Source organism: Dunckerocampus dactyliophorus, chromosome 9 (assembly GCF_027744805.1).
Source record: "Dunckerocampus dactyliophorus isolate RoL2022-P2 chromosome 9, RoL_Ddac_1.1, whole genome shotgun sequence".
Taxonomy (NCBI): domain Eukaryota; kingdom Metazoa; phylum Chordata; class Actinopteri; order Syngnathiformes; family Syngnathidae; genus Dunckerocampus; species Dunckerocampus dactyliophorus.
Window position 1 is genome coordinate 17937088 of NC_072827.1, and position 131415 is coordinate 18068502.

The 131415-nt window shown below is 39.8% G+C and overlaps 4 protein-coding genes across 18 annotated transcripts in view; all 4 read left to right on the top strand.

Annotated features, from left to right (window-relative positions):
• myo1b (myosin IB) overlaps positions 1-26173 on the top strand; it is a 70287-nt gene extending 44114 nt beyond the window's left edge. Inside the window, exons 9-32 of one of the 8 annotated variants that reach the window (XM_054786625.1) lie at positions 1236-1339; positions 2657-2804; positions 4185-4303; positions 5239-5325; positions 5443-5508; positions 10762-10866; positions 12691-12753; positions 12964-13164; positions 14369-14595; positions 14755-14955; positions 16800-16893; positions 17793-17942; positions 18061-18129; positions 18237-18323; positions 18611-18697; positions 20017-20103; positions 21521-21607; positions 22642-22716; positions 23127-23261; positions 24382-24488; positions 24631-24763; positions 24974-25126; positions 25642-25772; positions 25858-26173. In XM_054786625.1, coding sequence (XP_054642600.1) covers positions 1236-1339; positions 2657-2804; positions 4185-4303; positions 5239-5325; positions 5443-5508; positions 10762-10866; positions 12691-12753; positions 12964-13164; positions 14369-14595; positions 14755-14955; positions 16800-16893; positions 17793-17942; positions 18061-18129; positions 18237-18323; positions 18611-18697; positions 20017-20103; positions 21521-21607; positions 22642-22716; positions 23127-23261; positions 24382-24488; positions 24631-24763; positions 24974-25126; positions 25642-25772; positions 25858-25990 — 2849 coding nt within the window. In that variant the 3' untranslated portion in view covers positions 25991-26173. The remainder of the gene's footprint in view (positions 1-1235; positions 1340-2656; positions 2805-4184; positions 4304-5238; positions 5326-5442; positions 5509-10761; positions 10867-12690; positions 12754-12963; positions 13165-14368; positions 14596-14754; positions 14956-16799; positions 16894-17792; positions 17943-18060; positions 18130-18236; positions 18324-18610; positions 18698-20016; positions 20104-21520; positions 21608-22641; positions 22717-23126; positions 23262-24381; positions 24489-24630; positions 24764-24973; positions 25127-25641; positions 25773-25857) is intronic. The other 7 variants (XM_054786629.1, XM_054786628.1, XM_054786627.1 and 4 more) reach the window with 7 other exon arrangements.
• Positions 26174-38128: 11955 nt separating this feature from the next.
• Positions 38129-42566, top strand: LOC129187322 (motor neuron and pancreas homeobox protein 1-like). The gene is made up of 3 exons (XM_054786416.1): positions 38129-38570; positions 39543-39703; positions 41823-42566. Exons 1-3 carry the CDS (start codon positions 38129-38131, stop codon positions 42129-42131), a joined length of 912 nt encoding a protein of 303 aa, XP_054642391.1. The 3' UTR covers positions 42132-42566.
• A 437-nt stretch (positions 42567-43003) lies between these two features.
• Positions 43004-65411, top strand: cfap65 (cilia and flagella associated protein 65). Of its 8 annotated transcripts, XR_008572541.1 has the most exons (37): positions 43004-43127; positions 44021-44100; positions 44223-44395; positions 46302-46404; positions 46491-46657; positions 48925-49133; positions 49207-49343; positions 49419-49644; positions 49719-49987; positions 50075-50224; positions 50653-50882; positions 51683-51836; positions 52615-52746; positions 52873-53130; positions 53220-53359; positions 53433-53517; positions 53654-53800; positions 53872-54046; positions 55754-55882; positions 55956-56169; positions 56312-56440; positions 57103-57193; positions 57271-57350; positions 57449-57515; positions 57615-57725; positions 58087-58278; positions 59087-59230; positions 60125-60253; positions 60455-60571; positions 60678-60812; positions 60887-60961; positions 61093-61277; positions 61382-61516; positions 62593-62949; positions 63046-63151; positions 63390-63457; positions 64269-64284. XR_008572541.1 is itself a non-coding variant. In XM_054788354.1 (36 exons), exons 2-35 carry the CDS (start codon positions 44023-44025, stop codon positions 63143-63145), a joined length of 5223 nt encoding a protein of 1740 aa, XP_054644329.1. In that variant the 5' UTR covers positions 43004-43127; positions 44021-44022; the 3' UTR covers positions 63146-63151; positions 63390-64258. The 8 variants fall into 8 exon arrangements, 6 of the variants coding, with proteins under 6 accessions (XP_054644329.1, XP_054644331.1, XP_054644327.1 ...); XR_008572540.1 differs by having other exon boundaries at positions 63046-63457; positions 64269-65411; XM_054788354.1 differs by lacking the exon at positions 64269-64284 and having other exon boundaries at positions 63390-64258.
• Positions 65412-73840: 8429 nt separating this feature from the next.
• On the top strand, positions 73841-112253 carry wnt6b (wingless-type MMTV integration site family, member 6b). Its single transcript, XM_054787694.1, has 5 exons — positions 73841-73860; positions 74064-74711; positions 91303-91523; positions 103524-103825; positions 105722-112253. Exons 2-5 carry the CDS (start codon positions 74632-74634, stop codon positions 106181-106183), a joined length of 1065 nt encoding a protein of 354 aa, XP_054643669.1. The 5' UTR covers positions 73841-73860; positions 74064-74631; the 3' UTR covers positions 106184-112253.
• Positions 112254-131415: the final 19162 nt, after the last annotated feature.

Sequence of the window (131415 nt, forward strand, 5' to 3'; positions counted from 1 at the left end):
ACAATGACGTGGAGATTATCTTTAAAATCAGCACACACAGGAAACATCATACCAGCCTGAATTTGTTTGCCATGCGAATGGACTCATTCAATACCAAACATGTATTTACACGTTTTTATAAACCCAAACACCCGATCCCAACAACGTATTTATACGTCTTTTACGCGATAGGCAAAAAGAGGTGATGATGCGACTCTCCTCTAATGCATTAATACTTTAGGGCACTTTTAAGCCATAAAAACGGCCACAAGGTGGCAGAAGGGCATTTGATAAGAGCTCGGCAGGGATCGTGTTCATGGACAAATCAACACATGACAGGTGTGAGAGAGTGAGAGAGCATGGCATGGTGTAGCGTGCAGAAGGTTACGCATTGTAGGGACATTTTGACGCATATGCGCACACACATGCACACACATACTTCCGTTCCAAATGTGACAAATACTTCATGGTGTTATGTTTGTAAATAAATTCTTATTTTGATGTAAAAAAAAACCCCTTGTTGTGTTGTTTATGTCGGTATAGTTGTTAGATATTTGAGCTGTCACAAAAGCACAAAATATTTGTGTCAAAGTGAAAGTTATGCTTGAAATGTATCTTTCCACAAAAAGCCTGGTTTTCTCCCTTTTCTAATCAGGAACTGATATTTTCCTGAAACTTATCTAAGTTCTACTGCTCATTACTAAAGAACAGAAAAAGGTAGAAACAAACATTTTTTTTTCTGGTGAAGGACAAGAGTCTAGTCTTTCTCTGAGTAGGTTCCATGTTTATATAGTCATACAACACAATATTCAATGTGCCTTGAAAAATCAGTTAAAATTGTTAAAAATGGCCGGTAACAAAGGGTTTGTCTTTTGAAAAATGCTTGGGATCGAATGAGTTAAATATCGCCATGCACCTCAAGACAGGATTTATGCAGTTTTGTTGTACACTGTGCATTGATAATGAATGCACTCCTGTCATATTCTTCTATTTTACGGTTCCATCAATTTTCTATGCCGCTTATCCTCACTAGAGCCTATCCCAGCTGACTTTGGGCGAGAGGTGGGGGACACACCCAATCGCAGGGCATATATAGACAAACAATCATTCACACTCACATTCATCCGTGGATATGGATAATTTAGAATGTGGGAGGAAACCGGAGTACCCGGAGAAAACCCATGTTCTTAATTGTGGCATGCTGTAATATTATATAATGCTGATTATAATATATGCTCCTGGTTTGTGTGTAACAGAGAAACTGAAGCTGGACCGGGACTTCAGCAAGTACAACTACTTAAGCCTTGACTCTGCAGTAGTCAACGGCCTGGATGACGCCACCAACTTTAGGACAGTCAGAGTGAGTGCAACAAGCAAATGTTGAAATACTTCAAGTACTCTCTGAGCATTGGTGAGGGTATTTTTAAGTTCCCTCAGCCTGTCTTTGTTGTATGAAAATACTGAGGGTTAAGGCAGGTTTGAATTTCTCCTTATCATTGAGATATAACAGACTCAAAGTAGAAGATTGCGAAAACTGCACACCAGGCTTCCTCCCACCTGCTGTAAAACTTGGTGAACTTTGAACTGAATCTGACCTTTTAAAAGTCTGCAAAATCTTGAATGGTCACATTTTGTGTTGATTAACCATCATTTCACTCTAAGGTTCAGCTTTTGGGCACAAGCAGTTACACGTGGCTCCTAATTGTGTTCTGGTCTGCCTGAACAGTATCGCTCCTTTCTTTCCTCATGCTGATACATGGATGTTGTGTCGATAACACACCACTTTGTTTGCACTCTGGCGATCCACCCTGCTTTGGCATTAGTATACAAATGTTCCTAGTTTGAGTTCTGAGTCCTGAGTTGGGGGTAAGTAACATGTAAGGTACAACCTTCAACCATCTTCATTGTTCTGGCTGACCCCAGGCAGTTTTTATCCAAGATTCTACAGACCCAGACCCATTGCAGAACATTTGCAATCATGGTGTGTTAAGTTGATGCCAGAAAGCTCATATGACCACATCACATTCTCCCAAACCTTTTCTGAGTCATTCAGGTGTTCACTGGTGCTTCACACAGGCCTAAAGATCAAGGGAGTACCTTGCAAGCCATGCAGGATCTCAGTCCATTGCAGCAAAGTGTGTTACCGATCGCTCCCTTGGTGACTGTGGTTCAGATTCCCTTGAGCACATTAACAAGATCCTCCCATGTAATTCTGGGCTGATCCCTCACCTTACATAGAATCATCCTTACCCCACTAAGTGAGATCTTGCATCCAGCTCCCAAGCGAGGGGGATTTACTATTATCTTGTGTTTCTTCATTTTCGAATAATCACGTCAACAGTGGTCTTTGTCTCTAAGCTTTTTGCATCAAGGGCACATAACCATCTGAGGAGGTCAGAATGTTTGCTAGTTTTTAGTGACTCAAATAATTTCGCTGTAATATATAAATGTATTTATAGCCGTTAATGTAATGTTGTTTTGGGATGGGTTACTATAATTCTGTTTTTGAGGGTCAAAATAAACCTACCATAAAATTATGGACTGTTTCTAAGAGTGTAAACTTGCAATATCAGTGGAGGATCAAACTATTATTCCATGACTGTATTGTAGTTTACTCTCTGTTCTTTCCAAATGATCAATGCCTGCCAATCTGACTCATTTCATTTTCTGTCCCCAGAACGCAATGCAGATTGTGGGCTTTATGGAGGATGAGGTACAGTCTGTGCTCGAGCTGGTTGCAGCTGTCTTGAAACTTGGCAACATCGAGTTCAAGCCAGAGTCACGCTGCAACGGCACAGATGAAAGCCGTGTCAAAGATAAAAACGGTACGGCCGGATGGAGCGCAAAGACGATGTCGGGATTCGATATTAGTTATTTGAGTAATTGTAATGCTTGAGGAGTACAGTGTACTTTTAGGAGTACAGTAATCCCTCGTTTATCGTGGTTAATTTGTTCCAGACCCAACAGTGATGAGTGAATTTCCGCAAAGTAGGATTCCTTATTTATAAATTGAATATTTTTGTAGGTAGACCATAGAAACTTGGTGTACGACCTTCTAAATAACATTAGAGCCCTCTAGACATGAAATAACAACTTTATAGTAACCTTTACACTCGTATTATCCAATATAGGCGATATAATCAGAGCTGTTTTAGCTGAATTACTGATGCAACAGTAGCCCATCATTATTTATAATAAATTTTTTTAATCATTATTTTAGTTATTATTATGTTATTAGTATTGTGCCTGTAGTGAGATAACAAAAAAGCAATATAATAACAGCCAGTTGTTCAGGTGATCAAATCTGGTGTGTGTGCCTCACTGAACATTACAGTACAGTAACTAGTGACCAGTGTAGAATACTACCATTTCACCAATGCCCTTATGGGTCTTTGAACGCATCTCTCTGAATGCCTTATATTTGTATTTTAGTTTACTTAGCCATTTTTATGCTTGAAAATGCTTAATTTAGACAAAAACTATGTACAATTTGCTTTAATATGAATATATATTTTTTACTAATAGGCCGTATTTGATCACAAAACAACGTGATTTATTAATTAGTATATTTGTGAAAAAATATGCCAAATTACTCCACATGAATAAAATATTAAGTTGATTATGTGGTGTCCAAAGTTTTTATTTGCCACTGTTTTTCGTGAATATTAACATTGTAGTTTTTAGAATTTTTTAAAATATATTTTTACATGTTTGTTTATGATATGGCGTGATTGAACAGTGCAAAAAAAAAAAAAATTACAAGTTTCGAATGCACCTCAACTATAGATTTTGACTCGCTTGTTAAGTTTTTAGTTAGTTGGTTCGGAAAGCCTGCCATATGTACAGCATCTGTTTGCAGTATTTGTTGTGTGTACCACTCACAGTTGCACTATACAGATACTCTCGTTACATACAAGTATTTGAGGCTAGGGCAAAAGCTGTAGTATATTGTACAGTTATTTTAGGAAATCATTTTCAGGTGGTGATCTCTATCTGCAAAAATGTCTACAAGCATATAAGAGGGTGCAATCAGTGGCTGATAAGCTGAACTTCTTTGCCTTTACCAAATTCTTGCCTACGAGCAAAGAGAAAGAAAAACAATGTTGACATTTAAGTTGTGACTCGCATCATTTCTCCTGATGGCTAGCGGTGGCCGGATGTTTATCGCTTTGACCATGTGTTGTTCCCTTTTGTCTGATGTGCAGATCTAAAAGAGATGTGTGAGCTGCTGGGGATCGAACAGTCTGTGCTGGAAAGGGCATTCAGCTACCGCACTGTTGAGGCAAAAATGGAGAAAGTGTCTACGACCTTGAATGTTGCCCAGGTCAGAGTGAACGTTTTATATGGGAAAAGCAGTACTTCATGCAATCCATGTCCCACTTCTGTTATGTACACACACTCACACGCCTCATATTCATGTCAGTATTGCATGAAAACCTCTCTTATTCTAGATGAGCCGTATTACTCTTGGAGATTCATATGAGGGTGATGTTGTGGAGGTCGGCGGGTGCACTTAAGCTGTTCACAAGTGTGCTCGGAATGGGGTTTCTGTAAACTTGCTGTATTATAAGGAGAGATGAAATGTTTATTTAAAAAAATAACTTCAGGGTAATGCTTGTGGTTGGCCTTTGCCGGTGATGTCCTCTTACTGTATTCACATCGAGTTCGCATCAGGATCAAACATCCGTATTTTAACATCATATTCACAAATGAATGAAATGTGTATTTATTTAGTCAGTGGCTGGCCCAACAGCTACAATCTCCAAGCTCGACATAATTTGTGTCCTAATTAAACAACATTACAGTCTGAACCCTAGGTTCCCAAAGTAGGGTACACGCACTCCCTGGGATACGCCAAACGTCATAGAGGGTACGTGAATAAACATGAAAAACAATTAGCGACTAATACTCATAATTCCGAGTGCACCTGAAAGCCTTATAGCACAGAGCACACAGTCATAGCAGAAAGAAGGAAGGAGACGCGGCATGAAGTTCTTCATTGAGCTGTGTGAGTTAAATGAATAAGTTTGATGATTATGTTGTGTATTAAGTGTGTTTAATCTTGAAAGTTTCATTTATATTGGTGTTCCAATCCCCGCACTGTGAAAACCTGTCAATGTATGTGCGTGTCAGGATGAGAGAGTGGGGATTCCCCTGAAAATGAGGCTTTAGATACCGCTTTATCATGTCTGTACGGTACTTACATTTTTGTTTTGTTTCTCCCCTTTAATATTATTTTTGTGTATTTTTATTTTGCAGGCCTATTATGCCCGTGATGCCCTTGCCAAAAATCTCTATAGCCGTCTGTTTAGCTGGATTGTTAATAGGATCAATGAAAGCATAAAGGTAAATAGTACCCATTATTTGTTTTGTGCGATTTTTATATATTCCACACTACATAACGCTGGTACTACACCACTTGCCTTCTGAATTTCTCATTTTGACAAAATCGTCTGCTTACAGGCACAAGCTAAAACCCGCCACAAGGTCATGGGTGTGCTGGACATCTATGGCTTCGAGATATTTGAGGTAAGAAGACTAAAATGTCTTTCTGTCTATCTCTCTGTCTGTCTTTCACAAGGCCTTCCATATTAGCAGCTATAAAAGGATTTTGCCCTGGGTTGTTATGCGCCTGTGATGCCATACCTGCGAAGGAGCTTATCAGCAACTGTGGTCTGATGAAAGCATAGTCGTATTAGATTAGTTAAGCTTCACTGCTGTCTGGAGTAAATTCCTATTTGGTTGCACATTAATTTTCACACTAATATCTGCATCTCACAATGAACATAATAAACTGAACCTGAAGGTTTCTCATCTGTAGTGGAAACACTATTTATATAGATTTATTGGCTATTTCATAGTAAGCATTAGATGGAAATTGGGCTAAATATATAATGTTCTACCTCATTTGTATTCATATTTTACTACTTATATACAGTGTTCCCTCGCTCCATCACGGTTCACCTTTTGCAGACTTGCTGTTTGTGGATTTTATTTTGTGTGCAATTTTAGTGTTTTATTTTGTTTGTTTTTGTACAGTCTGTGAACGCTGTTACAGGCCGAGGCTGGCTCTTTAAGAAGTGCATTGTGGGAAGTTGAGTGTTGTAGTTCTGTTCTATCTTCTGTCTTCTGTCTGTACCGCCCATTGTCTTCTGCGTCCTGATTGGCTGTAGACCATTGTCAACAATCTTCTTTGTGCGGTTTCCTATTGTGGTTGTCGCCGCTAGCAAACTAGCTAACCGGGTGAGCTGCTTACTAACCGCCAATAAACAACAGAAGAAAAGGAAGCTAAGCGGCTGTAGGGCATCATTACAGAGTAAATTAATCTTCGGTTCAAGGAAGAGGACGAGGTGGAAGAGTGTTGAGTGTTTAAACAAGAGAGAAATGTGAGACAGTGTTAATGCCTGTCTGAGAAAAGTGTATAAAGTTTATACTGAGGGGTTTTACAGCCTTAAAACATATATAATAATTGTAAAAAAAACTAAAGTTGGCTACTTTGCGGATTTCACTTATTGCGGGCCATTTTGGGAACCTATCCCCTACGATAAACGAGGGAACACTGTACTGTGTATTTTTTCTGTCGTTAACTATATTAGGATGTGAGCATTGTGTGCTGCTTAATTTACTGTGTGACTGCATGTAAATGAGTATGCACTTCTAAGAGCGTGGGAGATGCTGAGTGCCCTGACCAGAATAAATGGTGGAACAAATATTTCTTGCAGAGTTGCACGAATGCCCCCAACCCCCATGCGTTCATGTCTTTTTCATACCCCTGCTCATTCACTCCACTCACTCTCAAGCCATTCCTCTCCTCTGACTGTCGTCTTGTGTCTTGGTCACCAGGATGCAGTAAGTAACGTCTGCACCAGCCTGCTGTTTGCTGTGTTATTGTGCATGCTGTGATCAGCTTAATTCAGGCCCTCACTACTAAGATCATTCGGGTGCAGCAACAGCCACACGGCTAAAAAGATGCTTAAAAACACTTTGTGTGGAGTGGAGCCATGACATGTTGACAACAATTAAAACAGCCTGCAAGAAGGTTGTATTGTGTCCGCAGCCTGTCAAAAACTGTTAACGTGTTGAATCAACAACAGGCTGTGTTTTGTGCTGCTGGCTCTGAGGTAATGCAAACATTTGTTTGAGATCACACATTCTTTGGGACTGTGACTCTTACTTTATTTGCCAAGATAGTTTCTTCTGTATTACTGTTATACAGTGGAACCTTGGTTAGCGTCATTAATTTGTTCTGGGAGGTCTGACTCTAACCGAAACAGATGCTAACCAAATACATTTTTCCCATAAGATATAATGTAAATCAAATTATTCCGTTCCAGAAAGATAGTTTTACAATTAGTTTTACATGTAGAAAACAATTCCAAATGCGTATACTGTATATATACATAAATGATGAATGAAAGGAATAAACTAACATTTAAGGTTGCTTTTACCTTCATTGAAGACATGATTAATGTGACTGCTCCCAAAGACACAATGTGGCAGCGAGATCAACACCTTCTTCTTCAACACCACCTTCCTGTTTAGCCATGAGTTATTTCTTGAATTCAATAGTGTTTTTCACCTCAGTAACACAAAATGGAGCCAGAGAAAGTTTGCAAGTGACAGTGTTTCGATAAGGAAGGTGAGAAACACTATTGAATTCAAGAAGTAGCTCATGACAAAATAGGAAGGTGGTGTTGAAGAGGAATGTTCATCTCGGTGCCGCATCTTGTCTTTGGGAACAGTCACGTCTTCACTGAAGGTAAAAGTAACCAGTAAAATGATCATGTATCCCTTTCATCCGCCATTTACATGCATTTAAAATTGTTTTATGCACGGAAAACTATAAAATGTGTTTTGTGTTAACATTTTTGAGAGTCACCGCCGATGACATTATCGACAGGTGGTATAGCTGACTTCCGGTTCCAGTTGCCATTTTGTTAGTGAGCAAAACAGGACGTTTTGTGATAAGAATACATTAAGAACATAGCTGGATTCACGCAGTAAATAAATATAAATAACACGATGAGACGCACGTCATATTGTATGCAAATAGGAAAATGTACGCAAGCCGAGAAAATAATTTGGCGTACATTTTCATTAACCGAGATGCTAAAAGAGGTTTCACTCTATTTTGGTTGCTTTACCTTCCTAAAGCAGTTAGCAACTCATACGTTGGTAGTCAGTTGAATGTCGTGTATACATGTGGTCCTCTACGAACGCGTTCTGTTCCTACGACTGTGATGTAAGTTGTGTTTTAGTGTAACTGTAGTTAACTTATGCCTAAATTACAGCTAAATTAACACCCAAGTCCAAGTAAATGTTATCCTTCCTCAGTGTGGCAACGCCAAACTTAAGTACCACTTCACCGCACACACGTAACTAGTTGTTTTTCTTTTCCTACAGTATTAATATTTATGGGAGTGCATCTATAACCACGAAACGTCTTAACACGAGGATCACCTGTATGCGCTACGTAAATGTTTATTTACAGTTAACCTCTTGAGCTATAAATATCAGTGGCATAACTGTTTAGCATAATATTTCTGCGATGTTGAGGCAGATATTTTTAAGTTACAGTCTACAGTCATGTAAAAATGTGAGGGCACCCCATGGTGCAACTGTTGTTGTCCTGAACTACTTCACACAAAAGGGTGACAATTTGGCAAAACATGCGCCCCAACTGTGTTGCATGCTCTATTATTTTTCTGACAAACACACCAAATGTGGCGTTATGCAACGTTGACCCCGTGAGTCATTCGGAATTTCAACAAAGCATTTTCCTAAGCATTTTGAGCACAGTTCATAGGGGCGCCACAAATGTTTTTTTTTTTTTTACCTATGTGAAAAAATTAGGGCTGACTGTAAATGACTTGTGACATGACTGCAAGTCCTTTTTCAGCCTTGTGTCTGCTGCCACTTGCTCTGCTTTGCTCTGGAGTGCGTGTGTGAGTTTTTAGAGGTGAAGGCTACTATGGTTTCCCAGCAAAAGGAAATGGGTCTTTAAATGAGAAACAGATTACCTTTGTGCCCCATTTCCTTGTCATTGAGAAACCTTGCTGTGTCCTTCATTGGGTAAGCTGTTACGTTGAACTTACACCTAACCACCTTATTGTCATAGCAAGTCATTCCTAACCCAACACCCGGTACAATCTGGCCATCTGCCACGGAGCATGACTCACCCCTCAATGGGTCATAATTGACAACAATTGTAATTGCTTGTAAATATTTAATGACCAGCTAGGACAGCTTACAAGAACACTTTCTAATGGGGATTTATCCTAAGGGCCCATCTGTTTACACAAGCGAGACTAATAATATCTGCAGTCTACTGTTCAGATTGTTAATGTGCGTTTGGTGGATGCCACAAAATGAGAAAGTGACAAGAAGGACAAGGGAGTTACAGTGGAACCTCAGTTTTCACCATTAATTCGTTCCAAAAGTTACTTCGAAAACTGAAACGTACGAAAACGGAGGCTTTTTTTCCCCATAGGAAAAAATGTAAGTCCAATTAATCGGTTCCAGACCCCCAAAAATTTATAAAAATAAATTTTATAGAGCATACAGTAATTTATAGTTGTACATGAAGAAAATGTAAAATAATTCTAAACAATGACTGGATTGGGCCTGATCTTCAGCTTTCACCGGATTGGTTCGCAGTCGAGTGTGAAGCGGCTGGGATGAGAGTCAGTACCTCAAAGCCCGACTCCATGGTTCCTGCCCGGAAAATGGTGGAGTGCCATCTCCGGGTCGGGGATTGAAATCCTGCCCTAAGTGGAGGGGTTTGCGTACCTCTGGGTCTTGGAATGCGAGACTGACAGGCGGATTGGTGCGGCGTCTGCAGTGATGCAGACTCTGCATCAGTCTGTCTGCCATTTGTGGCCGCAGGTTTTTTTTTGTTTGTTTGTTTGTTTTTTTATTGACCCGAAGCATATTCTAAAAATCTAACAAGAAAACGTTAAAAAAAAAAAAAACAGCAACAAAAGTGAAAAATGAACAGTAATTTTACAAGAATAAAGTCAAAATAATATAGGAAAAAGTTGTCATCCAACAACAAAAAGTTGTAATTTTACAACAATAATGTCATATGATGTGGAAAAATAGCATCATTTTAGTGGCATAAAGTTAAGTCATATTATGAGAAACAAACAAAAGGACAACTAAAGTTTAAATTAAAATACATTTTTATTATTTTGTGGGGGAAAAAAGTTATGTTACGAGAATAAAGTCAAAATATTATGGTAATAAAGTCATAATTACGAGAAGAAAATTTAGAAGATGAAATCTGAAATGGTTGGAAAATAAAAACTAACTAAGATATAAAAGTCGTATTTTCACAAGAAAAAACTTAATGTTACAAGAATAACGTCGTAATATTATGAGGAAAAATAACGCCATTTTAGTAGCATTTAGTAGCATCACAAAGCTGAGATGCAGTTTTATTTAACTTCTTAGCCTATCTGCATGTGTTGGTTCACAAAATATCAAAGTGACCCTTGCATCCTTTCATTTTTCAGTATAGGGCCTGTGGCATATGGAAAATGTTTGGACACCCCTGGTTTAGCTCCTGATCAACCTAAGTTGTGAAATATTCTAAAACTAATCCAGTATGATTTAACTTCGTTGTGTCAATAAAGATGAGCTATAAAGCCATATACTGTACAGTGCGTCCACATTTTAGGTTAGTCAGTATAACACGCTTCTTCTTAAAAATGACTGGGGTTTAAGCAAAGTTGGGACTTTTAAAGGCGATAAACTGAGTGTTTTCTGTTTCTGCTCCTGTAGGACAACAGCTTTGAGCAGTTCATCATCAACTATTGCAACGAGAAGCTGCAGCAGATCTTCATCGAGCTGACCTTGCGTGAAGAGCAGGAGGAGTACGTCAGAGAGGCAAGTTTGTATATTTACATAAGACACCGATGCAGCGGATGTCTGGTTATTACTTTTTTTTTTTTTTTTTTTTTAAAGATGCACTTGTAAGCTGGCTTCATTTAACATGTCAGTGCTTTGTGAAATACAGTAGAGTCATTATACTCAATCAAATTAATTTCATTGTATTTTCAATATAGCGTTAGACCACAATAGAAGTCATTTTGTGATACCATTATATAGAACAGGCCTATACATTGTTCTTTTATTAAACACACTAAATAGCCTTAAACGACAACCTTTTATTTCTGTCTGTTCATGGTCACGTTTTTCATCTGCTCTCTGTATTATGTGCAGAGGAGTAATTACGTGAATTAAATGACACGTCTTAATTCTGACTTTGTGGGTTAATTCAGGTTAATTCAGCAGTCTTTGTTTTCCATTATGGAAATTTGTGAAAGTTAATGATTGCAATACACTGTGCTATTGAATACAATTGTAATACCGTGTTGCCTCGCGCCGTCGCATTTCACCTTTCGCGGATTTGCTGTTTTGCAGATTCTTTTTAGTGTTTTTTTGGGTTTTTTTTTTATCACAGCGTATGAATGCGGTTACAGCCTGGCCCTTTAAGAAGAATTGCATTTTGGGAAGTTGAGTGTCTATCTCTTCCCTCTCTCGTCTGTCTGCACCGGCATTGTTTTCCGCGTCCTGATTGGCTGTAGACCGTTGTAGACCTAGAGCGAAATGTGATAAAATGTGATTGGCTGTCTGAGAAAAGTGCATAAAGTGTATGGTGAGGGGTTTTACAGCCTTAAAAAATATATAATAATTGTAAAAAAAAAAAAATGAAGTTGGCTACTCGCGGATTTCACTTATTGCGGGCTATTTTGGGAATCTATCCCCTGAGGGAACACTGTATTCATTTATCTGTCCAAACCACCGTATGAGTTGCTGGCACAAGCATCGTTCAAGCCTGAACAAAAACACTAAAGGACCTGCCAACCTTAAAATACATTTTTATAAGTATAGTCCCCTCCGCCTCTCACGCCCCCCAACACCTCTCGGCACTTCCCAGGGGGGCCCGCCCCACTATTTGAAAAGCACTGCTTTAGAGAAAGGTCCTCTAGCATGTGTTTAACATTGTGCTATTTTTATCTGCATTCAAACGTGCTTGTAGTTCAATAGGCAATCCATCTTCATCTCCTCCAATGGAGTGTCTGGAAAAAGAGGTGATCCCTTAATCCGACAAGCGTAAAACACTCCCTGTTGTGGACCTTCAAGTTCTGCTTGTTTCCAATGCTCTGTGTATATGAGTGGTGACCCCTAAACTCCTTTCCTCCAAACACAACCACTGCCACTGATATTCTGGCCACTGTCCAGCGTCCAGCATGGGAAAATACCGCAGCCCTGTTGACAGCAGGGATGCACACCAATCAGAATTTGCACTGATACCCTTTTAGTTTAAGCCACCCCTTCGTAGCACCCCACCCAGCCTCCAAATATCAACTGAAGCTATGTTCCCAGCCCATTACCCGCAATGATTTAGAGGTCCACTAAGTATTTTGTTTCCATTCTCTGTCACAGCCAGCTGTGAGAGCATGGCTGGAGGAAATGTGTGATGCATGTTAACTCAGAACAGTGCATTTGTTTCATTGTGACACTCATTTTTATTCACAAGATGCAATTTTCCACATGTAATAAAAATGTGCCACATTGATAGAGGGCTTTTGTAAAAATCCAAGTTGTGCTGAACAGTCTGTGGTCCAATTTCCTTGTTCAAAACATCACTTTTGTTCTTTAACATGAAACCATTGTAACGCTGACCTCAATTTCCTTTTGTTGCAGGGTATTGAGTGGACCAACATTGAATATTTCAACAATGCCATTATCTGTGACCTCATTGAGAACGTAAGTCAGATTCCCACTGGTGAAAAAAAACGACATCTAATCTGGCACTGTAATGGAAAATAGCCATTAATGAAAAAACGTTCCAGTGCTTTGATCTTTGAAGACTTGACACTTTTCATAAAATCAAACAAGGTTTTAAGTTTGAAGAAATGGTGTGTATCAACAAGGAGTACATAATGCCTTTCTTGTTTTGACACTTTGCAACACCAGCACCAAAATGGCATTTTGGCAATGTTGGATGAGGAGTGCTTGCGTCCTGGAACGGTGACGGATGAAACCTTCCTTGACAAACTCAACATGATCTGTGCTGAGCACCAGCACTTTGAGAGTCGTCTCAGCAAGAATTCAAAGTTCCTCAATGACCACAGCTTGCCTCACTGTTGCTTCCGCATCCAGCACTATGCCGGCAAGGTATTACTTTTGACTTTTTAAAATCATATTTAGCTGATGACATAGTTAATAATAATTATGGATGTAATGGTACATGGTAAAATTGGGTCCTGTTTGGTCCGCCCTGCACGGGAAAATCCATCTGATGCACCGGCGGTTTAGCGGTACATTTTGCATGTGTGCGCACGCCTGTCCAGGCTGACGAAAAGCCCTCGGCACGACGTAATGTGCCATTTCCTACACTGTATATATTTCAAGTGAGGGACAGTCTGCCTAAAAGCCGATGAAAATGTGAGGCATTCGTCAACAGAGTACAGGACAGGAGAGTACAGGCGACAACACCCGTACGGCCCCGCACACCCGTCAGTGTCAGCGATACACAATAGCGACTCAGACCCGGTGGATCTCCTCAGCTACTTGGCCACCGGTCCCCTTGTCACCTGGCCTTAACGTCGAGGTGCGGTGCACCTGTTTTATTTTTAAACACTTACCTCCGTAAACGGACAAAGCTGAGTGCATAAGATGCGTGCTGCCATTGTTCAGTCGAGATGAGTCTGCACGATGCAACTATTAATGCTGCACTACTGGGAAGCAACTTCACTAAAAATAATCATCACCTGTCACCCTGTACAAACACTTGCACTTGTACGTTCCTAAAAAGAAACACTGTAAACCAAGGATGTCCAAAGCGTGGCCCAAGGGCCATTTTAAGCCAGCAGCTTGTTCTTTGTTCTTTCTAATGAGATATGTTATTGCATATAACACTAATTTGCTGTGTCACCTGTAATACAAAGCTTATATAGCTTATAGTACAATGTACTGACCTACATTGGATTTTAGCATCTTCAATGTACGCATCAAAGTGGCCTCCGCATCCTTCACGTGTTCTGCATGCTGTATCAATATTTTTATTTTTATTTTTATTTGAGAATTGTATCTATTCTAAATTTACCTGACAGTTGATTGCAGTTTAATTTCATGCTTCATTTTAAACATCATGTAATAGTAATGGTATATAATAAAGAGAGAATTTTGGAAGAAAAAAAATTTTCTTTATGCACAAAAAAAAACGAGGTACGGACTGTACCGTGGGTTACCTGTACCGTTACACCCCTTGTAATAATGTATTCAATATTTATTTGTTAAATACATTAATCTAATATTGTAAAGTATTTTATTTATTATTATTCAGTTTTGTTTTGTTTTTTGTTGCTTTTGTGTCAAGGTGCTGTACCGCGTTGAAGGCTTTGTGGACAAGAACAATGACCTACTATATCGGGACTTGTCCCAAGCAATGTATAAGGCCAATCACACTTTGATCAAACATCTGTTCCCCGAGGGGAACCCAGCCAAAGTCAACCTTAAGAGGCCGCCAACCGCTGGCTTCCAGTTCAAAGCGTCAGTGGGAACATTAATGAGGAACCTGCAGACCAAGAACCCAAACTACATCCGGTAGCCTAGTGTGTGTGTGTGTGTGTGGGTGTGTAGGTGTGTGTGTGTGTGTGTGTGTGTGTGTGTGTGTGTGTGTGTGTGTGTGTGTGTGCATTTCCAGAACCAATAAGACTTAAAATAGAAACACACAAAATTGACTTTATGCCTCATTTTTGCCAGGTGCATCAAACCAAATGACAAGAAGGCACCGCACATCTTTACCGAGTCGCTGGTTTGCCATCAAGTGCGCTATTTGGGCCTGATGGAGAATGTCCGTGTGAGAAGAGCAGGGTATGCCTTCCGCCAGGCGTACGAGCCCTGCTTGGAGCGCTACAAAATGCTCTGCAAACGGACCTGGCCGCATTGGAGAGGCCCTGCGAGGTAACCGTCATGTTTATTCACAAGCTTAGTTATCAGTTATCAGGCGATGACGAGGGCCATGCAGTGGGCCCTTTTACGGGATCTTTGCCAAAAGCCCTCCGAGGCTTTCACTGAAAATGTGCAGAAGGAGACTTTAAGTGAGGCACTGAGCCTGCAGCTACTCCCAGTGGAAAAGCTGTGTGACCAGTGCTAATGGGCTGCTGGTGCAATGGGCAACTCCCAGGTGAAATTGTGTGCAGCTGCAGCTTATTATTGGATAATCGTGCACAATATTTCTTGTAAATAAACAAGATTTATTGGGCTAATTTTTGGAAAACTCGCACATCATGTTCTAGCTCATTAGACAGCATTTCATTCGTAAATACCTTTTTAAAGCTCCAATGTATTGTTAATGTGTATTTACCATGTATGGAAAATGTTTATGATAATGTCCCTCCACAGCTACCTCGTGCATATTCAGTTGCACTCAGCAAGGGCCTCACTCGGTGTCCTCACATAAGCACAAATGTCACATACCCAATCAGAAATGAAACGGTCCCTTCCTGCACCACAACACGTGGAGTTATCAGACTTTGCGTTCCATATTGGCCAGACTTGTTCTGAAAATCAGACTGCTGTCTTGTGATGAACAGTTATCCCTCTGTAAACACAAACCTTGACCAATGTTGTTTTCTTCTGTAAGTTGTGTTAATTTATGTTCTACTCACTCCTGTTTTGGGTGCAATATCTTTCCAGAACATCTTAATCACTGTGATTATTGATGACTTTTTAAAGTACCGTACTGTATTTTCCAGACTGTAAGTCCCTCCACAGTATAAGTCACGCCAGCCAAAAATGCACAATGAAGAGGGAAAAAATATACATACAGTCATGGAAAAAATTAGTAGACCACCCTTGTTTCTTCAGTTTCTTATTTGTTAATGCCTGATACAACTAAAGGTACCTTTGGTTGGAGAAATATAACGACAACAAAAATAGCTCACTGCATCTGATTGCTTTAAAGGAAAACTGCACTTTTTTTTTTTTTTGAAGTTTGCCCGTCATCCTCAATCCTTATGTGAGACATGAACACATGTGGCGCTTTCTTTTCTGTGCTTTCTAAAGATATAAAAACAGCTTGAAGGACGCAGCTAAGAATGCACATTATGCAAAACACAACAACGCTCCATTTACATAGAATGTGATGCACATATTAACCAAGCTACAGCGACATTATTATTATTATTAACATTGTTACGTTGAAGAACTACATTACTGGCGTGTTGACACCTTGCCACACCACACCAGCTAGCTACTCGCCGGCTAGTGACTAGCTTCACCACACACTCGCCCGCAGCGCGCCACTGCCGGGCTCACAATGCCTCAGGCCACTACCAAAAGGTAACTCTACATATTGGGGCTGCCGCCACTGCTGCTGTGTTTTTGTTTTTGAGTTTGGAAAAGTTCATGCTAGGTGTAGCATTCATGTTGCTATGTGAAATCAACGCACCCAGGAAGGAAGTCCCGGTAATGCTTAAAAGGACCAAAACAAAATACTGTGAGTATTACATGTTATCATGAATGTACCTGTTGCTGCATGGTTACATACAGCATGTATATATAACCATAACACCTTGTTGGAGGTCTTTGGAGGTGTTTTACTAGCAGACATTGTAGACTGTATAGGTGCGTCCCATTACGTGCACTAATGAGCTGTCTCTTTTTATTTGTTTTTATATCTTTAGAATGCACAGAAAAGAGAGACGTGTGTTCGTGTTTTACATAAGGATTGTTGATGATGGGCAATATTCCCCAAAAAAGTGAAGTTTTCCTTTGAGGTGACCGTTTCAAACCTTTTCCTACAGAGAGGGAGTGGAGATGCTGATGGCGGACCTTCAGGTTCCTGCTGAAGAGTTCTCCTATGGCCGCTCTAAAATCTTCATCAGGAATCCAAGAACGGTAAAAACAAGCAAAGTTCCTTCTCTTTTTTTTTCTGTTTTATCATCTGTGATCGAATGTCAAAGGTTGTTCTCAACTGTTTTCAATAATAATGTTTATGAAGGTGGCTGTATTGTGGGCCCCTACTTCATGTATTAGGTCTACAACCAAACATGTGGTTCCATTTATCCATCACATCCTCCATGGAAAATGAGTATCTTTAGTTGGCACTTGTCGGCTCTTGAACGTATACATGCAACACTTAGAGGCCTCATTAATGGGGTTGAAACATGGGGTTGTATCATGTGTGACTATAAGTCGTAAGACCAGCCAAATATTGAAAAAACTGTGCCTTATAGTCCGGAAAATACGGTACATATTGACATATACTATATATTTTTCTTTAATTTGGACTGCACTAAATTTAAATTGGCTCCCTTGGTCTATTCTGCAACCCCAAAAGTTTGAAGGAAAAGTGCGGTTGGGTTTTCCTGCGAACAAACAACTAAAACAAACGAAACATGGTTTAAAACATAACCTCTTTGGCGCACTGCCTGTGAATAATTTCTTCGCTTGACTACAACAAAGTTGTAGAAAGACACACATACTGTAGATCTGCCTTCTGGGGAACAAATTGTTTACTCATTTCAAGACAATAAATGTTATATGTTGCACATGAAGATAAGTGGATGGTGTATTTGTTTTATTGCTGCCACCCAAGCAATATAAGGCCATTGTGGAAGGTGGTGCTTGGACTTTGTTCTTGATATTACTGAATCAGTATTTGCTCAGAGATGAGCATCACTTTCATCATCATGGTACTGAAGATAGTAAAAGATATTGCTCTTTCCAAAAGCGCACCCTTTCTTTGCTGTATTTGAGGATGTGCTCTTTATTGTACAATCAACTCTCCCTTGCAGCTCTTCTTCTTGGAGGAAAGGAGAAGGCAGTGCCTGCAAGACCTGGCCACGCTCATTCAGAAAATCTATCGTGGCTGGAAATGCCGCACTCACTTCTTATTGCTGAAAAAGAGTCAGATTGTGGTGGCAGCGTGGTACCGTCGCTATGCGGTATGGCTGTTTTTAAGTAATCTCACACAAGCAGCGTGAACATTTGAAACATAGAAACAAGTGTTACTAATTTCAATTATTCACAAACTATGCTGACTTCCTTTTTTTTACCTCACAGCAACAAAAGAAATACGAGAAGATCAAGAGCGCCACAACTGTGGTGCAGTCTTACACCAGAGGATGGCAGGTGTGCTTTGCCGTCTTGTCATGTTTATACAGAACAAAGCAGAGTCAGAGGTATTGTACAAATGAGGACAGAACATTAAAATATCCTTACTTATTTCTTTGTGTTAGGCTCGCAAGCTATTGAGAGAGCTGAAACATCAGAAGAGGTGCGAAGAGGCTGTAACCACCATCGCGGCTTACTGGCACGGCACTCAGGTACTGACACGTTCAACTGCAAAAGCATGTCACAGGTCACGTCCTGTCACCAGATTATCTGTGCCAAAGCAAAAGACAACTCCTTCCTCATCTTATGCAATGCTTCTGTAAATGCCCCTCCTGTGGTAAAAAAAAACAAAACAAAAAGAAAATTCCCTTCAAAACAGTTATTTCTGCTCTGCTTCTTCTGCTAACCAAATCACTGCTACTTCACTTTATCTTTCTTTTCCCTTGAATCTCTTCTTTCGCACAACTTGTCCTACCCGACACCCACCACGTCCCTCCAGGCTCGGATGGAGCTCAGACGTCTAAAACAAGAAGTGCGGAATAAACATGCGGTGACAGTAATTTGGGCATACTGGCAGGGAACCAAGGTATTTCACCCAGATGTACTTTGTCACTGTCCCAGCTGTCTTGTCGTCCCTCGTCACCAGATACAATACAAAGTAGTCAAATTAATCAATAGTCAAATTAATCCTCGCTTGGATATTTATTATCTACCAGACATAACTTTCACAGGTGTTTTCTGTGTTGTATTGGTTACATGTACTTTGTCTTCCACCTCCCAACAAACACCCCCTCCTTTATTGTATGGTGCTGTTGCTTTCCAGTAGTAATGCATTTGATGCAGTGGAACCCTTTTATGATGATAACCCGTATAAGTTCATCATCAAGTCCTGGTCGACCGTGTTCTTATTATTACTAAAAACTGCCCGCTTAGCCGGGATCGACGTACATGGTGGATCGCTTTTGTCGACACATTTCGGACCCAAAGGGGTCATTCCTAGGAGAAATCAATTTGTTTATGTCAACATAATCATTATCGCTCATGTAAAGGAACATTCACGTGTACAGCGCTTTTCTACCACATTGACCTGCTGAAGATGCAGCATCAGGAGCAACTGGGTTCAGTAGCTTGCCCAAGGATACTTTGTCATGAGGATCGAACCAGCAACCTTCAGGTTGGGAAACGACCACACCACCACCTGAGCCAAGAAGGGCAGGTGGGATAACAGGAGAGGAACTGCCATTTACCTTCAAAGCTTCGGTATAAGACCAAAGGTGCTTTCATCCTTGGCGGTAGACTTCCCAGCCATTCTTTCATCCCCCTTTCCGCATCTAATAAAATGTACCCATATTTTGCACAAATGGAGGAAAACTACGTCAACAAACTGCCGTAGATTAAAAAATCCTTTATTAGCACCCGCTCTCTTTATGTATCTGCCACGAGTCCCAAGTAAATGTGCATGCAATCGCTATTTTCAGTTATGTCGACAACCGCTTACGTCAGCATGAGTCAGCCAATCAGAGGGCGTCTACTTAAATGGGTTCCACTATAATAATAATTTATAATATGTTACAGTTCTGTAGTCCTATTTCTTGTACAATCACTTTGTAGCTCTTTTTTATCTTATCAGCATGTACATTATAAGAAACAACCATCAAAATATCTGAACTGATAATATTATATTTCAAGGTCTCCATCCGTTCTGATAAGATAAACACTGACTACATAATTGTTGTTTAAGATATTTTATGAGATGTTTTATTCTCCAGGGAAGCCAAGCCTCTTATTGGACTTTTTGAATGTGTTTTTATGTATGATAATGCAGCTTGTCTCCGTGTATAGTTCTGACAGTCACACAACAGGACGTAAATGACTTCCTTCACAAGTACCACCACTTTCTATTAGGCACGGAGGGAGTTGCGTCAGCTGAAGGAAGAGGCGAGGAATAAACATGCTGTGTCGGTCATTTGGGCCGGCTGGCAGGGCACCAAGGTATTTGGAAAGCCTGTTGGCTTGACTTGTAGTGGTTCTGTGACTGGCCGCCTCCATCAACACCCCCGCAAACAGTGATTCTCAACTGGTGGGTCGCGACCCAAAGTGCGTCTGTTAATATGCCTGTAGGTGGTGACAACGCTCTGTAGTGCTATTTGAAACCTGCTGTCCGAGACCAACAACGTTGGTTAGTAGTCTGCTGCCATTGAGCCTGTGCCAGGCCTGTCTCTTGTTGAGCCCTATAAAGGGTTTGAATGTAAGCGTTTTATGCACATTATATATCAGCTGTTTAAGTGGAATATGCATCTTAGTTCTCTATTTAATTCTGTTGTTTGAAGTCGCCATGAAAAATCGCTAATGCGAATCGCTACCGCATATGTGAGATTTTCAATATAAATTACTGTAGCATCAAGCTAGCGCATTTGTTAAATGTATTTTGTTTATGTTGAATGTCACAGAAATTATTTAGTATCTTTTATAAGTTAAAAATGACATGCTTTTATCTGTATTTTCAGTTTTTTAGTGCGTCAAAGTAACGACTCTGAAATGGAACTCTGCCGGAGTTTTTGACTGACTGAGAACCTGTTATCTCTCTGCTGAGCTAGCAAGTAGAGCCGAAACGTTAGCGGGAGCAGAATAGAAAACCTTTACAGACACTTTTTATTCAAATAATTTTGAGTTTGTGGATAAAACTGTATCGTTCCTGACATGTTCAAGATGTGCTGCTCAAATTCAAACAGCACAGTGTTTTCATCAAATAGAAGCTATTTGACAAGTTTGAGTTGAAAAATATCCACGATTTGAGCCGTGGCTTGTCATTAAGGGGTGATAGCGGGTCCCACGGCCAAACCAGTTGAGAACCCCTGCCCATTAATGCAAATCGCTTCACGTAAATGCAATTTTGTTGATAGTTTACTCATGTAACCATGCCCATTGAAGACTGACACACGTGGCACAATGAGGTCACATACATAGGTCACAACACACAGTCTCTTTTGGTCCACTAAGCACTGCATGATGCACTGCGACTGCATGGACTCGTTTTCGCTTTGCATTTGTGTGCCATTTTTCTCTACAGGAACAGACGAGCTGACATTCTCTGTCTGGTTTTCACTTCATCTGATACAAAACTCACATATCCATTTCTTGACAGAAGTTCCTGAAAAATCACCATTTAACTTTGAGTCACAATAACATATTTGTTTATAGAGGTCGGAACAGCTAAGTTGTACTTTCTGACATGGGCCACAGAGGGCTTATGTGTGGTGTGTGCAGTGTGAATGTGTTTGACTACCAATGCTGTGTTTGATGTCTGCTCACCTCAGGCAAAATGGTGTTTCCCTTTTCTTCTGCTCATCTTTTTCCTGCTTTTTTTTCCCCCCCCCTTGTTATTTGCTCTCGCTCATTCCCTGAACAGGCTCGGAGGGAGCTGCGGAGACTGAAGGAAGAGGCCAAGCGTAAGCATGCTGTTGCTGTGATTTGGGCCTACTGGAAGGGACTCAAGGTACCTACCAGCCCTACGGTGCAGCCATCACCAAGCCTACCAACTACTAACCACCCCCCACTCTCCTTCAGCTATCTTGTGTCCTCATTCAGGAAGCCAGTCTCTGCCAAGTGCAACCACCCCCCACCCCACAACTGTGTGCTGCTTTCACTGCAAACGTAATTACTGGTAGACATATCAAGCCACTATATCCAAATGGATTCATGCATAATGTGATGTGTAAAAGATTATAATTTTGTTTGTCATGGCACCAAAACAGTTCTGCAGTGCTTTTACAGTTAATGATGCAGCGTGGGTAGTCCCATTCCAGGTCGCTGTGCAGTTTTTTAGGTGCTTTGAGGAAAAGGCGTCCTGTATGGTGCAGTGAAACAATCCAACAACTGCTTGTCCACTTTTAAAGGGTCATTTCACTCCAAACAGTAAACGTTCACATCATATTTCATGATTTGCAGCGATTTCTCATCAAGATCAAACCTTTGGAGCAACAAATGTTATGTTCACATGGCAGAGGCTGTCTTTTTCTGGTTGTTGTTTTTCCCTTAACATGTTTCTGTCTTGCATTTATCCGTTCAACTAACTCTGTGATGAGCAGCACTGTTTTGTATTTAACCTGTACTTTCTTTCTCTAGGTATGTATTCAGTGTGTGTGTGTGTGTGTGTGTGTGTGTGTGTGTGTCCCCGATATTGTGGTGATTATGAAATCACTGTCCATGTGGCCATTGTTGCAGTGTTAATCTTTCATCATTCTAATTGTTCACCCTGCCCCTCACAATCCACTTTGCACCTGTTCACAACACATTTTCCATGATTAAGGTCAGCATGAAGGTTGTTCTGTCATAAATGTCAATTTGGGTCATTTTATTTGAAGTAATTGCAGCAGCTTGGAGTTAACCTTCCCTGGTGTTTTGTTACTAAACAAATGTCATGTTTTTTGTTTTCATTTTCGCTCATCCGTTCCCTGTTTCACATCAAGCTAAATAGAGAGGCAGTAGATGACGGTCTTGTTTTTGTTTTCATTCATTATCTTTTAACAGGTCCGCAGAGAGTACAGAAAATTCTTCAGGGCAAATGCAGGGAAAAAGATCTATGACTTCACCATCCAGAGAATTGTAAGTACAACTCAAATATGTAAGTACAAATAATCAAAATATCGAAAAATTTAACAGAAAAGTACTAAGATATTGATCCATATACTATAAGTAAAAACTTCCAAATAAGTGATGTAAAGCCCACTTTCAAACAGTAAAGATTAGAGCTTTGTTGATTAATCCGAGGCTTGTTGTTTAGATTAATCGAGTAATCGGTTAGGCCATGTAGGTCTGTTTTCATGGATGACTAAGGAAATTAAAAAATATTCACATTTGACAGGCTTAAATCACAGGCTGTTTACATTTTTAAATCATAAACGATTAATCGAATACGAAAATAGTTGATTCATTGGATAATAGATTAATCATCGATTCAACAATTAATTGTCGGCGCTCTCGTAAAAATTTTAACCTCAGGCTGTCTTTTCCAGATGCAAAAATACTTCCTGGGTCTGAAGAGGACCTTGCCCTCCATGTCACCCGTTGACAAGAACTGGCCTGCCCGACCGTACGTCTTCCTGGATGGAGTTCACACGGAACTTCGGAGAATCTTCCATCTGTGGAGGGTTGGTTACTGAAATATGGTGTCATGTTTTGTCATGTTACATTCGCTTTCCTTTCAGTCATCATCAAAAGTGTTAACTCGCATCTGTCCAGTCCGTAACAGATGAACTGCTAATCGCACAGTGCCAATGAACACATGCGAAACACGGTCCATGAATTACAATATGCACTCTGTGGGTCTCATTTGTTAGTACAGTGAAACCTCGGGTTTTGTCAATCCGTTCTAAAGGGTCAAATGACAAATTAAACGTATGAAAACCGAAGAACGACCGGAAGAGCCATTCAGACGAGGTTTCGCTCTAGTCCGATACAAACTTAACTTGAAAGAGTGGACGTTAGAGCTGTATACTTGCTCACTTGAACTTTATTGTGAACTTCAGCAGCAGGTACAATCATCATTACACACACTGACCTGGCTGTGTTAAAGGTTCCTACCTTTGCATCACAATCCTATTGTAACAGAGGCTCTCTTGGTACTTTGCTACGAGTTATTTCTTGCATTCAATAGTGTTTCTTGTGTTCTTTATCAAAGATCTGTTACTTTTTTTCCAGCTGTGTTTAATACATTTTAAAAACTTACAACGGTTGGGTCTGGAACCGATTAACAGCAATAAATGAGGGATTACTGTACTTAACTACTGAGAGCGAGAATTCTGATGGTGCCAATTACCCAATAATGTGCTGTTGCACATTTATAGGAAAATAAGCAAATTCACCTGCTGTTTCTTCTTCTCTTCGGTATTTTTCACTACTACGGGTTGCTCCTCAGCCGCTATTATTTCACGCTAGTCCCTCCCTTTCCGCTACGTAACCAAGATGGCAGAATATTGAGGGTCGCAAGTGTCCATCACTGTGCACTCACCATTTTGAGTACAATATGTACTGTATGTACTGACGGTGCACTGCATTTTGCCGTACTTGGTATGAACGCTCCAGCATACCTCCACGATGGTATGAACGCGGAATGCACTTATGCACTCAAAAGACTTGAGACGCAGTCTATGTAGAAATCCCAAGGCCTACAACATGGTACACTGATTGTATTTAAGGGCAGATTTGTTTGTGAAAAGGTCGCAAGGTTTGCATTTTTTTTGTCTGAACATCCCTGGTGTTTGTGCTCAGTGCAAGAAATACAAGAGTAAATTCACCGAGGAGAAAAAAGCTGTGTATGAAGAGAAGCTGGAGGCAAGTGAGCTTTTCAAGGATAAAAAGTCCCTCTATCCAAGCAGGTACCTCCAATTCATTTGTATTTTATCATGTTGACAAGTATACAAGTCAGATTTGTGCTTAGTGTGCTTCAGTTCAAAGCTTCAGATCTTGTGTGTTCTGTTTAGTGAGCTTCCTCTGCTCTTTGACTGTGTTTTGTCTCAGTGTGAGCCAGCCCTTCAAAGGAGACTACTTGGAGATCAGCAAGAACCCCAAATATCAGAAACTCAATAGTTCTTTTGATGAAAAGGTTCTGCTGGCTGATGTGGTCAACAAGATTAACAGGGCCAATGGAAAAGTAAGACAGATTCTGAAATAACCCTTGATTTAGTTCACATTGGAGTGGGAAATGTAAGCTATTGAGGACGAAGTAATGGCATTTATTTTCCATTCAAACATTTTCCATTAATTCTTTTGCAGACTGACAATAAACTTCCTATTCCAGCCAATGCCATAAGGCTGGCACGAGCACAATGACATAACAATAACAGTCTTGTCTGGTCTACAGGGTACAACTCGCATCCTCCTGCTGACAAAGAAGAACGTGGTCCTGGCTGACCAGAAGACAGGCCAAGTAAAGGCCAGTGTTCCTCTGCCCGACCTCACCAGTGTTTCAGTCAGCACACAGAACGATGGCTTCTTTGCACTCAGACTTAAAGAGGTGAGGGTGACCATGACCGAAAGGACAGTACAGTGGTACCTCGGGGTTTTATTATTAATTTGACCCAAAAGGTCAGACGAAAACAGAAACGTACAATATAGTTATTGTCTAAATAGCTGACACCACAAGTGAGCCAACAGTCAGTCATGGTGCTGGTAGGTTGAGTATGCTGTGCAGCTCTCCAGGTACGCTTTTTGTTACATTTTGCCGTTTTACAGTTTAGTCTTAGTTTGGGTCATAACAAGCAGACGGCAAAAAATTATAGAGGTTTTGGTTTGTAGAGCACACTTATTGTGTAGATATACAGTAACAGAACAGGTGGCTGACAATGTTGACGGATGGCTAACAATGAATGTAAGGGGTAGGCAGATCTATACGTGGTCCTTTAACCATTTATGTCAAGGTATGCATGTCAGCTCAGGAGTTGCTATACTTGCCGTGTGTGGTCTATATGTAGCCAGTGTCAGAGGTGGAGAAATTCCTGATACCAACCAGACATCTCGTATTCACCAAAGGGCTCAGCCTCAGCCGTTAAAGGAGACTTCCTGCTTAGCAGCGAGCACCTGATTGAGACCATTACCAAACTCCACCACATCGGCTCCACCGCCTCAGACAGGGAGCAGCTGAATGTTGACATCTCAGATGAGTAAGAGAACACACAGGCGTCTTTTTTTTCCACAGCAAAGTGTGCATTCTCCACTAATGGTGCACATCCTGTTTCCACATGACAGGTTTCTGGTACAGTTCAAGCAAGACAAAGTGTGTGTGAAGTTCATCCAGGTAGCCCCCAAGAACGGCAACAGCGTGTCCTGCAAGCGCAAAAACAACCGCCTTCTGGAGGTGACGGTGCCTGCGTCAGCATAGTGAAACCCCATCCCCGCTTCCTCAGAGTTGTCCTGGAGTACTCGGATTGTGGTGAATTAAGGACTGAACCAAGGACCATCACCCCACGAAATGACATGCATGTATTTGGCTTGTTCGGTTTTTCTTCCCTTTAGTTAAGTACAATGGCAACACTATAGTTGTAATTTTTTTGGGCAAAGAAAGCCCTTAATCGGGTTGCATGCCACAGAAATTTGGCAAAGCGTTTCAATGGCGTTTTTGTAAAACTAGGGTAGGAGACCAGAAGATCAAAAAGATAATTGGAGGTTTGTGATACTGGTGGTGGTGGTGATGATTGTTCTACCTTGATGTTTGTATGATGAGGCGCAAGCTCAACTGGCCTTGACTCGTCCACTTTTAAGCAGCTACGACTGGGACGGCTTAAAATGGGAGCTGAAGTTGGGGCAGCTGTGGGGTGTAGCCTGTTAGCATCAAGAACTTTAAATACTGCACTTGCTTTTACACCTTGGTATACCCAAATGAGGTTGAAAATAGTATTTGATTGTAAGCTGTTATTTTCTCTGCGTGGGGGGGGATGATAAGGGAAAAAGCACAGTAGGCTGTTGAATTTTGTGAGATTATTGTAAAACCACTTGTTTTTTAAAATCTATAATTCCTATGTGCCATTGAAAAGGGCCAATGACTTGTCACGTCTCAGTGTACAAATACAAATACAAATGCAGATGAACCATATTCCGACTAACAATAAATGCCAGAAATGTTTGGAAATGGGGACCATATCAGCATGTGACGCTGCACACGTGTTCAATATCTTTTTCTACATGCCAGTGTGATCCATGCCAATCTTTATTTAATCTGCAAAAAAAAAAAAAAAGATTAAAGACTAAACCAATCTCAAATGCGTTGGCTTTCCACATTGCTGATAAGAGTGTCACGTTTGACTGAGCAGTTCTGATTTGGAAACAGCTAAATATATATATTTCTTATACTTGTGTGCAATAAATGAAACATTTGCTGTCTATTTCTCTTTGCAGCTAAGCAGTAGTGCGCACCCACAGGCATACCCAGCAGTAGATGGGCTCCAAGCTGTGGCCTTTGCATGGACCAAGGGTCTGTCCTTAGTATCCTCATTTTAAATGCCGTTTGTGAGATGTCCGCAGCTTGAGCGAGTGTAGTGCTTGGGCTTGACGTGTTTTGTTTTTTTTGTTTGTTTTTTTTTTGCTGAGAATAACCAAAAGCTGTAAGTACACATGAGCATAGATCTTTTTGTTGTTGTTTTTTTATCAGGTTAAATTTTGAAGTTTTTTGGGGAATCTCATATTTAACAAAGGAGCATACATTTTCAGTAAGACTTTAATTATTTAATATTTAGATTTGCTGATTAGGAATATTGTACTGATTGTGTAAAGCTTGCCGCTTCTTGTAAGGGACAAATAATTAGTTTTGCGACCTTCAGAATACTTTGGTCTGTGGTGTGTACCTTTTCATGTCACCCATCACACCAGGACGACTGCTAATGGCAGTTTGGATACATGTTCCTTTTTTTGGTGTGCAGTTTAAATGCAGTTTGGCTTCCTCCTTCGTGTCTTGTGGCTGCAGCTGCATTAGGATGTCTGCATTCTTGTGTGCCTAACGTAAAAACCTTTTTTCGAGACAGAACATGGAAATGTTTCAATGTAACATATACAGGTAATCTTTTTTTAAATTAAATAAAGCTCAATAATGAATACATGTCATCGTTATTTTACTATGCTGTTATTTATGTCACAGGTGTTTGTACAACTTCATCACCCGTAAGTATGACTGATGGATGCAACTTCTCCTGGATCAAATTTCAGCTTGCAGAGCTCATTTTAAAAGCTCCGTGCAGTGTACAGTATTCTGTGCATGCAACAGTCTAATGAGCCATAAGCATCAGATTGTTACTTCTCGCATTCCTGAGGAGGCCCTTTGGTTTGTATTTATCAGCAATGTCAACAAACGCATTGGCTGGGGCTGAAAACCCTTATGGGGCTTAGCAACATTAGGGGCTGAACAACCAGCACCTATAGTCGAGCAGCAGGCCAGATGTTTTCCATCACATCTGGGGCGAGTTGTCCCGGGTTAAATTCCGTGGCTTGCGGAGGGCTGACGGCAACGGGTCTCGAGGGAACAGCCCTCAGATTTGAGACCGGAATGGTAAAAATAGCAGAGACCAGAAACTGGTTCCCACAACTCAGGAGGCTGGGAAAGGAAGGAGGAGACCCAGCCTCCCCATGGGTGGTTAGATCTCAGTGGGAGCCGACGGTGGCAGTCTCTCTACAATCCAACTCCTGCAAAGTAGCAACACGCAAAGACTACAGTATTTCCTTCAAGGCTTTCTACAGGGCCAAAATTCAAGGTTCAACTCCGGCGTTGCACAATTATTGGTTGCATGGAGACACACACAAACACACACACACAGTACTTTGGCAGCATCCTGTGGCCATGAAGCGACATTACAATAAAATAGTGAAAAATGAGTCCATGCCTACACTGTACTGTAAGTCAAGTTCTGGTGTAAGTCCAATCTGTACCTAATTGACACCTAAGTCATTCACACTGTACACAGAACAAATAAAGGTCATAAAATACAGTAACAAAGACTTCAAGAATAATAATTTTAGCCAACTCTTGAATCAACAAAAGGCTCACTGGTCACTGCGCTGCTTAGTTTTTACTGTCACTTTCATAGGAGGAGATGCTTTAACATGCACAAGGATGCAATCTTTACCCTTAACAAAGGTCGTGACAGTCGAACGGTTAAGACAAAAGTGCGACCAATATTGGTGAGTGTTTCTCCTCTTTCAGGATCTTTTTTTCCACCTCCATGGTGATGGCTTTTGTTTTCCTTGGTTTATTTCCGCTACAAGAGCCTGCCTTGCACTTGGAAGACGTAATGAAGTACAAAAAGTTGATGAGCACTTTTATCCACTATCCACTTCCGAGAAGTAGGATACCGTATTTATTAACGGAATATTTTTGTAGTTGGAGCATAGAAAACCTGATTATAACTTTCTAAATATGTTTAACATTGTTAGAGATCTCTAGACATGAACTAACATTCCTCTAGTCACCTTTACACTCGTATCACCCAATATAGCAGACATAATAGAAAATAAGACATATTAGACGTAAATAAGACATAAGAGAGTTCCTTGTTGTTTTTTCTGGACAGTGAACTTCTTGTGGTGGCTATTGTCTCATCAACGTAACATCACCGACTACAACAGACCAGTGTAGAATACTACATATCACGTCTTTGAATGTCTTCTGAATGCCTTATATACATTTTTATGCTTGAAAATGCTTAATATTGGCCAATAATTTTATTAAATATGCATATTTTTGTCTAATAATAGGCTGTAGTCAACCCCGGAACAGCGATAATACACAGTTTATTTTGAAAAACCATGATAGAGTGAAGCTGCGAAATTCGAACCAGAAAGTGGCAAAGGACGACTGGATCAGTTTTGCGTATGGTTTGGGCCATACGTTGGTGCTCCAGCATCCATCCATCTTCTATGCCGCTTATCCTCACTAGGGTCGCGGGTATGCTGGAGCCTACCCTAGCTGACCGGAGTATCCGGAGAAAACCCACGCACGGGGAGAACATTGAAAAGGCGAGAGTTTGAAACCCAGATCTTCCCGATCTCCTGACTGTATGGCCAACATGCTAACCACTAGACCACCGTGCGGCCTGTGCTCCAACATTAAAACATGTACTACGGTACATAGACGATGATTATTAGCATTAATATTAGTTGACTTGTATTATTATTGTAAAACATTACATTATCACCAACACTGGTGAAGCTATTTTAAGTCCATTTTCTCCTTTCAGTCAAGGTAGATTGCTTCTCCCCTCAAATTCTTGGTTTATGTAATTCGATTGTTCAGACACTAGAGGGCGATGACATCCTTCTTTGTGAGTTAGCAAGGTATCGCTCGATTTGTTTGAGACAACATTGCAATAATAAACAAACTACTAGAGATGTTCTTCAGTCTCAGTTTGACTAAATACAATTATATGTACAACTAATTTTGGATACAAATATTCATTCAGCCATTTTCTAGCATCCTAATCCCGTGCGGGTCAACGTCATTGACTCATAGGGATAGAACAGCTCAAATAACACGTCATTCAATTAAAAGTTCCGAAAAATTGCAAATATAATGAATCGGTTGAAAAATGAAGGAGGAGTTAGAGGACAAAAAATGGCGGAATAAGAATATTAACAATAATAGAAAAAAATTGTATAGGTGTGAATGCTTAAGCATACACCTATAATAAACATGTATACAAATATATATACACACACATTTACATATGTGTATGTACATATGTTTTTATGTATATATATTATGCATATATATATATATTTGAAAATAAGTAGAAAAGGCAGACAGTGCGTAAAAAAGGCACACGTACAGAGACAGCGTCTCACACACACGCACACACACGGTATGACTTGGCCCTGGCATTGTGTGAGGCTGTCTGGAAGGAGGGCCAGAGAATGGAATGACTTTGATTTATGGCAGTAACTGGGTAGTGGAGAGCTTCTGTCCCCACTCACCCTCATGTCACCAGCACACTCGATTGCTTCGTCAATTTGTAGCCATAATCCCGTCAATAGCAGGAGAATGGAGGAAGGAGGGGAGTTAAGGGTTAAGAAGGTTAACAAAAAATGGCATTTGGTGCGCCATCTGTGGATTGGTCAGCATGGTTGGAACAAGACATGGTCCACTCATAATTTTTACCAATGCTTCTAATGAGTATGTTACCCGTATTTACTCGGAGTGTAATGATTCAATTTAATAACGATTCGTGGTTGCCGATACGATTCAAGGATGAAATTGGTTCAATAAGAACGATACAATCTAAAACGATTCAGTAACTTCAAATCGATTCGTTAACTTTTTAGCCAAAAATTCAACCAGTGTGACTGTGAAATAAATACCTGGATACCGGACAGTGGAAGTGAAGTGTTTTTTGTAAGGGAATTAGATATAAATGAATTATGGATCTAAACAAACAAGTAAACAACAATTAATGGCAAATGCATTCACATTTTATTTGAATAATAATAAACGCCTGCAAGGTTTTCCTGCATGCACGCAGAAAATAATTTGCATCCCAATTTTCTTCCTACGTGCTTTGCATGCTGTCTGCAGGTTTGAACATCCGTGCAGGCCACGTGCGTGTCTCTTGCAATTTTCACCATTTTTCCACGTAGGAGCATGTACGTCGGGATGTAAGGCCCACTTTGCCAACACAGGCCTGGTGAGGTAGATTGGCAAGGAGAAAGTGTCCCTTTCTCCTCGGTACTCTCGTTTTGCTTGGAAGCTGCAGGAGTTGGTGAGGAAGCGCTCAATGGCTGCTATCGGGTAATCGCGGCAGAGACAGGTTTAACATCTTTATCATTAAAAGTGCTGAAAAAAACACACATCCATATAAAGCCTGCCGTGCTTAAATCCAATGCTTTATTTCCTAATATTGATGCAATCGTTTGATTACCTTTTTAACAATATTAGATGATATATGTCATCCGGAATGGCAACTTGCTGAACACAGATGGATGTAGTTAAATCATAGGAATATAAATAGATACATCCATGTAGTTGATCAATCGTTACACCCCCAGTATTTATGTATTACAGTATTTACAGTACATCACCTTCAGCTGATTTACTACTTGTCATTTTAGTGGCGTATTTGAAGGGAGGGATTCATAATGTTACAGCATACGTTGGAATTGATATACCCCATAACGAAGCGCAGCTGACCACTGCCGGCAGCCTACATGCAGCCTCACCACCATGCTTGACTGTAGGCAAAACACAGTTACCTTGCTACTCGCTTCTGGCACGGGCTATTTAGACAATAATGGCTGTGTTGACTCATTATAAGCAAATACAAAATCTACTGCTATACAAGCTGTATACTGACTACTCTAAAGTATACCCCAAATCGGCATTAAAACTGTAGCTCGTAAAAGTGTTGGTAATGGCAACACTAGCAAGTCACAGCACTATCATAATTCTCTCTGAGTTTAGAGTTAAACATAGTTTCTGCATTTAATAACAAATATTTAAGTTGTGTTTTCAAGACATCCGTACAGAACTGTTACTAGCCCCTATTATCATGCATAGCAGTCCACACAAAATAACAATAAATTCAACACCAGCGTCTATCATAATGTTCGGCTGTGTGGAAAGTCTTCAAAACTACATTCATTACCACAAACGCATGCATTCAGCAACACGCAGATCATAGATGTATCTGTGGCCCTGCAGAGGGGAGACTATCTGTGTGAACACAAGCAGCTGTTAACCAACTTGGATAAGCAAATAGCTGCTCACACATCATTAAGCGCTTATCTACAAACATTAGGCCTTGCAAGCCAAGCTCGTGTGAGCACTTGAGAGAATGGAATGAAAAGTGTAATCATCATCATCGTGTAGATAATTAACTTTCACATTGTAGTTGACTTTCCGAGAAAGATTTTTCCGTACTGCCATCCCTTAACCAGCTTCCAAAAGTCCAAAATTATTGTCTGCCAAGTAGCCCAGTTTCCCAAAGGAGGGAATCGTGCTCTGCTTCACAGTGTCACAGTACGGTTTGGAATTCATGTTTCCCAAAATGAACCAGCTCTTCATGCAGCTGCAGACCATGATGCTACCACCACCATGTTTGACTGTAGGCAAGACATACAATAGTTATCTTGCTCCTCACTTGTATTGCCAGTTATTTAGACAATAATGGCTGTGCTGATGACCTCGCTTTCAAATAAAAAGTGCTTCTTTAAAGCAAGCTGAATATGCTGAATATTTCTTGTGCTACTCGAGCTCGCCCCAATATTCTAAAAAACATTGTTGGCTTTCTTCTACACAGCGAGTTTCAAATAGCACTACAGAAATTAAAATTCATCTTTCCCGAAATAACACATCACCACACTAGCTTTTCTGAACGTTTTAAAACCATAAAAGTCCATTTGGAGTTAAAACAAAACCACAATGAACCAACTAAAATATCTTTACTGCACTCAAATGTCAATCTTTTTATGATTTTTCTGTATGATATGAGTGTGACCAATTAAATTGCTCAGTCAGACAGGGCCAAACCAGAAACAATACCGACAGAAGGCTCGCAGAAACCAGACTGAGAGAAGGTGTCATTTCAGGGAAGCAGGGATCTATTAGGGGATTGAGATCTTCTCTCCAATGTGGGACAACATATATCACACATTGGCAGCCCCTCCTCTAAACCTGTCTGCTCTCCCTCTTTCAGAATGAGCCAATTAAACCCAAACGGGTTCCCCTCAAATTAACCCCAAAATGGGCCCTTTCTTGTACACACTCCATTCCACAAGGAACAGATGCTGTATTCAGGTGCTTATTGAAGTGTGTGTCTGTGTGTTTATCCAACTATTTCCATATTTGTTTAATTCACCTTTATGTTAAAATTGACTAGAGTGGCTGTGAGAATGTCCAGAGAAACAAAATAAATCCACACTAATGCTATATCACTTTCTCTATTTTCACTGTGGAACCTCAGTTTTCGGACGCTCCAGTTTTTTGTATGATTCGATTTTCGTTTAAATTTTCAGACAAAATTTTATACTGGTTTTCGTACACTGTCTCGGTCATCGTACGATATTGCACCTAACAACAAAATCGAGTGACCAAATAAAGTATCCTATGTGTTGCCGACGCACTGTCCGTGCATTTTTTTTTTCTAATTGAGTGTGACTGCGAAACAACCTGCCATGGGGTCAAAGAAAGTTGTGAATTCCAGCAATTTGTTAAAGATGAGAATTAGTATTGAATTCGATCCCGCCAGGATGTAAGGGAAGTCTGCAATCAGTTCCATCCATTCGTCCTTTTGAATGATTTTACACTGTTTTCTGCATGTGAAATTATAATTAGTCTCTATAAAATGTATTTTTTTGTTAATATTTTTGGGTGTCTGGAACGGAATAATTGGATTTACACTTTGGGAGAAATTGCCTCTGTTTTCATCCATTTTGGTTTTCATCTGACAACCGAGGTAATACTGTATTATTATCATTATTAATATTATTATTATTGCTCTTAATATCAGTGCAATACATATTTTGCATGATGGTAGAATGACTTGTATTTTGTAGCTGTTTTTTTCCATTGTGACAATGCTGACATAAACGATATTACTACTTAGGTCAATTTTCTTATTATTTTTATGCTTCTTTTAAAGTTGCAAAGCAAAGAATAAAATTGGTGTCAATTTCGGGACAGGTGAAAAACTACTTCAGTCTCAGTCCAGGCTATTTCATTTGCAAAACAGATGGTTTTGCATGAACATCAAAGCTCAACATATGATATGATGTATTACCGTAGTTCCCTAATTTGTTTTTTTTTAGATTATCAATAGCATATTTCAGCATTCAATTTATTTCATTAGAATAAAGTCCTCCATTGAATTACCACGACGGTAAAAAAAACATTTTTTAACTACAAATTGTCAGTTCAACTGAAACTGTGGGTGACGGAATCTTCCTCAGAAACCAAACAAATGGGTCCCCTAAGTGCTTGTGAGCATTATAGTGACCACAGTCAAGGAATCTAATTGGCACTTGAACCGAGCCACAAACCTGCACTAGCCTAAAAACAGTTTATTAAAATACCCCCTTTTGGCAATACAGTGGTATCTCGTTTTTCATTATTAATTCATTCTAAAAGGCCTGAAAACCAAAACGTACAAAAAACAAGGCAATTGTTCCCATAGGAAATACTGTAAAGAGGGAAGGCGGGTGGGATCCACACCAACAATATCATCTCAACATCTTCGATTGCTTGTAATCTCTCTTTTGCTAACACCTTTATCCCTTTCACAACATTAGCTTACTTGATTTATTTCATGCAGCAAACGGACTACCGTAAATTCCGGTGTATAAGCCGCACCCACTAAATATAGAATAAAAATCAGATTTGTACATATATATGCGGCACGAAGTATAAGTCGCACATTCCACATCATAAAATGCCATATTGTGGCACACGAGTCCATGAGGACCAGGCAGCTCACAACGAGCTCGTCAATCCATTGGAAATTGCAGGAGGTCATTACTCAGTTTAACAGTCTGACTCACGTAGTCATTTTACTAATAACACTAAACTCATCACACAACAACTTAACACTTAAAAGGTAAACCTAATAAATATACAAACATGTACCAATATGAGTTTAAAATGAAACAAAAAACAACACTGTAAAGTTTTCCCATAATACATTTCGTCTGAGCAAACTTGATGAAAAACCTGTTGGATCTATATGTATTGAGTTCAGGAAACAAACCTGACCAACAGCCGTCTCACATATAAGAAGATCATTGTCCCTCAGTGACATAGAAGTAGAAATGTTGGCAGCCATCGTGTTCTGCAATTGAAGGATGAACATATTAAGTAATTAGTATTATAGGATGCTGCATCAGTCTGGGTGTCCCACAGAGCAACAGATGTTTAACTACTCTCTCTGGTCCGTCTTTGTGTGGTGACCAGCCTTACGTGTGTCTGACCCCTCCCTTCATTCACAGAGCTCTGTTTAGGACTAATTAGCTATGTGCCCCCATCTCATCCTCCTGCTGCACTCTTCTCTTTCTACGCCGAGGTTTCATTGTACTGTCATCTCATTGTTTACTGTGCTAAGTAATAATCATCCGAGCTCAGCTCTTCTGCCTCCTCCGTCCCTTGCCCTCCTCTGCTCCTCCCCCTTGTTCTCCTCATTATGCCTCGGGCCTCCTCTGTGACGGCCGCCATTAATCAACTCATTCTAAACAACGATGAACCTTGCAACCCGTAACACCCACCCATGCTCATCCAGGAAGCATTCTATTCCCCTACGGTCCATTAGGGCAATCAGAACAAAATCGGAATGGCACAATGGATTTAACAATAACAACAAGAAGCAGGTATTACAAATTCCACAATAGGAGGCCCAAACGCCTTATGATTCCATATCTGTGTTGAGTTTATTCTCACAGCATGTCTCCTGCAGTGTCATAGCTACAGTATATTTACATAGAATAGATGATTGCGATGGTAATAAGAATATTAAGTTAATGAAAAGTGTAATCACATTAATAATAAGATATTTAAGTCAAATCCAGTAGCAACTCTACATTATGGGTCTGGGAAGAGGGGCAGATTTTTCCCAAATATTCTCGCACACTAAACAGGGATGGTGTAACCTCTTCACCTCCTAACTATGGAGGCTTGATAGACGTCACCCACTGGGTTAACCTTTTTTAATTTGGGTATGAATAGATGCAAAGTGAATGGTGAGTAGAGACAGGAGGTGTTCTGTCTCCCAGGCTTGCTAACGAGGTCTGTGAGTGTCTGTGCCTGTGTATGCGCAGCTATGCCAAATGATGCTCTTTTTTGGGGTATTTACACCAGACTTTACCAGACTGACTCTTATTGAATGCATTTGTAGAATACACTTGGTTGAAAAAGGATGCAGATGTCAGAAAACTTGTCTTATATTAATGATACTACAATAATACAGTAAATTGGTGTCTCACACACACTTGGCTGCACACGGAAGCTATTCAGTTTGAATGGTGGGTTGTCCAGCAGGTGTTGGTGTTTGTTTTTTCAGGTCTGTGACAGCCTCTTATCAGTCCGCATGGACTGCTACAAAATCACCTGTGGTGTAACTGCAGCACTGGTCTGGATTATCTGAAACTGAGTGCCAGGATAACTCAGAGCATGTTTTTTGCATTTTTGAAAACTTCTGCATATTGACATTTTTAAAAGAATCCTCATTCTGCACTAAAAACGACACAAATGTGCCTACCGTGACCGTACAACCAATTGCTTGTCCTCCCCGCTCTAACCGAAAGTATAATTTTTTATCTCTTAATGGGATTAATGTGTTTTAGTACATTTACTAGTCTTAGTAAATGTACACAAAGTTATCAAGCTCATCGCCTTGACCGGCATGCACACATATATTGTGAAAGAAACTACAGTACATAGGTATTCAATGAAACTTTGCATTCATTAAGGAAAAACCTATTGGTGCAGATCTAGTCATTAAAACAACAAACTTAGTGGCACACAGTGCACAGTACCTTTATATTCCAATTTAAGTACTGTAACTTTACCTTGTCACCTTCAGCTTGCATGTGTATGTGTGTGTTAAAGCACATTACCCTTCACAACTGTAGGAGGAGTCTGGGGGGAAAAAAGAGAAAAAAGACAATTATTATTCAGTTGTGTTACAATCCATGTCCTTTTGAGTCCTTTGCAGGATTAATGCAGCAAACTGACAGATTGATGTCCCCTATAAATATAGGTGCAGATTTATGGGGTTGTAATATAACATCACTGTTGCTGCCATTATAAAATAGAGCAGTTGTGTGTTGTGCACTTACATTTTTAATCCTATCTTGATTGCAAAGTGAGGTTTGGTGCCGCCTGTTCACACCTTGCTGGTACACAGCTAGAGAAAATGAGTCATTTATGACTTTTTATCTGCTGCATGTGTGGTATGAGCGATAGCGTGTTTGTTGGTCTTTTTCAGCAATAGCAGGCTGTAAAACATAATGAAGAGTTAGTTGTTAAATGATGGATTTCCCCTCATCTCATCTACTAGAATTATGGTAATATATTTGCGTCGGCATACTGTACGTGTCATGTATGAACATAACAGTTTGCAAGACAGCGTGTGAGAAATTCTCTTCAGTCACCCCTGATATGATGAAATGAAGGTCAAAACAACCACAAGATAACAAACCGGCTCAAAAAAGGATTTAAGTGACAAAAAAAATTCCCAAAGCATTTACTGCAACTTAGGTTAAGAACTAAACCTAAACTCATGGTGCATCCACTCATGAAGGGCCATTTGGAGAGAGGGCATAGCCTCCTGCTGCAAGGCTCTGGCCAATCACAATGGAGCACACTTCAAACTCGGGACTTGTTTCTATTCAGCTCACTGATGAAATGGGTGATCCTTGAGTGGCCCCCACAGAGAGCACACATCTTCTCACAGGAGTCATCAACTCAGAACCAAAAGGCTGTCTTTGGGATTTAAGGAACACTTGTCTTTCAATTTTAAATAAGATAGAGTGAAGCTGATTGGACAGAATGACCTCTCACATGGAGAAGTCCAAAAACTTCCGCATTGAGGCGCTACTGCAGGCTGAAGATGTGGTGCGGAGACCGGACAGCAACAGTGCCTCCCCTGAGGTGACCTACACCGGGAGTCCCATCGACAGTCCGCGCTCGGACACACCCTCACCTCGGCCGAGTAATGACACCCAAGTCCAGCCGGGAATGACATGCAGTGCCTCCCACTACAACTTGTCGCAGACGGGATTTGCCACTATGCACGCCGGGGGATTTCTGGGAGTGCACCAGAGGTCCATGTACCCCCTGGCGACCATTGGAGCCCAGCCACCGGCCTTCATGTACCATGGCTTCTCACAGCTGGTACATCCGTACCCAGGGCATCTGAAAGGGGGTGGCATGGCCGGGGTACACCCACTGGATCCCTGGATCAGAGCCGGGATGATGTTCCCAGGAGTTGGAGAGTATGGAGGTGAGCAGTTTCACATATACAATCTTAACACACATACATTAAAATGATCCTTACATTAATACATTGCTGCTTGTTTATTTATTTATTTAAAGAGAAATACTGGCTTATATTTAGTAGCTAGCTTTTAAAGCATATTTTAATAAAATATCATGTGATTTATCCATCTACTGTATTTTCTGTAGCCTACCCCTTAGCTTGTTCAGACTCATTTATACAATATGATCAAATATTTCAGCCTATTTAATGAAATAAATGACATTTGAATCTGAAATAGTGGCAGGAGCCGATACATTGGCAAGTGTGACTTTCATGATTTCATATAGCTCGCCTTCATGTATTTGTTGCAAGTTCAGTTAAAATAAATGTGATTTTATTTTGGAAGATGAAACTGAATTAGACTATTTCTGTGCAGACAGTCTCATCAACAACAAAATTAGCTTTTGTTTGTTTGTTTTCAAACCCACCCAACAAAAGAGGCTTAGTGACATACAGAAATTCAGTGTTAATGACAATTTAGGTTGTAAAAAAAGATGCAAAATTTATGGTAAAGGTAACACCAGAAATAGACGCAGCAACTTCATCAGTTGATAACGTTTGCAGTGTTTTCATTAAGGTAATGGACCTCTGTGGTATTTTATTGCTCCTTCAAAGCAATATCCTCTCACAGACAAATATCCTCAGACAGACAAATGTAGGCCTGTCACCTCTAAACAATGAGACAAAAAATTATTTTAAGTCCTTTGTGTTTCAAAAGGGTTTTTTTAAAAAAGGGATATAGTTTTTCCTATGCAGCACACCCTGAAGCTGCAAATAATAAACCAAAATACAATACAGTACACTGATTATTATTTACAGTAGACCTACAATTCTGCTGTTAAAGTAAAATTAGTTATAAAATAATCAAGTAAACTATAACACTAATTACACTATCAATTATTACAATAATAGTAATATATGTCCTATTTCTCTCAGCACAAGCCCAAACAGGTTTGTTGGGGAAATGTCGGAAGCCTAGGACAGCTTTCACCAGCCAGCAGCTTCTGGAACTTGAAAACCAATTCAAGCTCAACAAGTACCTGTCCAGACCCAAACGCTTTGAGGTGGCCACTTCGCTTATGCTGACAGAGACTCAGGTACAATAACTGCTGTTTCATATTGAGGCCATGACACCCATTGAGCATGTGGTGGTCACATGCTCAGAGGGTGTCATGTCATGTCACATTCATTTGGGATTGCCAGACCTGATCGGCATCCTCTACCACCATCGGAGCCAACTCACCACCAGGCGGTGATGGGTTGACAGCTCCGCCTCTCTCTTCACCCGAGTGTCCAAAACATGTGGCCGCAAGTCCGATGACACGACCACAGAGTCAATCATCGAACTGTGGCCCAGGGTGTCCTGGTGCCAAGTGCACATGTGGACACCCTTCTGCTTGAACATGGTGTTCATTATGGACAATCTGTGATGAACACGGAAGTTCACTCGGGTTCAGATCAGGTGGCCCAGGCCGTTCCTCCAGGTCTCACCGTCACCACCAACCTGAGCGTTGAAGTCCCCCAGGATTAAAAAATCCATCAATAAAATGCACCTGTGTTGCACATCGAGTAGTCCATGGTGGCGGAGGGGTTATGGTATGGCCAGTCGTATGTTATGGACAACGAACACAGCATACTCACCGGACATGTCACCTATTGAGTCTGGGATGCTCTGGATCGGTGTACTGTATATGGTACACCGGTGTTTTGAGGCACATGTTGGTCGCCTCAGATACTGAATCCCGTTCCCCAAATCGCTGTGTTTTTTTTTTTGCTCGTGGAGAACGTATGTGGTGACCATGCAGGAGTAAAATCACCGCGCACCCGACGTACAACCAACGAAATCTGAGGCTGCTCGGACGTGTGGCTGTCGCTTCATTCGTACAGCCAACACATAAAAGTTGGAAGACCAATGCCCGTCGAGCTTGAAATAAAAGTACAGACTTTGCGTTCCATGTGGGCTTCGTATGAAGGTTACAGGAACTATGCACGAGCTGTATATTATGCAGACCAACAACATAAGATCTGTACCAGAAAAATGATTTGATCTGCACATGCGCAATACCTACGTCACTTCCTCCACTCACAATTTTTTACGACAGAGCTTCTGCAGTGTCACGTGCGGTGATATTTATTAATTTTTTCAATTTATGAACGTAAATGGTCCCTAACCATACTGTACATAAATATGTGCAATATATTGGGGGTTCATTTCCTTAATGATGCTTGTTAAAAGACTTTCTCAGCATGTAGATCGTTTTTCTTCACCAACTGTGACCTCATGCAGCACAGGCGTGTACGTCATATTCAGTCACGTAAATAACAATATGCATTTCAACAGGAATCAAAGGAATCAAATGTAAATACTGTATATATTTACATACATATTAGAAAAGAGACATAGCAAACAGTTGATAAATACAAATCCAGATACAATTAACCATATAAAACAAAGCTGTAGGCATCCCTGCAGCTTTATATACCCGAGTTTTCGTGGGATTGATGCACTCTCGCCTTACGGGCAACACATGGCCGACTTAATCGACATGCATGGAGCACGTAAGAAATATCTGAATGTGTTGGCTGCACTAATTACGTATGTGGTGTACAGATGTGGCACACAACACACACACGGATTCAAGTGCGAAGTACGAAAAAAATGAAGTTTTGCCAAACCTGACACCAGCAAAACATACGAAAGACAAACGTTGGCCGTATAGACGACACACGAAGATGTATGAAGTGCGTAAGTTTGTCTGGCAACCTGAAAAAAACGTAAGCGCCCGTAGAGTTTGTTTGACATGACAAAGACCCTCTGAGGCCGGTCTGCGGCCAGTCTACAGCTCAAAAATCAGCATGCCATACGTTTGTTTTGTTTTGTTTTTTGCACGTAGACCGATTGTAGGTGCCCGTATGACCTGTTGTGACCTTAGCTTAAGGTACACGTGTGGAATAATAATGCTGTCTTATCAGAATCTTGCCACGCCTGTGAGGAGGATGAATTGTGAATTATGAATGAATTATGAATTATAAGATAAGGCGATTGTTGAGTTCAGCTCATGAAAAATGGAAGCAATACCTAAAAGCACATACATATATGTCCATCCTTATTTTTATTACTAACTCAAGTGTTTACTGTTCATCACATTTTTTATGTGTCATATTGTCTGTCATTACTATTAATTCAAAATCTCCTGATTTACTATTTTACGCCAGGTTAAAATCTGGTTCCAGAACAGACGAATGAAGTGGAAGAGAAGTCGCAAATTGAAGGAGCAAGCAAACTCATCATCCCCACTGACCGACAATGAAAGAGCTGACAGTGTCAAACTTCAGGTTGACTCCCATAGCTCCAGCTTGGAGGATGAATATGAGCTTGAGGAAGAGGAAGAGGATGAGGAGACAAGTGTGATGCCAAGTTCTAAAGGCTCTCTTCTGAGGCATGCAGGCGATGGGAACTATAGGTGTTATTTAGAAGAGGAGTTGGAGGAGGGAAGTTCAAGAAGAAGTGGGGTTTTTTGTTAGTTAGTGTGTTTTTGTTTGTCTTCATATTACCTTTGAGAGGGCAATGCACAATAGAACCGAGTGCACAAACACATTATTTATTACAACCTAATTGCTGATCACCCAAACGGGTAAAAGTCTTTTCTTGCACATTATAGGCCTGGGGAAATTTGATTTGATCAAGTCATGATGACAGTTTAGATATTTCCACTTTTAATGGTGGAATGACCTGCAACAATTACAATGAACATCTAGGACATTCATATGAACAATAATTAAAATAATAAATCTTCAAATGTAAATGTATTTAAGTTACATTCAGGGAGCTAGACCTAGTAACAGCACTTCAGACATTGTTATGGTGACATGGTTATTGCTGCTTCCTCTTTTGGTTTTGATGCTATAATTACCACACTGCACCAAAATATAAAAAACATTTATACTTACTGTACATAAAACTAATAAATAGGGTTACACTGGACATGTTTGTCAGGTATCCCTTTTTTTAATTCAGTTGTATTAATTAATGTGAATTACATGGAAGTGTTAACATACACTATGCTTTATGTTGAAAAAAATCTATTATTAGTTTCCCCTGTATTGTTCTTGTTCTTAATAACTCAAGTTATATAATTTAATATATTTCACCTTACAAATGTGATTATTTTTTGTCATAGAATTGTTGAACAAATAAAGTTGAAGAACATGTGGTATGAGACTAAAAATTCTGACTTTTTCATTGGCATGTAATAAAATTTACATGGCATTTTAATCGTAATTTGAAGTTTCCTTGTATATACACACGCACACCCACACGCACAAAATAAAAAAAGCACTTACCATACCAGTTCACTTAGTGCACACGTTCCCCCTGGCCTTCCGTAGTTACTATGGCAACACAAAACAGGTTGTCTAGGAATCGCTGTGGACTACAAATTCCGCAACATACTTGTTCCCCTTTTTAACAACACAAATGAAATAAGCATTTTTTGCGCATAATTTTGATATTTTTAACGGGTGAGTGTGTGATTGTCAATTGCATGTGTTCATACTGCGTTCCGAGTTATTCCAAACGCTTGGAAGTTAGAATTGGAGCATTTAGTACAAAGCCTGTTGTCTCGAGGGCTGTCGTGTAATACATAATATATTTAATGAACTAATTAAAACCAGCAACAATGCAATACAACAATAGCTAATGTATCATCGGCTCGGGACGGCGACCTTGTAGCTTTTCTGCTTTGTTGTTAGCCAGCTAGCTTTTACGCTATCTATTACCAATACTGCAGTGTGATTTTTGAGTTACACTGCATAACGGCTTAGAAATCCATAAGCCGAACGCTTACTTATTTTGACTGACTTTAATCACATGGGCTACACTAAAACTAACTATATTCCTATGACGGTGGCATTGACGTCACCATTTGGGAACTCCTTTGACTATACTAGTTATGTGTCCATTGCGAACGACGGTGAAATGTTGAATTTATTTACATGAAACGACTTTTTTCTGTGAACGTGTAAGTTTTTTCGTCCTTCCCCGTCACTCACCGTTGCTATTCTACGCCCGTTCATGCTGGACTTGTTGTGTAATATTGTCGGACATTTTGCGGTTGCATCCAACTCTTCTCATCGTCATTTTCTCATCGTCATTTTGATGTGACGTCACCAAACGTTGGTGAGGCATGCGTAAAAAAAAAAACTAAACTTCAATTATATGATAGACTCATAGCCACCACTTGATGGTTGACATCAAACAAGCAATGCATATAAATCAAAATGAAATCTACAACGTTTTGTTCTCTAAACTCACCAAATTATCTTTAAAAACTGCAGTAAAATAATATTAGGGTTCATCATGTTGGCTTTAGCATGACCACGCTAGTGACTACGCATTGTCTTTCTGTCTCCAGCAATGTTAGCTGAGTCTAGAGATCCAAAGCCAATTGGATCAGAAGCACAATGGAAGTCCTCCATCATTGTGAACAATAAAGTAAGCCTCGTTTAAATTTCCTTCCAACAACTTCAACCGTGTCTTGTTATAAGACAAATAAATAGGCACACCAAAGAAGAGAAAATAACTACGTTAATCATCTGCATTACCTTCCTTGGCAGCATCCACGGAATGAAAACAGGCACCAGCGACATGCATCCGGCCAAAGAAGTAGCTTTCTGGGACTGGAAACAAAGACAGAGCTGGTCTGGGAGGACTGGGATGTGGGTAGAGAATTCACCAAGTCACTAGTGTTAAAGAATATTGGCCTCAAGATCCAGAAACTGCAGTTGAGGTGAGTTGTCCCAACTATAACTACTTTGAAAATATTGGACCAAAACTGGAAGAAGAGATTCCCAAATTCTGGACAGTGGAGGACAGGAATGAAACTCTAGACAGGAATCCTACTTCCATGTTCCTCACTGATGTGACAAAAAAGGAAATCACTAATAACATCACTAATATTCAAAAACAGAGACAAACATCAATTTACAAACTACAGACCAGTTTCCTTATTCCTACAATTTTCTAAAATTATCGATAAGCTATTCAATAACAGGTTGGACAAATGTATTAATAAGAATGAATTAGTCGTGGATAGCCAATACGGATACAGCGCTAACATGTCAACCTCCATGGAACTCATTGAAATTACTGAGGAAATTACCAACGCTATAGACTACAGAAAGTGTGCAGCTGCAGTATTTATGGATCTGACAAAAGCTTTTGAGACAATTAATCATGTCATCCTAATTACAAAATTAGAACGGTACGGAATCAGAGGGTTAGTTTTGAATTGGGTCAAAAGCTACCTAGCAAACTGGAAGCAATATGTGAAGCTAGGAGAATACGCATTTGCAAGTTTAAATATTACGTGCGGAGTACCCCAGGGGTCAATACTGGGACCAAAACTATTCAACTTGACATTTGTAAAGTGACGAAAGTGACTTAAAGTTTGTACTTTTCACAGATGATACTACCTCCTTTTTTTCCAGAGAAAGCACACAAGAGCGAATTAAAAAAGTCACTGATGAAATGGCTATACTAAAAAGATGGTTTGGTAAAAATAGATGATCCTTGAATCCAAGTAAAACTAAAATAATGCTCTTTGGTAATGGCAGGAAGGATACGCAGGCACAACTACAAATTGACAGTGTGGACATTGAAAGGGTGAAGGAAAATTGATTTTTGGGGATCATAATAGATTTTTTAAAAAATGAGCTGGAAATCACATAAAAAATATACAACATAAGGTGGCGAGAAATACTTCAATATTGAATGAAAGCAAAATTTGTCCTTGACCAAAAATCACTCCATACCATATACTGCTCTCTGGTATTACCATATCTAATTTATTGTGTGGAGATATGGGGTACTAACTATAAAAGCAATCTCCACTCTCTAAATGTACTGCAAAAAAGATCAGTTAGGATAATCCATAACGGCACGTATAGAGAACCTAGAAATCTTTTATTTCTAAAATCACAAATATTAAAATTTGCTGATTTAGTAAATTTTCAAACCGCTAAAATGATGCATAAATCAAACAGTAACCTGTTACCCAAAAATGTCATACAATATTTTTCGACAAGAGAGGAGAAATATGATCTCACGGAAGAACTAAACTGATCACATAGGCGAGAACAACATCTGTTGTGGAATCAAAATATGGACCGGATTGAGTAAGGAACTCAAATCAAGCCCCAAGATGAGAGATTTCAATAAACAATACAAGCATTTCGTGTCTGCTAAATATATAGGAAGAAGAGTACTGAACTTTTTCTGTTATGTCTGTTTGTAGTGATTATTATTTATTTATTACTATTATACTGATCACCGCACGGTGGTGTGGTTAGCATGTTGGCCACACAGTCAGGAGATCGGGAAGACCTGGGTTCGAATCTCTGTTGGGCATCTCTGTGTGGAGTTTGCATGTTCTCCCCGTGTGTGTGGGTTTTTTCCCACATTCCTCCCACATACCAAAGATATGCATGTTAGGTTAATTGGAGACTCTAAATTGTCCATAGTTATGGAGGTATAGAGGATAAGCGGCATAGAAGATGGATGAATGGATGGATGGATTATACTGATTATTATATATGATCATTACCACCCCCCACAAAAAAACATAAAATAGTGTAAGCAACATTTTCACTCAGCTACCCTTTCATACAAGATTAACTTTCTTTGCTCCCTCTCAGACCTCCAGTGTCAAAATTCTTCACCATGTCAGTTTCCCGGATCATTGCTGTCAGCCCAGGAACTACTTTGTCCATACCAGTCACATTTAGACCATCCGAGAGGGTAATATGTCATGATACATCAGTGTAAAATGATTGATTCTTGCTCATGTTTGATGTGGTCTGTGCAATGTCTTGTGTGTTGGACAGTGTGCGTATGATGACAGCATTGAGTTCCACGGCAAAAGTGGCAGCTTCCAAGTATTCCTTCGTGCTATTATTCCCTATCCTGCCTTGGAAGTGCCAGACACGTTGCTCCTTCCGCTCTGTGCTGTTCATCAGTCTGCTTCTACTACCTTCCAGCTAAAAAATCTGAGGTAGGAAGTGTTTGATAGTGTTCAGTGTTTCCCAGAGGACTGTGATCTATATGTGGTGGTGTTGAGTTGTGGCTAGAGTGGCGATTTTTAAAAAATTCTGACTCAGTTATGATTACCTCATGTTTTTAAACATTGTTTAACAACAGAACATGCGGTGTGCGTGCGTGCGTGCACCTCTTTACATAAAAAAAACCCATTCATGATGTTTCTTGTGCTTCATGTAAGTGTGCGCTGATTTTAAAGATAATATACACATCGTTATCCATCTAATAGCCCACTATATTGATGAACAGGTGCGTTTAATTTCAGTCGTGGTATGTGCGTGTGGCAATATGATATAGATGAATACATAGAAATAGTTGTTGAGAGCACTTAAAGTCAAAGTCTAAAATGCTGAGTCTCCTTTTGTTACCTGGCCTATTTAGACCAATGTGACTAGTACAAAAATACATTTTGTATGCAAACTAAAATTTAATTTGATGCTTGTTTTAGAGTAATACAAATACATGGGAAATGAATTGTTCAATAATATACTTCAAAATAACACAAATAACAAAATAACAATTTAAATACTTTTGTTATAGAAATTTGTCCTGTATAAAGTATAAATTCAGAGTCCAGGGTTATGGTAACAAAGGTGTATCCAACTTGCAGCATTATTAAAACTACTTTGACAAAAAGGAAGTAGAGGTGATCGATTTGTGTTTTATGTGACTGCCCATATTTAAATGGCACTTTATTTACAAAGCATATCTCCCCTCAGTGTGCTCATTTGTCATCAAATACAGATGTCATGTTTGAACACTTACAAAAATACTAAGAGGTGAAGCAAATTATTATTATATTATTATTTGGTGAACTACTCAACATCAGCTGGTGAGCTACTGCTAGCATTTGAGCTACCTGTTGTTGTTGTACCCCTGTGATAGCATCACTATCTAAAGCTAGACACACTACGTGTTCCTGTTGCACAGCTTTGACACACAACTACTGTTTTGAAGACAAGCCCATAAGTATTATAATGATAACAAGAGAGCAAGATGAAGTGACACTTGAAAAAAGTAAGTTGTGATGATGATTGATGAACATAATACCCACTTGTAGCTCAAAAACGAGCTACCGAGATGCCGCCAGCCAGGCATGTAAACAAAAAAGCCGGAAAGTGAAATGATACTAAAACATGAGCGAGCACACACGCTGGCATAGATAGGCTTAGCATGTGACAAGTTGTCATCTATTGATTACACATTTGTTCATTCTATTGTTCATTCTCCCAATAATAAGAAACAAAGTGAAAGTTCACACTTGTCGCATATCTGGCCACATACGCAAGTGAAGCAAGACAGACAGGCGATTCCGGTGCATTCTTATCAAAATAAAGCGCAGTGAAACATTTTTATGATATTTTAAATCGTTTTCAAACTAATTCTGGTCAGTATAACCATTATAATGTAACCAAGCAATTTTGTGGATAAACTCTAAGTCCAAGTCAAATATGTGCTTAAATAATAATCTATATACGTATCTATATAGCATATATATATATATATATATATATATACATTCTTACAATATATTGCTTAAAATTGTTTTCAAGTAAAAAAAAACAAACAAATTTTTAAGGTGCGGCAGCTTTTATTTTGTAGTGGCGGGCCACTACTATCAATTACATGTAGCGGAAACCCTGGGGTTTTCACCAGCAGAGGGTACCGCAGGCATCAGTAGCTGGTGCTGGTGGAAGACGAAGTTGTTCAGTACGTGATGAGGACGTGTGCAGACACACACTGAATGTGCTCATGGGGAACCTATATTTCCTTGTTTTGCAGCCCTTCCAAAAATAAATATGTTGCACGGGAGATGAGCTGGCCCATCATTCTCTGCAATGTTACATGCGTGAGAGGTGTGCAAAAGAAGCAGAGTACAATACCATCTACTGTACGGTGTTGTAACGACGAGCCACACAGAGTCACATTATAATGTGTTTCTGAGCAAGGGCGAACAGGTAGAGCAAAATCTAAAAAATAGATTTTTTTAAAAAGGTAGTGCCAAATTATGTTTAGCAGTCCAAATTTATTTGCCACAAATATATAAATGTATGGGAAACTCTGACATTGTCAAATCTAAAAAAAATGGTAGGATAATAGATAATAAATGGAGAGATCACATATTTTTTTCTCTGAATGTACAGTATATTCCATGTATATTTTGACATGTACTTTGCACTCAACGCATTCTGGAAATTGTCCACCACATGATTTCTCACACAGCAAACTCCACACATACTTCAAGTGGGACTGTTCAGAGCCTTTCCAAGTGAATCCAGCCCAAGGTGTGCTGAAGCCCAGCGATGTGCTTGACATCACTGTCCTGTTCAAACCACAGGCAGCGCTGTTGTTTCATAAACACGCCTATTGTAGCTTTGGAGAGAAAGGAGGTGAAACCAACAGCTGCTGCACAGTGCTTCTTCAGGGAGTTGGTACTGTAATCCAAAAAAATAAGGACCTTAAATCAACCAGTAGAATAACTGACTTCTCTGCTTTTCTTGAAAGCCAAGTACCCATGTCTTCATCTGAGAAGATCAACTTCCAAGGGTGAAAAAGATTCTGATGATTCAGTGATTAACTTTGGTTCTGTACCAATCGGCAAAAGTGCACAAAAGTGTTTTGACATCTACAATTCCTCACATGTGAGTAGCACACTGGCATATAACACACACACGTTCCATGGCTGCTCAAAATTGTATCTGCCCGCTGTCTTCCAGGTAACTGCATTTTTCTCTCTTACACGTCTTTCTGGAGGCGTGCCCTTGTTGGGGTCTGAGTTCACCTGTGATATCAGCAGCAGTAATGTTGGTCCGGGTGAAACTGTGTCAGCACAAGTCACCTTTGCACCTATGGTTGCCGATGCTGTTTCTGTTGAGTATTTGACAGTAGAGTGCAAAGGGGCACTCAACAAAACAGCGCTTAAGCTCACTGGAAGCTGTGAAGGTAGGACTTCACAAGTAAAAAAAATGTATGTAATCTTTTGACATCATATAAATACGTCACTGTGAACATTTTAGGTCCTAAGGTGTCATTGTCTTCATCTGTGGTTGACTTTGGCTGTATTAAAGAAGGAGCAACAGCCTCAAAGACAATTGATATGATTAATTATTCATGCGCTGAGGCAACCTATCAATGGGACCTTGACTGTGCTGGGCACAGCGTGTTCAGCATCCGACCACAGTGTGGCACTATACAACAACAGAGCAGTGTAACGCTGGCTATTAACTACCTCCCTACCATGCCTATTGCATGTCACAGAAGTATACCTTGTTTTATACATCATGGGGTAAGGAGCAAAAGGCAGATACCAACACAAACATCATTATATTGGTTCAATCTTCTGACATAAACCATATCTACCTGTCTTTTGTAGGAGCCTTTGTTCCTTGACCTGATTGGTACCTGTCATTCAGGTGCCCAGGAACCAGATGTACTGACACCAGAGCATTTGTCAGACAGTAAAAAGGATCAGTCAGACATGATTAGTGCTTCGATGCCAAGCTATAGCACATACCTGGATGAGGTAAGGTGTGGTACCTCTTGGTTACTAGCCCAACACAAAATAAAGGACGATGGAGGAACACATGATTTAAACAATTATCACAGAGGACAAACTTGTCTAATTTTTTTTTAGGGTATATTTTCCAAAAGTACCGGTATTCTCAAAAACTAAGGGTTAGTAGATGTCAATCACGAGACAACAGTTCATAATCACACCTACAGTAACTGAGCGGGAATCATTGTTTGAAAGTAAGCTGTGTGAAAAACGTCACCATCAGTGACCAGTGGAATAATTAAGCCAATCCAACCAGTCCATGGGGCAATGTAGGTTCCAGCTGTATGCCTGGTAGTAATATTTTGGCTTGTTTGCATGAACAACACAATTTCAATAGTGCTCGTACTTTGTTGTTCAGAGCCTGAACTTTTTTTCTCTTTGGTATCCTCTCGCAGTCAAGCCGACAACCTGATGGTTCAAGTGTTTTTTCAAGCACTCCTAGGGACAACGACAAACGTTGCTCGGTGGAGGTGGATTCACTTCTGAGCCGTTCACCTTCATCCTCCACACATGTATCTGTGGTGCCTAGTGAGCTGCTGTTTCATCACAGTTGCTCCAGCTTGTCTTCCTCCCTTACACCTTCTCAGGCCGTCGCCATCACCAATTACACCACTGTGAAAATCACGTAAAGTTGCCTACCTCTTATTAGTGATTAGATAATTCTAACCCTAATCCCCAACACCTACCTCTTAAACAGAACCCCTCACCACCCAACCCAGGGTTGTCCAAATTGCAATCCAAATTTATACGTAATATGAGGAAAAGTAACGTCATTTTAGTAGCATAGAGTTGAAGTATTAAAGACAAAATATTTTATTTTAGCTGGGAAAGGTCCCAGCCTACCCCCGCGACACGAATGAGAATTAAGTGGCATGGAAAATGAATGAATGAATTTTTTTTTTTTTTTTTTAAATGTCGGAATATTATGAGAAACAAAACAAAATAAATGTGTAATTTTTGGAAAATTAGGTGGGGGAAAAGTTATATCATGGGAATAAAGACAAAATATTATGGGAATAAAGTCACAATATTCCGAAAATAACATTTACAAAAATTATTTAAGAAGAAAGTTGAAATATTTTGAAGATTTATCAAAACAGAAGAAATGGGGGAAAAAGCACAAAAGGAAGTTCATAGTGATAATACACTTTTTCACCTAAATCAAAAAGCTGAGATGCAGTTTTTTTCTTGAAATATATCTATATATCACTTTTTAGCATATCTTATGAAAGTGGCCACTGCAACCTTTCATTTCCCAATATGTGGCCCTTGGTGAAAAAAGTTTGGACACCCCTGCTCTCACCTGAACCCTTAACTCCTAACCCTAGCTCTATGTAGACAAGACAGGCATGTGCCACTTGCTTTTTCAAAAACCCACATTTACCCACATAATAGCTTTATAATGCATCTTTGCTTTTGTTACAGGCTGGTGTGGACCATTGCCCAAGACTCTCCGTTCTCTGTCTCTCCAATAACATGTGACCTGTCCCCACTAAAGTCCACCTCATTCAGAGTGACATACAATCCAAAAGAGCTAAATACACTACATGGAGCTCAACTTGAGTGCATGGCTGTTAAAGTAATACAAATTAATTTTTACAGTTTGTTGATGCTTATGATATTCTGAGTAACATGTGAAATACACGATTCTACTTACAATATGGCAGTAAAAAAACATTTTTACTCTCAATAAAATATGAACTTTTAATATTGTGGTCTAGTGGTTAGCATGTTGGCCACACAGTCACAGTCAGGAGATCGGGAAGACGTGGGTTCGATTCCCCGTTGGGCATTTCTGTGTGGAGTTTGCATGTTCTCCCCGTGCGTGTGTGGGGTTTCTCCGAGTACTCCGGTTTCCTCCCACATTCCAAAAACATGTATGTTAGGTTAATTGGTTACTCTAAATATTCCATAGATATGAATGTGAGTGTTTGTCTATATGTGCCCTGCGATTGGCTGGCGACCAGTCCAGGGTTTACCCCGCCTGTCGCCCGAAGTCAGCTGGGATAGGCTCCCCCTAATGAGGAGAAGCGGTATAGAAAATGGATGGATGGAATATTGTGGATATTGTGGATTTCTGGGAAAAAAAACGTGATATAGCGAGGGAGTGATAATCGGACTGCGATATTGCGAGGGACAACTGTAATTTTCAATCATGTTCAGTGGATAGTAAATCTATACTGATCTACAAGCTGTACACTGACTACTCAGAAGTACATTATATCAAAATTTCCTTTCTAAAGTGTCCTTGAGAGGAGGAATAAAATGTCTGCTGAAACTGTGTGAGGTACTGTGTATTGTCTTTTCAATGTCCTCCTTACCATGTATGATGTCCTACTTCCCTTGTCTGGTTGCAGCAGCCGAGGTCTGACGAAGAGGAGAAACAGATATGTTTACCCTGGTGTGTCATCGTCAGTGTGATTGGCGACTCCTTTGAATACGGCAAAGAGCACTTTTACCCATGCTGCTCTCTCGAGCCAAACAAAGTGGTGAGTGTGACAAAAAAACACAACGAATGTGTTTCCTGTATATTGTAAATACAAGTTGTTGGTATTTTGAGTTGCATGCCCATGAGGATAAACTCTTCTTGAATGTTTTTGTGTTTCTAATTATAGGTATTCGCAGGCCAAAGTTTTCGATCCTGTCAAACTGTGCTTCTCCGCAATAACGGAGACCAGCCTCTGACTTTTTGTCGAAACCTAAACTACAGTTCAGACCCCGCCTTGGTGGCATCAGTGTTACTAGTACCGAAATGCGGCTTAGTCCAACCTGGGAATCATCAAATCCTCACTGTTATAACGACTCCCAAAGAAGACACTCCGATAGAGGGACTTAAATTGATACTCCAGTTAAATGGAGCCAAACACAAAAAGGTAACACAATAATCCTTCATACTGTGCACTACATACTGCAAAAGTCTATGCATCTGTGTTACTCTCTCATTACTCTTTGCGTCATTTAGGAGATAACAGTTTTCAGCATGGTGGAAAAGGTTGGTGTGTCCCTGGAAGGTGGAGGTCATTTGTATTTCCAAGATATATCTGTGGGCTCACACACTGAACGGACCCATTTCATCAGGAACATCTGTCGCTTACCTCTATGGTGCGCTTGTCAGTGCATTGCTCATTCACCCCATACTAGAACTGGTTTTATGTTGTTTTTTTTTATGTCAAAGCTTCCAGTGGAGCATTCCAGAGTCAGACCACAATGTTATCTCTGTTCAACCAGATGCCGGTAAACTGCAGCCTAATGAGAGCTTGGTGAGAGACGTTACGTTAATGTCAGTTTTAACATATTGCAACCTATGAAGTTGTTTTCAGTACTGTTAGATTTTATTTACACATTTTTGTGATTATAATTATATAATTTTTTTATTTGCAATGTTTGACGCGACAGTTGCAGAGTTGGTCTTTCAGGCCAATGGAAGAGAAAACATACACACTGGAGCCTTCTGTCTTGGTGTGGCCAGTCAACAACCCTGAATGGGAAAAGTCAATTATCCCCCTCAAAGTAGTAGGAACAGGCTCCAGAGGCTTCATACAGGTGCATATGCCAAATGAAAAGGTGTAGCCATGCTAAAATTTGATCTACGATTATGTGTGTTTCCTCCTCAGGCAGTTCCAGGAGTTGTTCATCTGGAGGACACCCTGGTTGGATGTTCTCAGTCAATTGATGTTCCTCTTGTGAACAACAGTAACTGCTCAGTCTGCTTCATTCTTTTTGTTGAGCAGACGATACAAAACGAAGAAACTCAACAGGACCCCGAACCTGAGAAATGTACACCGACAGGTATACTTGAGTGCTGTCCTTTTATGGTCTTTCCATGTACCGTACTTTCCGGTGTATAAGATTCACCTGTGTTTAAGTCACACCCACAAAATTTTGAGAGAAAAACAGATTTGTACATTTATACGCCGCAACGGACTATAAGCCGCACATGTCCACGTCATAAAATGGCATATTGTGGCTCACAAACTGCAGTAGTGAGGAATAGGTTGCTCTTTATTTGGCAGTCTGCATTGACGGCAATGGCGGGGCTCCCTCTGGTGGACATAGGCCGTCATTGCAGCATGCATTGCTGGTAAGCAATGCATGATGGGAAGCAGTTAAGATAGTTGTTACCTCCGCCAAGCAGAGGTTATGTTTTTGCTGGCATTTATCTGTCTGTTTGTGTTCAAATGGATTTGGATGAAACTTTCAGGAATTGCCCGAAATGGCATATGGAAGAACTAATTAAATTTTGGGGGTGATCCGAAATTCAAAATTTTCCGAAAATTCATACTTTTGCCTAAAATCAATTACTTGCTACGACCGCCACATTTGTCAACCGATTCAAGACATTCAAACATCAAACTACTTAACACGTTCAGGACATTTAGGCTATCTATATTTATATGGAAAAAAATACAAAATGTTCTCAAAATGTACACTTTTCTGCAACTACTTCCACATTTCTCAACCAATTTCACCTCATTTCAACATCAACTCAATCAACAAAGTCAGGACTTTCATGCTATTAGTCACAGCACAAAAATTCCCCAATTTTTTCCTCCGGAACGCAAAATGCCTTTGATCTAAAGAGTTCCAGCTACTTCCACATTCCTCAACCGATTCAGACCGTTCGAACATCAAAGCATTCAACTAATTAAAGACATTCATGCCATTTTCCACATAACAAGAATTCCCACTTTTATTGACATTCCCATTTTTCGGAATGCAAAATGCCTTTGATCAAAAGAGTTGTAAATACTTCCACATTTCTCAACCGATTCAGACCGTTCCAAAGTTAAAATCCTCAACTCATTCTCGGACATTTAGCCTTCCCGGTAAATTGCGCTATCATGCTAGGTGTTAGCATGTTAACATTAGCATAACAGCATTTTTATCTATTTTCATGGGTAGACACATATATAAACACTTAGCACTATTATGCTAGGTGTTAGCATTGTTAGCATGCTAACATTAGCAATCTAAATATGTAGATATAATAAATGTAAGACTAATATTTGTGGTGTAAATCACAACTATGGAACTGTGGCCCTTGGCGGAGGTCTGCGCTCTACGAGAGCTTTTATAGTTTTTCGACACTCATATTGGTACTTGTCTTGTATATTTTTTACAAACCTTTTGCGTGTTAAGTTGCCGTGTGATGGTTTTAGCGTTCTTTCATAGATGACTCGTGAGTCCGAATGTTACGTTGAGTAATGACCTCCTGCAATTTCTGATGGGTTGACAAGCTCGCCGTGAGTTCCCTTGTAGCTCCTCTTTGGCTTCTGTCAAAGAAAGAGCTACCGCTTCCTCACTGATTTGTGGGTGGCACAAATGATACGAGATTAGAACATGGCCATACATTAGCCGCATCGCTGTATAAGCCGCAGGGTTAAAAGGTTTAGAAAAAGGTAGTGGCTCATACATCGGAAATGATGGTATTTTTATACGTTAAGTGCAGCTAGAACATTGTGGAAAACTTATTATGTGCGGGTTGATTTGAGTCAGCTCTGCAGCTTGACCGACAACGCGGAAACATGGCCTCACGCTCCACAGTGATGCTCCGAGCCACATTTAGGCCAGATAGACAAGCCCTGTACCAGTGGACCATCAGCTACGTCACACTAAACCGCAGTGGTATAAACACAAAACTGAAAAATATTATACATTTCTTTTCAAAACATTTACTGTCCCTCTGTATTTCCCACAGGTGTGCCGTTGTCCTCTCCCCAACCAGTGTGTGAAATCCGTGCTAAGGGTGTGTTCCCCAAACTACAGGTGACCGATACATGCAGTGGCGGCATTGTAGCTTGGCTCAACAAGACATTTGTTTGGGAACTCTTCTCAGTGGACAGCCTCAATGAGCAGCTACTCTCCATCCCCTACCCTGTGGAACACACTTATAGAAGCCCAGCAAAGCATAGGTAGGACATATACAGTAGTCCTAAAAGCAATTACGATCGTATTATAATGGATTATTCTCTTACAATTGAAAAACACAAGTTGTGTTTGCACTATCATAGTGTTGTTTCTTTACAAGACCCCGTCTTCTCTTTCTGTCTCCAGTATGCGCACGTACCCCACCATCTTAATCAAAGCCATGTTGGATTTTAACTTCTGTTCAGCTCCCCTGAACTCAGAACCTTCTACGTTTGTGTTGGTGTTTTACAATCCTGGCTGCATCCCTGTAGAGTGGTGAGTGACACCCAAAAGATGAGACTTAAGGTGTAACACATTACAGTACAACGTACAGTACACCTGCAAACTACAAGCATAATACCAAGCCTTGTTTAGTTAAGACCTCTCTGACCATGTCAGTCCAAACTGAGCCTTAATGGCATCCATCACAAATGTGCAGCAAAGTGATATTTTATCGGACATTTGGGTGTTTATTTTAGACTTTGCTTTCATGTTTTGCAGCGTTTCTTTGCTGTGTTTTGCGTGATTTCAAAACATGTCATAGTTTCTTAATATTATACTCGTAATGTTTTATAGTTCTTAGTTCATGCGGTACATCCCAAATTCTTTATTTGTGTACATTCTGGGTGTATTATTTAGGAAGAAACCTGTCACATTTTGTTTGTTGAGGTGGTCTGTCTTGACAGACAAGGCCAAATTTTTAAACACAATAAGGCCCGTGAGTCAGAATAATTGCCCACCCCTGGCCTACTCAGTTGTGACAATGTACAGTTTTTAAATTATATACAATTTTTAATAAAATTGTAGCATATGTTTCTGTGTGTGCAATTGGGTTACATTTGTACAGTTGATTCCTTCGCTGTGGTGCATACTAGAGTCAACATGTGTAAGTACATATCTACTAATTTACTACTCCTTTCTTTCTTTTTTAAAATCAGGACATTCTTGTTTCCAGAGGACCAACAGGTAGACTTTAGGCACTGGACCCACTCGGAAGAGTTATGTAACAATGAGCTTCACCAGATGAAGGTGTGTCATGCCTTAATTTGTTTTTATTTAATATATGAATGAACCTTTAAAAATGTATATTTCTGTCATATTTACAGGTTGTGGAACTTTTCAACATTTCTCCCCGTTCAGGGATGTTGCTTTCTGGCCAGCAGAGGGCAGTGCAGTTCAGTTATAGGTCAGATATTATGGCCAATAGTGGTTGTTTTTTTTAACACAATGGCTAATACGTGACTTCATCTTAAAATAATGTATACTGTATCGTGCCTTTCACAGTCACGTCATGATTGGAACACATCAGTTACCAATCATATTGAAAATTTCACACGGCAGAGAGATCTTGGTGAGTAATGACGCAAAATGGCACAGAATTGTCTGAACTTGGAGAAATGCTAAGTTGGCTGAACTCACTGAAATACATTTGCTCCGATGGTGTGGACAGTTGCACTTCCAAGGGGTGACAGTGGATCAAGAGACGCCGTATCTGTACTTTCTATCCAGGCATCATGTTTTCACTCCTGTCATGATTGGGGATTTAACACCTCCAGTGCAGGTGGGCCTTTAAGCGTCTGTAGCACTAGGCTCTCCTTAGATTATTAATATAATATTCATTTATTCATTCATCAATCCGTGAGTTTGCATGTTCTCCCCATTTTCTCAGGGTACTCCCATCTTACTCCCATATCCCACAAACGTGCATGTTAAGTGAATTGGAGACTTAAATTGTCCTAACATGCAGCTTTGTTTGCTTTCTCAAACATAGCAAGCAGCCCTTGGAGGTCATCTGTTTGGTGTGCCAACGCCTTTCAGAATGAATTTGCTCCTTTTAATTTAGTAACTCAAGAGTCATACACATCTTACAACACTATATCTTGAAGACTTTTTTGATGTATCTAATTGGTTTTATCCCGCAGATGTATGACCTTTACAACGGTGGTGATATTCCTGTCCGTTATGAAGTGGATGCGCATGTGTTGTCGCAGCTACAAGAGAACAGTTTTAATCATGCGCTGCTGAGCTGCCTCAACCCAGTAGGAGACATTCCACCTGGGAAGGTGGCATCGCTGGAATTTATTTTCTCTCCATTGGAGGCCAAGATGCACAGTGTACGCAAGTCACAATCTGAATATGACTCTTGCCAGTTGTAATTGAAGTGATCGCTTCATAATTTTTAATGGTCCAACACTTAGAATAAAGCTTTAAAACATTAATCTAAAACGGGGGTGTCCAAAGTGCGGCCCAGGGGCCATTTGCGGCTCGTGACTGTTTTTATATTGGCCCACAGCACATTCTAAAATGATCATTTTAAAAGGAAGACAAAAAAAATGGAAAAATGAGCAATTTTTCAAGAATAAAGTCAAAATATTAAAAGAAAAAAAGTTTTACGAAAATAACATCAATATTATGAGGAAACATAACACATTTTAGTATCATAAAGTTGAAATATTAAAGATTTTTTTTTTTTAAGTCGTAATATTTCGAGTTGTAATTTTTGGAAAATTGGGTTGCAGAAAAAGTTATAATGCTACGAGAATAAAGACAAAAAGTGGGATAAAAGTCATAATTATGAGAAGAAAATTTACAAGAAGGAAATTGAAATAATTTGACAATTCAAAAAACAGCTGTAATTTTACAAGAATAAAGTCATAATATGAAGAGAAAATAGTCGTATTCTAATGGGGAAAAAGTCTACATTTTTGACGAGAATAAACTCATAATATTATGAGGAAAAACAATGTCACAAAAAATACCATACAAAATACCAAAGTTGCTGTGGCATCCTTTCAGTATGTGGCCCTCGGTGGAACAAGTTTGGACACCCGTGCTGTAATATCTAGAAAATAGCAAAATAACCTTATAAGCATTTTTCCATTTCTGTGACTGGAAGTAACGTATTCTACTGTGTATCACCAGATGGATATTCCCATTCACATCCAAGATGGCGACACTACACTAATAAGGTTTGACGGCTGTGGCTTAAGTCCCCAAACAGTGTTCACAAGCAGCGATACCAAATTATCACTACCCTGTGTCCGGAGGATACCCCTACCAGGACTGGTGAGAAAGGAGAAACTGCCATGAAGTGCACACAATAGACAATACAGTTACAAGCCACAACATTATGTACATGTGCACGTGCACAATCAATGAGATCCAATACTTGCAAGGTAACAGTGGATGTAGACCTGGGGTGTCAAACTCATGGCCCGCCGGACCATATTTGGTGGCCCCCGACTTGATAACAACAACTTCCTTAACTCCAAACTTTTTACAAAGCAAGTGCTGCAATGCATGCTGGAATCTCCCAGTGGCCAGAGTCATTTTGGCTCCCAGCATGCCTTGCGGTGCTGCTTTCTAAGTAGTTGCTCAGCTTCATGACAGCAACAGATGGTGTTTGTTGGCAGGTTAGTCACTTGCTTGAAAACTGAATGCGGCCCAGACTCGACCTCCATCGGCCCCCAGTTGTGTTGAGCATGAGATCCCTGATTTACCTGGTGACTATAAATTGTCTGTAGGTGTGAATGTGGATGTACTAGTCCTGTGATATATTGGTAATTAGTCCAGGACTAATTACATCTTGCATCTTGCGTTGGGTCCATATTTCTGTGATCTTGAACAGAATACGTATCAATGAAAATGTCTGGGTGGACATTTATGATTTATTGATTTATTGTTGTGGTTGTGATAGAACTGAGGTTGCTAGTTGAACTTTGCAGTTGTAGGTTTGCTCCATGATGAAAATGATGTAGAGTCATACTCATCATATTGGTTTTCCTTTGATCTCATCAGGTTGAGCTGGTGTACCCGAAGTTGTAGAGGTGTGAGGGTATAATGCATATGTAGCTGGTGCATGCACAGTAGCACCCACTCTGGAAAACTCTACTGTTTAATAGAAAAAGTGGAGTTTTGATTTTCTTCCCTAAGCTCTAAAACCAGTGTGTACATGTGCAGGGTGCAGCATTTCTGTCTCAGGACAGTGTTTCTATAGGCGACATCCCAGTGTGCTCACAGTCTTCAAGAGTCATCTTCCTTACGAACGTGTCCCTAAAAGAAATCCTCTATAAATGGAACTTGACCCAGGTAAGCGTCCGACAGGTACAGTAAAAAGTCATATTTATTATAAACAAGTGGATACCCTTTCATGCTTGACCAAATGGAGTACATGTGTAACAATGATTGTGTGTTTTTTATTGCATTTATAACACACATATGTGTAACACATATGTTTTGACTTTGTGGCAGGTGACATAACCTTAGGCTGTCACATGTGCTTTGTGTAAGGTTGTACATATCTACCCTGAACAAGGACTTCTACATCCAGGGGAGAGCATCTTGTGTGTTCTGACATTCAAGGCAACTGACTACCCTACTATTTATCGGCTAGATATCACCTGTCAGGTATCTCCCCAACCACTAAGAGTGCAAAATAAAACTACTACGAGCACAGTCTGTCTATCTTGATGATGAGAACACTATCCTCAGTTTCCTGAATTGTTTTCTCCAGTTGACACAGCAGGCAGCGTGGGATCAATATTACGATGCTTTGGAGCGTTTGGCGCAAGAACAAGAGAAGCAGAAAAATGAATTCACAATCACTGACACAGACCTTGCAGAAAGCCGTCGGGTTTTTGCCGAAAAGGTCTTACCTGACATGCTCTAAATATGTAATAATGATGGACAGTCTTGACAGTTTTCACGTTTTCTTTTTTATAGGTGCCTGCAACTGCTGTTCAAACAAAAGGGCTGTCACTGTGCAAGCACAAGGTGACAGGAGCTTCATTATTGTGTGTCAGTTGAGTCAAGCATTCATACTATTATATATCATTCTCTAAGAAAGGGCAACATTGAAGGGGATTTACATTTTAGCTCTTGCATTTAGCACACATGTGAACCGCTTCACTCTGTTTTTTCCCCTCCAGACTCTTCCTCCTATTTGTTCCAAGATAGCGCGAGCAGAGCAGCAGATGCAGTCTGATCCTGTAAAAGTCTGGAAACGCCCTGAACCGCCTCGACCTACTCTGCTGCATCTGCTCGTGACAGCACGCTCCTATAGGTCTCAGGAATACCTCAGACACTTCCCTGAGCAGTTCAATAATCACTTCAGGTGAAGAATGTAGCCTGTTGAAGAGAGATATCATGCAAAAATATGGTTTCTGGTGTTCATATAGTAAATAGAACTAGTCATGTGATCTGTGTTGGTCTCTACAGGTGCTTCCTCTCTACCAAGCCCCTGAGGCCAAAAAAAACCATGTTGTGCGATGCACGCCACCCTGATGAGCATCCTTCACCGACACATGGTCCTGAGCGAAACTTCCTCGAACATGTCATCACCTCTGTGCTCTGGTAACATATTCATCGAGAGACAAAATACAGTATTACCAGTAAAATCCATTTTCATCTTCTGTATTTGATGCATTCCAACTCAAACGAAATGTATGACTTGCTCAAATGGTCTTTTTTTTTTTCATTTCTGCTTGGGAAAGGCTGTTCTCAGTACTGACATTGGGCTTGGAGAGCCCCTTTTCCACCAACCTTTTCAGGAACATTTAATACTAGGAACTGCTGATACTGGTCATTTCAGGGAGTGGTATACCGTACATCCCCGCTATTTGTGGAGGTTACTTTTTGACACCACCGGCAGAATAATGAAAAAACGCAACTACAGTAATTTAGACACCCATAAAATGCTTCTTTTTCATACCCTGCGCCTGTGTTGAGGCACTGGCATACGGTATGCAGGTTAGCTCCCCCCACTCCAAACCCTCCTGCACAGCTTGCCTTCTCCGTTCTCTGTTCGTGACTGACACATTGATTAGTTCCAGCTACAATACCACTCACCATCTCTCTTTAATTGCCATTGTTCGCTCGCGACAAGGGAAGCTACCAAGCTAAATGCATAGAAGTATAATCCAGGTTTAAAGCCTATAGCATGCCTCACACACTTATTAAAGCATTTTAAAGTGTAAAGTGTATTAGTACTCAATAGGTACTATTTTTGCTAAAGCTCTAGTAAGTAAAATTGTAAAATACAAAGTCAGGAAAATTAAAAACAAGACAAGAAAGGTAGTGGTTACGGTGTTAAACCTGGATTATACTCCTACGGTACCTCTGCTCGCTCCTCACCATCCAAATCATCATGTGTGGCTAGATGTACACTCAGAAAAAATCTAACCTTGCGTCACGGCAACACAGACAGTAAAGGCTGTGATTGGTCGGCTTGGATTTTGGATCAACATTTGCAGTAAAAGTGACTGTTGTAACATATCCATTAGCTCCAGCAACTATCACTGTCTGTCTCTAATTGCAATAATTTGGAAAGGAAGCTAACAGGTCAATGAGAGTTATGGACGGCACGGCTTGGTTATTAATTTGTTTTTCAGTAATAATTGAAACGAATATGACTTTCTTGCTCTTCCTAGGACCATACTGGATGATGAAGCATTTACTCGGCCTCTGCTTTCTTTGGCATCTAAAACCCTTACCTACAACCCCCGAATAAGCTCTTCCTCCCCTGTGCCAACACCCCAACCTCAAACCGGGCTGGAGGAGACAACAGCTTCATCGGATATATTGCACAGCCAAGTGGACAATATGAGGAGCGCAGAATGTTTTGGGACCCGGCTGGAAATGAAAGCAGACACTCAACGTGTACCTGCTGCCGTGTGCAATGACATATTGCTCAACACCCTCCAGAATCTGATGACGGAGGCTGTCAGAGGAGAATTTAACTTCACAGAGCCTTCTCGGACTGATCACTCATCGCATGCCTCTGCCAGGTGAAGACACACACAGACAAATCTGTATCATCTTAACTTTATGCAAATGTAAATGTTAAGATTTTGTGTGTGTGTGTTTTTTTTTTGTACAACAAGGAGGCACTCCAGTGGCAAAGTCAGGAAGGATGAGACAGACAGAGAGAAGATCCAAAACGAAGAAACACAACACGAACAACAAGCCTCACCATCTGCCTAACACAGGGTTGTCCAAACTTTTTCCACCGAGGGCCACATACTGAAAGGGCCATTTTGATATTTTGGAAACCAAAATGTGAAGCTATGCTAAGAAGTTATATATATTTCTGGAAAAAAAATGCATCTCAGCTTTGTAATATAGGTAGGGTAGGGGTGGGCATCAAGTCTCGCGCATCAATGGGAACCAGGACTAACATTGCGATTCTCCTGGTATCGTTCAAATGTTTTTATTTTGATTCCTATAGTTTCCATGCCCACTTACACCAACAAAGAAGAATTCCTCAAGCACCAGTGAAGAAGACGTGGCTAAAAGGTTTGGCTTATTAACTTCATAAAAAAGAGCAGCCGGCTCACTGCAACATCGTGATATCATGCAAAGGAGAGCCAATAAACAACTAACATGATAGGCTCCAGCATATGTTCACACATTCATGGTGTAGAAATAAGTAAATAAACAGTACCTCGTCTTCGATGCGCTACATCAGACAATCAGAATCAGGGAAGACAATCAATAAATGACGTCTGCCAGTGTAAGCGAAGATTTCAGGAAGCTAGCTGATGTAGAAGTTCGGTGTCAATAAAGGACAGGAGCTACAGCTACTGCTAGGCAAGTTCATTCACTTTATTCATCTGTTAGCAATCTATACATACATACATACATACATACATACATACATCATTGAGCTAGCAGTGACAACGTCTTTCCACGCTGGGACAGCAGACACACAACACTTCTGCTTAGTAACAGCTTGTGCTGTCGTCTGGTGGCCGTGCATGTAAGTTACAGTATATTTGGTTTTTAAATGATTGAAAGCATTGATGATTGAATCATGAGGTCCCCTGCCTCTCCCACTGACCGCATTTCACTGTTACAAGTCTACCCAATCACTCATTGAATGTATGTTCTCACAATGGCCACCAGATGGCGGTGCATCCAAGCGAACTGGTAATTATTGCTCGTACTTGAACTGTGCCTTGACTACTTTCCTTTATGTCCCAGCAGTGGATTACACCGATGGTTGGACTCCAGTAGCTTGTTCAGTATCTTCTTAGAAATGCATTTTCCTGCAATTGGGCGTGCTTAACCAACTTTTGTCACCCCTTTCACTCCAACTGCATCATAGGGTTGACAGAAGACCGATCGTACCGGGCCTGGGCTAAGCATGTCACATTTGGATCGTGTGATCGCAAGGATCCACACCCAAGCACAGCACATGCACCTGAGTTATAGAATGACTGTAATGCCATCTCTCCTTGCAAGTTCTTAATGATAATTGCCACGTTTTATAATATCAATAAAATACAAAATTAGTCATAATCCAGAAGTCAAACTCGCCGCTGGGTGGCCGAGTGGTTAGCATGTTGGCCACACAGTGAGGAGTTTGCATGTTGTCCCCGTGCTTGTGTGGGTACTCCGGTTTCCTCCCACATTCCAAAAACATGCATGTTAGGTTAATTGGCGACTCTAAATTGTCCATAGGTATGAATGTGAGTGTGAATGGTTGTTAGTCTGTATGTAGCCTGCGATTGGCTGGCGACCAGTCCTGGTTGTACCCCACCTCTCGCCCAAAGTCAGCTGGCTCCAGCATACCCCCGGGACCCTAATGAGTATAAGCGGCACAGGAAATAGATGGATGGAAGTCAGACTCACAGCACACTGCCTCAACTACATTGGTGTGCGTTAATTGCGAGTAATTAATGACTGCCGCCACCTTCCACGAAATAATTAGAACAACTCGAAATAAGATTGGAAATAATCCACAAATTGCATGATTACAACAGAATAGAAGTGATGGCCCAATCAGTTTTTTTGCACTTTTTGGACTGGTGTGGCACCACAAGATATCCTCTATTTAATACAAGAATGTCCAAAGTTTTGGCCTGCGGCCGTTTTTTTAATTGACCCTAATACAATTAAACAACAAAAAATTGAAAAAAAAACCCAGCAGTAATTTTATGAGAATAAAGTCGAAATGTTACAGGAAAAAAAGTCATACTTTTACGAGAACAAAGTGAAAATATTAGGAACTTTTTACAACCATGAATGTGAAATATTAAATTAAAAATGTTATTTTCTAAAGTTGCAATATGATGAGAGTTAAGACAAAACAAAATGAATTTGCAAAATTGGGAAAATTTAAGTTGGGAAAACGTCACAATATCGAGTCACAATATTGAGAAAAAAGTTGTCATCTTACAGGAAAAGGGTCATTTTATGAGAATAAAGTCGTAATGTTCTGAGGAAAAACCATGTAATTTTTATTAGCATATGGATGAAATATTAAAGAAAAAATGTGTTATTTTGTAAAGTCATATCATAAGTGACAAAAGTAGGTTACTAATATTAAGATATGAGAAGAAAGTAAAACTATTATGGGAATAAAGTCATAGCATTACACGAAAAAGGTAAATGTTGAAATATTTGAAGAAAAATAACTACAGAAATAAAAAAAAAACGTAATTTTAAAAGAAAATCTTCATTCCAATAATAAGCTTTTTCACCCATCTTACTTTTTAGCAGGGGTGGGAGAAAGTCAGTGTTTTGCAAGTCTCAAGTAAAGTCAATTCAATACAAGACAAGAAAATTTCAAGTCATAGGCTTGAAATTTTCGAGTACTTACAAGCGCTTTTAAGTGTTTACCAAATAAAACACCATGTCCTCGTCTTTTGTGAAAGCACATTGAATTCCTCTTGCTAGGTAGTATGCTGACACATCCCCGTGTTAATCACTGCCACTCTCGGGCAGTCTGCCGCTCACAGAAATGTAAGCCACACCGTCATTTGTCCTTAAACCCAATTGGATGTTATTAGATGCATTCAATGAGGCAGCTTCTGTGGGAAAATGTGGTGTTTTGCTGGAAATGTTATATAACGGTAAAGTTAGTTGAATACTTGGAATGGGGACATATTTTACACAACAAACTCATTGAAAACCTCAAGTATTTGCAAGTCATCAGACTATAGTCCCAAGTCAAGTCATTGATGATATTGTCGAGTCCAAAGTCATCAAAATTGTGACCGAAGTCTGACTCAAGTCCACACCTCTGCTTCTTAGCATATCTCCATGGGTTGGTTTACAAAGTGGCCCGCACATCCTTTGATTTGTCAATTTGTGGCCCTTGATGGAAAAAGTTTGGACACCCCTGACTTAACGGTATGTTAGAAATGAGGAGATGATATCTAATGCAGTGAGAGATCTACTAGTGCTGCTCATTAATTACACAACTCAACATTCATTGCTTGCTGAAACAAGATCATCATTTGGACCTCTTGTCTTCCTCCCTCTCTGCTTCTCGACAAGTAACATCATGTGGGACCACTGATTATTTGAACTAGTCATCTCAAACGTGCACTGTGTGCCAGTTGTGGAAGAACTTTTGTCCGGCGTTCCCAGGGATGAGCGAGGCCGGCCTTTTCAGACATAGTAGGACAATCATGTGTTTCTGGTTTAGATCTAATTAGGGTTGTCACATAAAATATCAGCTCAGATGGGATTCCTAATCATTTCTGATCATAATCGCCTGGGAATTTGTTTTGTGGATTTGGCAGGAGGAGATTAGACATTTTTCCCTTGTGGAAACCAAGGGGCAAATGTGCAGTAAAGAGAAAGAGGGTGAAGGAGAATTATATCCAGAGATAGGTGGTGCCTTCTGTCTGACAGTAGGGATCCATTTCACGCCCAAATGAAAGCAAAGCGAAAGGGGGGAATGCGTGTGAAGCGTGTGTGTGATAGGTGTGGTAGGCCACGGGTTAGGCCTGTTAGCATTTGGGGAGGGAAGGAGGGAAAGGACCCCTTCATCATCCAGCCACATGCTCTCCCAGTTCAGTCCCACCACACAGAACCAAGGAGAGTCTGCACGTTATTGCAAATGATGATTTATTGACTATTATTTTTGTCAAGTGCAGGCAGTGCTGTTTACACAGCCTGATATTACGAATCATACATTTCAAATATGTCCCTTACCCTTGAGCCTTGCACCTTAATTCATGTTTAGCGTGAGAAATGAAACAAAAAAACCTTGAGAGTAAAAGAGGATGACTCCCTCCTTCAGGAACAGAGAGGCAAAGACGTAGAGTACAGTAAACGCTCACCACTTCACGCTTCAAATACAGCTGTTTATTTGTCAAAATAATATGCATATCTAAGCAAATGTTACATTTTTTTGTCGGAATTAAACATTTTCAAGCATAAAAATGGCTAAATGGTTTCAAATACAAATATAAGGCATTCAGAAGACGCAGTGAGACGTTGTGATGATATGTAGTATGGCAGATTATCAGCATAACAGGCACTATATTCCTGAACACAGGTACTGTTACTGCCATAACCCACTCACTTCCTGTCCATGTCCCACTAAACTCCCCTACCACCTAGCATGTCTTAAATGTCTAATTTACTCATATACGAGTGTAGAAGTGACTATAGGGATGTTTTTCCATGTCTAAAGGGCTCTAATTGGGCCGCACGGTGGTCACAGGAGATCGGGAAGACCTGGGTTTGAATCTCCGTTGGGGGCATTTTTGTGTGGAGTTTGCATGTTGTCCCCGTGCGTGCGTGGGTTTTCTCCGGGTACTCCGGTTTCCTCCCACATTCCAAAAATATGCATGTTAGGTTAATTGGCGACTAAATTGTCCATAGGTATGAATGTGAGTGTGAATGGTTGTTTGTCTATATGTGCCCTGCCATTGGCTGTCCAGGGTGTACCCCGCCTGTCGCCCGAAGTCAGCTGGGATAGGCTCCAGCATACCCCCTGCGATCCTAATGAGGAGAAGCGGCATAGAAAATGGATGGATGGAAGTGCTCTAATAATGTTAACAACTGTATTTAGAAGGCCGTAAACAGGTTTTCTATGCTCTATGAAAATATTCCATTTTTAAAGAAGGAATCCTGCTTCGCAAAAATTCACTTATCACGGTCAGGTCTGGAACCAATTAATCTCGATGAAAGATGGAAAGCAAACAGCTGTTAAATACAGAAAATGCAGATTTGAAATAATTCACCCCCCCCATCGCCCATCAGCCGGCACCATGGAAAAAGCAAGAAATCAGGTCGTTTCAAAATGATCTATGTAACATATACGTACAGTACATCAAATCTCACTGTTAAACTCTGAAACTGCTACACTAAACACTAATGATTAGTATTTCACATTCACAGTTTCATATGTTACAGGTAACTATAGGTAGTAATATCATTCAATAATGTACAAGTCAATTCAATATGGCCATAAAGATAAGTACACACAATTCCTCAGTAGTTCTGTACGACCTCAGCAGTATGTCATTGAAAATACAGTAGCGACGTAGCGTTCATTATACACACAGTTCATGTGTTACATCCAGTTAGCATTTGCTAACAAAAATTACAGATACACAAGAAATTAGTGCAAAATACAATGCAGTCGAAGTCAAGGCAACATATTAAAAAGGTTTTCGCAATGGGCACATTTTCCAGATCATTATGAAATAATAGTTTCACAAAGTGTAGAAAACACACATTTCTATAGTGGAGTTCAGGACGCACAGCAGAGCCATCAAACACTTGGCTGCTACAAGTGAACAGATAACGTTTGTTATCGATATAGGCATCTTACCCGTTATCTTTAATGGCACTAATAATGATGAAAGTTTACGTGTGTCGCTTGGGACATCTGTTTACTACTGCGGCATCAAGAAGGGGACTTGATGTCAATTGACGGATGCCATATGACATCTACAAAGTGACATTTGTGACGTGGATGACACATGCCATCGACCCACACTACCCAATCGTGATTGATATAATGGGCACCCGTCATACGGGAGGCACTTGCAGTAATCGTGTCATCTTGAAGGAGTCATCTGGAAGGTGCTTGTCACTAATGTCCTTGCATAGAGAGGAAAATCTAGCAAGTCCAGAATAAGCAAGTCCAATGCAAGATATTCTAATGCTCTGCTTAATGAATTTGACTGCCAAGATGGAGGATTATATACTCAAGCTCACCAGGAGGTGATCAGACTTTTACAACAAAGTATCAGAGGTTTTCCTGGAGAAGTTTGGGTTCACGTATTTCTAAAAAGTATGTGAAAACAATTAGAATTTTTTTTTTAACCAAAGTTAATTATTGTCTTCTTTTTCTTGTTCATCTTAATGAGCAACCTGTATTATAATTTAAAAAAACGCCAAAGGAGTCATGGCCTCACCAGCCATGACCCTTATCGCACGTCACTGCGTTGCAATCACATCGGTGATTTTGTTCTGTAAAAGCAATATAGATTCATTTAATGATGGTCAGTGCCGCTCAGATGAAAAACCATAAATCATACCCACCATGTACATTGTGTATCTTTTCTATGTATCCTGATGATGGCCATCTGGTTAGGGGCTGAGGAGCGTCCCCTCCCAGCAGGCAACTAAAGCTGTGAGCCAAGACCCCAGGCCCAACACCCTCCCGGACTTTGAAATCAGATCTTTATTGTCCATAAAGCCTCGGCCAAGTATGAAGAATAAGCCCTCCCTTACAAAACACACTTGTCCAGCAGTGAGGGAAATTGGGGGATAGTGAGATACAGGCAAGGAGACAGCCAGAATTTGGGGGGAAGAAAGTGGTTGTGTGAGATTGATGTGGTGAGAGAAGAGACAATTCAAAGATCAGCGCAGTTGTTGAGCATACAGAGAATGCACTCTTCAGAACTTGCTAATTTTGTTGCGGTTGTTTCCAGCTCTTTTATCACTCAGTCTCCAATGTGCCATTTTATTTATTTTGTGTACAGGAGGAGAACGCTGCTTTAATTCAGGTGAACAAAAGATTTCGGAATAAAAAGGGGATTTTGCGTACATGCCTTTAGAAAGGTTGCGACAAAACAATGCACGTAACTTTAAGGGGACGTCAGCGACATGCGGTCAGTCTATGAAAAACAAACAAAAAAATAAAATAAAATAAAATAAATAGTTGTAGAAAGTCATGGTGAATAATAAATGATTCTGCAACATTATATTATGAGCAACATGCTGACAAACACAAACTGTTGGGTGCCATGACCCAGCTCAGTGCACTCACTGAGTGCACTCGGACGAGTAGGCTGAACTGAATTATGAGAAATATGAATTTGTGCATTTCACATACACTCGCAAAATCAGCTGATATAATTGTTGGCGTTTGATAAAAGCATCATTTTACTAGCAGCACTTTTATCAGAACACTCTTCAATCATTTCTCCATTAAGCAAAGAATTTGCCAGCCCTTTTTCCCAAACAGTTTCTGTCACCATTTTCTCGTGAAACAAACTATTTGAATGAAACCATCTGGTATGTCAGGTCCAACGGCTGAACGTTGTTCCATCACATTCTAGAGGAATGTTGGGATAACTGCATTGCAAATCTAAGGTGTTCAATTTGAGTTAAAAAAAAAAAACAACCAAAAACTCAAATGTGCTTTAAATGGATTTCTTTCAAGTCATTCTGACCTTTGGATGACTAAAGGCATGCGTGAGATGTTCACTTTTTCATTATCAACCTGTTTTTTCACTTTGCGATGTAAGCATTGGTGAAGGTTATTGCTGTAGAATGGAACCCAGGCCCTCAATAAAGGGAGGGGGACAGACACTGTCTGGATGTTGCACGTGTGATTGATTGTAGAGTGGAAGTGGAGCGAAGTCAGGTGTGAAGGCTTTTATGGGTGACCACAGTACAGTGGAAATCACAGCCCCTAGAGTGCATATTTGCATAGTACATCTGTATTGCTATGGTATGGTGTGATATATGAAACAAAGTTCATTCATATTTGTCATTTTATGGTGACTGCAATGAGAGAATTGCAATTGATTGTTTTCCCTTTTAATAATCAATCCAGTCATTCTCTTATGTATTTATTGATTTTATTTGCAAACATTCAGTGTGTATTTACAGCAGTGATGGACATATAAAGTGCACATTTACAAAAGTGAAGTGGTCATAGAACACAATACATAAAACATAAGACGCGGAACAATTGTGTACAAGAGGAAGGAAGGGTTGTGCGTTGTTGGGAGATGTCATTAGAATGAAAAGTGGGCTGTATACTGGCCAAATATGAGAGAAATATGAGATAGTGATAAATAATAGTTTAATGATTGTTATGTACAGTGGTGTGAAAAAGTGTTTGTCCCCTTCCTGATTTCGTATTTTTTCGCATGTCACATTGTCACAATGTTTCAACTCATCAAAGAAATTTAAATATTAGTCAATGACAACACAAATGAACACAAAATACAGTTTTTAAATGAAACTTTTTTTTATGAAGTGAGTGTGAACCCTTCCCAGGAGTGGCCGACCAACCAAAATAACCCCAAGAGCACAGCGATGACTCATCCGAGAGGTCACAAAAGACCCCACAACAACATCCAAAGACTGCAGGGCTCACTTGCCTCAGTTAAGGTCAGTGTTCATGACTCCAACATAAGAAAGACACTGGGCAAAAATAGCCTGCATGAACCACTGCTGAACAAAAAACATTAAGGCTCGTCTCAATTTTGCCAAAAAACATCTTGATGATACCCAAGACCTTTGGAAAAATACTAAGTTAAAATTTTTGGAAGGTGTGTGTCCCATTAAATCCGGCATAAAAGTAACGCTGCATTTCAGAAAAAGAACATCATACCAACAGTAAAATATGGTGGTGGCGATGTGATGGTCTGGGGCTCTTTTGCTGCTTCAGCACCTGTAAGACTTGCTGTGCTAAATGGAACCATGACTTCGGCTGTCTAACAAAAAATCCTGAAGGAGAATGTCCGGCCATCTGTTCGTGACCTCAAGCTGAAGCTTGGGTTCTGCAGCAGGAAGGGACCAAACTCTTTTTCACACCACTGTAGTTGTGCTATTAAGAGAGAAAAAGAGAAATACGTATGTTAGTTATATGTACGTATATACAAAAATAAAATAATTTCAAAAGTTCATAATAAATACTAATAAATACAATGACTATAATCATGTATGTATACTGACTGACTGACTGAGAGGCAGACATTATTTGCTGTTTACCCCCCGTACCCAGTCACTCTCAAAATGGTTTTTTTTGGTTATTCTTTTTTCTTTGTAGCAGGGGCGTATTTAGTCATTTGGTGGCCCAAGGCAAACCCCGGTCATCGGTGCCCTCCACATCCTTGTACAGCACTAACAAATGTTAATAAAGAACATTAAGCAACTGTTAATATAGTTTACCTACTTAACACTCACATATTTGTCATGAAAAGCGTCACCCTCAGCTTACTCTCTACAACCACTGCATTTTCCGTGGCTGCCAAGAGCGTAGATTTCGCATTTCGATGTAGCTTTAAGCATGTGAATTAACACTAAAACAATAATATTGTAATATTATAATAATATTCAATCGAAGAAAAAAAAATGTTTTTTTTAATGAGACGTTTGGGGGGGGGGCGCTGCAAATCTCGGGGCTCCATGCAGTTGCTGTGCTCTGCAGGTATTAAAGGCAAGATAATAGGACAGAAAAGTAGCAATGTGGCCAAAAAAATGAACCCCAGAAGGCATCCAGTACTTGCATGGTATCAGAGGATTGCTATAATGTGATATATCATAGGGGTGCACAAATTATCAGGCGTACGTGAATAAAAAATCAAAACAGCAGGACAGCTAAGTCTCTCACACTATTACTATTACTATTACTATTACTATTACTATAACTCCTTACTTTTATCCCTATGGCCTTTCTACCATCTTAAATTTGTCCCAGGCTGGTCTGGAAGGATAACCTCCTCTTCTCCTCCCAGATCTACCTGTAACAGCGCACAGAATCCACGACCCCTCTAGCATTCATTAGCATTCAATGGTGTTTATCTCTAATGATTGTTGAGACCAAACTAGCTGCTAATATTGGTGGGCGTTTCTCTTCTCTCTGAGCTTTTTATGACGTTCGTTTTCACTTCCATGGTGATGGCTTTCCTTTTCTTTGGCGCGGTACCCCTTGGGACACACACCCAATGCAAGGCACACACTGCATTCTTGCACTGCGCGTGGTGTGTTTTGTTTCGCCGGCAAGTAATTCCTGAGCGAATTTAGTGTTTACGTAGCAAAATTAAGATTCATTTCATTAATTTATGGCAGCGCATTCGTAACCAAAAAACATTTCACACCACCTGCATCATTTACATGTTGACACTTAACAATATTTTGTCTGCTTACATTTTTTTTGTCTTCAAAATTGTGCTCACTTTCTGTGTAAGGAAAAGAAAGGAAGGTGTTGAAAAAAACTGCAATATCATGAAACCAATACGAGTTTAAAAAAAGGACTGTTGCAGTGTTAAGGAAAATGGAGGAATAAAAATGCTGAAAAGGGTAAAAAAAAAGCCAAAAATAGTTAAAAAAAAGGAATAAATACATAAATAAATATAAATATTATAATAAATATATACAAATAGGAACACATTATTTAAATATTTTTTGAATAGGTATTAAAATCAAGACAAGTACAGCGAAGACTTATAAATATAAATAATAACTGTATTAATAATCAATAAATATATATAAAAACTGATTGAATCACACAATTTATTTGTGACTGGGGAGTGTTTTGATATGAAACGATGCCACAATTCATTTATTTCATTGATATTTCAACTTGGCAACAGCATCTGTCAGCATGGCATGAACTGCAATTTCGCACACAAACTGGATGAAACTAATGTTACCTGTGTTTGTATGTTTCCAAAAGCACATCCCAAAGACCCAAAGGCATGCCAAAGGTATACCACACACCTGTGATGACGTCAGCCCATTCCATAGCCTCTGATTTGGACTCCACCATAAACATAAAGTGACATTATAGCTCCTGTTTATGCTTGTGTGTGTTTTGGCCGTTTTCTGCCCCCGGCCGGATCTCCCTTCAACTAATTGCAGTTTCTCTCTCTCCTCTCTCTCTCTCTCTCTCTTTCTGTGAGGATTTCAGCTCGCCTGGAGCAACGTCACACCAAGGTGCAAGAAGAAGAGGAGCGCATTTTTCCTCCCTTCATCATCCAAAGAAAACATACTGACGAACACCGTGGTCCACACGCCTTCTTCTCTTTCTGCCGCTTTTGAGTCATTTTCAAAGAGCCAAGAGACGCCAGGCAGGACCCAACAGAACCACAAGTGCATTTAGTCCGCCTCATCCTCAATCAGTTTGTTTGTAAAACTTTTTTTCGCCCTCCAGCCTCTAGCAGAAGCTCCGAGGACATCGTTGCCTTTTTTTTTGTGTCAACAGTGCTGAGAGTGACAGAACCGAAGCACAATGAAGAGGTTAACCACACCTTTGGACCTCTCCTCCGTCACCTCTTGACCATCTTCGCCGCGCATTAAGATGCGCCCGACGGGAGAGGAGTTGGATGATGAACTTTTCAGTCTCTCGCTTGACTGACTGACACTGTCCTGTAAACTTTTGCAGAGTCATAAAACGAAGCAGAAGACGGTTTACGTGTTTGACGAATCATCAAACTACGCGTTTTTAATATTAACTGGAAGATTCGCAGCATTCAAACATGATGGTTCGTCTGCCTCGGATCCAACTGGCTCTCTTCTTCATCTTGCTCTGCCCGGTCAATATTATCGGACTGTGGTGGTAAGTGCTTTTTATTTGAACTACTGGATCAAGCCTAAGTAGAGGCTGTATAGCCTACATTATGCTATAATTGGATTGTGCGCACAGGCGCATGGCGCACAATGCGCAGGAGTATTAGACAGTTTCAGTGTACTGCACGTTGCGTGCTCACATGAAATCACTTAATATTAGGGGTGGGCGATAGAGGTGGGCGGATCGATCCAAATATCAATATTACCGATGGCAGGCCTATGGCATTCCTCAGTTCTCTGTTTATTTCCACAAATGTCTGTGTTTTTTGTTGTGTTGTTCAAATATATTCTATTTATATATTGTTATATTATTTAGAAACTCAAGGAATAAGTTCATGGACACAGGAGGGCTTTTGGGAGCGAAAAGCTCAAGAATTTGAGAGACAATTGTAGTTTTTTGCTTTAGTTGACTTATTTTACTCTATTGACTATTTAACATTTTACGTAATACATGGGAATAATTTTATTATTGATTTGATGTTACATTGTCTCGTGTTGTATTAAATATTCTTAAATTGTTCACGCGTGGGTTTTTTTTGGTGCCTAGAATCTTTATTCGGATTATAGTCTTGATCCACAAATTAAAGCCAAAAATCACAAAATCATCCAACAAACTTGAAAAATGTCCAAGTAAAAAGTATTGATATCGGTGTTAGTATCAGCAATGATGGCTCTGTGGAATTACTTGGTGTCAGAATGATACTGAAACTGTGTGGTGTTGCTGAGACCGATGCCGATACTTTTACTTGAAATTTTTTGAGATCATTGAATGAATTTGCCTTATTTTTTTTTTTTAGTATAATTAAAATGAAAGTTTTTTTTAGGCAAAAATATTCCCTAATTCCCTTTTCTTACATCCAATTTGAGCAAAATAAAGTCAGTGGTGCAGAATAAACATCAGCAAAAACTACCATTGACTCTCATTCCCGTCCTGTGGCTTTTTGCCCCTAAAGCCGTGTCCAATAACTTATTCCCTGAGTTTGTATACTGTAACAATAAAAATGTAACAATAAAACAATGTAACAAAGTTAGCAACGCAACAAAAACACACAGATATTTGTGACAATAAACATAGTAGAGAACTGAAAAAAATGTAAAAAATGATACCACCCTTGGTATTTAAGCAAGGTGTCCACTTCCATTGTAATGATGGTTGGTAAATACTATTATCTGTCAGGTTTAAGTGCGACTCAAGGTGCCTGATATTCTTTTGTTTGTGGGGAGGTTAAGCGTTAAGAAGCAGGGAGGTGTCTTTTCATTGCCTGCAGTTGTGCGTGTGTGTGTGTGTGTTTGGGGGTCAGAGTTAGGAATTTCAGGTGGCCCTTGAGGGCGCAGTGGATATGTCATCATAAAACAATCCATACAGGCTCAGCTCCACAAGGCGTGTGACAGACAGACAGACCCTGCAGATATAAAGATAACATATTTTCTGGCCATCTGTTTTTGTCCTGCCTTGCTTTTCTTGTGTATAGTTTTGTTGTCTTCAACATAGCAACGTTGTCTTCATTTCTTGCGAACATGCACACGCACAGACACACAGACACACACCCACACACACACATGCAATCTTCGGGATTTGTTTCTAGCCGAATCCTCCCACTGTCCGTTCACAGCTCGGTCAAGGTCAATGTGGGCTGTGGTGTCAAAAGCGTCTGTGTAAGTCCACTGTGGCTCTCTGCATGGCTGGCACTGTGCTCTGTGCTGTCACGAGTGATAGCGAACGTGTACTCCTTAGAATGATTTTCTTATAATGATATTGGAATGTTATGAGAACATGCTGGGAAGTCACAACAAAGTTGATCAGACAGTTGCCGGCTAGAATGTCATCTATTGCATTTGCAGATGCAGCAGATTTGGGAAAACAAGTTTGTTGTCTTCTGAGTTGGAGTTGAGAGAGAATTCTCGTGAAGAGATGGGTCCTCTCTCTGAATATATGTAACTCCCGTTTGCATATTAGTAAATGCGTGTCGTCTCGAGCAGAGAAATGCTGCCTGGAGGAGTCGGGGGTATTCAGTTAGGTTCATGGCTGGTGAGGCACGAACTCTTTTGGGGTTTGTTTTTAATGCGAGGGACTGTACAATGTAAAAAAACAACAAAAAAAACAATACTAAACTCTTAATATTATGATGACAAATTGTGTAATTTGAGTAGCACAGAGTGGAAATATTAAAGAAAAAAATATTTATTGAAAGTTGTAATATATATACTGAAGTCGTCCCTCGTTTATCACAGTTAATCGGTTCCAGACCCACCAGCAATAAGTGAATTTCCGCGGAGTAGGTTTCAAATAACACCCATATAGTCACCATTACATTTGTTTCACCCAATATAGTAGACATAATCAGAGAAAATATGACATTTTAGACATAAATCAGATAACATAGACTCACACGGTAGCAGTTCCTTGTTGTTTTTTTCTGGACAGTGTACTTCCTGCGGTGGCAGTTGTCTCATCAATGTACTGTATTGTAACGGCGACTTTAAATGGCTTTATACTTGTATTACCCAATATAGTAGACATACTAAGAGTACCCGTTGAATTAGCCATTTAAGACGTAAATAAAACCCCTGCCCGTGTGTCATAAAAAATGTGTTCCCTAGGAGGCCTTCGTGGCAGGCGGACAGATGTGCGGAGGAAGTGACGTCAGAGGTTCAGAGTCAAGTTTTAGCTTGTCGTTGGTTATTATCATTATTATTATTATTATTATTATACTATTATCATTGTGCCTGTTGTGAGATCATTCAAACAATAAGTGCCTATTCTGCCGAGCATGTCTCGTGCTTGTCTCATTGAACATTTTACTGACACCTAGTGGCCAATGTAGAATACTGCATTCACAATTAGAATGCTTCTTCTGCCTTGTATTTGTATTTTAGTTCATTCAGTTGGTTCATTTAGCCATTTTATGCTTGAAAATGATTTATTTAGGCCAAGAATAAGTACAATTTGCTTATTTAAAAAAAACCTAATAATAGGCTTTATTCAACCACGAAACAGCCATCATTTATTAATTAATTATTTTTTTAATAACTGCGATAGAGTAAGGGCGCAATGTTCGAACCGCGATGTAGCGACGGACAACTGTAATGAGAAACAAACAAAAACAAAATAAAGTTGTAATATTTGGAAGAAAAATATAATATTATGGGAATAAATTCAAAATATTATGGGAATAAATACAGAATTTTACAAGAATAAAATTTATGAAGATTATTTAAGAAGAAAGTTGAAATATTTACAAAAAAAAACAACAACAGCAAAAAATGGGAAGAAAACAAAGGCGAACTTTGTACTAATAAGTCGCATTTTCTCCGATATCACAAAGCTGAGATGCAGTTTTTCTTGAAACATGCATAACTTCACAGCATATCCACGTGTTGGTGGACAAAATATCAAACCGGCCCTTGCATCCTTTCATTTTTCAGTATGCGGCCCTCGGTGGAAAACGTTTGGACACCCCTGCTATAAGCCATCATTCATCACTGATTAAAGGAATCAACACTGAGACCATCTACTTCCTTGTTATCCCTACTGACAAATATTGTCATCTTCTTTCACTTGCTCGCTGCCGACTGGTGCAGTGAGGGTGAACGCGCACCTGTGCACGGCGAGTTTCCCTCTGTGTGCCCGGACAATGATGCTCTCTGTTGAACACTGCTGCATGTCCCATCATAAATTTCTCATGGAGGTTCTCTTGCTTGCCCCTCTCTAAAGTCTCTCTTTGTCTTCGCTTACTTGTTGGAAAATACCTATCGTGTAGATACACTGAGCAGAGAGACAGACTCTAAGAGGGATGAAATGCTGGGAGATAGCTGTCCTTTCATAGCCTCTTGTTGATTAGAGCGCTCTAATCATTTGGCTTGAGAGAAGACAGCACAGCTCATAGGAGGGAGGAATGCCTTTGCTCTCGTCTTAGCCGGGCCAAGTTACTGTAGCGCTAAGTGTGTGTGCGTGTGTGTGCGTCCCGATGTGGCATTTAGCCTGCATGAAGTGTGGCACAGGCCCACAGGTGTGCACACACACACACACACACACACACTTGCATGTGAAAGCTCTCTGCTGTCTGTGTTTATGTCAGTCTAAATACACCACCAGCCAGTGAATCCTGGGCACGCACACAAACACGCACATGCATGCACACGCATGTATACACACACACACGCACACACACACACACACACACACACGCATACACACACCCTGTATTCAAAGCAGTGTTTCACTGTAGCAGATCTTATCTTGTCCACTCCTGGTCTGAAAGCTTGATGTCTAATCAGAACCAGAGAGATGGGTACAGATAAAGATTAAATGACGATGCGGGTTTGGCATCAGGTGCTAAACTGAATTGTGATGCATGTGTGGATGGGTATGTGTGCCTGTGCTTGTCTGCAGGCATGCTTTTCACACTCTTCAGTATGTCTTCATGCCAGAAATTTGCAGAGCAAAAATGATCCGAGAACGGTGAAAAGGCTTTCTCAAAGTTTGAGCATGTGTAACAAAAAACAATCAGAAATGTCAACATTGGTGAGTGCGACCTGAACACTACCTGTAATGCTAACCCCAACCCAACGTAGGTCAAAATATGCAAAGAAATGTAATATATTTAAAGTAGGACTGTGAAATGATTAACAATTTCCAGTTTATAAATTAATTAATCATAATTAATCATCATTTGCACCCATGTTTGAAATATGCCCATTTTTGGAGATAAATGACAGACACTATTATACTATTTAACTTGATGTATGTTTATTAACCACTCCAAATGAAATGAAAAGAACATAATTTTTCTGTCCCTTTGCAATGTCTCTTGTATGTCTCCTGCAATTTACCTGAACTAGGCTATAGGTTGGAGTTGCAGGTATTTCCCACAGTAATGTAATCTTCAAATGCAGTACAGTAAGACAAGTGTTCATCCTACACAATTAAATTGGGCCGTCTTAGCCATCTTGCTCTTTCTTGTGTTGAAAATAGAAGATTTCATTAATTACCTTGAATAGTTTTTGTTACTCACTGATGAGTCGTGCTCTCCTGCGACCTGCTTTTGTTATGCTAGAGTTCAGAGTGTCCGCGAATGCACCTTGCGGGAGTAAGTGTTGACCCGAGGAAGAACGAAGAGACGTGTTTGCGAGTTGGAGATACATACAGTGTATGGTGTTGGAGTTTAGCGCTGCTCTTGATGTGTTAAGGTAGGAATAAAGTTTTAAAAAAGAGTATCAGACACTGTGTACATCTGTGGGGATGTGACACCTGCCTCCGTCTGACGTCATAACCGAACAGTGTGGTGTGCATGCTGCTCATGCGTTCATTACGGTAAAAATTTAACATAATTAATTAATTGAATTTGTGCATTATATTTGACAGCGCTAATTTAAAGTAAGAGTGAGCGGAAGCTGGGTGAGTTAGCTTTTTTTTTAGCAGATCATGCTAGTGCGGCTATGTGTGTTTCTACTCAGGCTGTATGAGTGTGTTTACACCTCTTGTTAATAAGTCGATTGGAATTGCATCGGCGACTACGTCTTCCTTAACCACAAGCACAGGCCTCACTGTTTGTTGAGGATTTAGTAGCAATGTGTGCAGAGGCTGACGACCCACTGGAAAAGTTAGCGAAGCTACATCTGTGTCTGAAATACTGGGCAAAACTGTCCAATGACGTATCATGCATCATGCATCATGCATCATGTAATGTAAGGAGTTTGCATTTAATTCATGGACATGCATGCATGCATGCTAGGCTAATTGTTGACTCTAAATTGTCCATAGGTATGAATGTGAGTGTGAATTGTTGTTTGTCTATATGTGCCCTGTGATTGGCTGGCGACCAGTCCAGGTTGTACCCGGCTTCTCGCCCAAAGTCAGCTGGGATAGGCTCCAGCATACCTCCGCGACCCGAGTGAGGATGAGCGGCATAGAAAATGGATGGATGGATGTTCTCTGGTTCAGCTTCCATTTTGACGAATAAATCATCGTTGAGAGAAAAATTTACTCCAGGAACCCAAAAATATGAACAAAAAATTAATTTTAGGGAAAATAATTAGAGTTTTACATGCAGAAAAGAATGCTACATAGTTATAAATCATAAATGAAATCGACAAATTATCATTTAACATCACTTTTACCTTTTGGCCAGGGGTCCACACCAACAAAAACATCTTTGATCGTTTGTGATCTCCCGTTTTGTTAACACCTTTACCCCTCTGACAACATTAGCTTCCTTGATATCTTTTGTCTTCGCCACAATGGAACTTACTGTTGATGCGGCAAACGGACGAGTTTGTGTAACATTCTAATTTGAGTTTGACAAATAAATGAGTCTTACAGCATACCTTAGTAGAGTCGTCCCACATTCATCACGGTTAATTGGTTCCAGACCTGACCGCGCTAAGTGAATTTCCACAAAGTAGGATTCAACATTAATAAATTGAATATTTTTGTCGATAAAGCAGAGAAAACCCTAAATTACCATTATTAGAGCCCTGGAGACACAAAATAACATTCCTATAGTCACCTTTACTATATATATACACACAAATTGAAAACGGGTCAACTACTTCTTCAAGACACCATCACGACACCATCCCTCAGGTACTGTTACTGCCATAACCCACGCCAAGCTAAAACTCAACACCCGACGTCACTTCCTGTCTATGCCCCAATCCGCTCCCCTACCACCTAGCATGTGTTAAATGTCTAATGTACTCTTATTAGGTCTACTATATATGGTAATACGAGTGTAAAAGTGATTATAGGGATGTTATTTTGTGTCTGGACGGCTTTAATGATGTTAAAAAAACATATTTAGAAGGTCGTAAACCGGTTTTCTATGCTTGAACTACGGAAATATTCCATTTATAAATAATGAATACTACTTGGCAAAAATTCACTCATCGCGGTCGGATCTGGAACCAATTAGTCGTGATAAAGAGGGATTGCTGTACTGTAAATTCAGTTTGTTACACACACACCAGCCTTGATCGCCGAAACAACAGGCTTTTATGGCAGGTTTGAATTGTCTCACAACTGGCACGATAATCCCGAATATAAATTCCTAATAAAAACATGGGCTACTGTAACCCAGGACAAGTTGAAAGTCAACTCTGAACTCCTGACATCACTTCCTGTTTGTCCTCTACCAGAAGACATTTACAGCAACAAGTATTATTTACTGTATGTCTTAAATGGTGTATTTATTTTTATTATGTGTATTCCATTGGGTAATACGAGCGTAAAGGCGGTTATAGGGATGTAATGCCATGTCTATAGGGCTTGAATAATGTATTTAGAAGGTTGTAAACAGGTTTTCCATTTATAATAAGGAATCCTACTTTGTGGAAATTGACTTATCACGGTCACGTCTGGAACCAATTAACCGCAATAAACAAAAAATTACAGTACTTATGAGTTCCATCATGCAGAGGGGACTCAAAATTGTCAGTTTTCCAAGTGCAATATCAAGAGCACTCCATTCTGCCTCAAATGCGATGACCAAAAATAAGTTCCAAATAAATATGACAGTCGTACGATTGCATGTGCCGCAATGCAACATTGAGGACATGCGTATGCAAAGCTGTCTTAAATGTAGAACCGCACCATGGGAGCGTTCCGTAGATGGCTATAAATCTGCAACTAAACTGGCACCAAGTTTAAGCCACAAACAGATAAGTGCAGGAAATGATCACAAAACCTCACGACGACTGCCTAATTTTCAGCTCTCAGACCATCAGGAGGTTCCTGTCGCCAGAAGCATGCCAAAACACGTTCGCCAACAAGTCATCAAGATTTATTTCCAGGGTCAAAATGCTCTAGCGCAAGGAACAAAGGTTAAGCATCTCATGACAGAAATCATCCTTAATGTAAAATTCCAAGTCATCCAAATCACACACTGGACAATTAAAAGAAACCACACAGGAATTAGAAACCACACGCAAACCAACAAAGGCAACTCCAAAACAGAAGATTACCACAAATGGGATTACTGCATTCGTATCATCTGTTGTGACATTTATTGCCCGGTTTACTCAAGCCTCGTGGAAATTTTACAGCGATGTTCTGTGCATTGCGATCTGTAAATACATTCAGTACAGTACAGTACAGTACAGTACAGTATCTACTGATGCTTGGATTATGATGGAATTAACATTGTTTAAAAGACAAATTCAAAACAAAAACAACAAAAAGATCAATAGTGGGCCAGGGTTTCCCCTAGGATTCTTTTGAAGCTGTGGTGGTGGTCTGCACGGGAGGGTGGACTGATGCCGCTGTGTCGTGCTGCTGTTGCGTCTTTCTTATTATGACAAATAACAATTTTTTACGACTTATTTTATTTATTAACTTATTCATTTAACTGTTTTCAACAAGCAGCAGAACATGAACTGAGAACGTTCGCAAAACTGTTCATTTAACGGCAAAGTTGCTGAGAGCGCTTAAACGGAGAGTCTAAAATGTCAAGCCTGCTTTTGTTACCTGACCTATTTCGTCCAATAGTGCTATGTGACAAGTACAAAAGTACAACGTTTTGTACTAATTGACACAAACCTAAATTTAATTTCATGCCTGTTTTAGAGTAATACGAATACACGGGAAATGAATTGTTCAATAATACATTTTTTTTGGTTATAGAAATCTGCCTGTATAAACAGTGTAAATTCCGAGGCCATGGATATGAGAGCACAGGTGTATCCAACAGCGCTACGTATTAAAACTACTTTGACAAAAAGAAGGGAGAGGTGAGCTTTTTGTGTTTTATGTGAGCGCCAACGTTTAAATGGCATTTTATTTACAAAGCATCTCCACTCAGTGTGCTCATCTGTCATTAAATACAGTCATCATCTTTGAATAGAACACTTACAAAGATGCTAATAGGTGAAGCAAATATTGGTGAGCTACTGCTAGCATACGAGCTACTTAGAGGCCCTGGTGATAGCGTCACCATCTGAAACGGGACACACTTTGTGTTTCTTTTGAACAACTTAGACATACCACTAGTGTTTTGAAGACAAGCCATAAGTAAGCTAGCCATTTGCAATGCTGTTTTTAAATGACTGTAAGTTGTGAACTTTTTTAAAATCCAAATAATTCCAATGGTTTCTGAAATTAGTAACCGGTGAAATACTACAGGTCATTAGGGTCATCATACTTCTAGTCATCATCCAATTTGCACAATTGACCATGATGCATGTAAATGAAAAGCAAAACAAACAGATTTAGAAATACAAATGAGCTTTCTTCCGTCACTTTCTCTTTTTTGTCATTTTTTTTAAGTCACAAACAAGACGGAGCTGCGCAAGTGCTTTGAGATGGAGGAGGGGCCCACAGCAGCATCAGCGGCTCATTGAGAAGAGGGATATGTGCTAATGTCAGTCTCCGAAAGTCCATCCAGAGTCGCTAGATTTGCTTTCGCTTTTTTGAAAAATAGTATCTTGACGGGTCTGAATACTCTCTCATAGGGTGTAACGGTACAGCATGCTCACAGTTCGGTACGGACGTCGGGATTAAGGTCACGGGTTCGATTCATTTTCATTACAGTAAGGGTACAAAATACAAACCCTAAAATTATGTCGTCAATAAATAAAATTCTTGAATAGAAAAAAGAATACACTGTATCGTAATTTACAAGGTTTCTTTTCAGGAAAGCGAAACAAAGCAGGTAAGTACAGTCAGAGTTTGTTTTTAGTAAAGGAAAGTTCCTTGTTGGCTGAAGTGTAGCATTAATAGTTGCTGCTTGTAGCTGAAAAATACCAGCTCACTGCTGATGTCTTATCTGCTTGTCTTTGTTCGTTTACATCAAGGCTGTCCAGACTTCTTTTCACCGAAGGTCGCATACTGAATGCAGGGGGTCACTTTGCGATTTATATTTTTTTTAAATGCTCCCCTGGTCTGCAGGCCGCTGGGTCGTCCTTACTAGCTGTCAGGGAAGGCGTTTCTCCAAGCCGCATCAACATAGCCCACACTGCGTGCCCGTTGTAATTCCAGTAACGACTTACCATCATTTATGATGCATGAGTTGGGATTGTTCTAAATATACATTTCACTTTTGTGCCTCACAGCAACTATAGTGCGGTCAAGGTCATTATCAGTGAAGCGTAGTAAATGCGTAAATGCTGTACATTTTACCAGTTTTGTTATGTTTCTAGAACTCATTACCTACTTAAGATGTATTTTTGTGCGGAAAAAACATGCCACTAAAAAAGTTTTTGGACCAACAGCTGCAAATTTGTATTTAAATCCAAATGTATTTTTATTAGATTTTTTCTTTTTTTTTTATCAGTTTCCCTGAAAGTTTTCCATGGCTTCGCCCATGGACCAGTATTGGGCCGTGGCCCGGTGGTTGGGGAGTTCTGACTTAGGCTGGGGTAAAGATGCTCAGACTGAAAGACTTCCATGTAGACATTTTCTTGAGCAACAAACTGAACTGTATTTGCTCCTGGCGCCGTGTCATGAGCGTGTGAATGCGCTGGTTACTTCCCTTTCATGGCTGGCAGCGTGTACCTTGAATACCTTGACAAGGTAAAGGCGCCGTGTAAGTGCAGCCCATTTATCTTTGGGCTGTCAGTGCCTCGGGGTGTACCACCGTGCCAAGTTGTTACAATCAAACAAATGCTGTTTTTTTTTAATATGTGACACTTGTTGATGCTTTTTACTGCTGCTCTTTAAATTGCATTCCAAATGGGTTCATTCTAAAATCAATTGTACATAAGTTCATATTAGTCACTCAAGGATTCTGGCAAGGTGTTCAGCTGCTGTTCTCGGTCTCATTTCGTCTCTACTGCAAATTTAGCAAATACACCACCATACTTTAAGCATTTGTTTAGCATTGCTGTCATTTTTATTGCCCATCGAGTTCCCCGCCGTCTCTCAATATGTTCTTGCGTTCTGTCATGCTCTGCCTCACTCTGGTGTGTCAGACTTACGCCTGTCGTGACTATCTTCATCTCCAGCATACTTGAGGGATTTAGGGAGGGATGAAATTCACCCATTTGTGGCTGAAGTAAAAAAAAAAAAGTACTCTATACAGTACAGCACTGTGAGATCCACAATGAAACTTAAGGTCACTTGACACACAATGTCTGATCTCTCTCTAACTGGCACCTGGACAACGACTAAATAAGCCATTTAATTCCGATAAATTCATTTGAAGTTTTATTTGCGACAGCATTTGAAGTCCCACTGTCCAGACTGTGTTTTTTTTCTTTTGCTTTGGTCTGAAATGTTGGAGTCACACTGAAGAACGATTCATGTGAGCCTGTTTTAACTTTCCAGCCTTTCTTAATTTCAGTTCCTGTCAAATCCTCTTGGTTATTTCATTGTCTGTGTAGGAGTTTTGTCATAAATGGAACAGTGGCACTTTGTATGGTCAGAGTGTTTTAAAAGTAAATGCAAGCTTTGAACTGTGTGTGTGTGTGTGTGTTTGTAGGTGTATGCACATGTGAATGCACCTGCTTAGATACTTGCAAATGTCCCAATGACTCGACGTACATATTCTTGAAACATTGTATTATTGCATTTAAGTTCTTTGTATGAACTGTAGTTGAAGAAAAGGACTCGGTAACTTGTACGATGGGAATGATGGATAGTCCACGAATGTTGAAAAGCTTTGGCAAGGCTATTCATTATGTTAAGGTTAGTCTGCTTTTTCCATTCTAAAACCAGTTTTGATGTGTGTTTGGAAGCACTGGAATGTTGACTCTTCATTACCTCATTCACTTTGTGCTTGACTGTTCCAAACATATTTTTGTCAGTATGGCCCAATAGCTCAATCTCTGTCTAGTCGGATCCATACAACTTTTGTCCAGAAGGCATTTGGCTTGTCCGTATGGGCAGCTGCAAATTTCAGTTGAGCTTGACAGTGTCGATTTTGGAGCAGGAGCTTATTCCCTCTCAGTCCATGGCGATGTAAAACTAACTTCACGGGGACGCTGATATTCTAGCAGTTTCCAGTTCATGGCAGGTTGAGTCTTGGTGGCCCCTGGGTTGTTCCTGAATACCCTAACCTTTTCCTTTTCATCTGAGGGTGTTTTTCCAGACCGTCGTAAAATGGTGATACAACCAACTAACTTACTTGTACTTATGCAAACTTGATAAGACTGATTTTCCTGGAGGGCCGCACAGTGGCCTAGTGGTTAGCGTGTTTGCCACACATTCCAAAAATATGCATGTTAGGCTAACTGGGGACTCTAAATTGTCCATAAGTGTGAATGATTGTTAGTCTATATGTGCCCTGTGATTGGCTGGTGATCAGTCCAGGGTGTACCCCACTTCTTGTCCAAAGTCAGCTGGAATAAATGCAAGCTTCCCTATGAACCTAATGGGCACAGGTGGTATAAAAAATGAACGGATTATCTTGGAATCTGCAGTTGTTCAGAAATGGTTCCAACGATTCTCCGGCTGAGATCTTCACTGAGTTCCTTGTACTTTTGTCTTTTGAGTCCTTCGAGTATTGGTCTCGCCAATGAGTTCTATCAAACAAATTATTTTATGCTAACAAAGAGACGCTACTGGCTTCAGTCAATCGTGATCACTAACGAGAAGTTAATTGGTTTGGCCTTGTCAAGTTAAATGACATTCCGGAACCTTCAGCATCACTTATTATATTTGAACATGTATGTATAATTCTGACCCTGTGTAAATTAGAAAAAAATCCAGTAAATTCAAAATTCTGCCCTCAATTCTTGTTTTTAAAAATAAATGAAGCTATACATTGTATATTATTATATATATTAATCATTCCATACTGTTCTATCCCATTCCAAAAATTATGAGACAAAAGTTTTATGGGCTGAGGAATTTTAGAGGTTCATCTCTGTACTTTTTGACAAATTCCAGCTTAGCCTTCCTATTCTTCTAGCTAATGCTGGTTTGCATCCTCTGGTGTAACCATTGTACTTTTTGTTAACGAAGTCTTCTATGAACAGTCCTCCCCTCTGCAGTTTGTTGTAGATGTACCCTTAATCTACCTGTTTGACATCTGTGACTTAGTACACCAGTGGTTTCTTTCTTCTTCGGGACATTCCAAATGGTTGTACTAACTATGACCAATGTTTGTGCGATGGTTCTGATTGATTTTCCATCTTCTCTCAGATTCGCAATTGCTTGTTTTTCACCCATAGACAGCTCTCTGATTTTCATGTTGTTTTCACCTCTAAATGCGGTCAACACTGGCAAAACCTATGCTACCCAATCTGAAACCGAGCGTAGACATTCAGTGCTATTTACTGATTGGATAAGCAATGTAAAAGAACACACCGAAGCAACAAAACACACATATCAGTCACATGTCCCAATACTTTTGCTCACATGAAAAATGAGCGGGTTTAAACTAAAGGTGCTATCTTCTAAGTTGTGCAGATCTGGATGTAATTACACTGTTTCAATACTTCCAAAAGGCACTGTTGTCTAATATGTTCAGATTTGTTTTAATGGGGGTACTCTAGTATCTATCACCTTGCAGAGAGGCAGACTTGTATGTACCAGTCTCCAAACAAGGGCAAGAATGTTTTGCTTCCAGCCATGCCATGATCCAAATGATGCCCCCCCCCCCATTTTTGGGTATATCTTCAGCATTGAACTCTTTCACCTGAGTTCGCGCCATATTCAGATTCAGTCCTCTGTCAGATTTATCTCTTCCCATGCCCTCTTGCAGGGTGGAGCCCTTCCTCCATAATTTGTTTTAGATTTATCCCAATTCTTGGTCAAGATATTTTAAGTGTCTTTTTATGTCTCCGTCGTTATAGTTTCTTCCATTTCCTTTGATTATCTGCTTAGTGCAGCATTCTGTCTGTCGATCTCTCACACATTAATTGCCTGATGTAGCATTTTAAGAATGGTTTGGGACAGCTGGTTGACTGATGCATTCAGCACTTTTTCATCAATTGCCCTCATAATGTTTTTAAACAAAACTCCTCTATCTTTACCACCATTCCACTTTGGAAGATCACAGGAAAACTTCTCTTCATGTCCAAATCCCCTAAATCTGCTCACATCCAGGACTCAGAACTAACACTTCATGCGGTACATTCAATACTTTAACTGCTCTTCACCTCCCGTCAGACTGGCTTTTGTGGGCTGCTGACAGAGCTCGCTTCCCAGCATTGCTCCAGGTGCACACATATACACACACACACACACACATTGCAGCATGGACAAGTAAATGCATAAAAAACATAACGTACTGCATGCTTGGGCATCCGATTTCCCTTTTACTATTGCTCTCTCTATGCCTCGCACACATCCTGATGACAGCTTGGAGATAATAAGTGGTTGTTGAGTGGGAATTTGTGTTAGTAAGTACTATACCAGCACCTGATAATTATACACTGACTGAAGTTTATATATTTATGGGTGTTATCATTACACACATGTTCAAAACCATAGATATATACTTATAGATACAATATACAGAGCTATAGAATGATACGAAGAAACAGGTTATTTGTTTTGTTTCCGCTTACTGATATGTGAGCAGTTGATGGTTGACGGTTCACGTCTCTTCAGATGTGTGTACACTAGAGATGCTCGATATTGGCTTTCCTGCCAATATCTGATATACTTTAAATTTCCCATACCGATATAACCAAAGCTGATGTAGGCAGCAGCTCTTCCCTCAAAATAATATGTCAGGTCACATCTTGTGGAATGAATGAAGACATTAAGCTTCCTTTACTGTGATGCCGCTGCATGCATTTTACAACTAAACACTGTTTGTGCAAAATAAGTCAAACACTGCAATATACAATGTAAGTTGTTGAAAAAGTGCCATATTTAACTATTTTGTCATTAGAAAACCATGACCAATTGTCAAATAAAATAACATGTTCTCCAACGATCAACAAGTAAGACGGGTTAGTCTTAACAAATTCACAAATACAAATCTAATTAAATAACGCTGGTAATTATACAATTTTGAATGCTGCATATTTGTATGTGGCACAAACCGTATCCGTATAAAACAAAGTGCAGAGTATGAAACTATGAACTAATACAATCAGTGAAATTATAAACTGGGCTCATTCAGCACCTTACGCATTGAATGCACCATGACCGAAACATATTAAATCAGCAGTATTAAAGGATTAAAGGCCTGACTCCCCCTTGCATAATCAACACTTTCATTGCAAATTGCACTTTTGCAATCCAAAGGCAAAAATTGGAAATAATTCCAGACTGGACTTACCGAACTAGCAAGCTTGTTGCTGTGTCGAGCACGTTATCGTACGCAAAAAAAAAACATACTAATATGAACTGATATATTTTTATGCCAATATCAGCCGATAATAACAGTCGGCTGATATTATCGGATATCCCTAGTGTGCACTGTTGTTTTTGTTAGTGCACCAGGAAAGTGCGATGTAAGGAGGTATTGAGATGAACAGACACAAAGCAAAAGTGTGTGGAAAGCAAAAGTGGAGGTATACTGGGAGAGATGGAGGAATTTGAAGTGAAGAGGAAAAGGCTGGGATGGAAATAAACTAATCCTGTTGTGCCACTGACATGGCTGCTCCTCCATGTTAAACCTAAACCCCTCGATCCCATTAAGAGTTAGACTAAACAATTTATTCTTAGATCCTGAATCATATCTAAACATACTGTACATTACACACTACTCACAAAACGTTAGGGATATTGGGCTGTCGGGTGACATTTCAGGATGAACCTAAAATGCACTTTAACCTTTTACAGTTGAACTTAATTTGACCTTCTCTTAACTTTTGAATGCACATCCAACTGTGCAATGTTTCAGGACTCTTTGCTGTTAAGTAAAAATGGCCTAAAGGGCAAAATGCATCCATCTTCAATGCTGCTTATCCTCACTAGGGTCACGGGGGTACTGTATGCTGGAGCCTATCTCAGCTGACTTTGGGCGAGAGGCGGGGTGCACCCTAGACTGGTTGCCAGCCAACTGCAGGGCACATTTAGACAAACAACCATTCACACTCACATTCATACCTAAGGACAATTAAGAGTCTCCAATTAACCATGCATAACAATGCATATTTTTAGAATTTTTAGACGCCGGAGTCCTCGGAGAGAACCCACAGGGAGAACATGCAAACTCCACACATAGATCAACCCAGATCTTCTTGATCTTCTGACTGTGTGGCCAACATGCTAACCACTAGGTATCCACCACCGCAGGTAGATAGAAAGGCACACAGTACGCCTTTTTGCGACTCTTCCATTCTCTGTGTATCTCTGTTACAAACTGCTGATGACACTCTGTAACACTCTAAGCTCAATGGCCCCTTCCCTCTGAGAACATCGTGTTTGCAGCCTCACCATGGCGAGGTACTTGTCATCAATTGTCGTCTTGGTCTCATGACGTCACAATGTCGATAGCATGATGAAGAGGACATTTATTGAACGAGTCATGGATCACAACTCCCGCTGATTGTCATGTTTTTCATTTTGTTTTGGTTTGTCCTGTCATTGTTTTCTGTTCTGGTTTGTATACTGTTGTTCACCCGTTCACCTGTTCAGTTTTATTTACTACTGTATATGATTGACAGGTGTCATTCAGTCATGTGAACCTTCCATTGTTGGATTTTGTGAGCTCTCATTTCTAACATTGTTTTATCCTGTCTAGGGCGGTGGGCAGTCCGCTGGTAATGGACCCTAACAGCATATGCAGGAAGGCAAAGCGTCTGGTGGGGAAGCAGGCAGAGCTCTGTCAGACTCAGCCAGAAATAGTCAGTGAGGTGGCCAAAGGAGCAAGGTTGGGCATTCGAGAGTGCCAATATCAATTCAGGTACCGCCGATGGAACTGCACAAGCCACAACAAGTACTTTGGCAAAATACTGCAACAAGGTGAGTAAGCACAATTTTTATTCTGTCTTTCATCTGTAATTGTTATAACCAGCAAACATTTGACGTTTTGGCATGAATGTGTTTGTGTGGACAATATCTGAAAATCTGGTGGTCTTTGGCGTGACCGCTACTTAACCTGCACATGTTGGAGTGGACTTTTATTGTGGCCAACCTAAGGCACACCTGTGCAATAATCATTCTGTCTAATCAACATTCTGACATGCCACACCTGTGAGGTGGATGAATTATGAATGCTCACTGACGCAGATTTAGACAGATTTGTGAAGAATATTTAAGAGAGATAGGCCTTTTGTGTACAGAGAAGAACTTTTACATTTTCGACTTCAGCCCATGAAACATGGGAGCAAAAACAAAAGTTTTGAGTGTAAGTGTTGGTGTATTGCGTATTTCCACTTTCTTTATGTCTTAATAAGTACTAAAAAAAACATCACAAAAAAACAATGATATAACGTCCCTGGGGTGGTTGAGGGTTTTAAACCTCTGACCTCACTGGACGGTCTTGTGCCAACTTAGGGTCAGATCCCTGTCTAATTACGGTCCAGGAGACAAGGGCAGCTTGTAGTACAGACTAGACATATTCACACTCGACTGATTCTACTCTTAGATCAGATTCGGTATGCTTGAAACGATCAGCTAACATCTCCTCGAAGCATCTTCCTGCAGCTCTTTGATGTCTGCACTATGGCGGACGGGTCACGGCAGGGTCTTCCACAATTACATTGTTGGTTTTCCTCTCCTGTGATTACATTCATGGAGAGATCATTGAGTGGCACTTCACAGCCTTTATCTGCACGGTGAATCAACAGAAACAAGTTATCACCACTGCAAATACTGTGTGCCAAGGATGTCATTAAAGCCATTTTCTTGCATGTGCTTCTTTTTGCGCTAAAGTGCTCTAAAAAAAAAACCAAACAGTTCATTAGGGTTTTGAATCCTGAAAGTAAAGAAAAAGATCATAGACGGGAAGAGAGGGCAAGAATCTACCGGCAGAAGACAGACTAGTAATCAATCGTACATTCCTGCCTGTCTATAAGCCAGACTAAATTGCTCTTTTGTTTTACAACACTCAGTGCCCTGAATCTACTTGTTTACATGCATTCTAACAAGTGTTCATCCATAGAAAATGTTCTAGTGCAACAGAAAGGGTACCCTGAAAAAACATATTTTATGGATGGATTGAAGCTTGATTATTAGGTCGTCTGTAACACGTGTCGCAGAATCCAAATAACGTTTTAACGTTATGCACAACGTTATGTAACGTTGTGCACTGCTTAGTTGTTGCCCCCTCCTGGTCAAAAACTACGTCAGTACAACATTTCTCACATCATTCGACCCATTCAAACTAGATATTCCAGCATTTTTCCAACATTTCAGCAGTCATTTCAATATTTACACAGTTATCTAGAATTTCAGTAAAGCTTCAGCTCCTCAGCTTTCAAACTAGTCCTACATTTATCCTAGATCTCAAAATGTCTACATTAATTCAACATTTTTATTCTACATTTCAACAGAATTGTCATATGAAGTAGTTACGGTGACAAGAAATTGGACTACTATTTTATCACATTATTACATTACCCTATAATTTTCTTATGTATTCAACCAGAAGAGAGTGCATTTGGAATACAGGAAGTGAACAAATGTATTTCAATTGATGCAAAGCGAATGGGGGATAGGAATAAATAAGCTTTGCTTCTTCCTACTCCTTTCGGACATGCAGAACCGTGAACTGTAATATGCGATGTATTCCAATGTAACTTGTATGCATGTTCAAATAAATTAACCATTACAGTAATCCCTCGTTTATCGCGGTTCATTGGTTCCGTCCGTGATAAGTGAATTTCCAGAAAGTAGGATTCCTTATTTATAGAAATAGAATATTGCCGTTTACGACCTTCTAAATATGTTTTTTTTTTAACACTAATAGAACCCTGTAGACTTTAACAAACACTCAAAACTGCAATAAAAGCCTGTTGTTCCGGCAATCAAGTCTGGTGACTGTATGTCTCACCGAACATTACAGGATGTACAGCTGGGGTCACCAACGTTTTTCCTCGTGAGAGCTGCTTTTACAAAATGAAAATGGCCAAGAGCTACTCATTTTTGTAACATTTCTTTTCAGAGCTTATTTTAAACCCAAACAGAGCGAATTTGCTCGTTTTACCAGAACATAAACAAAATGCTGGTGTCCACAACTCACATTTTGTATTTCCGAATGCATTTCTTTCGACTGTTCTTTCATTATTAACTGAAAACCTGAATGAAAAGCAGGCTTGCGGGCACCTCATGTGGTCGTGGGGGGCTACCTGGTGCCCGCGGGCACCACGTTTGTGACCCCTGATGTACAGTATGTATTCAACCACGAAACAGCATGATTTATAATGAAGCCGCGAAATTTGAACGGCAAATTTGCGAGGGACCACTGTATTCCTACATTCATTCTAGAGTTCAACAACCGTACATTTGGACAGCATTTCAGTTCAGCTTCATCTCTTCAGCATTCACACATAATTTCTACTAAAATTTCGTCATCTAGTTGTTAAGTAGGACCCCTTTGTTTACAATCTAGTCTTTGCTTCTAAGTGGGTGACTTAACCTAGGGGAGCTCAGTTTGAATTCATAAAGTGGCTTAATGTTACAGGTGATTATGTTTCTCATTAATATGATGATACTGCTCACTGGCATGCATTTCTGTCAGTGAACACTCACCAATTCAAGTTTAAATAGTCTTAGTGTGACCTTTCATAGCTTACTGCAACCCATAAACCAAGCTGCAGGTAACTGTGCGACTGCTCCGCCTGTAGTTGTAGTATGTTTCATACATCTCTTTGGTTATTAATTCAATGTAGTTTTGGCATTTTGGCAAATTCTACTGTGAAAATATTTGTAAAGATACTGTTTTGCTTTTTTACCAATTCATTTGAGTGTGTGGTTAGATGGTTACACAAATATGCCTGATTGAAACATTGTTCCAATTTCACTTTGCAAAAATATCTCCAGGCTATCTTATAAAGCTCTGTTAGCATGAAGCATTTTGACCACATGCCAACAAGCTATGTGTGTCTGTGAGGGGGTGTACGCAGAGTAATAATAGTGATTTAATTGATTTCACAATGTTAGTGTCACACCTTTAAATGAGAGGTGTAAAAGAATTTCATACCTGAAGTTCCAAGTTCACTGCTTGAGGCATAATCCTTTTTGCTAGGTTTAATGTTATAATATTAATCTTGAGGATTATTATTATTATTATTATTACTTACTCTATGCTGTTTTTCACGGATGACTTCTAGGATGTAATAGCTATTTTTGAAAGGTAGGCTGAACTGTGGCCTACTCATTTTCGGAATGCTAACTGAAGAATAATGGTGAGAAGAGAAATGTGGATTAACTTGTTCTCAGTCAGTGTGGTCTTCACAATCATCCTGTGATTGACTGGTGATCAGTCCAGGGTGTACTGTAGTCTCCCTCATCTTTAGCCCACTCCATGTCCCCGAACAGAATAAGCGGTATAAAAAGATGCTTTTGAAAATCTTGACACTGGTTCGAGTTTTCAATAAAATAAAAAATAAAAAAAACTTCCCCTTTGCGGTGACCTTAAGGTTTTTTAAAAAGGCAAACATGTTTATCAAACACATGTTTTATATATAAAATGTACACACTGATTAAGGTTCATGAACATTCTAGTGTCAACAATACACTTACATCATTTGACACGGAACAAGAGGAAAATGTGATTCAGGCGATATATCATTTACGAAAAAACATCTGGAGGGAGAGATAAATTCCCATGGTGGTATTTTTTTATTTTTTTTGTTTTTATTTTTTGGCATGATTGAGATGTGTGTGGTAGGTATGGAGATGTGCATATCCAGTTATATTGGTCACTTGGGAAAAGTCATTTGTCATCAGTTACTCTCATCAGCGGCATATTAGATACAGATGTTTGATGAAGATAAAGCTGGCGGGGTTGAAACCGACAACATCATCCACACTGCAGATTTCACAAAATAGCATGACAAATAAATATACTTGAAGAAGGCAGTCTGTGTCACTTCCAGTATGACGCTTGGTGACCAAAACATTCAATATGGACACATACAAACTCAGTATCTTTGTACAATGTTTGGAAGAATAATGTGAATAATGGTGCATGCTGTAAAAATGATGTGCTCAAACAGTGTGAGTGTCCATGGTGTGTTGCATAAAGCCATGAAATAGTTGAAAACAAGGCAATCAAACAGCGGTGAAAGCTTATCTTCCACGTCAGACGTCTATCTGCGTTCTTACACCAAGTCATTCTGTATGAATACATTCTTGTATGTGTCCTTCATCATTGAATTGCGCTGTTTTTCCATAGGGGGTTTGTAGGTAATCATTTGTAGGAAACAACGCAATCGCCACCCTGTTAAGTAGCTCTCCAGGAGCCTGCAGTGGACATGGGCGGTGCATTTTTGTTTCTAGATTGTATTGTTCTGCCAGAATACCGGTTTATTTCTCAAAATATTTGTTTTAATTCATTGTGGGTGTAGCTTTACTACTTTGTCTTTTATGTTTCCTGTCCATCTTATTTTCTTGCAACAGACCAGGCTTTGTAATCTTGTCGGTATATTTAGTGTATTGAAGAATTGGGCACTTATACAGTTGGGGCATTTAGATGAAGAGGTATAAGGCAATGACAAATAGATTTCTCTTGTGAGGCAATTCTTTTTGCATTTCCCATTTTCATGGGCATTATCGTGTTCCAACAATATTTTAACTTCAGTTTTAGTATAAATTTTGCTTGTTGCTGGTCACTTCAAACACGAACATGTTCAGACTTGGCTCAACTTGATGAGAGAGGCAGGTTCAGCAGCCACCTTTCCCTGCATATTTTGGTTGTTTCTTGAACCTTCTTCCCTTTATGATGGACAATCTTGGTAATAACGTTTTCCGAAATCCTGATTTGAACGATTTCTACACGCAAGATCAGCGGCAGGTATGCGGCATTTTCGCTCTGACTCTGCTTGACATCTAAGTCCAAATACACTTGTTTACCCTCCATTTGCTTGAGCCGGTGACGACTGTGACCGGATGTGACATCACGTGCAACCCAGCAGTAGGAAAACTTTAGCCACCACCGTGTGCCCGTAGCCCAACTTTGCACAATATTCACTAAAAGACTTATTTAGGGAGTCTGGTAATTTCTCCCCTACTAATAAAAATTGAATTCATTTCTAAGTTGCCTAAAACAACCTTTTCATCGACCCCTCTATCATTTATTTTGAATGATGCTTCTTGCTGCCACTGATTCCGTGCGACCAAAATCACCAAAACAAAAATACAGTGAACATATTTGTATTATGTCAGCCTCCGTAATTCGTGTTTTGACATCCCAGACCTCCCAGTATCATTGCCTAAAAGTCAGAGGATTGAAAGAATATGTGCTAATTCCTGCAGAAGGGCCCTGTGGAATTAGAAGCAGACCTCGACAGGCCCAGACACCCGCTGTGGCGGAGAATTTGTTTGGAATTCATGTCTCCAAGGAAAATATGAAACAAGGCACTTTTTATCTTCCAATTTTTTTTATAGCTTCCACTGAGCACAACACAGCTTGTTCCTCTTTAAATTTTGACAGCTTATGTTGCTTTATTGTTATTCTTTCTCTGGGAGTGATATCCGCCAAGGTACTGATACGTAAGACATATATATTTATCGAGTATATATTTGATGAATTTATATTATTTTATTTCTTTTTCTATTTTGCAACTAAAATGACACATTCTGGTTGGCCTCAGGAGGTACGGGTTTAAATCTCTGTGTACAGTTTTGAGTTGCTCCCAAAATTATGCATGTGGATATTTGGGTACTGTAAATTGCTCATAGGTCCGGATGTCAGTGTGAATGGGTGTCTGTCTGTTTGACGGGCAACCAGACCAGCGTGTACTCTGCCCCAAGCCTAAAATCACCTGGGATAGACCCGTGACCCAAATGACGACAGGGAGTGTTGAAAATGGACAGATGGAAAATCGGAAAAATTCAAGTAGTAGATCCCCATCTAGTCGCCCTGCCGCAAATTCTTTCCTCTGGTTTAAAATGTAAATAATGTTGTTTTTTTACGGTATCATAAGTATAAAGTGGTTTTATGGCACTATCTGCATGAGAAAATGAGTGATGCAGCTATGAATCCGGCAGAGAATACTATCTCCAAAGTCAGTTCAGTCACATTTCCAGCAGGAAGATGCTTTGACTAGACCTGATGTGTTACTACTGTTTTAATACATTACTGTATATGTATATATATATATATATATATATATATATATATATGCCTGTTATTGTTTCTTAGTGTGTAAAACTGAATTTAAAATGTGTTTAATAAAATTGTTGGGTTTCGACTGTCATATATGGGTGTGGTCTTATTTTTGCCATTCGTCTTGGAACATAACTCACAGTTGGACACACATTGTTTTATACTAGTATGTACAGTACTGTGGAACCTCAATTTTCGTAGGGCTCGGTTTTTGTAGAATGCGGTTTCTGACAAAAATTATTGCCACAAATATGTCTCGGTTTTTGCACACTGTCCTGGTTATCATACGACCAGACAGTGCGTCTCACAAACTAGCATCCACGCATTGGTGATTCAGTCTCTTCGAAAAATGGATAGTGGTTCTTTTAAATTTGGGACATTATAGACAGAATCCGGCCCGGGAATCCTTTAATCGATCAGCTGCAATAGGATTGCAATGTAAAGGGTTCTAATTAATGGGTTGCAGGGCCAATGGTTTAACGTAGACACATAACAGATAGTGAGACGGGCCGATGTGTGTCATGATGATTGTACCTGCTGCTGAAGTTTACAAGAAAGTTCAAGTGAGCAAGTATACAGCTCAAACCATCCACTCTTTAAAGTGAAGTTTCTAATGGACTGAAGAGTGAAACAGCATCCGTTCCCTTTCACCCCATCACCCTTCCCTTTCCTCCCTCCACTCATCTCTCTCATGTTAAATGCTCATTTATCCATTTCATTTGATATTTAGATATATTTCACTTTGATTTCTCAGTGTAAAATATAATTATATAATTACTAATAATATTCTAATCAATAATTGTATATAACGCTAATTATTCGTTGTTAAATATGTTTTGTGTTATTATTTTTTGGGTGGGGGTTGGAACGGATTAATTGGTTTTGCATTATTTCTTACGGTAAAAATTGCGTCGGTTTTCGTACGTTTTGGTTTTTGAACGGATTAATGACAAAAACCAAGGTTCCACTGTATAATGAATTCTTTCAAAAGACACGGTAATGCTTGGGATGTGTTTGAATGTGGAATTACTATACCCACACCCAAACAAATACGAACCATGAATGAAAACAAGATGCGGTCATCATAATGGACAACATGTAACCATATATGATAGTTTTAGTCTAAACTAAAACAATGCTTTTCAAATTTGTATGCACCGGCTGTATTCTCTGTGTGCTGGGGTGCACAGCTGGTATTGATATCCCAACATACTGGTGTGTGTCGGGCTCATCGCACGCCACCCATTGTGTGTGTGTGTTACCAATCCTAATGAATCCCATTCTCTGAATCATGAGATATGGAGTTGGCAGGGGAGATGGTAGTGACTGCACGCTCAACCCCCTTCCAGCTTTTAGACATAAAAGTCCTTTACTTTGGCTGCAACACACACACACACACACACACACACACACACACACACACACACACACACATACACAGTCACTTTTCTCAACACAGTTAGTCTTGAGCTTTTGCAAATTTACACACTCAACAGCAGTGAATGTATTAAAAATAACAGCATAACACCGTTATTGTTTTCCAGTAACTGGTCGTCAAATTAATCGGTATTTCAACTATGCGGTAACTTTCACGGACAGTGAAATGTGGCAGGTTAATATGAACTGATCTATATCAATGATGTGGATGTCGCTTCAGTCACCATTGTTCACTACTACTACTACACAGGAAGCTAAATAGCTAGTCAACAAGAGTTGTGATTGCTCACTCTCAGTAAAACACTGGCCTCTAGCGTTTTGGTAGGGAATTGCAAGTCACAAGCTCAGCCCTCAGACCTAATCTGATGAAATATCTCTCAACGGCGCACGCCACTACAAAGGTAAATCAGGTTTTTCAAAAAGGTAATGCAATAATCACCTTCCCTGGTAACTAACTACATTTATGAATGAGTAATTCCGTAATTACTTTTCCGGAATTTGTGTTTTGGTAAAGTAACTAGTAACTATAATTAAATACTTTTTAAAAATGTAATTTTTCTGAACACTGTACACCGAGTCTTATTGTCGTCCATGCACATTTTTATGGCACTTGTCTACTCTTTTTTTGGTCAGATCTTCAGCAATTTCCTGACTATACAGTATGTAACATGTTCTAACTAAAATACTGGGAATAAATGGGGTCAAAGATCATATACAGTTTTAAAAATGTGTTTGAGTGGTAGCAATCGGTCATCTTTTTGTGAGGACCACGCAGCATTTGTATCCCAATCCCAAAGTTCAGTCTCTCTCAGCGCCGTGTGTGAGTGTTTGTCATTCGATGCTGAGCAAGAAGTAAGGAATTGTTTTTTAGAACTTTTCACGCCTCAGTGGTAGTGACAGCCACGGCTCTAGGAAGCATTTACTGGCTGTCCATCTGTCTCTCTGCATGCATAACACATTCTCTTCAAGCTATAACACCTTCAGGGAGTTTCTATGAATAATATGGACTTGGACTCAAGAGCGAACAGCTTAGATCTGGGCGGTCAAAGGTCAAAATGTTTTAACTCCAAAATGTATTTGCTTAGTTTTGAAGCCGTTCACTTAAATATGTAATTGACAAAATTGTGCCTTGCTGTGAATTAAGAACTGTAGACATATTTAGGACATAATTATGGCTAGTCAGAAAACCAATGGCTATGATTACCGTACAGTGGAAGCTCGGTTTTGGAATGCCTCTTTTTTTTATACAGTGGAACCTCGGTTAACATACGCCTCGGTTAGCGTGTTTTAACGCCAAAGGTTTGCCTTTGACATGACATGCATCTTGTTGTGTTGTTTATACACTGCGTGAGTCCAGTGTTCTTAATGTATTTTCATCACAAAACGTCCTTGTTAGCATCCTTTTAGCTTGCCACGACATGGAAACAGGAACTGGAAGTCACCTTTGTTGCCCGTCTATGATGTCATCAGAGGTTCACTCTCAAAAATGTTAACACGAAGCACATTTTTATCGTTTTACAATTATAGTTTTACATGCATAAAGCCATTCTAAATACATGCCAATTGCGAATGAAAGGGATAAATGAACATTTAAGAGGCAGCGAGCTCGACACGGACACCACCTTCGTGTTTTGTCAGGAGTTATTTCTTGAATTCAATAGTGTCACCTTCTTTATCAAATGCTGGCATTTGCGACTTTCTTTGGCTCCATTTTGGGTTATTGAGGTGAGAAACACTATCAAATTGAATGGAATGAAGATATAACTAATGGCAAAACACGAAGGTGTTGTCTGTGTTGATCTTGCTGCCATATCGTGTCTTTGGCAACAAGGATATCATCAGTAAAGGTAAAAGTAACCATATAAGATTCATTTTCCCATTTCATTCATTGATATGCATTTAGAATGCATGTAAAACTATAATTTTGAAAAATAGAAAAATCAGTTTTTTGTTAACATTTTTGAGACATCATAGAGAGACAACAGAGCTGACTTCTGGTTCCTGCTTCCGATTCATCATTTATTTGTATTAGTACATATTTATATATAATTATAAAACTGTAAAAACATGTTTTGTGTGAACATTTTTGGCTTTCTGGAATGGATTTATTAGATTTACATTATTTCGTATGGGAAAAATTACTGTAATTCCTTTTTTAATGACGATTTTGGTACACTGCCTTGGTTATCGTACTATATTGCACATGATAAACTGTTGCTGTGATACCATCTGGTACATTGCTGTACATCGCTTGTTTATTTAGCCATCTTGGATCACACAACCAACGATACTTGCAAAACCTGCACAATACTACGGCATCCTGTAAGCCACATTCATTTGGCAAACTCAAATGAGAACGTTACCCAAAGGACCTGACACATTGTTTACTTACTGTCCGTGCATTTTTTTTTTTATTGGTTATGACTGCTAAAACTAGAATTAATCTTTATAAAATGTATTTGTATTAATATGGAACAGATTAATTTGATTGACATTGTTTCTTATGGGAAAAATTCTTTCAGTTTTCATACGATTCGATTTTATATAATTCACAAAAATCCACATACCTCTGTATTATTTTTGGATTCAATATGGTCAGTGAATGAAGTGAGCTTTTTTGTTTTTCGAATTCGCTCATCTTGGTACATTGTTTGAGTTCCTTACGCAATCCGTTCCATAATTTAATTCCACATACTGAAATGTATTTTTTTCCCAAGGTCATATTTCTTCTCTCTTGTAGAAATGTTTTGTAAGACATGTTTGGGTAATAGGTTATTGTTATCTTTATGCATTATTTTAGCTGTTTAAAAAGACTTTAACTGTGTTGTTACGAGCAATGAGGAGTTGTGTTCAAAGACACCACGTCATTTAAGTTGAATTCACATGTTTTGAGTTACAATTTTCTGGGATTTCCAAGCATAATTAAATGCATCAAATTGTACTTCCACATGAAGAGTTACAATATATCCTTTAATATATCCAATATATCCTTTTGCGTAAAAAGCGTAAAAGACGTATCCATACGTTGTTGGGATCGGGCGTTCGGGATTACAAAAATGTATAAATACATCTTTGGTATTGAATGAGTTAATATTGAAGTACTTCGTGGAAATTCACTTATCACGGTTGGCTCTCGAACCAATTAACCGCAATAAACGAGGGATGACTAGAATGAAATGAAGACCTTGGACAACGGAACTTTAGAAATCTTCTTGACTCTTCTTGTCTTGTCAAAAGAAATGAGTGCAGATATAAGTGTGCTGAGGACGGACGGTAATTTGCAGTTGTCAATGAACTTTTAGCTATCCACAAGTACAAAGCTCTGAACCAAAAATAAATCAGCAGCTGTGGTCTGTAAACAGTGTGTTTGTCGGTGTGTGTCTGTCTGTGTGTGTTGCCTCCTCTCAGCGCTGCAAATCCAATGATGCTTGAGAATGTAGTGATGATTGTGTGAAAGGTACTTTTCTGGTGGCTGAGATTTGTATACTGACTGAAGGCATGGACAGGCGGGTGTTTGAAAGAATGGATGGATCTTTTATTTTTGTTCCCATTTGCTTTCCAACAATTGTTTGGAATTATTACATACAGAGAGCTCACACAAAGTAAAAGCTAATCACTGGTGAATGACGAATGTGTCTTACTCTGTAATGTCTCTCTATATTGTGTACGTCCACTGTCAAATAACTGGTCAAAGACAAAGATAAAAAACCTTGCCATAAATCACCATTTAGGTGTGGCAAGGTTCAGGTGCCTCTCAGCCGGAAGGTTGTGGCTTTAAACCTCAGTCTCCCGCTCACCATGTCCAAGTATATTTGAGCAAGACACTAACACCCCAGTTGCTCCTGATGCTGCAGTGACTGTCACAGCGCTATACAAGTGAAAACCCATTGAACTTTGCTTAGCTTGAAATGTTACTCATATTTCATAGCCAACTAGCATCACTGAGTCGTTATCTTAATATTGTTGAAGTATCCTTGCTCGTGAGACATTGTAAGTGAATGCATCCATTTGTCAATGAACTATACCAACATTTACCTAATTTTAACACATGGTTAGGGTTAGGGGGTTAGGGTTAGGCTTCCCAAGCATAGATTTGGTGCACACGGTTCACTGTCTTTGGAAAGTGTAACACAATGAGATAATGGGATTTTGTTTTCCAGGAATGCAAGTAAGTCTCAGTCTTTTAATGATTCACTCTGGTGATTATGTGTGCAAGTCATATTTAATGAACCTCTTGCTTTTTCATATTCTAGATATCCGAGAGACAGCATTTGTTTATGCCATAACAGCCGCCGGTGTGACCCACGCTGTGACACAGGCCTGCAGTATGGGAGACCTGCTGCTGTGTGGTTGTGAGGCAACCAGGAACAGAGCCCCTCCAAAACCTCTGTCGTCCTCCACTGGAGATGGAGTTAAGTGGGAGTGGGGCGGCTGTGGAGATGATGTGGAATTTGGTTATGAAAAGTCCAAACAGTTTATGGATGCCAAGAGGAGAAGGGGCAAGAGCGACATCAGAACACTCATTGATCTGCACAACAATGAGGCTGGGCGACTGGTAAAAATGCTTCAAAATATCTACTATACACCTGCATAAACAAATGAAATCCAATACAAGCTGTATCAAAAAATGTTATGATGCTCGGGTTTGATTGACACTGTTAGAGAGGTATTCATTTTAATTGACTGATATGTTGTTTATTTGGACATAGTTTGGAGTGGTGCAGAACAGCTCTGTATCACAATAAGACGTGCTTCTAGTATTACAATTAAGTTATCATAGATAATTAAGATAATTAGGTTCTACACCAATGCAAACAAGCACAGCAATAACATACTGTAATAAACTAGTACAAATGCATACATCTTGTTTTCATTTTGTCTGCCTGTTACCATTAATGGGAGTGGTCAAGAATGAGCATTATAACCTTGGACAGGCAGAATTTTTGATACAGCTCTTATCTATTCTCATTAAAATATTTAGGTGTCCATAATGAAGCGTCCATTGAGCTTATATGCAGTCATAGCCAAAATATTGGCATGCCAAAGATGCCACGGTCTTTGGCCAAACACATTGGCAACTATGGCATGTTTGGCCAATATTTTTGGCCATGACTGTACTTCATTCCAATTTTGTACTGCTGCTATACCTGGGGATCACTAACTGGTGGACCGCAGTCGGAGTCCGGACCCAGACGCTGTCCAATACGGATCTGGACCTATAGTCAATAAGTCAATTCAGTTTTGATGGGGCACTTCCGTATTGGCCTTTGAGCATCTTTTTTAACTTTACAGTACCTTTTTGGACCATTTTCAGCCCGCAGTTCGTAGTTTTGGTGGGAAGGGGTGGGGAGGACCGGACCGAACATTAGATTGAGGAAATTTTCTGTTTCTGGACCTACTTGAATTTTAGCTGAATGCCCCTGAGCTATACCACATCAATGTTTCACAATCTTCTTAAAGGTAGTGCTCCAAAGGCGTTGCTTGTCCTGTGGAATGTTCCATCATTCCACTAACATTCAAAGGAGAAACACATTGCCCCTAGCCATGTTCGTGTAGCACCGTAAGCCGATATTCTAACAAGAATCAGGTTTCTGAAACACAAAAACGAGCGTGCCACACATTTTGTTTTCAAGCCTCCGAGGCAGCTATCCTCTAACATTTACACAGCTCATAGAGAGGCTCAAAGTTTGTCTTTGTTGCTCGTATGAACACTACCTGAATTATGGACCCAGCTAGTCCTAATGCTTCTTAAAGAGGGTGATATGAAGTAGTAACCTTTTAGCTCAGTTAATGATGTTGATTTAAAGTGCGGCTTTTAACATCTCAGAGCCGACGTCGCCCTTTTAGCCGTCAGTGCAGTTCGGTACACAGACTTGCAGAAATTTTACAAGCAAAAGACATAATTACATTTGACTGCAGCTGGGGTCACAGACAGGTAGCGGAGAAGTGACTAGGATTTTGGGATATTTTCCAATTGTAGCATTAGTGAACAAACCATTTTGAACATTAGAGGGGAGCACACACAAATGCCCAGCGGTTGTGAAATAAGTGCGCTTGGATGCGTGTAAATGTCTGTTTGTGTGCAATGATGCATGTGTGCGTACACGTTTTCAAAATATGTGTGACTGTGTGTGTGTGTGTGTGTGTGTGTTGCTGTGTGTGATGGGTTAATTATGTGCAGTACAAGTGAATGATCTGTTGTCAAGGCTTGTTAGATGTAGGAAGGCCAGAGGCAACATGAACGGAAAGGGGGGGTTAGAGACTTAAATTCCTTCTGAATAGCGTCTGTTTTTGTGTTACCAAGATAAGTATGTGTATTGTTTTATTTTCAAACGATATACAAAAAGCAGAAGGTTTTTTTTTCTTGTTTAAATAATATTCTCTTTCTCTCCTCCCTCAACTCTTCGTTGTCTACGACACCACCCCCACATGCTCCGTCTCACTCTTCAAGGCAGTGAAGCTTTACATGCGGACAGAGTGCAAGTGTCACGGACTGTCTGGATCATGCACATTACGCACTTGCTGGAAGAAGATGCCGCACTTCCGTGAGGTAGGCAACCGTCTTCTGGAGCGATTTAACGGAGCCTCCAAAGTGATGGGCGGCAACGACGGCAAGACGCTGATCCCTGTAGGCCACAACATCAAGCCCCCCGACAAACAGGATCTGATCTACTCGGATGAGTCACCTGATTTCTGTCTGGCGAATCGGAAAACAGGTTCTCTGGGGACGCGTGGACGCATGTGCAACAGCACTGCCATGGATATCAGCGGCTGTGATCTGCTCTGCTGTCAGCGTGGCTACCGGGAAGAAACGGTGGTGTTTGAGGAGAACTGTCTGTGTCGTTTCCACTGGTGCTGTGTGGTCCAGTGCAAGAAGTGCTTAGTCCGAAAGGAGCTTAGTCTCTGTCACTGATGAACTGACTTGCCCTAATTTGTTGTAATTACTTTTTAAGATATCAAGCCTTTTACCTTGGTTTGGCAGTTGTAAAGGAAGATACTGACTGCTTTAATATCCTTTTTGCACCTGTCCTGCTTACAAAATTCAGCAAGAGCTTCAATTTTTGGCAATGCTATTGATTCCCTTGATTTCTGACAAAAACCTGTCTTGAAACTCTTCGGGTGCTTGACAGACACAGAAGTAAAACATAGACGTGTCTCTTTTCGAAACTACCTATTTTTGCTCATCTTTTTTTTAAATCAAAAAGAACAAAAGAATGTGAATTTGTGTAAGTATAGCACGATTTTATCGGGAGCCGGTCAACAGCAGCACTTGAAGCGAACTGCTTTCTGAGTTCGATAATTGGCTTTTTAAGTGCTGACTATCCTATATTGTCACGCTCCCACCTGAAGGGTGTTACGCTTATATGATAGCTGCGTGCTGTGCCTAGCCTGGATTTACACTACATGGTTCAAGTGACGCAATTCCATTTTTTCCTTTTAAATGTAAAATTCTCAGAGGAATCAGGATTCTGCCAATGTGTACAGGTATATAAAAGCACCAACATATAACAAACTCATCCATGCCACTTATCCTCATTACGGTGGCGGGGGTATGCTATCCCAACTTCGGGATAAAGACAAACAATCATTCACACCTATGGACAATTTAGAGTCGCCAATTAACCTAACATGCATGTGTTTTGAATGTGGTAAGAACTCCACACAGAGATGCCCAAGCAGAGATTCGAACCCCGGTCTTCCCGATCTCCTGACTGTGTGACCAACATGCTAACCACTCGGCCAAACTCAAATCCAAATTACAGTGAAAGCGCATAAACCATCAAGCAGTGCATTGACAATTATCCCAAACAATGTATTGATACCAAGGTTACCTGCCTTTAAAACATGTTGTAAGTCATTCCAGGCAAGATAAACAGTATGGTTTAATATAAACTTTGTTTACTTTGCCACTTCCATTTCTTTCCGAGTGTGTAGTAGTTAATTTGCGTTTTGGGTGTGTGGACATCCGTGACGTGCGGTGAGGTTCGTGGCTGGTGAGGCACTGACTTCTTTAGAGTTTGTTTTTATGTTAGTATCGATTGTTCAGAAGAGAATAATTGACTTTTGTTAAAATATTTATATTTTTAAATACTTCTTAGTCCCTTAGTCCATTTGTATATGAAGTAGATTGGATATGCATTATAATTCTCCATCTTCACAGTCAAATGGATTCATTCATTAAGCGGAGCATAAAAATATATTTAATGCTTTTGACTTGTCGGTAAGTCTTGCTGTAGCCGGCACTGCATGCTGTTGTGTATTTCACTGAAGTAAAAAAAAACACACACAGACTTTTCCTCTCTGTAGAAGGACAGCAGAGACAAGCACCCCCGCCCCTTCACGGTGAGGTGGGGTGCTGCAGCGCCTCAGCGTGTCAAATGTCTCAACAAAATGTTTTTTGTTGTCTAATTAGCAAGAATAATGATGTCCCACTTGCATTAAAGACATGACACAGGCTGAGCACTGTCATGGTGTACAAGAAATGTTTCTGCAAACTTTATATTGGCGACATGCTGGCAAATAGAAATCGTCATCAAATTTGCTGCGCTCAAAACTGCACTCAGGTGTTAGGCTGAGCTTGCGCACTTAAGTCCAGCATTTATAACAGAGTTCAATGGAGAAATATTACTATTTTTTATTTTTTATGTTATTATTATTATTTTTTTTCACCCTCACCTGCCTCTCCTGACCGCACGTCTCTAGTGGACAAGTCACTAGAAGCACGATATGAAATATGTGTCACTTAAAAGCCCCCCAAAATCAGATAAATGTACAAAATTGGAATTAACCATTTGATACCTGCAGCGTGATCCAACCCCAATGAGGCTGGGGTAGATTTGGCCACGTTTTCATCAAGCGGTGGAATTCAGTTCAGTTTACCAAAGGAAAATCTTAATCAGGCAATGGGGGGGACACTGTTTTACCGCTGTGCTTGACACTCCAGTAACTGGAGTGAAGTGTGCAAAAAATTGGTCCAGTATTGATTATTTTGGTATTGTCCACAACAGAAAACTGTGTACTGTACCAAACTATACTGTTCTGCTTGGAGAAAACAGAACCTTTGTGTCTCTCCTTTTGATTTGCCACTAAATCTATAAAACCGTTCATCATTGCTGTAGTCAATTACCATTACCATTAGAATGAAAGGCAAACTCACATGTTCTCTTTCTAAGAACGCTGTCAACGCCGCCAATGCAGCTGTGGACTCGACCTGCCAGTAGAGACTGTTGTTAATATAAAGATAAGATGACAAGAATACTCACTTCCATCTCTCTTAGAAGCACTTTGGATATTGCTGCATTGGACTTGAGAGGTTTGCAAGCATATCTTTCGGGTTGGGCAGTTATTTGGTCTAAAAAAATATATATAATGATGATGTTCTTATGATACACAGGGCTGATGTTGTAATGCACTTTTGGTGATTAGTTTTTTAAAATACTTATACAGATATAAGTATGTAAATAGTATATGTGTGTCTGTGCATATATATATATAGTGAATTTAAAAGTAAAAATCATCTCTCTAGTCCCTGAACCATTTGGTGAGAAATACCAGTATGTGTGAGCCAGTGACGTGCGGTGAGGTTCATTACTGGTGAGGCACTGGTTCCTTTTTTTTATGTTAGAAAAAAAAGACAATAATTCACTTTTGTTAAACTTCTTTTTTTTTTTTCAAATACATCACATTTATTAATTATTATTGTGATCTTGCCTTTTATTTGAATACGCTATCCTTCTCCAGAAAAAGTTCTGATACTTTGTTGTAAAAGTCTGATCACCTTCTGGTGAGCGTGGATATACAATCCTCCATTCTGGCAGTCAAATTCATTCACTCATTCATTCAGCAGAGCATAAAAATATATTTAATGCATTTGACCTTCTGCTAGCTAGAGCTGCTGCCGTCAAATAAATAAATAAACATTGGCTTTTCCCGTCTATGGAAGGATGGCAGGGACAAGCACCTTTCAGCTCACGCACACCCCCTAACCCTAACCCTCCCGTATGACATTCGTGTGTATTTTATTGTCCGATTAGCAAGAATAATGATGTCATACTTACGTTAAAGACATTACCCAGGCTGTAGAAAGTCATGGTGTACAATAAATGTTTCTGTGACATTACATTATTGCCGACATGCTGACAAACAGAAACTGGCAGGTGCCATGAGCCAACTCAGAGCACTCAGTGAGTGCACTCAGACCGCCGAACTTGCGCACTAAACCGAGCGGAGACGCGCACGGCAGCCTCATCGTAGGTTTCTGCCCAGTATTCGATCAGGAAATGTGCAAATTCAGCTATTTTTACTTAAGTAAATGTTCAAAACAATTGGAATCATACAGAAAGTACATTTATAATACAGTTCAGTGAATAAATATTAAGATTCATTTGATGCTATTATTATTAGTTTTTGTAATTTTCCATCATGACAGGTGAGACTGCCTTACCTGCCTCCCTTGACCGCACGTCACTGGTGTGAGCATGTGTGCAAAGGCTGGTGGACCAGTTATCACCATTAGCTAACGATGACGTTAACAACATGAAACTGCTTCTCTGGGCTGATGGAAGCGCACTACTTCTCACTTATCATGCGTGAACCGCACATGATCATTCATGCGTTCATTTTCAGGTAGGAGTCTGTTGGGATTCCAATGTGTCACATTGTGCCTTTGCCGTAAATCAATGTTATTTACTTCACAGTGTACAGTTAAAATATTACTTCACAAGAAAGCAGTTTCACTTAATTCCCTATTATTGCTGATAAGTACTCACAGTCTCTCCTCTCGTTAGTGGTATTTCTATTTTCAGGGAGCTTTCATGATTTCATTTCAGTGATTCAACTTGATTCATCCCTCTGGAAGCATAAGGGTGGATAACAAAATGGAATCGCATAAATTTGTTATGAAATAATATACAGCACATCCATTTTAACTACCGTGCTTGCATGCATATTTATTTGTATTAAGGCTGCATCCTGAGAGTACACTATATGAGGTTTTGTATGGACACCCCCCCAAAGTTTCATTTTTAAGAAATAAAATTTGCAGTTATGTGAGCCACCAGTCATTTCAGTCACAGAGCGCTCACAGCACTGCCCAACAGAAAATTATCAGCAGTCCTTTGTCATATTTGTGTACGGTAATTGTGTTGCGATAAGCCACATCTACCACTAGCATTTGTACTTGAGGTTGCGTGTCAAACCAACAATAAATTCTATGCATCATTCTTATGATGGAACTATTGCTGAATATATGCAATGTAAAGTCTCATAGGTCTATCATTGTGTGTGAATGTGATTTTAGGTAAACGTGTCTCTTTTGAACAAATGTAGAGTGAGACAAAGTCACAATAACATGCTTGCTTAACTAATTTTGTGTAGACTGTTTTTTTTTACTGGTGCAGCAAAGTCACTTTGGTATGTGTATGTATTTCCAGCTTGTTTAAAGTGACGAGATCTTTTCATTGGAGTCAGCTACATGCCGCAGCCCACTTTCATCTTATCAGCACTGTCACATGTCATATTCTGCCATTTTGTTTGTTTTTTTTGCGATCTTTATTTAAAGTTTTCCTCCAGAATGGTAGTTTCATGTCTGCATATCGTGGCCACGATCCACCAAGGGTATATGGGTCCAGTTGCCAGTCAACAGACAATTTCTTTGGGACTAATTCACCAATTAAATTATAAGAAATTTCTGAGCAGAAGTACTGAAATTAACACAAAAAAACAGCCTTTTCGGCACTTACCGCGTATAACTATACAGTAGTTGTAATTACATACAGGTACACTCACTACGCTCGATTTCATAAGGGTAGAATATTTCACGTTCTTTACACTTCATGATGGTCGTGGTGTTTGAGTGGCTTGATATGCCTTGCATGCGGCCAATGCTGAACTGCAATTCTGCTTATTCTGAGCGTTTTACGATGTCTACTTTCACATTATTTTTCACTTTCACTTTCCTTTTCTTTAACGCAAAGCCATCACGCTTGGGAGACATTTTGCGCCTTTCGCGGATTTGCTTTTCACAGATTTTTAAAAGATAAGTGCAATTTTTTTTACCAGTGTATGAACGGGCATTGTGTTCTATCGGTGCTCTGTTGTAAATGTCTGTTATTGTATTTACTACTGCTACCAGTAGAGGGTGTTGTATACTCATGTTAAAGATGTGTTCCGCTCAACTTGTCTTAGTATGTGTTTACGTGCCTGTACGAGCATATTAGGAACCCACAGTAGACAATAGCAGGCTAAACATAAAACCACAACAGTTTTATTAGCTAAGGGAGGACCCGCCCATTATGTTCTACGTCCTGATTGGCTGTAGGCCATTGTCAATTAAACTTCGTGCCGTTTCCTGTTGTGGTCAGTGGTGACTAGAAAACTAGCTAAGTGTGAGCTGCTTGCTAACTGCTAATAAACAACGAAAGAAGAAGAAAAAGAAGCTAACGGGCTAAATGAGTCCTCGGTTCAAGGAGCAGGACGACGGCAGGAGCAAAATGTTTTAACAAGGATACAAAAACGCTACTACCGAACGGCGCCAAGACGAGGCACGGTCAGAGGAGCGAATACGTGTGAGTCACTTAACAATTTCTTGTGTCCAACCTTGTAGATTGATCATTAAAATTCAAATGAAATTTAAACTTTGAGAGTGTTTACAGAAGAGCTACATGTGAGAAAATGTTAATGCCTGTCTGAGAAAAGTGTACAAAGTGTATGGTGAGGGGTTTTACAGCCTTAAAACATATATAATAATTGCAAACAAATAAAGTTGGCCACTTCTGCGGATTTCACTTATTGTGGGCTAATTTGGGAACCTCCCGCGATAAACGAGGGAGCACTGTAATTCTGACCCTGTATATGTTAATTCAAAATTGCACACCTAATTCTTGTTTTTAAAAATCATTGAAGATGAAGTTTGTATTATCGTTCCATCCTGAAAAATGAACCATTCAAATAAATCATTAAGTGCCCAAAACGAATAAGACAAAAAATAGTAAAATAGTAGTCGTACAATATTCTACAACACAATAAGCAAATCCTATTGCTCAACTACGAGGTGTGTCAGAAAAGTTCCAGGACAGTTGCTGCTGGTCATATTCTTCCATGTGCACGTAACCGTAACCCTGGCTGAGGAGAACATCGCCGTGCTGGAGCAGCCTCCCTACTTGGCACCGTGTGATTTTTTTCCTTTTTCCCAAGCATCATAGGGTCATCAAGGGGACACGTTTTGAAGACGTGGACAACATCAAGATGGTTGTGACGAACTGTGGAAGATCGTGGAAGAATCCTTCCACGAGAGCATGAAGGCATGGCAGAGAAGACTGGGAATGTTTGTTAGACTCCGGGGGATCACTTTGAAGGGGGACATTTTTATTTGGTAGTGTGGATTTGAAATGCAGTTGTCTTCTATCGCAGTAAATTGGTTCCTGACCCGGCCTTGACAAATGAATTAAGTAGTAGTATGAAGTAGGATTCAACATTAATAAACTGAATATTTTCGGAGTTAGAGCATAGAAAACCTGTTTATGACTTCCTAAATATGTTTTTTTTACCGTTATTAGAGCCCTGTAGACATGAAATAACACCCACCTCACATTGCCACATTGTGCAACACTAATAGCGCAGGCTACACGATCACTGCAGGGACATAAGTGACGGCCGCCACTCATAGCATATAGCAAGCTACTGAGCTAACTAGTTAGCCTCCAATTTATTTATTCTAAACTTAAGAAAGGGTTTTAAACAGACTAGGGAAGAAAGGCAAATTAAGAAGCCAAAAATGTACCACTTCCACACGGAATGGGAGGAGAACTTTTTTTTCACTCTATCATGTCGGACATGCCATGGCATGACTAAATGCAGTGTGAAGGTAATGTAATGTCTCATCAATGTTTTGTGTCATTACTGATGCCCAGTCACCAGAACACTACGTATGTCTTTCAATATTTTTTGACTAATAATGGGCCACAGTCAACCACGAAACAGCCATCATTTATTCATCACTTTCTGAAAAGCCACGACAGAGTGAGAGAGTTCAAATGGCGATGTACTGTAGCAAGGGGCGACTGTACAGCAGATTCTCGCTTTTTGCGGGGGTTACGTTCTGGTAAATGGTGAAAAAACACAAGTAATTGATACGGCAATAAAAATGTCCGTTTTTTACACGCGACTTTTGTGTCACATATGAACAAAGTGCGAAATCTCGACCTTGATGAAAAACCATTATCACTTAAGCAAAACTAAATAAACATGCAAAAACGGTGGGCTTTCTAACAGTGGAATGTATATACTGTACATTTTAATTGTATTATCACGTATTTACTGCATGAATTACTAGCAACTTGTGGTGAATGAGACGTGTTTTCTGCGGCTTATTTTTTTAGAAAAAAAAGAAAAGATTCGCAAAAATCTGCACATTTGCGGGACCTGGAATGGCAAACGCCGAATGTGCGGGAACCGACTGTATATATTTTGTGACGCACCTTGTGACACACCTCACCTATGGGTGCATACCCATGCAGGGCTTTTTTGTCGGTGGCTCTTCACAAAGTATTTTTTTTTCCAATTATATTTCAATATTGAAATATCAGTTGTATTGAGGGGCAAAATATTATATTGTGAAATATTTAATGGTAGAAATAAAATGTAGAAATAAAGTGTCAAACTAACGGGTCATAAATCATTATTTATCGTGTGATATTGAGTAACAAATGATGGTCTGTCTAACCAATATCCAATGAACCTAATCCCAGTGCATTCAATAATCCATAAAAGTAAATAACACAATACAGCGATACATTGGGAATGTTGATGCTCTGACATCTTTTCACAGACCTTAAAGGGGCCCATTGCAGGGCCTTTTAAATTGGATCCCAGTGTGGCACTATTGTAAGTTTCTTTTAATAAAATACACCATAAATCTCAAGCTGCGTACAGGGTAAATCCGCATTCTTCTACTATTGGCCGAAATGCTTGAATGTTGGATGGACTATATTATGTGTCGAACACGAGGTGTAGAGTGAGAGTGATGGGACAGTTTCAAAACACAGCAACCTCCTGATATGACATTTCCACATCATGGAGAGCAAGAGTACAACATTTTAAACATGACATGTATACATAAGGGCCGCACGGTGGCCGAGTGGTTAGCATGTTGGCCACACAGTCAGCAGATCGGGAAGATCTGGGTTCGATAGGCTCCAGCATACCCCCTGTGATTAAGCAGCATAGAAATTGAATGAATGAATTCAATAACATAAGCAATATGAACTAATTACACCATGAAAATGAAAAGACAAGAGCCAAAAAAAACAGCCCTGGAGTAGTTTGAGCTCAACAAGTTGACACAAGTTCTCATTTTTCAGGAATTTGTTGCACTGTGACTGTGATTTTGTTTCAGGCGTAAAGAGGTTACTCTGCTGCATTTCATATCCCTTTTTAACTGGTTATTTACTACGTTTTATTTTCATCTAAAGTCAAAATAAACACTTTTTACGGTGTCCCTCTGTTTGTACAAACCAGGATAGCAGATGAAACGATTAAATGATTGATATACAGTAGAAATACTTGTCGGACATGTATGTTGTATTGTTTGTGTGCTCACAGAGTGGACAGCCAGGTTAAGATGGAAGCGTTTTTTCATGCTGCCCTCTGAAAAATAAACTGCACGAACAGGGAACGGCATCCCAAGTAGAGGCGTAGAGGCAAAGTTACATTGACTTTTCATTCCATAATCTTCTGCTGCTTATCATGTTCAGGGTGAGCCTATCCTGGCTGACTTTGGGCACGAGGAGTGGAACGACTTAGACCGGTCGCCAGTCCACCATGGGGCACATATGCTAGTTTCCAGTTAACCTAACGTATGTTTATAGGCGCTAGCAGGAAATCGGAGTACAGTCTTCAGGTTCAAATTTTGCGACTTAATTCAATTCGTTTTTCAAAAATATATTAATTAATTTTGCGATTATGTTTTGTGGTTAAAAAGCCTATTATTAGTAAAAACAAATAATTAAAATTAGAAGTATTTTTTGCATTTTCAAACATAATCATGGTTAAATCAATTAAAATACAAATAAAGCATTCTAAAGACACATTCAAAGACGGTGATAAAATGTAGTATTCTACACGGGTCACTAGGTGTCAGTAATGGTACTGTAAGGTGCGATGGGACACACAAACACCAGACTTGATCGCCAGAGCAACAGGCTTTTATTGCGAGTTTGAATGATCTCACAACAGGCACAATAATCCCTTATAAAAACACGGGCTACTGTGTTGCTTCGGTAACACACATCACGTTAAAACTCAACTTTGAACCCTCCACGCCACTCAGCGTGCAGGGCAGTGCCAACCTTTATGTTCTGTGTACCCCCGGAGCCTTTTTGTCATACCATGAGTACCCCCTCACTCATACATGTTGATAATTCTCCAAAAGTAGAATGTAACACAACTGACAAGTGAAAAGTCACCGACGGAGAGACGGCGAAAGATAACAAGGGTGAGGGAGACAGAAAGAGGTAATCTGATGCGATAATGCTCGTCCGTTTGTGTGAACTCTTCTCCCATCATCTATCAATCTCGCGGTGAGATGTTGCTTACACAAAGGGCTTGTCTAAAGATTGACTGATGATCGTAATTATAAGAGTGGGAGACAAACACAGACAGGGAAGAAGTTAAACAAGTTTAATACAAACCATGTCATTAAGCCCGCGCAATGTAACTCATCTTGCTCGTAACGCAGACGTTTTCCAATTTGCACGCATCCACATAAGCACATGACCTCCACTTTGGCTCAGCGTGTTTGAGGGAGACAGTGATCTTTATGACTTCATTCAGGAGGAGGTGATGCTTCAGCTCACCGCCATGGGCCACCCAACAAGGATGCAAGAGCACTAAGGATTCAAGAGTACCCTTTAGGCAAAATTTGTGGACGTTTACTTTGCAAATAGATCTGATTTGACTTGTCTACAATGCAAGGGTGTTGCTTTCTTTGCGTCTTTTATGAAGATGTGTGGTGAGTACTGAGTCAGATGAATTGTGGTGCAGATAAAGCCAAGCTTTGCAGCATAATTTAAAAATGTTTTCTGGCGCGCACACACACACACACACAGTTCACAGTGTGAGACAGCTTGCAGGGAAGAGTTTGTTACAGGACACCCTGCGAACGACTCCCTGACTCATATCATGTCCTGGTGGGTAAACGTCAAGATGACCCCACAAGTGTACCTCTTTTCTCGTTGCGTTTTCCCTAAAAGCCCTGAGCTTCTGTCCCACCGTCCTCCCTTGCATCCTTTTCACAGGGTGTTGACATCCAGTCGTTTACAGGGTTGGGCAGATTGATCCAAACATCATCGTTATCGGTACTAAGGGTAGTATTAGTATCCGATTGATATTATTGAGGAGATTGATATCTGTCATGTTTTTCTACATTTATTTTCACAAATATCTGTGTTTTTTTTCATTGTGCTGTTCATATTGTTACATTGTTCATACTGTTATCATCCATTGTTATACAGTATTAACACCAAGCTATTGGTGTGCCGGGGCCAAGCCTGGGTAAATGGGAGGGTTGCATCAGGAAGGGCATCCGGTATAAAAACAAAGTCAAATCGCTCATGCGATCGATTGCTGTGGCGACCCCTGATGGGAAAAGCCAAAAGCCATTCAAAAAAAGGAAAAATGGGTTTTATATTGTTTACAATGAATGAATGAAAGCCAATGAGCTTAGTTATTTTGCACTGTTGAGTTTATTTTGCTCCAACAACTGCATGTAATAAAAGGTAATCGTTTTATAATTTGTTGATATTGTTACACTTAAATTGTCTTATTTATATATTGTTAAATTGTTCACAGGCAAGTTTATTGATAAAATATTTTTGGTTTGGCTAAATATTTTGGTTATTATCATGAAAATGCATTCAATGAGCTTGAAAATGTTCAAGTAAAACGTGTCGCTATCGATAATACTGGCCCAATATGTAGTTGGTATCGGATAGACACAAAATGTTTCAGTATCGCCCACTCCTAATTTACGCAACAGTTTGTCGTGCCCCCCTCTTCATTTCTTTGTTATCTGTGGTTGTGAAAACATGGCTGCCAGAGGCTGGTGGGGGCTGCTATCTACGACAGCTGCTTTGGCTCAGGGTCACTTCTTTGGCTCTTTAGAACAATAAATGTGACTCTCTGTTCTACAGAAGTCACGCAGCTTGTTATCAGGAAGCTAATAGTGTGTCTGTGCTCAGTAAGCATGTGTTCAGCATAAAAAATAAACATTTTATAGCAAGACACACCAGTTTGGATAGTAACCATGATTGGAAACGTTCCTCTGCGTTATCGAAATTAAGTAAGTGTTGACGTGAAGAACTTATTAGTAAATGTTTCTAAGTACAACTTGACCATGTTGTTCTGGTGTGTGAACACAAGATGGCGGCATTAGCACAGAAACTTCATGCTCAAACGTCTTCTCATTAAAACGATGGACTGACGGTAATGTAACGTTCTGCTGTCTTTACGAAGGTAATAAGCCTTGTTTTTTATTGTCAGATGTAAGATATTCATTTAGGGTTTTTTTAAATTGTGGTTGTATTTTGCATTAGTCTAAATTTGTACTGCCTAATACTGACAGGTTTTTCTATAGTATTATTTCTACTTTGATTGGCTACCTTGTCTAGTGACGTAAGTGGGCCAGAAATTAGGAATACTTCTTAGAATGACGGTATTACATTGAACTTTTTTGGTTTTTGAATGTTCAAGTACACTTTGTGTTATAGATAAAAATCTCACTTCAAAGCTAAATAAGTGGAAAGATCAATATATCAGGGGTGTCCAAAGAAGCGAACTGGGGGCTTGCAAAAATGGAAAAATCAGCAGTAATTGCAGAAGAATAAAGTGAAAATATTAAGACAAAAAAGTTATAATTTAATGAGAAAAAGTTTTAATTTTACTAAGACTATGAGGTAAAATAATGTCATTTTAGTACCATAAAGCTGAAAATTAAAGAAACATTTTTTTTTTTATTTTTTAAATGTCGTAATATGAAAAACAAACAACAAGTAAAGTTGTAATTTTTGGAAAATTAAGTTGCCAAAAAATGTGATGGCAATAAAGAAGAAGAAGAAGGCAAAATAACAAGAACAAAGTTTTAATTGTTGGAAAATAAGAAAAACCCAGCAGAAATGTAAAAAAAAAAAAACAGCAGAAATTTTATGAGAATAAAGTCAAAATATTAAGAGAAAAAGAAAAAGAGAGAAAAAGCTGCAATATTACAAGGATGAATTATTAATATTATGAGGAAAAATAATGTCATTTTAGTTGCATAGATTTGAAATATATAAAAAAATACATTATTGTTGTAAAGTCGTAATATGAGAAACAAAGCAAAGTAAAGTTGTAATTTTTGGAAAATTGGTTTGGGGGAAAAAGTTATATGATGGGAATAAAGTCAAAATACTATGTGAATAAAGTCATAATATTATGAGAACAAAATTTATGAAGAAGAATGTTGAAATAATTGGAAAATGAAAAACAAAAGCAACAATGGAATAAAAGAGCGAAGACTGAAGTTCATACAAATAATACGCTTTTTCACCTTCATCACAAAGCTGAGATGCAGTTTTTTTCTTGAATTATATATAACTAATCTACATGTTTACAAAATATTAAAGTGGCCCTTGCATGTTTTCATTTTTCAGTATGATGCCCTCGGTGGAAAAAGTTCGGACGCCCCTGCTGATAGATAGATACTGTATCTTGATCGAAAATCCCTTTTCTCTTTCCATTTTGCTCTCCAAATACCGGCCCAAAATGCTTTCATTACAATTCATCAGTGCAAAGACATAAAACAAATCGTTTAGCACAGCAAATCTTTTGTGCCTCAGGCATTTGTTCTCTCTACATTAAAAAAAACAAAACACTGTGATCATTCAAAGCAAAGTCCGTTCTCACCACTTCAGTATTTTCTTTCCCAGCAAAGACAGTTGAATTGATTGCAAGCATACTGAAGTCTCTGCATGGGGATTACAACGCTGACACCATGCATTACAATACAAAAACAACTTAGTGGCTGTTTTAACTAGCCTGTGTAACTAGCCAACTAAATGTCGCTCCTGTCTGCGGTGTAGTGTCTGTGTTACTGTGTGAGTGCGCTCCGTGGATTGTCAGCAGCAAGGAAATATTAAATGTCAAATTTATGAAAATCAAACTGCAAAACACTAAGTGTATGTGTCACGTTCTCAGTTTTATTCATTGTTTCAACCCCAGGGGATGAAGTATGGAAAGAGAAAGTTTGTGAAATGTCCTTTTTTTTTTTTAAACCCACACAGACCTCAGTCTCACTGACTGATTGTTCCACTGTTAGACCTGTCATTTGTGTTCAAACGCAGACACACGCTTGTGACAGTCTGATGCACACTCTGTCTGTCTCCTGCACGCGTACAAACACAAACACCGCGCCCAGAATATGTGTGTTCGAAGTATCTTACCATAGTTGAGCCTTGTAATTGACTATCCTCTGCTCTGCAACACTTGCTTGTGCTTTGCTCGTTTGCGATGGTCATAGTTGTCCAAGAAACATGAACTTTGCTTGAACTCCCTTGTCAGGGACGCGCACACATAGCAAGGGTGTGACTTCTGCTGTTAATTGTATGAACTCAACGTCACTGGTTTATGTGCTGTAGAAGAGTGGTGTATATAAAGGCCAGGAGTCCCAAAAGTTCACGTCCAGTGTTTCGGCAACAATGAAGTTCATCTTAAACAGTTCATGAAAGTTTACAGTGGTCTGATGTTGAGCCCCAGAACGCTCTTCACTGTACTACTAAAACTAAACTAAAGGTAACACACAGTGTGTACCCTCGACTGCCTTTTCTATTTGTGTATGACTTGTTTTTGAGTGCAAATTCTGCCCGTGTCTTCAGTCAAACATGAAAACCTTCTCCTGCAGCTAAATAACCTAACAGTATAAACGGCTCACAGTATAGTGCAGTGTAAACCACTGCAAACTGCAACCCCAATCTTAAACATGTCTGACAGGCTCAATCAAAACTGAGCATTATTACTGTAAATGTAATATTGCAAATGCAATTGTTTGACAAGATTGTGCAGGTGTACCTGAGGAGTGTGTAAACAGTTACAGTAATTTGGATTATTTTAATGATATACTGTACAGAGTTTTGTCGGCTTTGCATGCTTGTATGCTCCTGTACTCCTGCCGTATCTGTCTGTGCTTGTTGTCACATTGTGTGCACATTGGGCCTGTTGCACATAACTAGGATAAGGGATTAAGCCAGGATATCTTGGTTATCCTGGTTCAATTTATCTGCGATTCAGTTGCACGAAAATGGGATAGTGGAAAGTGGGATATGTTCTGACATAAGTTACCATGGCGATTTATCTATTCCTTATCTCAGTCAGCAGTCACCATAAACGGAAACCAAGTCCCATCCATCCATTTTCTATGCCGCTTGTCGTATGCCGCATGCGGGGGGGTATGCTGTAGCCTTTCTCAGCTGACTACGTGCGAGAGGCGGGGTACACCCTGTACTGGTAGCCACCCAATCGCAGGGAAACCAAGTTAAAACCAGTTAATCCACTGCCCACTACGCATTGTTATCACATTCAACTAGGCCCACTGTCATGATTTTAGATGATGTTGCAGTCCTCAGATAATTAGACAATTCTCACACACTATACTGTATATAAAATACACATCCCATGTAAATAAAAACAAGATTAAATAGTTGTTCAGTCTGACGGAGTTACATTTACACAATTTCACTCAGATCTGCAGTCAATTTCACCTACAATTCAAATGGATTCTTAATCAGAGTATGACCATGTTTTCGGAGATGTTAATTGCGCTGGTAAATGTACTACCAGTAAATGTACAGAAGGCTTAGCGCTCAAGGGAAAACCGGAAGTATATACACTGTCGTTGAAGCTACAAGTGGGTAAGGGCGATGTGCAATAAAGAGTCCATAGATGTTCCTTGTTTGTTTAACAATCAACAAACACAACATGAACTGTTTGGATTCTAATTATGATGGTTTCAGCGGAGCACTGACCGTGTATTTGTGCACTACTTAAATATAGCACTGAATGTCTACGCTCAGTTTCAGGTTGGGGAGGACAGGTTTTGCTTGTGTAGACTGCATTTAGTAAAAACCAGAGTGTATAAGGGGTGAAAAACAAGCAATTTGAAACTAAGAGAAGATGGACAATCAATCAGAACCATTGCACAAACATTGGTCATAGCCACTACAACCATTTAGAACGTCCTGAAGAAGAAATAAACCACCGGTATACTAAGTAACAGACATCGAATAGCTACCTGTTCGACGTGATGACAGAAACATCGTGAGAGCTGTCAAGAAAGACCCTAAAACAACTGTTAGTGTCATCAGAAATGTTTCTCTCTGGTCTTAAAAATGTGTCTTTGATGTGTAACTCAAATGTTTTCTGGAGTGTAGTGTCGAAGACGGCACCACAATTACACACTTACTGGAGCTTAATTTCCCCCCTCATCCCTCTTTTCTAACACTACGTGATTTTTTTCCTATGAAGCAAAGATATCACAGGATATCCAACACCAGCTGACTCTGGGAACAGAGGTGAAAAGTCAAATGAGTACACGCTCGTCCTCAACGTTTTACTAATTATAACATGTATTTCTTGGATTATTTCTCATCGTCAGAGCAAGAGCTCCTCTCATTTGAATGATACCTGATCCAAGACGCTCTATGTGGCTGGTGTCAAAGGTCATACTCGAGCATGTCTTTTAGCAACACCAGTAGTTGGGTTTTTTCAATAGAATGTCCACACTTTGCAGGGATGATACATTGTTTTGAGTTTTCTGCTTTAGACTGCATTTTTAATAGGGTGACTACCAAGCACAATAAACTAAAACAAAGAAACAAAAATAAGAGGCTGTCACGTTGTAAAAGGCAGTGTATCTAAGTTTTTGGCACCAACTACACTACATTTGTAAATCTTCACATCTAAATTACTCCCACTTGCGTACAACGAAACAGTTGCATGCACAGGACGATAAACTATAGTCACACAAATACTGTATGACCTAAACTGTTTACATGGCACCTGCCATCAGAATGGGAAAACTTAGCTCGGCCACGTCTTTCCCTGCAGGATAATTTGATTTCAATTGGACCAAATACATCTTTTTGTAAGTACTAGCAGGACAGCTCTTGTTTTCGTTTATTATTAAATTAGATGTTCAGATGGTTCTTGTTTCACATAGCAGAGCACGTGATAATACATGTTTTCAATAGCTGCAGGAAAAAACATGTTAAAGCAAGTCTTTCCAGCCCAAAATGGCAACGTATGATGTTAAGTCCAACTGACACTACCAGTTTTCCCACATTTGGAAAATGTAATCGCACCGGAACATAATTAGCAGTGCAGAATCAGAAGCAATATAACATGAGTGTATGCAAAAGACGAAAATAGTCAAAAAGAGTGTAAGAGACACATCCTGGCTACGTACGTGAGTCCAGATGTGGAAGCTGTTTTTATTAGGTCTACAATATGTGTAAAAAAAAAAAGGTTAAGATCAGCTGGGACTTGCATAAGTCAGTCAGACTCGATCTAGAGGAAATTAGGCCCCAAAGAGACCATCCAGGATAAGTAACTCCCCCCCACCAACTCCAAGCATCATGGTTCACAATTGTGAACCAGAAAAAGTATAGGGTGCATTTTAGAAATTAGGAATGGATTTTTTTACACGGAGCAACAGCAATATACAATAATACAGGTAGTATATAATGACCGAGGCCAAGTCCCTCTGATGGACACTACAGATCCAGTACTACTTACTGCATGTAAAATGTGTCTTTTTTATTGAGCAGTATATTCTATTTGAGGTTTTTCCCCTGAGGAAAACCTCACTTTAAAGGCCCCCCATCATGAAAAATGTATTTTTACATTATACCAGTTATTCTGTATGTCCCTACACCACCAAACGTGAGACAAATCTGTCATTTTGCTCACTTGTTTGTTCGGCAGAGAAAAAGTGCTCAAATGGTTTTGAAGTTGTAGGCTTTCATGAATGAAAAACCTCCTTCCTCACGCATATGAAGCGCCTCTGATCCCCCCCAGCAAGATTAGCCTGCCCCGTGTATGCACCTCCACTTCACAGAGGACAGATTTGTAAAAGTTGAAGGTGAAAGGTGAAGAGATGGCCTCCAAATGGTAGTATGAATCGGGAGCAAGTAAAAGAAAGTCACAACAAGAGGAAGCTTGTGCATGACTTGAAGGTGGGTATGTTGTTGAAATAAAAAAGATAACCTTTTGGTGTAAACACCCCATCTGCTAGCCTGCTATTCATGAGACAGGAAAGAGGATAATTCCGTCTAGATGTGGACTGGAGATTACATTTTCCAGTGGCCCGGATTATCATTCATTGAAGATTGAATATATAGTGAGACGCCGTTGTCTGCACATACAGTCACCTCTGTTGAAAAGGAGGGGTTAATTGACCAGTTGGTAGTCATTTGTTGGCTCCCATTTACACCCTCTCAATCTATGCTATCAATAGAGGTTTTGGGCTGTTTGTATGGAGGAAAAATGTCGCCATCTCTTGGTGAATTTAATTCATAACAGTCATATCAGATTAGAAATAAAAAAAAAATACTTTGTTTAGACCAGGGGTGTCAAACTCCCTTTGGTCTGCGGGCCGAATACAGCTTAATTTGAGATCAAGCGGGCCGGACCAGTAAACTCATTGCAAAATTACATAGAACTAACAATAAGCCCACTTTTTTCCTTTGTATTAGTCACTAATACTAATAATTAGTGCAAAGAATGAGTAAATTATCAAAATGTTTATTAACAGAATTTTCCTTTTACATTATGAACAATATATTATGAACAAGAGAATAACATAAGAACATAAATAAAGTATGTGCAATTTTAACAACCCTTTTACACAGTTAAACATATATTTAAGTGTGTTGTACATAAAACTGATCACAGAAATAGTAACAATGTTCCAAAAACATTTAGTACCAGCCTTGTGGAACTTAAAAACACTGTTTTTCAACATCTGGAAAGCAATTTGAACAAATGAATAACTTTCACAGAAATTATTCGTCTTGCTTGGAATTTGCCCCTGAAACTTGACATCGTTTATCCTGCACAAGTGCATCAATATGAGGCATCATGTCCTGAGAAGCAGCCAATTTCAGAATCTCATTCAAATGCTTATGTGTGAGCTTTGAGCGCAGCTTTGTTTTATTAATGTTCATTAGTGAGAAAACTTGCTCACAAAGGTAGGTTGTCCCAAACATGGACAATGTTTTAGCAGCTAGTGCTGTCAATGTGGGATAGCCTGGTAGGAGGTACTTGTAAAACGTGTCCAAGCTTACAGAGGCAAATCTGTCCTTCAGTTCTACATCACACTGCAAATCAATGATTTCAAGTTGCATGGCAACGGGCAAATCAGAAGCTTTGACTGTGAATGGTGAGCGAAAAACTGCAAAATCTGTTTCGAGTTCGCTAAAAACCTGAAATCTTTTCTCAAACTCCATCAACAGCCCTGAAATCTTCTCTTTGTACCGTTTCACGTCAGAATTAACGCTTGCTGCGCACATATCTTTTAAACAGGGAAAATGAGCAGGGTCACCGCTTGCCACCTGCGTCTCCCATAACCCGAGCTTTAACTTGAATGCACGTATGCTGTCATAATACTGTGTTACGATTTTTTTGCGTCCCTGCAACATTTTGTTAAGAATATTCAAGTGCTCAGTGATGTCAACCATAAATGCAAGGTCCTGCAGCCACAGATGGCACTGTAATTCCTTAACAGGTTTACCTTTTTTCTCCATGAATTGTCCGATTTCATCACGTAAATCAAAGAAGCGCTTTAGCACAGCACCTCTGCTTAACCATCGTACGTTCGTGTGATAAGGCACACCATGGATAATGTTACAGTCACTGAGAAAGCTGTCAAATTGACGATGATTGAGACCTCTGGCTCGGATGAAATTAACAGTTCGGACAACCACCTCCATGACGTGATCCATTCTTAGCGATTTGCTGCATAATGCCTCCTGATGCAAAATGCAATGAAATGTCCAAAAATTACCTCCCCCATTTGCGGCTTGTACTTTATCTCTGAACTTTGTTACAACACCTGCCTTTTTACCGATCATTGACGGCGCACCATCAGTAGCCAGGCTTACGGCGCGTGACCAGTCCGCTCCGACTCTGTCCAGCGCTCCAACGACGGAGCTGAAAATGTCCTCAGCTGTTGTGGTGTCGATCATCGGCACCAGCTCGAGAAACTCCTCTGTGACATTCAAAGTCTTGTCAACTCCACGAATGAATATGGCCAGTTGAGCGACGTCCGTGATATCAGTACTCTCATCAATCGCAACAGAAAATGCCACAAATGACCCCACTTTGCGTTTTAGTTGGTGGTCCAAATCTGCAGAGAGTTCCGAAATCCTGTCTGCCACGGTATTTCTTGTCAAGCTTATATTGGCGAAAGCATGTCGCTTCTCAGGACACACAATTTCAGCAGCCGTCAGCAAGCAGTTTTTGATGAACTCTCCATCACTGTACGGCTTTGATGCCATTGCTATTTGGCTCGCAATTAGGTAGCTGGCTTTCACCGCAGCATCACTGGCTTCTCGGCTCCGGGTGAAAACAGATTGCTGTTTCTTCAGACGCGCCATCATTTCATTTACCTTCTGTTTTCTCAATTCTCCATGCAAACTGTTGTATTTTTCACCATGCTGAGTTTCGTAATGGCGCCGAATATTGTATTCTTTAAGCACCGAAACTTGCTGCTGGCACACCAGGCACACGGGTTTCCCATTCACCTCCGTGAACATATAAGAACATGTCCATTTTTCTTGAAAAGTCCGACACTCTGTGTCTACTTTTCTCCTTTTTGACAAAGACATTTTGCTGATGAGGGTGCGAGGCAAACGGAAAAGTAGATAATGCAATTGTCGCCAATAGACGCTGTACAGACGTTCAATTTTACCAGGTTAAGGTGGTCCTAGTTCCGCCGCAGTGTTGCTTTCATGTTGTCTGCACGTACTAAAACACTGCGCCCCCTAGCGGATAATACAAGAACTACAAATTTTAAAGAAAATTAATATTTTTTTTTATACAATGCAGCTTTCTTCCCCGGGCCGTACCAAACCACCAGACGGGCCGGATCCGGCCCGCGGGCCGTATGTTTGACACCCCTGGTTTAGACCCACAGAAGAAATTGAAAGTGTTAATGCAGCAAACGACAGTGTAGGAATACAGAAGCTAAGCACCACATGTAAAAATAAGAATACAAAAATATTTGAATATAGCAATATCAAATCAAATGATTATTACAAATGATGCAAATTATTTTTTAAAAATTGTTATTAGTTGTAGTCGTACTTGCATGAATTGCATTTTAATCTTTGTAGGGCTAGGATTTACATTTTGTTGTATAATTTACCTGAAGACCAAAACAAATCTTCATCATCTGCCTGTTTGATGGATTTCTAGTCATAACAGGGTCAATGCTAACACCTGTTACTAAGGAAGACACGGAGCCAGTGCCCAGTGTGCCACAAGAGCCATCAAGCACCAAGTCTACTAAAGCAGCATCAGCCAGCACACCACCAGGGCCATCAAGCACCATGTCAACAGGTAGGCATGCAGCAGCACTACGCATATCACCAGGGCCAGCAAGCAACATCTCTTCAGCTATCGATGCTTCTATCTCTACACAACCGGGTGATCCTGCTCTGTGGCCAGCACACCTATCAGGACATTTTAAGGTTGTGCCAGACTTCTCTGCTATGTTGTTTTGAAGAGACATGACAACAACTCAGAACACACATAACTAATCCTTGAATGGAGAGACCTTGTGTTTCGTCTGAAGGGCAAGATAGTTGACCAGCAGGAACCGACTCTACTAAAGGAAGAGCGGAAAAGATGGAAAGATGCCATCACACGTCTAATCGGTATTAACTTGTCCCTTCAAGGAATCTGGATTTCAGAGGCTCTTCACAATACCTGATGAGCCAGATGATGGCATCTTCTTAAAAGAAGTCTGATCCTGCGTTGGAAACACACATTCACTATCTTGGACGGAGAATACAAAATGAACTGATACATATCATTGGTGAAAGAGTCCTACAAATCATTGTTTCCTGTTTGCAAGATTCAAAGTACTATTCCATTATGCTTGACTGCACCCCAGATGCAAGTCATAAAGAACAGATGTCAGTCGTACTGCGCAGTGTGGAGCTGAAATCCAAGCCAGGAGTTAAAGAATACTTCTTGGGGTATCTGGTAATTGAGGAAGCTACTGGCCTGAACATATCAAATGTCATACTGGACAAACTGGAAGAGCTTCAGATTCCCTTTGACAATTGCAGAAGACAGGCCTCTGACAATGGGGCAAACATGAAAGGGAAGAAGCAAGGTGTACAAGCAAGACTGCTCAACAAAAAACAATATCCCTGTTTGTACATTGTGGTGCACATACTGTACCATGACTCTTGTCATAGCAGATTCAGCAAAGTCCTCCAAGGATGCTGTAGGTCATTTTGGCTATATGCAGAAGCTGTCACAATGGGGCATCTTGGCTAAGTATGTCAATGTGACGCTGAAGTCCTGGAGTGATGTTAGATGGGAGAGTAGACTTCTGAGTGTTGCAGCTGTCAGACATCAAGCAAAAGAAATCCGGGATGCTCTCCTTGAAGCTAGGCAACTGTTAACGATCTAGCTGCTGAAGTAGAGGACCGGGCTTTGCTGAAGTGGTGGCATCCTCCTTGCTCAGTTGTGTGGTTTGACATTCTGACCTCCATAAACCAGATGAACAAGCTGCTTCAGACAAGTTCAGCGCAACTTGTCATTGAGTCAATCTCATTGGAAGTGCAACAACCTCACTTTCGGAGTACAGAGAGACTGCATTTGCTGATGCTCAATCAACTGTCAGGTCCTTGACATAGAGCCAAAAGTAAGGGACAAGAGATTGAGGATTTGTAAAAGGCAGTTTAACTATGAGGCTGTAGATGATCCCATGAATGATGCCCTGAAGAAGCTTAAGGTGACCTTCTTCAACACTGTTGTTGACTCTGTTGTCAGATCACTGCAGACACATTTGTGACATTTACTGAGGTGGGAGAAGGAGAACTTTGGTGTACTGCTTGATAGACACTACAGAGCCTTGCAGAGACACCGCACCGAGGTTGAGAAGACATTGGCTGCAGAGGGAGCCAGACAGGGCTCCAATTTGGCCAGGAGCGCTGTAAATAATCAATATTAAATTGTCAAATTAACAAAAATTGGTCCTGAGCCTGCTTTGCTGACAAGGAATTACAATAATTGGACACAACAATCTCTTTGCTAAAGCCACTAAATGGGGTTTTGTTATAAATGCATCAGAGAGAACATTTAAATGGTTCCCCGATCCTCTATAGTAAATGTGTGTACAGTATATCAACTTAATTGCATCCGAACAGAGAGTTGTGTACAGTGATTTACAACGTTGGTAACTCTGTGTGGCAACATGTTTTGCTTCCCTCCGCTGTAGGGGGGAAATCTTTTTATTTGTGGTTCCTGAATCTTTGCTGTAAGCTGCTTATAAAACACTGGGATGAGTGATCTCATGTGGTCTTCATCAAAAAGAAAGCCTGTTTTGTTATACTTCATAGTTTTTAAAATCAGAAGATGAAAGACAAACAGAAGTTAGAAGCTCTTGAAACTTTAGCTGGCACCATAGTCTTTGGACTGAAAGGGCTAAGGAAGGAAATCAAACTCCGTGTCTCAGCAATTACTGATACTGGATTGCTGGCTGTTTACTTACTGTGTGTTAACACGTCCATAGTTACAAGAACTAAACGGTGAAAGAATAAATACACCACTGAATACTGACAGAAACAGTGTAAAGTCATCCCTCGCCGCATTGCGCTTCAAATTTCCCAGCGTCACTCTGTCACAGTATTTCACAAATATATGAATTGATAAATAATGCTGATGCGTGGTTGAATACGGCGTACTATTAGTAAAAAAATGCATATTTAAGCAAATATTACATATTTTTTCCTTAATCATTTTCAAGCATAAAAATAGCTAAATGAACTAAAATTCAAATATAAGGCATTCAAAGACGTTATTGATATGTAGTGTTGTACACTAGGCACTGCGTGTCAGTAGTGTTACCGTAATGTTCAGTGAGACACACAAGCACCAGACTTGATCGTCGGAACCACAGCCTTTTATTGCAGGCTTGAATTATTTCACAACAGGCACAATAATCCCTATTAAAAATGGCGTCCACTGTTGCGCCAGTAACCCACGCCAAGGTAAAACTCAACTCTGAACCCCCGGCATCACTTCCTGTCCACCCCGTCACTCAACTCCCCTAGTGAACACATTTATAGTAACACACACGAGCACAAGTCTTAATTCTGTCTTAAATGGCTTATTTACTCTTATTATTTGTACTATATTGGGTCATACGAATGTAAAAGTGATTATAAGGGTGTTATTTCATGTCTAGAGGGCTCTAATAATGTGAACAATTTGATTCTCTGCTCTAATTATGCAAATATTCAATTTATAAAAAAGGAATCCTACTCGCGGAAATGATCTTATTTTGAACAAAGACTATATTATACTGTAGGTAATAATTGCATAAATAATAATACATAAATGCAGAGATACTGTAAGTGATGAAATACAATATGGTTCAAAGAACAATATTCCAATATGGTAAAACCAGTAACCCGTAAAGAGTGTGAAGTCATTTTTGGTTCAGGACTGCTTTATTCAGAATCGAAGCACCACTTGACACTTTGTCGTACATTTTAATACGAGTTTTCCAGCTCATTTTAATCAGCTGTGATGACATCTAGAAATGTGTTTTCATACACCCTGTTAATGTCTACACTACTGCTTTTCCTTTGTCTTTGAGTGTCTATTATTTGAAATTGTTAAATAACATTAGGTTGTCTTTGTTTAAGTTCAATTATGCTTTTTTTTTTTTATCAAGGCCTTTTTCATTTGTTCATTTCCACTGGGATTGTTTCCATTAGCTCATGTACGTTCTCCCCGCAACAAAATGCAAATGCAATGTTATCTGCAACTAATATTAACTTTGATGTCTTTCAAGGCTTTACTGATGTCATTTATATGGGGAACACCGCCAACTAAATCCAAGTATGACGATGAAGTATGAAATATCAATAATGTCCATGCTAGCTCTTCATGCGCTAAAGTCGATTTTGAAAGCAAAATATTGATATTGTTGATACTTTAGATATATGATTTTGTCCATTGTTTTTTCGGATGTTGTATATTAGCTTGGCTATATTGTAAATCACCCCGCTACCTCAGTATACCTCAGGGTTTAAAATAAATCACAAAATTACAATGATGTCTTGTATTCTTTATGCTATGATTTGAAATACTGTACACTACCAGCAGACGCATTAGGTGAATTTGCACACGGTATCGGATCGGTATCACCAATAACAGCCTGAATTTTACTCAGTATCGGATCGAAAAAGAAATCAACTACTAGAGCACACACTGCAGCAATCTTCCGTAAATAAACGGAAATGCGAGTGACGTCGTGCCATTGCGCTCACATTAACAAGTCGCATTTGTCTGGTAATATGAACGACCACATAAAAAAATCGTATTTAAACAAAAAAAGTGAATTGGGCATCATACCCTGCAGTATGAACATAACCTATGATAAGGCACACTAATGCTAATGCTATACTATATGACACTACAAGTTAAGCCTTAACTTTGCTCCATCGTAGCAAGGAGTCAATGTATGTTTCATCTTCTCAGTGCGAACATATTAAACATGTCCACATTTCACACAGTGCAGATTGGCTTGGAGTCCTCTTCTAAGATGCCAAGAATTGTGTGTAACACAACAGTTCTTCAAAAAGCATCAATTATAGGCTCATGTTTTGCTTTTTCTTTGACTTTTTGTGGCTTTTAAGCGACAGTTATTGCCTCAACAAGGGGAAAAGCGAAGAAAAAGTACTTTTGTCAATGCAGTACTTTTTTTCAGCATGACAGTATTGTCCCTTAATTGAGAAGATGATGGTTGCTGATATGTGGGGGTGCCTTTTGTCTCCCTCACACGATTAATAAACTCATTTATATCTATGTGCCTGT

Coding starts and splice junctions, on each gene's coding strand:
- cfap65 (XM_054788352.1), top strand. CDS start 44,023: ATGTTAGCTGAGTCTAGAGATCCAAAGCCAATTGGATCAGAAGCACAA. Junction 50,225..50,652: donor ATAGCACATACCTGGATGAG/GTAAGGTGTGGT, acceptor ATCCTCTCGCAG/TCAAGCCGACAACCTGATGG. Junction 60,813..60,886: donor GTCGGGTTTTTGCCGAAAAG/GTCTTACCTGAC, acceptor TCTTTTTTATAG/GTGCCTGCAACTGCTGTTCA.
- LOC129187322 (XM_054786416.1), top strand. CDS start 38,129: ATGGAGAAGTCCAAAAACTTCCGCATTGAGGCGCTACTGCAGGCTGAA. Junction 38,571..39,542: donor AGGAGTTGGAGAGTATGGAG/GTGAGCAGTTTC, acceptor TATTTCTCTCAG/CACAAGCCCAAACAGGTTTG. Junction 39,704..41,822: donor TTATGCTGACAGAGACTCAG/GTACAATAACTG, acceptor ATTTTACGCCAG/GTTAAAATCTGGTTCCAGAA.
- wnt6b (XM_054787694.1), top strand. CDS start 74,632: ATGATGGTTCGTCTGCCTCGGATCCAACTGGCTCTCTTCTTCATCTTG. Junction 91,524..103,523: donor TGGCAAAATACTGCAACAAG/GTGAGTAAGCAC, acceptor TTCATATTCTAG/ATATCCGAGAGACAGCATTT. Junction 103,826..105,721: donor ACAATGAGGCTGGGCGACTG/GTAAAAATGCTT, acceptor TCACTCTTCAAG/GCAGTGAAGCTTTACATGCG.